The sequence below is a fragment of the Sprattus sprattus genome (assembly GCF_963457725.1).
Source record: "Sprattus sprattus genome assembly, chromosome: 6".
NCBI classification, from domain to species: Eukaryota; Metazoa; Chordata; class Actinopteri; order Clupeiformes; family Clupeidae; genus Sprattus; species Sprattus sprattus.
Genome location: NC_137925.1, coordinates 12194870 through 12339048, shown reverse-complemented (window position 1 = coordinate 12339048; position 144179 = coordinate 12194870). Strand labels below are relative to the sequence as shown.

The 144179-nt window shown below is 44.8% G+C and overlaps 7 protein-coding genes across 13 annotated transcripts; 5 read left to right on the top strand and 2 right to left on the bottom strand.

Annotated features, from left to right (window-relative positions):
* Positions 1 to 731: 731 nt before the first annotated feature.
* LOC308367169 (MAPK regulated corepressor interacting protein 2-like) lies at positions 732 to 4989 on the top strand. The gene is made up of 5 exons (XM_080840986.1): positions 732 to 1257; positions 1547 to 1616; positions 2991 to 3124; positions 3487 to 3603; positions 4527 to 4989. The coding sequence occupies exons 1-5, from the start codon at positions 1203 to 1205 to the stop codon at positions 4595 to 4597; spliced, it is 447 nt and encodes a 148-aa protein (XP_080697112.1). The 5' UTR covers positions 732 to 1202; the 3' UTR covers positions 4598 to 4989.
* A 47169-nt stretch (positions 4990 to 52158) lies between these two features.
* Positions 52159 to 62963, top strand: trap1 (TNF receptor-associated protein 1). The gene is made up of 18 exons (XM_080840694.1): positions 52159 to 52318; positions 52688 to 52852; positions 53068 to 53150; positions 53542 to 53682; positions 54140 to 54211; positions 54653 to 54813; positions 55288 to 55397; positions 55785 to 55858; positions 56749 to 56904; positions 57276 to 57396; positions 57911 to 57980; positions 58768 to 58915; positions 59142 to 59327; positions 59706 to 59844; positions 60384 to 60469; positions 60647 to 60792; positions 61399 to 61471; positions 61616 to 62963. Exons 1-18 carry the CDS (start codon positions 52198 to 52200, stop codon positions 61715 to 61717), a joined length of 2154 nt encoding a protein of 717 aa, XP_080696820.1. The 5' UTR covers positions 52159 to 52197; the 3' UTR covers positions 61718 to 62963.
* A 4774-nt stretch (positions 62964 to 67737) lies between these two features.
* Positions 67738 to 73673, bottom strand: ubald1b (UBA-like domain containing 1b). Its single transcript, XM_080841042.1, has 3 exons — positions 73429 to 73673; positions 72892 to 72948; positions 67738 to 68384 (listed from the first exon to the last, which is right to left on the bottom strand). Exons 1-3 carry the CDS (start codon positions 73534 to 73536, stop codon positions 68088 to 68090), a joined length of 462 nt encoding a protein of 153 aa, XP_080697168.1. The 5' UTR covers positions 73537 to 73673; the 3' UTR covers positions 67738 to 68087.
* Positions 73674 to 74431: 758 nt separating this feature from the next.
* Positions 74432 to 83365, top strand: mgrn1b (mahogunin, ring finger 1b). 4 transcript variants are annotated; one of them, XM_080840318.1, is made up of 18 exons: positions 74432 to 74519; positions 75000 to 75157; positions 75444 to 75562; positions 75656 to 75744; positions 75851 to 75997; positions 76331 to 76448; positions 76732 to 76798; positions 76914 to 76957; positions 77697 to 77744; positions 77848 to 77916; positions 78008 to 78167; positions 78338 to 78447; positions 78981 to 79195; positions 79772 to 79883; positions 80441 to 80489; positions 80800 to 80904; positions 81361 to 81400; positions 81610 to 83365. In XM_080840318.1, the coding sequence occupies exons 2-17, from the start codon at positions 75070 to 75072 to the stop codon at positions 81393 to 81395; spliced, it is 1575 nt and encodes a 524-aa protein (XP_080696444.1). In that variant the 5' UTR covers positions 74432 to 74519; positions 75000 to 75069; the 3' UTR covers positions 81396 to 81400; positions 81610 to 83365. The 4 variants fall into 4 exon arrangements, with proteins under 4 accessions (XP_080696444.1, XP_080696443.1, XP_080696442.1 ...); XM_080840317.1 differs by having other exon boundaries at positions 81355 to 81400; XM_080840316.1 differs by lacking the exon at positions 81361 to 81400 and having other exon boundaries at positions 80444 to 80489.
* Positions 83366 to 85252: 1887 nt separating this feature from the next.
* On the top strand, positions 85253 to 86987 carry LOC308366695 (forkhead box protein J1-B-like; the record flags this gene model as incomplete). The annotated part of the gene is made up of 2 exons (XM_080840425.1): positions 85253 to 85804; positions 86220 to 86987. 2 exons carry the CDS (start codon positions 85253 to 85255, stop codon positions 86985 to 86987), a joined length of 1320 nt encoding a protein of 439 aa, XP_080696551.1.
* A 9042-nt stretch (positions 86988 to 96029) lies between these two features.
* aanat2 (arylalkylamine N-acetyltransferase 2) lies at positions 96030 to 97838 on the top strand (the record flags this gene model as incomplete). The annotated part of the gene is made up of 3 exons (XM_080840407.1): positions 96030 to 96195; positions 96809 to 96963; positions 97533 to 97838. 3 exons carry the CDS (start codon positions 96030 to 96032, stop codon positions 97836 to 97838), a joined length of 627 nt encoding a protein of 208 aa, XP_080696533.1.
* Positions 97839 to 100366: 2528 nt separating this feature from the next.
* Positions 100367 to 138268, bottom strand: rhbdf1a (rhomboid 5 homolog 1a). Of its 4 annotated transcripts, none has more exons than XM_080841227.1 (19): positions 138035 to 138268; positions 115629 to 115773; positions 115122 to 115261; positions 113798 to 113914; positions 110941 to 111154; positions 110215 to 110421; positions 109512 to 109643; positions 108678 to 108874; positions 107862 to 108116; positions 107228 to 107339; positions 107001 to 107075; positions 106652 to 106813; positions 106328 to 106428; positions 105839 to 105902; positions 105202 to 105296; positions 104890 to 104965; positions 103549 to 103649; positions 101758 to 101911; positions 100367 to 100798 (listed from the first exon to the last, which is right to left on the bottom strand). In XM_080841227.1, exons 2-19 carry the CDS (start codon positions 115743 to 115745, stop codon positions 100379 to 100381), a joined length of 2739 nt encoding a protein of 912 aa, XP_080697353.1. In that variant the 5' UTR covers positions 115746 to 115773; positions 138035 to 138268; the 3' UTR covers positions 100367 to 100378. The 4 variants fall into 4 exon arrangements, with proteins under 4 accessions (XP_080697353.1, XP_080697355.1, XP_080697354.1 ...); XM_080841229.1 differs by having other exon boundaries at positions 108678 to 108841; XM_080841228.1 differs by having other exon boundaries at positions 113798 to 113911.
* Between the last annotated feature and the right edge of the window lie 5911 nt (positions 138269 to 144179).

The window sequence follows — 144179 nt, the reverse complement described above, 5'->3', positions numbered from 1 at the left end:
GCCTTTGATAATACACTTGGGATATTCATTGTATGCAGCTAATAATTGATGAAATGACTAATCCCAATTACCCTTGAGCTCCTGTCAAAACGCACCAATTGCGCAATCAAATTCTTACGCAAATCTTAAAAAGTTACACATTTGCCCCATAAAACGACTTGTGACCATAACTTTTCACTACAATTGAGACATAAACTGAATGCAAACATGCTGATGCAATCACGTATGTGAGTTTCATGGCATTACAGGCACAATCATAGAAAGTAAGCAAGTTACGGCCCTCGAGGTATGGGTATGGGCTGCCTACAGGGGGCAGCTTCTCGTTCTTTTTCTATTTAATTGCAGAAAACAAATACTTGTATGTATATAGCCTTTGAAGAATATATATATTAGGCCATTAGTTAAGACCATTAGTTAACCAACACAACTGCAAGGTTTCTGTTCATATTTATGTCTGTCCCCTTAACACTGACGACAGTAATGACTATATATGTAGCCTACATGTTTTGTGATCGCATTAATTAAATTTGTTCCATATTTTCGAAGGGCATCTTGTCGCAAATTGCAGAATTTGGGCATTACCCAGTCATCATACACAGGAGGTGGCATCATGCTTTGACAAGCACGCTTTCCCTTTAAAACGTCAAGGGAGGCGTGTAGCAACGTCACTGGACCTGACCAGTTCTGGACAGCGTGTGAGAAGCATTCGATAGCCTACTGAATAGCGTACCTGTTTCTTGTCAGAACTCGGTTTAGCACCCCTCAAGAGGTCCCAAGGGTCCAAGTGAATCACCTACCTCCACTAGGCTCTGCAGGTACAAGCCAGTAGGAAAACAGCTTTATAAATCTGTGATGTAGTAATGTTATCGGGAGTCATCCATGCTTTTAACCTAGACTGACCTACACCGGTATTGCAAAGACGCTTCATTCGTTTGCTTGTGTTTGAGAGTTGAGGAACAGTTGCTGGCCTACTCAGAATTCGCTGAAACGATATCAAGTCATATTCCAAATACAAATTTCACCGTGGCTGCCACCAGAGAAAGACCGTGCCAAGGACTATCACGAGGATATACATTTATTTCAAGAAATATTTGTGCGCCTTTACCCGGTCGTCGTTGCTGCGCAACCTACTTGGACATCAAGCAAGTATTTGGACACTTTTCAAAGTGCCACACTGAATTTTGCACAGAGTTTTCCAGCACATGATGTACACAATTACAAGGGGTCCCAGCAAACTTGTTACGCAGAGGAGAACAGGTGAGTGTAACGTTACTCCTTGACCTCAGGGTGATTATTCTGTTGCATGCATATGGTGTCATTCATTCATTCATACTTCATTTACTATTGCCTTAGCAACAGTAGCATATGAACATCAGGGAATATTATCAAAATGTGCTTGTGTAGTTATATTCTAGCTTTTTAATGTTGGGCCAAGTTAAAACAGTTTTTGTCCGAATAATTTGAATACCAACACTGTGCTTTATACACATTCTAACGTCTGTCTATTGTATGCTTGTTGTGACTGTACTTTTTTATTTGAATTAAGGTCCAACACAACAGATTGACAACCAAATAAACGACTTCAAGCACAAACAAACATCTTGGTCAGCGACAAGGTGAGTAACATAATGGCTATCCATGCTAACTCATTAGCTGTGATGCAAGTCTACAGTTACTGTTGTCATGTTGCCTACTGCCCACGACATGGTGAAGCAAAGCGAGGCATTTGTGTAGACGTTATTAACACAAATGATCATCGTTATGTGGCTTTCTTCCACGCGTTTCAGGATGGTGTAGCCGTATGACACTTGCGTCAGCTAAATAGGTAATATTGTTAGTCAGCTGATCAAAATGCTAGTCGGCTAACTTCATCTGTATAGGCAGAATGTCATTTGCTTGTCGCCTATATCCGAAAAGTTGTTGTGGTCATGAAACCAAAAACGCAAAATCGTGTTAACTTTATGCACATATGCTGAAGTTATTTACAGTATCCTTTTTAATGTAAAGTGATTCTGAGCTGAGGAAGGCGTGACCTTGTACATGACAAGGTTACAGTGCCGAGGTGTTATGGTTAGCCAAAATAGTCTGTGATTGCAACACAACCTAGCCAAGGTTCTCCGCAATTTTAGCACACGATGAAAAAGGTTAAGACCCTGAAATACAAATGCTGTCGGGAAACCGTATTCTTATATGACACAACACTATGTTGCCTCATCTAAGTTTAAATAAAAGAGATTGGATAACCTTCCTGATGCAATGTTACCAAGCTAGCTAGCTGTGCCAGCCAGCGGCTAGACAGCAAGCACTAGGAGATTGGCTGTTACTTTGACACAAACGTTAATTGAACGACTCAACGAAATGTATGCACATAAGCGGATATGGTTTACACGATGAATACATATATTCGAACCTTTCTTCGCCAGTTAGCTTACATTAATTAACTCCCCAGGTAACTAGATAGCAAAATAGCTTGCTAGCTAAAGTAGCGATAGCTCTAGGTAGGACATTCTTGCTCGACAAGAGAAAACTACTGAAGTACGACCTGCAAGAGATCGCAGGTAGAGCAATGTTCTTGAAACAATTACGTACGAAAACATTAACGTTGATCATTAACGACAGCTCGTATCGTTGCCGCGCTATCTGCCCTAGCCACGGTCGCATGTCTTTCAAGCCTTTCGTAATTTCGTCATCATACAAAGTTTTGTAAGAGGAAGTACGGCAAGCCCGATGGCTCAAGTCTCATACGGCACAAATGCAACCCTTTGTAATGTAGGGTCCTTCGGTTCGTTATTAGACATATGCATTCATAGACATAAAAGCATGTCTATGCATGCATTGCTCGCTGACAGATTAAGACCCTATCAAAAAGATGGAACTCCTCACATAGTATAAAATACTTATCTGTCCTCCCAGCTTTATCCATATTAGGGTACATTTTATGTGTTCATGTTTGAGTGGAGTAAGATTGATTTAATTTTACCATTCATCAGCTCCCCTGCACCCAAGATTGTGTTTAATGGATTAAACAAGAAGAAACTCCACACACAAACTACACCACAGGCAGATGCCCAGGCTGAAGGATTGACCCCCTCTCACGAAGAGAATGTCAAGTTTGTATATGAAGGTAAGTAGTCATAGCCAGAGAGCTATCTTTGGGCTATGTTCCCTTTTCATAGGTTACCTATGAATCATCTTCCACAGAGGAAGAAGGTGATCTGTAGCAACTGAAGTAGAGATCCAGCTTACCAGCTTTTTACCAGATGTGTATTGAGGATTTTAAATGTGTGTGTGTGTGTGTGTGTGTGTGTGTGTGTGTGTGTGTGTGTATCAATGATAGCAAATGAGACCCTATGAAGATGAGTGAGACACTTTGCTTAGTATTTATCCTGTGAAAGGTAACAAGGAATGACGTGTGTGTTTTGCATATGTGTGTGTGTGTGTGTGTGTGTGTGTGTGCGTCTTGTGTTTGTGTGTATATTTTTGTAGCCTGGCAGGATGTGGAGCAGCAACTGGGAGATGCTTCTGCAGCAGCAGCAGGGGACTCTGAAGCAGGTCTGGGACCTGTGCAGTACTCGGAGAAGACTCCCAATCCCCAGCTGAAGAGTGAGTCCTCTTCTTCTCCCCCCTGTGCTTCTCAGCAGCTCATGTGGTCAGATGGTGTCAGATGGTCAGCTGCCGCGTGGTGCTCCAGTTCCTTAATTGCGTAACTGGATAAAAGTGCATTAATCCAGATGAGAGAGTGCGGTGAGAGACTCCGTGGTGATTAGTGAAAGACAAGTGCATCCATGAACAGGCTGCTGAAGTGTATCTTAGCTAGGAAGTTCACACCATGCAGAGAAATAGCTAATGTGATGGTCACTTTTATTTCAGCCCGTCTCAGCAGTACATTTGAATGATTAGAATTTGCATGAGCTTCCCTGGATTATGATCCCATGATTTTTGCAAGGAAAATATTGTCCTCTATGGAACCAAAAGATTTGGAAGCCTTCCCTGATTTAATCCCTTTCATTACGTGCGCTGTAGTTGGTTAATGTTCAACTTGCAGGATCCCTTGCAATTGAGGAATTTGGTGACACACCTTTTTTCGAAGTTGCATCATTTGATATAACCTGTGGGTGCATCTCACCTCTTCTTGGATCCGGTTACTTTAGTATCTCTCCCTTCCCTCTGCTTTCACAGACACTAGGGGGCAACAGGTCAGGCCTGTTTGTCCTGGGCTCTTATCTTGTTAGAGATTTACAGGGTTTCAACAGATCTCCCTGGGCTTGGGCGGGAATATTTCCTCTCTCTCTGTCACTCTCTCTCTGTCTCTATATCTCTCTGTGTCTCTGTCTCTCTCTTTCCCTCTCTCTCTGTCTCTCCTTATGTCTCTCTTACTGTCTCTCTCTCTCTCCATCCCTAAGGTTGTCCTTTACGTTTCCTCTTTTTCGTTCCATGTCAATACAAATAAGTAACTGTAATTTTTGTTGAAGCTCAAATTGCAAAACAGGAGTTCATATGTAAAATGTCTCCGATCCATTTTGCAGATTTCGTGCCGATTGATCTGGAAGAGTGGTGGGCCCAGCGTTTCCTTGCCAACATTGCCAACCTCTCGTGATTGGCTCTGAGGGGACTGGCCCAGAGGATCTGGGGGGACTCCCTGAGTGAGGTGTGGGTTGGAGGCTCAGCACTTGGGGAAAAAAGGAGGAGAGTCTTGCGCGACACAGAGGTGTTTAGGCTTTAGGGACGAGCTCTTTAGGGCCATCACTGGGACAATCGCGCATTGCCACTACAACATCTGAACTCTGACCCCTTTTTTTAGCCTTTAAACTCTAGTTTGTCAACACTAACCACTGTCCTTTTGGCCAGTCAGCAGGAGGAGGATTGATGAATGTTTCTCTTGTTTTTTATTTTATTTTTCATTTTGGGTCTTTGTCAAACCCACACTGAAATGTCTGTATTACTTTGAAATGCAGTAAATGTGTATTGAAATGCAGTAAATGTGTATTTTCAAAATGGTTGTGTGCTTTTTTGCAAATAGAATGTTTTGTATCTTGTGGCAGACATGTTGAGTTTGTTACATAATTTGCTTTCCAACCTATGAAGAATGATGCTAGGGGCTGAAGATGGAAGGGAAATGACCACTGGATTTGGGGATGGTGGAAGAGGAAAGTGATTGGAGTAGATTTGAAGATATCAGGCCATATAACTAGATTTGCAGTACTAATATTCCCTCGCCTGACAGCACTTATTAGGAGATACTTATGCTGCACAACACACAATGGTGTACTCAATCAGAGGTTTGTGGAGCCAAATAATTGAGGTCAAAGGCTATTCCTTGATGTCATCATGCTTGATATACTCTGATGCGATCCTTCTTTCAAAACAAACAAGACCAAAGTTTAGTTTGCTCCAGTGAATTTTCAATCCCAGGCCTCTTCATCCACTGAGGAGTAAAAACAGTATTAAAAAAGGAAAGATGTGAAAAGTCAGTCAGTGTCTAAATATAACTGGGCAGCGGGCACAGAGCCTTGCACAGCAACACTTACACTAACAGATTTTAGCACCTGTGGGTTTTATTTGTCTCATTGCTATCTTGTCCAAATGTGCAGGTTTTAGTTCAGTGGGGGACTGTGTTTCTCTCAATGCAACAAGGAGCACCAAGAGGACAAATTAAGTTCAATGACACCCTTTGGTGCAAATCTCTGGAAGACCATACTGTCAGGGCAGAGATCATCCTGGCAAACAGGGAGCATTAAAGTGGCCTCACAAGATGGAGAGCACGACATTCGAGAGGAATCAAAGACAAAATAATGGATACAATTGGGAACATTTTATTTAGTTTAATAACAACACTTTTTCATATATAATGATATAGAAACTATAGGACTTACCTGTAGTCACATCAGAAGTGACAATACCCTTGGAAGAGGCATGGTAGTCTTGACACCATTCTTAACCCTGTGTGACCAAAGCTGTTTTTTTTTCCAACAAACTGTAAACACAAATCAGACTACATTCAGGAAACCTCTGGACCCAAGGACTAGCACTCTGCTAAAAAAAAGCAAAAAATTGCTTTCATGTAATTTATCAGCCGATGTAAACATACTTCTGATGATTCATTGTATTATCAAAGAAATGGAGAACACCTTGTTCAAAAAAATATATATTATGAAAAAGGTCATTCCCATCTCGGGTAGATATATAGTGTTTGAAAACAGTTTAAGAAAAGAGTAATCCTTTTTGCAGTGTCTATTTACAAATTACACTGTAATCTCTCAGGACATCGACTGTACATACAGTAGTTAGTATATGGCAGCATAGTGTAGTCCGTAGACATACAGACGTGGACAAAATTGTTGGTACCCTTCCGTTAAAGAAAGAAAAACCCACAATGGTCACTGAAATAACTTGAAACTGACAAAAGTAATAATAAATACAAATGTACTGAAAATTAACTAATGAAAATCAGACATTGCTTTTGAATTGTGGTTCAACAGAATAATAAATACAAACTAATGGCCTGGACAAAATGATGGTACCCTTAACTAAATATTTAGTTGCACAACCTTTTGAGGCAATCACTGCAATCAAGCGACTCTCAATGAGACTTCTGCACCTGTCAACAGGTATTATGGCCAAATCCTTGTGAGCAAACTGCCCCAGCTGTCTCAGGTTTGACTGAGTCCGTACATGTAAGGGCCATGCCAATATTACCTGTACAGTGCCTAAACTGGTCCGTAGATGTAAGGGCCATGCCAATGTTACCTGTACAGTGCCTAAACTGGTCGGTAGATGTAAGGGCCATGCCAATATTACCTGTACGGTGCCTTAACTGCTCCGTAGATGTAAGGTCCATGCCAATATTACCTGTACAGTGCCTAAACTGGTCGGTAGATGTAAGGGCCATGCCAATATTACCTGTACAGTGCCTAAACTGGTCGGTAGATGTAAGGGCCATGCAAATATTACCTGTACAGTGCCTAAACTGGTCCGTAGATGTAAGGGCCACAGGTTCCACCGTCAATGTGATTGGCTTTCGTGATCTCCAGTACCTAATGCAAGATGGCAACCCACCCTTGTCGCCGAGCAAAACCACACTGAAATTATACGATGGCACCCTGATAAAGCCAAAAGGGGAATGTGATCTCAAAGCAGAGCACAATGATAAGACACACTTCCTGAGATTTCAAGTCATGGACACTTCTCAGACTCCCTTGCTCTCAGCTGAAACCTGTCAGAGACTCCATTTACTTCAGGATACCAGCAGCCAGGTGATAAACAGCCTTGAAGCAAGTCAAGCCCTCACAGAAGCACTCCAAACACAACAGAGGGGCTCATATCATATTATGATGATGTGTTTGATGGTTTGGGATGCCTACCAGGGAAGCTACACCTGAAGGTTGACCCGTCTGTCCGTCCTGTACACCAACTGCCCAGGAGAATCCCTATTCCAATCAAAGACAGAGTGACAAAGGCAATACTGGACATGGAAACAAGAGGAATCATCAAGATAGTCACAGACCCAACACCTTGGATTAGCAACATTTTGGTTGTTGAAAAGACCGACAAGCTGCGCATCTGCATTGACCCCAGTGCGCTGAATAAAGCTCTTCTACGATCGCACTATCAATTGAAGAGATCTTACCTGAAATATCAAAAGCAAAAATATTCTCAGTCTTGGATGCAAAAGATGGCTACTGGCAAATACAGTTGGATGAGGCAAGTAGCTATCTCACAACCTTTTGGACACCACTAGGTCGATACAGATGGCTCAGAATGCCGTTTGGAATCAAGCCGGCAGCAGAAGAATATCAAAGGAGACAGCACAAAGTCCTCCAGGGGCTCAAAGGAGTTTCTGTGATTGCGGATGACATCCTTGTTTACAGATGTGGAGACACAGCAGAGGAGGCGATGGATGATCACAACAAAAACTTGGCTGCCCTCCTGCAAAGGGCCAAAACAGTAAACTTAAAACTGAACAAAAGAAAACTCAGGCTGAAGCTACCCAGTGTAGCATACACAGTATATGGGGCATTTGCTCACTACTGAAGGCTTACTCCCTGATCCAGACAAAGTAGCAGCAATACAAAATATGCAATCATCACATGATGTGAAGTCTCTCCAGCGGCTGCTTGGGTTCGTAAACTATCTCTCCAAATTCTTGCCGCATCTCTCTGACGTTTGTGAGCCACTCAGACGCCTAACAGACAAAGATGTGGAATGCGCTTGGCTCCCACAGCATGATGCAGCGATATGCAAAATCAAAGATCTCACTACTCGCCACCCTGTTCTGAGATACTATGACCTTAATGAAGAAGTGACTCTGCAGTGTGATGCAAGTGAGACTGGCGTTGGAGCAGCTCTCCTGCAGAATGGACAGCCTGTAGCTTTTGCCTCGAGAACGCTGACCCCAACCGAGCAAAGGTACGCGCAAATCGAGAAAGAATGCCTTGCGATTGGGTTTGCATGTGACAAATTTGATCAGTACCTCCATGGCAGAGACTTTATAACTGTTAACAGTGACCACAAACCACTCGAAACCAAGAAACCTTATGGCACCAAAGAGACTTCAAAGGATGTTGCTCAGACTACAGAGGTACTCGATACGCCTGATATACAGACCTGGCAAAGAACTTCATGTAGCTGATTTCTTGTCCAGGACCCCACAGCCAAATTCTACACACTTGCAAATGTAGGCAACGTCCTCAGTGTATGCCTTTGGCCTGACATCAGATGACCTAGAACAGGTCAACCACAGCAGCAACACCAACGTCACCACAAAGACACTGGAGGACATTAAGAAACATTCAGCTCAAGACCCAGTTGCCCAGGCCCTATGCACCCACATAAGCAAAGGTTGGCCAAATCACAGGCAAGCTGTCAACCCTCCTCTTCATCCATTTTGGACATTCAGGGAGGAACTTACTGTAGACAGCGGCCTGATCTTCAAAGGACAGCGAGTTTTCATCCCTGAGGCATTACGCCCCATCTTCCTACAGAAGATTCACACCGGGCACTCGGGTATTGAAGCCAGCCACAGGAAGGCGCCTGAAGCAGTTTATTGGCCAGGAATTGCCAATGATCTAAGAGTTTTCATTAACAGTGGCGCCACCTGCAATTCTTCCCAGGCAAAACAGCAGAAAGAAACTCTCATGCCACACCACATTCCTGCTGTTCCATGGTCCAAAGTAGGCATAGATCTGTTCAGCATCCAATCCTCCACATTACATACCTCATCATGGTTGATTACTATTCAGACTACTGGGAGATCGATCACTTATCAGACTACACTTCATCCACAGTCATTGATGCATGCAAAAGGCAATTCAGCAGACACGGCATTCCTCACACTGTGTTCTCTGACAATGGCCCCCCATTTAACAGCATGGAATTTCAACTGTTTGCTGAAGACTGGGACTTTAAGCATATGACTTCTTCCCCTTATCACAGCCAAAGCAATGGAAAAGCGGAATCTGCAGTGAAAATCGCCAAAACTTTACTCAAAAGATGTGCCGAAGATGGAGGGGACCCATGGAAGGCAGTGCTGGCATGGAGAAACACTCCAACTGAAGGTCTAGAAAGCTCGCCAGTCCAAAGACTCATGTCAAGGCGCATTGTTCGGTCCTGCCTGTGAAAAGTGCCCTTCTGAAACCGAGAATCATGAAAGAGGTCATTGCAAAGAAGCAAGCTAAAGAGACACGAGTGAAATTGCACTATGACCTCAGTGCCCGCGACCTGCCCAGCATCACCCAAGGACAAACAGTAAGAGTCCTTATCCACCACAACAGCCAAAACAAAAACTGGGTGCTCGGCATCTGTTTTGATCAGCTCAGTGATCGTTCTATATGGTCCTGGTCAATGGCAAGAAATACCGCAGGAACAGAAGAGACATTCGTCCAGTGCAGGAAAAACTCAGGACAACATCATCTGTCAATCAACCAACTATCGATGATACCAGCTGGGACTCAGATGGTGTCGCTGGTGCCCCTGCAAACACCATTCAACCTCAAGCTGATCACATCCCTCTACCCACCAACCCGACCCCACAACACAGCAGAACCAGACAGACAATACAACGCCCAGCACGTTATAAAGACTTTGTTCTTTGAAAAAGAAAAAAAAAAAAACAACAGTGTGGTGGATATATTGAACTGTGAAATTCCTAATCACAAGTAAATTCAAATGTTTCTGTTGGTCTCTAGGTCATGTTTAAGTTCATTCTAAACAAAGTGTATCACAGCAGTTTAAAGCCTTAAGAGCTTTCGTTCATTATGTAAAGGGAGATGTTACGATGTAGTGGTGCCACTAGGTGGCCCTCTAACAATATGTTGTGTGTAGCCCTAAACCGGTATAAGGGAAACGCTAGAGTAAGGATGGATTCATAAAAATACACCAAACTGTATTTGTTTTGTTTCCACCTTCGTTTCGTGCACATTTGGCGAACATATCGTTGTAAAGTCTCTGTTTTTTGATCGGGCGAATTTTCAGGGCAACTATTTGAGACCGTGCGTTTCAATGACAACAAGACGTAAGCAACCTCGGGTGTCGCTGTCTGGAGAAATAATTCTTGCTGAACCTTACCAAATACTCTTCTCTCCAGGGGAGATTGCAACTGGAGTGACATATTTTAGATAAGGCACATTATCTATAATATGTAATACATTATTACTGAATGTTAAAACAACATTTTCTCTACTTTAAGTCTTGGAGTAGGTGATGTTGCCTCATCTTTGCGTTTCCAATCATTTTCTATGGTTAAAAAGTAAAACCCCCTTACCTGTTCTAAAATCAGCGCAAAGCACGGACTCGCGGGGCTTATTGCTTTTCTAAAACTGTTACTACACATATTTGATATGGTTTCATAAGGCATAGCCTTAGTTCAGACCAGAGCCATGGCTCTGGTTCAGACCAGAGCCAACTTAATCTATTGATAAAAACACAAGCACACAAAATTCACTTTCACAAAAATTCACAAAATTGAATTTATTTATTAAATGGGAACTTAATTTGCATTATCATACATTAAGAAAGTAATTGACTTTTTAACCATAAGGCTATGCCTACTCTAACATGATGGGTGGTCCTATCCCTTAAACAATGTAACAACATGAATTCATAACATGTATTGCATACACGTGGGAATGCTAGCAAAATGGGACAAAATTAAGTGCTGTATACATTTAGTGCCTGGAGAAAAAACACCTGTAGTACAATTTTCAAATATAAGTTGGTCAAAGTTCCTGCAGTGTGCCCATTCATGGCTGAACCTGCAACCCTGCAAAGAGGGGGAAGTGGCCAGAAATGCCCTAGAGGCTTTAAATCTGGAAGAAGACCAGGAATTGCCAGCTAATATGGCAATAGGATACCACCGCAAATGTTACATGCTGTTCACCAAAGCACACATTGAAAGAGCATGAAAGAAGAAAGAAAATGCAGCCAAGGACAGTGAAGGTTTACTCAGAGTATGATTTCCTTTTCGCCTGTATTATATGAGGTCTGTGTACCCAACAGGGTTTGAGCAAGTAACTCATAAAAGACATTGACATGACAGAGAAATGGTGTAGATGAAACTCCTTCATTACTGAGACATTAAGGTCCATGGCTTCCACACTGACACTGCTTGATCACCTCAGGGGGGAGGTTTCTGGATTTCCCCACTCAGCTGCAATGTTTTTGTTCCTGAACGTAAAGGACTTCGTTAAAAATATACTATAATATAGCAGGGGATTACAACAGGGGTGAGGAACAATTCATTTTAAATGTCATTTCAATTTTTTTATAAAGCCCCAAGGGCCGTACTATGGATACAAAAGGATTTCCCCCCAGCACTTTAGGCCTATATTGAACGTGGTCACCTTTACAACAGACCCCACCTTCACTAAATCCCTTGAAAATAACTTCGTTGTATTGCAACTGCAACTTCAAACATTGCTTTACAAACCATGTCATATTACATGTGAAACTGCATCACAGTAAATGCATTATGTTGGCATGAGTTTGTTGTCTACATGTTGTCTGTGTTGCCATGTGGTTTACTCCCAGCTGGTTGCCTCATATGCATGAACATAAATAAACAATTAAAATATGAAATAGCCTACCGAGAGTAAGTGGCATTTATATTGCACCAGTCAGATGGGCGAGGGATCTGATGGATGTCATGTTTTTTTTCTTGTAGCCTAAGATGCTACCTGTAGAGATATTATTTGACATAAGTTAGTTCACAGAAGTGCTACGCAGTTATCAATGTTTAAATTGTATGACTGTTGTAATTAAGCTCGTCGTTTGGACTAACGGGAGGAGAGACTTTGTTCAGTAGACGCCTATGGCCATGTTCATATGAGGAGAGGGGATCTCGCTTCACGTCTATTGTAATCAATGTTTCACACCCTATACTGACGAAATTAACAACATGTAGCATTAAACAGGTTTCATTTATGACAAGAAAAATAGTCATGTGTTGAAATATCCACTCGAAGTTAAACAATTCTTACCTCAAAGCTGTATCTCAGCTATTTTCCAGTGGGATATGAAGTCGATGTGCAGTTCCTGGTGTGACGATGCGACACCGAGAAACGCAATTGGTTGAAATACCCCAATCCGCGGTTTTGATTGGACGTCACGCCGGAAAACTTTTGATGATATTTTTGAGAACTTAATCGTAAAATACTATTAAATGTGCAACTTCCCGCGTTGGAAACAAACGGCTATATGTTTTTTATTATCTGGTTCAGCTTCCTTCAAAAAATTAGCTTCACAGCTGCAGGGTAACTATCAACTCGAGAACTAAGCAAGATAGACGGTCTCAGCCCCCTGACTAATAGTCTCCTTGAAATGCTGAGACCTCAGTGTAGAGATAAGTTCCGGTATTCAATAAGAGGAGTAGCGCACGATGCGAGTCGCCTCACCTGGTGAATAAGACGCGCATTGCATGCGATCTGAGGTGTAGCGCACGAAGCGAGTCGCTCGAGGCGCATTGCCTATACTAAACGTGGTTGAGACGGCGCACATAGCCTACTATAAACGTGGTTGAGACTCTTATTAAAGCTCTTACTCATTATCGTGGTTGAAAGTCGGTAACAAGTCACGATAAACGTTGTTGAGACACTTAGGCCTATGCAAGATCTTACTCATTCTCGTGGTTGAAAGTCGGTAACAAAACAGACAGCTACACGGTCAAGCAATGTCATTTATTTCTTAAAAGTTATTGATAGAAAATACACACTCACAAAAACACACGAAGACGTGTAAATCACCCTGTCCATTGTCTTTGAGGTTAGTCTCTGGCGATTGTCTGACCATTGTCTTTACACCTTTGACTGATGTGCCCCAATGTGTTTACACCTCTCTCATCAATATGCATAGTGCTCTAGGTGAAGAATAGTGTCACTTTCTAAGTTACTTATTATTAGTAGAAACCACAAACAGTTTCTGAATGCTAAACTCACCTATGTGGACCAACACCTCTGTTTACAAGGTTCAGAGTAAAAAAGAAAACTTCCAAAATATGTACAATGTGTTTTTGTACAAAGTCTGAGCACCTCTAAAACAAGATTCAATTTTAGTGTCTTTAGATTTAACTTTAATAAAACACTTTTTTAAATACATTCCTTTTAATGCCATTGTATTATTGCTGAGGTGTTCTAGAGCAGTGGTCCCCAACCACCGGGCCGCGGCCCGGTACCGGTCCGTGAGGTATTTGTTACCGGGCCGCACAGAAAGAATACATTATTTATATAATTTCCGCTGTATTAATTATTGGAGTCTGAAAGGTGTTTTATTTTGAAAAACTACCGGATTTTCCCGGACGTAACATTCGCCTGTGCCTCTTGTCACGTCAAGACGCTTGTCACGTTCACGTGATATGTCACTCAAAAAAAAAAGCCCGCATACTAGCGAAAATTAGTAATAAAACAAACATCTTTGGAGAGCTTCTTTGCAAAGGTGAAACGGTCAATTAAGGAGCCAGAAGAGGAGCCTAGAACCTCAAAAAAAGAAAGCTTATTTTAAAAGACAATAGGCCTACCATTAATTAAAATACGGGTTTATTGCAACAGGTGATTCTCAAGCACCAAGTCCGCTCTGTTTAATATGTGGCGACAAGCTAACAAACGAGCCAATGAAGCCTTCAAAACTGCTTCGGCACATGGAGACCAAGGACTGATTCAGAGTTATGGTGAGTTGTATTTTTCATGCACTTAACGTTCGTAATACCTAACGTTAATGTTAGCTGTTGTGTATATAAGCAGACCGGGCTTCATTGTATCAAACTCGCGCTTGCCTCACATCAATATGAATGGATGACGTGCAGTGGCGGACCTAGTCATTTGGGGGCCTAAGGCGAAAACATAGCCAGGGGCCCTCTTCATCCGTCCTTTTAATGCAAAAAAAAAAGGGCCACCTCAAAGCAGGGGCGGACTGGGGGGAAAAAGTGGCCCGGGAGTTGTCTGTCAGAGCGGCCCACTTAATATACGGCGCGTTGCCCGCTCAATGTATGCAAAATACCCATACACTTAACATAATTTTGGATGATTACAAAGAAATAACATTATATATGTTTTTTAATAACATTTGGATCCACAAATTTGCCTGGATGGACACATGGAATAAAATGATACTGGCTATTGTAACACTCCAAGGAAGGTAGGGCCTATAGTTTGCTAGATGAATATGCTTAACTCTGGGCTAGTATCAGATGGTTAGGCCTATATGTATAACTACAGAGCCTTTAGGAATAAATGTCAGCAGAGAAAGAGTACACAATTTTTTTGATAATGATTAGGGCGACCTACATTAAGCAATATCATTTTTTTTGTAGGCTGATTAACTCATACAGCAATACCTTTTTGTATAGTAGATGGCAGCACACAATCAAAATATTTCCCCTCTACCTACATAGCTACAGTAGCTAGTTATATGGAAGAAAGTTGCATTCAGGAGCCTTCATAAGCAAACATGATTTGGCTCCGCATTAAATTATCCCACTTTTTCATTATCCACATGTCTCAAATGTTGTATGATGCAACATAGCTTTACAGGACACATAAATGTCCAGTAACAACGTAAAGAAGGGGGCAACATATAAGTCAAAACCAACTATATTTATTGACTGATCTCGAAAGTATTGGCTTACAAAAGCTAACTAAGTCTTCACAAAGAAAATAACTCAGTGTTAGGGCAAAAAGCGAACATTCACACTGTACAACCTATGAAAAGTGACAGCGGTAGCCTACAAATAAAGAAATACAGACCGCGTTAGCCACTTCACAGCGTGCTAGCCATGATTTTCTTTCGTTCCAATTCTTGGATGTAGGGTTCCACCCTTTATAGAAACCTGTTGAATCGATACATTTGGTGTAGGAAGTCCTAATTGTTTTGTTGTCAATTTATCTTAATTAGTACGCCGACAGAGAAAAAAATCTCCTTTTCCTGAAAGCAGTTCGTCGCCACAATCGCCCTTAAGGTCCGCCGCCACTGGTTTGAACTTTGTTGTAGAAATGAACAGAACAGAACATACGATGGGGTGTAAACATCAGTGGTAATGGTAGTGTTGCATGCTGGGTGTGTGATTATGTGTGTGTGTGTGTGTGTGTGTGTAGGGGTGTTAAAGGTGTCTACGAGCGAGACATGCAAGTATTAGGCTAGAGTGATTAACATTTAATAACAAATAAACATAGTAAGACTGACGGAGGAGATTAGAAAATAGTAAGACAATAGTAACCATGAGTGTGAATACAGGTCACTAGGAGTAGTATAAATAGCAGACAGTGAATCCCGTTGGTTATCATGACAGGTATATAATGTATTCGCTTAAGCAAGGAAAACTGTCGCAACCGACGATATCTGCGGGAGGGCCGGTTGGTTATGGACTTAGGCCGTCCCATCAGTGCCTGGGTGGGCAATTTATCGTGGGCTTTCTGCTGGGTGAGGGCCTAAGGCAGTTGCCTAGTTCGCCTTAATGGTAGGTCCGCCACTGAACATATGTTAAGTGGCCATGAGAAAGAATTGGGAAGACCTGGGAAACTGAGAAACATGAAAGCTTACATTTGCGTTTAGGAAGTTTTATCAGCCAATTCATCGCTCAAATGTAATAAATCCTCTGTCAGACTGAGTCAACGTTGTGCCAATCCGTCGCTCAGATTTAATGAATGCTCTGTCAGACTGAGGCTTTGTGGCCTCAGGTCATGATTGTGTAACTTAAAAGTTTTTTTTTTTTTTTGTGGTTCGCGCGGATCGTCTGGTTACCCCCTTCCACCTTCAATGTGTGAATGCATTCTTATTCCAATAATTATGTGTAATAATAATAATTTACTGCTCATTCATGTCAAACACTTGGTAAAATGGCTTTAGTGTTGAAAAGAAGACGGGACCAGACCAGATCGGAGAACTGCAAACATTGTAATCTAACCTCAATAGAGTTTAAAAAAAAGATATACAATAAAAATTGCCTTTAGGGTTCCTTATTGATTGACTTGTTTTGTGAATAACTGAAATCAATCTTTGAGAGCAGAATTCTGCGACAAAAGTAGACTATACAAGAAAATGACCGGTTAACAAGACTTGATACAGAACATCTCAAAAACATATAAGTGCTGTGTCAGTTTAGAGTGTCCCTTTGTAAATGGAAATGCTCACAGTCTGTCACATTTCCGTGTACCCAAGGAGAGAAGTCACTCGCCTTTGCACTGAAACACAGAACGTACGTGCAAGTACAGTGCTGTGTGGAACCTTTTGGCACAGATGACCTGAGGCACTTGAGGTGACCGTAGGCACAACCGCCAGCCTTCGTCGCCGCAAGTTCTTTGTTGTCGGTTTGGTGTGTCTTTCGCTATAACTGACCGATTTCACCAGTGTATGCAGCATATGCCAAAGACTAGTGCTGTCTGGGTGAAGTGTGTGTCTGTGTGTGTGTGTGTGTGTGTGTGTGTGTGTGTGTGTGTGTGTGTGTGTGTGTGTGTGTGTGTGTGTGCCTGTGTGCCTGTGCCTGTGCCTGTGCATGCATGTGGTGGTTTGATGGGACACAACATCCTTATTGACTAGCCTTTAAATAGACTACATCTATGTTCCTAATTCTTGGCTGATTGCAGTGTGCCATTATATCGATGGTCCCCTCCTCCTCTCCCTCCTCAACCCGGGAAGGATCTGCGAAGGTCACTACATACTCCAAACAGGACTGAGGATATGGCTTATGCCATAGAGTAAATACTATTTGTACCATCCCTTCGTGGAGTATATTATGAAGTTCATTCCTGTCTCCTGAGTCTTAAGGGAAGAAATATGATGTAAGTGAAAAAAGGCATGTAAGTGCCATTTAATGATTTAATTGTCTGGGCGTTGATTTAGAACCACGTACTTTGAATTTTAATCCCTTAAATGGGATTAAACTGTGCCCTGAGCCATAATTAAATGTGTTATTACTCAATGTGGTCATCAACGCAGACAAACAAACGCATACTCTGTTCTCACATCTCCTCCAATTTATTTGATCAGGAATCTGTTTGAAATCTCAGAACATCCCTGCAGCTATTTCTTCAACCTGTACAGGTATAAGATTGCTGTAAAAACGATGTTTCTTTCCTGGTTGATCCAGCAAGGAGTCTTCATTCCGGTAAAGTGCAGTAACGAAACACGTGGAACATACCCCAGATTCTGCGGTGCAGATCTGAACCACAAGCATCTCCAACTCCAGACATGGTTAATAATTGCTGTCACTCACACCTCAGTTTGATTCCTGACCTCAGGTATCTTAACAATACCAGTGTGGGGACCTTTCATTTGTTACAATGATAAGATTACTATTATGAAGATTATGCTGGCCAACTTTTGGTCGTCACAGCAGCTGCTTTATCATATTTATTTGGGCCAGTATTCTCACACTGTTTTGTTTACAACTGAGGTAATGCGTGCACTCCTCATTACTCTCTGACACTCCCACACCAACTGCCACCATCTCCCACACCAACAAGTGTAATCCCAACCTCTCAGTAAATCACACTGCAAAAATGTTAATGTTATTAAGATGAAATATCTTAAATTAAGGCAATATGTGCTTGTTTTTTGTCTGACAAGATATTTATTCTTACCAGGCATTTTAATGTATGAGCATTTCACTTGTTTCAAGCGTTTAAGTCCTGAATTATCTTAATAATGTATTTTAACTTGTTACTGAGATTGTATAACTGGTTCTGAGAAAGTCAATTCTTAAAACTAGTTTGATCACCACTGACAAAACTGCTTTTTCAAAGTCAGAATCAAGACATATGGACTTATTTTTAGTCTGGCCACACTAGTTTAAAGACATATTTCGGTTCTTTAAAAAAAAATCTTGGTCAGTCAAATTTTCCTGTTCTGTTGGCAGATAGTTTTGCTTGTTTTAAGTAATATATCCCCCATTTTATCACTTTTTTTCTTGTTTTTGTTGTTGAACAGAGTTTATGGGTGGGCGTGGTTTATCATTGTTTGATGTTTCCTAGGAATGCCATGGTGAGATGACAGCATTCCTGTGGCAATTACACACAACTGAATTATTTCCTTGGAAACGGTGCCAAACTTCCATACACGCATGTGTGAAACAAGAAAACAACTTGCCATCTCCTATGTCCTTCATGTCCTGTCCCTATGTCCCTAGGTGAGATGATCTTTGTCTCTACTGGGCGTTGGCCTCAAGAGAGCATCTGATCACAGTAACCTTACACGCCTGCATTCAGTCAGCTTTCCATGCAGTCTATTTCATTCTACTCCCCCTCACCTTTCTGTAACTAGTGTCCCTTTTTACACACCTTACCTATTGTACTGCTCGTAACTAGGTCTACCTCTTTAAATGGTTTAAAAAGGTACAGCCAAAATTCTATTTCAATACACTTTCAGTCAATTTCAGTTCATTGTTCCTAATGGTTGTCTAGCTGTCCGTTCAGTGTGTGTGCCCTCAAAATAAAACTTTGGTGTTTGTACACAGTCCTGGGCCGACACACACACACACACACACACGCACACACACACACACGCACACACACACATGTGTGTATTATGGTCCATTTGTATGCAGGGGTTCCTGGCTCGGCAGACTGGGAGAACACCTCCACCTGATCTGAGACCAGGAAGGACGAGTAGAAGCCCACCCCAAACTGACCAATGATGGAGCTGCTGGCCTCTGCCTGACTCTGCAACGCATCCAGGAAAGCCTGAGGGGGACAGAGCAAGAGAGAGAGAGAGAGACAGAAAGGGATTGGGGAGAGGGAGAGAGAGAGAGAGAGAGAGAGAGGGAGAGAGAGAGAGAGAGGGAGGGGGGACAGAGCCCAAGAAATGGAGTGGGGAGAGGGAGGGGGGAGAGCGAGAGAGAGAGCACAAGAAAGGGAGTGGGGAGAGGGAGGGAGGGGGGGAAGAGAGAGAAAGAGAGAAGGAGAGAGACAGAAAGAGAAAACGAGAAGAGAGATAGGAGAGAGAGAGCAAGACAGAGAGAGAAACATAAATGGAAAGAGAGAGGAGAGAGAGTGAGAGAGAGAAACAGAAAAGGAAAGAGATTTAGTGACATGAGTTTAACTGAGCAATTCAGAGGAATGACACAACAAGTTAAACTACAGGGCCATTAATTGTATGGATCTCAGTGAAAGTGGGTAGAATGCTCTTAATGTAATTTGACTATCCTTACAAAAAGAGAGGAGGTTGGAAAGAGCAGGTACCTTAGAGCCAGAACGAGCATGGACGGCGTCCTTGTACTCTATATTAGCCGAGTGGGCATGTGTGAGTGGGCATGTCCTAAACTGACACAGCACTTGTGTTTTTGAGATGTTCTGTATCAAGTCTTGTTAACCGGTCATTTTCTTGTATAGTCTACTTTTGTCGCAGAATTCTGCTCTCAAAGATTGATTTCAGTTATTCACAAAACAAGTCAATCAATAAGGAACTCTAAAGGCAATTTTTATTGTATATCTTTTTTTAAACTCTATTGAGGTTAGATTACAATGTTTGCAGTTCTCCGATCTGGTCTGGTCCGGTCTTCTTTTCAACACTAAAGCCATTTTACCAAGTGTTTGACATGAATGAGCAGTAAATTATTATTATTACACATAATTATTGGAATAAGAATGCATTCACACATTGAAGGTGGAAGGGGGTAACCAGACGATCTGCGCGAACCACAAAAAAAAAAAAAACCTTTTAAGTTACCCAATCATGACTTGAGGCCACAACGCCTCAGTCTGACATGAATTGGCACAACGTTGACTCAGTCTGACAGAGGATTTATTACATTTGACTTGGCTGGTAAAACTTCCTAAATGCAAATGTAAGCTTTCATGTTTCTCAGTTTCCCAGGTCCCGACTTCCGACTTCCCGACTTCCACCCCCCAAATACACCCTCTGTGTCCTATACCAAGCTTTGTAAGCTGGGTGTTTTTTTTACACATTTTTTTTAAATAATTACAGGTCATACGGAATGTGGCCAACCATGGTAAGGGGAGGAGCCAATGGAGTTTACAGAACCCAGAGAGAGTATAAAGAAGGAAATAAACAGACAACAAGACAGAAGGATAGAATTGGAAGGAAAGAAGTGCTCCGGAGATAAACTGAAAGAGGAAAGAGCAGCAGATTATATAAAGGGAGAGTAACAGAGAGAGAGAGAGTGAGAGAGAGAGAGAGAGAGAGAGAGAGAGATCACTGGGCTGATAACAGAAATCTCCCCCATCTGCCACTGGTCTAGCCTTAGTGCTGGGTACATTGGGATGGCCTTCAGGAGTCTGCTCTTTCTGACTGGACTGGCTCTTGTGGTGAGTAACCGTATACCCAATTATGGACTACCTGGTAGGTTCTGAGTTGTACTTGCTGAGCAGGGACTGATGGTTTTGAGGGTGTGACAGCCTGCATTATATGCCTGTTTTTTTGTCTGACTACCTACCAGGCAGTTTTTTAAGAGCATTGCACTTGCTTCAAGCGCTTCAGTCCTTAATTATCTCAATAAGGTATTATAACTTGTACCTGGGATTATATAACTGGTTCTGAGCAAGTTAAAGTAACACTATGCAACAATTTGACACTTTTTGAGGTATGGTTTGGTGCCATCCTCAAATTGATTTTGATAGCATATGCTCATGTGAAGGACAGATACACCTGTGTCTGTCCCACTAACCTTCCAGGATATGCACTATGTAGTTCTGTGTTTCCTGGCTAACAGGGGAAAAAAAGGAAGAAAACCGTTCCTTTTAGGTAGTTAGCTTGCTAGTTACGGAACAGAACTCCTTATTTTTTTTTTTAGTAATGCTTGAAACTATTTTTATCACCACTGACCACTGACAAGTACAAAACTGCTTTGTCAAAGTCAGAATCAAGACAAATGTACTGGTATTTAGTCTGTCCGCACTTATTTAAAGACATATTTATTTATTTTGAATTTTTTTAATCTTGGGAAATCACATTTTCCTGTAATTTTGCTTATTTTAAATAATATATCCCCCACTTTCTTATTTTCTTTTTCTTGTTTTTAAAAGCTGAATTTTTGCCTTGTTGTTATTCACACAAATTTACCTGAAACGCTTCTGGTGAAGAGCTGGATATGTTTTGCCTCCAGGGCAAGTTAAGAAGTGATGAGTGATATATGTCTTTTTCTAGATTTATGTATCTTTTATTAGCTCTCAGGGTCTCAACCTTTTTTCTACAAGTACTTATACTGTATATAGATGGTATAAACACATACAATCTACTACTTTCAAGTAACTTTTATCCCTTGTTTTCGTCATTCAAATTTCTATTTGGCATTCAATTTAATTCATTGTTCTGGCTGGGGAATTAAGAGGAGTGACAAAATATAAGAAAAAACGCAATCTTCGCGTGTAGCCCTGTGCCCGATATGTTAGATCCTTTATGTTTTTTTTTTTTCTTGATCATTTTCTTGTTCATTGTGTTCACAGAGCACACACACTCAGTACCCAATGCAGGTATTACTGTGAACTTCTTTTGAGTTTGAATTTGACCTGCTTATTCCTGGCAATTTTTATTTGTAACAATTAACAATTGCCAGGAATAAGCAGGTCAAATGGTGGTTCCGTATTCCTTACAGGACCATAAGGGCAAGCAGCAATGTGAGGTCTAAGGTTAATGGTTTAATATCACTCATCATTTGCATCTGAGGTCTGACTGCATGACACCTTGCTACCTAATGTATTTTTGGCTAAGGTTGCCAAGGTTTTGATTTTTAGCTTCTTTGCCTATTACTTTCCCTCTTTAGGAATGTGCGGACTCAAAAGCAACCTTTTTCATTCATGAAAAAACTGTTAGCTGGTTGTGAACTTGTGAACCCTTACCAAGGAACCTGATGTTTTTGTGTTCTTTGCATACTTGCATGACACTTGCATGTCTACACTAGTATGATTGTTCTCCAGAACTAAATCATATGCAATAAGTTCTTCCTCTGAACTGCGGCTCTTACATTGAGCAAAACTTGACGTGTGACGATAGATTTGAGAGCTCAACAAAACATTTTTTTTCTGTTTACAATGACCATTTCTTTTCATTGACAAAATGAACGAAAGCGAACACTCTGATAGTGAGTTTTACTATCCAGATGAACAAGGAATAGTTACAACTGGAGGTGGATATGACAAAATGAAAACAACAACAACAGCCATGAGGAAATAGAAACCTTCTAAACACTGCAAGAAAAAGAACATGTGACCTGAAAACACTGAAACAAGAAAATGCCATATAATAAACAACTTATTAACCTCGACCATTCCGTCATGCAGGGAAATATCAAACTTCGGCTTTGGCCTATTACCAATGCAAAGCTTTCCTTTGATGTTTCTTGGCATGACCGAACGTTCGAGGTTAGTAAGTAGTTTTAATACTGGTCCAACTGGAGCTTGTGAATACTTGTGAACTGGAGCATGACCCTTTCCAAGGAACCTGACTCTGTGCTTGGTTTTTTTGTTGTTTACAGAGTACCACTGTTTTACATTTCTAAGTAGATTACATTTGGCATTAGATTAATTGTTTTGCTCAGACAGTGAAGATGCTCAAGGTATGTTTATTTTGGAAAGGCAGAACCGGATTCAGACATACTGATCCATATCCAGTTTACCGGTTTATCCGAAACACTACACCTCTTTGGCCCCTTTGTTTACAGTCACTTATTTCCTCTCAGGGATTCATACAGGTGGTTGGATTTGCCTTGGCAACTTGTGGTCGAGTTGTTAGAAGTTACTTTTACGCAGACCTAATTCTCTTGTATGACACTCATGTATGGAAAATCTTTTTACTCCCTAGTCAGGAAAAGAAGTGCACCTGCATTTATAGAGGGACATTCCAATTATCATTACACAAAACCTGATATTCTTGTTACATAGACTTAGCTCTGAAGACAAAGTCAAGGTTTGCATTAGTATATAAATGGCACTAAAAGACTGCTCCACTACTACTACTACTACTACTACTACTACAACTACTGCCACTATAGTATAAACCAGTGGTTCTCAACCCTTGGGTCGCGACCAAAATTGGGGTCTCCGGAGTTTCTGAAAAGGTCGCGAGACGAATTCTAAATGTAAAACCTTTTTTTCAAGCCATGCTCCCTCTGTCCATTAGGGAATCCCTGCCCCCAGTTCTGACATTAAACTACATACTTATCCGATCGTGCTCTCCGATCTCACGTGGCACGCCCTTTAACGCCCTCCTTGAAGTGGGACCACACCTTTGAGCACCTTGGAGAGCCATCCTAGGGTGTCGGATGGCCTCTGGAGCACCGCTTGAATTTTCTCACTATCCGATCCGACTATCCGATCCGAGCTGTCCGACACCCCTGGCTAAAATGACGTTTCCTGTTTCATTCCCTATATGACAGCACCTCCGTTTTTTTTTTTAAAAAAACGCTGAGAGATCGCTGGGAACCTGGGGCTGGAGGTCCAGGAGTGCATTAGGAGTTGGAGGAAGATCAGGGACAAGTTTGTAAAAATGAAAAAAACTATGAAGGGCACCAGCGGCGATGCAGGAGGAAAACCGACATCTCCCTTCTTCCTTGCCCTATCGTGGCTCTCACCGCATATAAAGCATAGGGAGACGTCGTCTAATTACAGCAATAATAAAAACATTTCTTGGTTTTCGAACAGCCTCTTTGTGTTTGAGTTAGCAGAGCATGCAGTGTAAATGATTAAATTGTAAAATAACCTGAATTGTAGACGTAAAAAAGCAGAACTGTTTGTGTGGTATAATAATAGAAAATATTCGGCAATAACCGTGAGCTTGGTCATTGTCGTTAGTAATTCATTTCACAACAACAGCCTCTGATAATTAACTGAAAATACACGGGATAAAAACAAATGATTTCTTATTTTATAGTTTGTTGTTGATGATGTAATGGCCTTGTAACATCATAATAAACCGTTGGTAATCTCCACAGCCCCTCGTAGAACCATGCAGGTAGAGGTGAGTCGGTAGGCCTACAATCATCAGATTAGAAAGGGCGTCTCTCGTGAAGTCGTACGAGGTGAATTGGATAACCATGCCAATGCCTTAAGACGGTAATGGTTTTGCATGTAGGCCTATCTAACGATATCATGTTCGAACATTCAACCAATCAAATTTGCATATAAGATATTTCAAATGTATTTAACATATTGCGCGATAATATGCTCTGACATGACCGGAGAATGTCTAGAGGCGACTAGTGTAGGCAAAAAGTCAACAGAGTATCTTCGTGTAAAACGAGTACCAGCTCAGATACGACTTCTTCTGAAGAACCAAAGAGGGAGTTTTACAGGCGTGTGACTCAGTATTTCTGAAATATGGATTTACGTAGCCTATTGCGTGAAGAATGGTGAGCACCCGCCGTTGTGTGTGCTATGCAACGAAATACTGGCTAATGAAAGCCTGAAGCCTTCGAAATTGCAGATACATTTTGAAACAAAGCAGGCAAACTATAAAGATAAAGACTTTTTTTAAACGTATGAGCCAAAACCTCGAGGCATCATACCGGCTAGCTCAGAGCAAAATGTCCCATACGGTTGCAGAAGTTGCCAACGATTTGTGCACTGCACTCATAGTTGAAAAAGAAGCAGCGAACTTAAAGACAATTCCCGTGACAAACGACCCTGTTCATGTGAGGATATGTGATATGTCAAATGATGTTGATCAGCAGCTCACTGGACGTCTATGCGCTTTTGACTATATCGCCTTACAACTCGTTGAATCCACAGACGTAGCTAGCCATGCCATTCTCTTGGTTTACGTGCGGTATGTGCGAAATGATGACTTTGAAGAGCAGTTCTTATTTAATTCAGATTTGCCAACATTCACCACTGCAGGCAGCAGAGCAATAGACACATACTTGAACTCAGTCAGCTCTCCTGGTCAAAGTGTGTTGGTGTGACCAGGGACGGACTGGGGCTCAAAAAAGGCCCTGGACTTTTTCCAAAATTTAGGCCCACAGCCCATACGCGATTTTGTGTTTAAATATCCACTTGTCAGCGTTCCAAGATACTATACCACAAGCCTACTAAACTGAAGATATTCACAAATAAATACATTTCACAATCAATAATAATTTCTGAGGTGTTTATTTATAACAAAGGTACAATAAAAAAAAAAGTATTTGAGAACACTTCAAAGAAGGTAGGCCTAACCGGTATTTTAACTTGAACTTAAAAAATGTACTTAATGCTGTGGCAGTAAAAGCTTCCTCAACAGGGTACTGGTCTCTCCAACTCTATCAATGATGAGCTCATTGTCCAGGGACATTAGGATGTCCTTCTCAGTGGCCATAAGCATAAATGCTTCAAGGTGCTCCTGAGAATTAGTGCTCCTTAATCTGGACTTGATGAATTTGAGGACAGAGAAACTTCTCTCACAGGCTACTTGGGTAACAGGAAGAGTGAGGAGAAATTTGTAACCTAGGCCCAGGATATGGTATGCATCCGTTAGGAGGTTGTATCTTGACAGAATCTGATAGCAACATACAGGGCAATCTTTGCATGATTTGCACGTGCTCAGTTTGAGCTCCTCCTCTTCCTCCTCCTCTTCTGCTTCCCCTTCCACCACGGTCCTAACTTTGAATTCATCCAGGACAGACTGTTTAAGGCGTGGCCATTGGGCTGCCAAACACTTGAGCTCAGTTTGCAAATTAGCAGCAGTTGCATTGCTGTCAAACTTCAGTAAACAGTTGCTCAACCCTTCAAAAGCAGTATCAGGCAGACCTGATGAACAAACTTGGCTAAAGTTTCTTGGGTCAAGGAGAGACATGTCTGCATAGAGGGAACCATGGGATAGAAAACGCCTTTGGAGGCTCCCTGTAACTGTGTCCATCACCTGGTTATGGACCTCTGCTTCATAGGCACTGTGAGCATTTCCAAAGCTCTCATCTCTTGCCATTTCACCATCCATCACCTTTGTTCTCCTTATCCTTTTCTCTGGAAGTGCTTCTTCCACTTCCATGTCACATTCCTCCTCAGACAATTTTGTATTTGCCCACTGAACAAAAACATCAGCAGCTTTCTTCACTGACTCAAAATCTCGTGACATGGTCTTTAGTGCATTTTCAGTGGTCAGAACCATTCGGTGAGCAGTTAAAATGTCTAAACCTTGTGTCTGCAAGTATTTAGAGAGTGGTGTTGTGACTTCAAATATCCTAAGGAAAAGCTGAGCAGTAAGCACTGTCTCAAACTTCAATAAGTTCTCCAAATACCCTTTTGCTTTGACACGCGCTGATGTTTTCAGGTTTACCTGGCCTTCAAGGATTCCCAGTGCCCTGAGGACATCAGTGTAGACACAGTGGTCTGGCTTCCCAAAGGACCCAAAAATCTTCCTCAAGGCAACATCCTTGGACCACCACCTTGTTTCTCCAATCATGGATAGACGCTTATGTCGACTATCCTGACTTTCCTGCTCCCACACATTCATCCTTTGGTATGACTCACGAAAGAAGACAGCAATATCATTCATAAGTGAGAACAAGGATCCACTGGCAATAGCCACTTGTGTTGTGTCAGCAAGAACCAGGTTTAACACATGTGCATAACACCACACATGCACTTGGTTTGGCGCTTTCGAGGACAACAGAGCGGAAAAACCTCTGTACTGGCCTTGCATATTAGATGCACCATCAGTGGCATTACTGATGCAGTTGCTGATCTCCAATTCACATTGCTCAATGACATCTGCAAGGACCTTGACAAAATATTGGCCAGTTGATGCTTCACACTTCACCACTGCAAGAAGCCTTTCCTGTACTGTATCTTTGACATACCTTAAGACTATAGAGCACTGCTCTTGGGATGTTATGTCTTGGGTTGTGTCGATCTGTACTGAGAACATCTGCGCCTCTCTAACCTCCTTTGCAATGGTCTCCTGTATAAGTTGCTGCACTGTAGAAATCACTTTATTCACAGTGGTTTTGGACAAAAATGTCACAAGAGAGCCTCGACCCTGACCTCCTTGTTGCATCTTACTTTTCTCAATGCACTCAGTGAGATGTTCCTTCAGGCATACATCATATTTCCCAAGAAGAATTACAAGCTCCAAAAAGTTTCCGTGATTAACATTCGGGTCATCCAATGTGTACGCTGCTTCAGATTTTGTCCCTCTATAGCTAAGTCCTCTCTTGCCAATGACTTTAACTATTTCAACAACTCGTTCCAACACTTGACGTCTTTTTCTTATTTGATCTCTGTGGGACACAATTTGGGGACCATGTAGCAGACTGGCTATATCAGCTTTTGATGCACGTAAAAAATATGCTTCGGCACACACCCTATGCATGTTCCCCCTTTCATGCTCCTCCACTCTTTGATTTACATGCTTCCAGTCCTGCATTCCACTTATGAAGGGATTGGTTTCATATGGCTTGGAAAATGCCAAACACACTGTACAATATAATGTGTGACCCCCCTCACAGTATGTGAGCCATTTGCGATTTGTGCCATCTTTACAAATGAACACTCTCTGCAGAGACAGATTTTTGGGCTTTTGCTGGGGATGATGAGAAAAGAATTGTTCCAGGCTGTAACTGTCTGACTTTGGACGTTTGAAATGATGTGGTGCTGAGCATCCTGGTGCATCCTGACACTTCCCTGCACTCTCCCTGTCATCTTTTGAGCTGCAACTATCTTCAACCTGAATTAAAAAATGATATAAAAATATGTATGTTTATGTTGTAATGTTAGGCAAATGCAATGTACCTAGCCAAGTTGATTGTAAAACATCAGATACTTAAGAATCACTTAACTCATCTATTCAATATTTATTTAATATCATAACTTTTAATAAATTAAACTGTCCAAGTATGAATGCCTGTGCCTAGACTACTTGTAATTAGACTCATTAGACCATTTGGAAAAAGAGGACAGAACAATGTTTGTGTTTGAATGTGTGAGAGGGAGAGAGGGCGAGAGAGATACTACTAAAAGGCTACGCTTCCTCTCCAAAACGTAAAACTAGTCTATTTTCTTCCCCTTTTTCTTACATATCAAAAATGACACTGGAAATTCATGAAATAATCGCGAACTACGAAATTACGGTGTTATTTTATCATTTCCCATATTGCGTTATTATTTTATCACGTCAGCTCCAAACACGTCAAGTTGGCCTTCCCCGAATCGTGCTGAAAACTCGACGTTCATAGCAAAATAATCCAAATAAATAGGTGAGCCTATAGCCTACTTATGTAACTAGGCTACTGCTTCTGCAACTTACCGGTACCTCTCGCTCTTCTGCACTGGTCTGTCCCTGCACTACCGGGGGATGCACAGCCTCAACCTCCTCTTGGCCGTCCTGCGGAGGCTCATTAGGCCTACTAAATAAATCTGTTATCTTTTTGCATGTTGATGCCTCAACCGCCAATAATTTGGCCTTCTTTTCTTTTGACTTTTCCCAGCCACCTTTCTCCTTGCGCTTCATACCTGACATTCCTTCTTCTTTATGTTTTTTGTTTGTTTTAATATTGGTGTCTTTTCCCCGCGTAGCCTAATCATTTATCGTAATAGCGCCCTCTGTTGTTTTGACGTTAATATCGCTAGTATTCTTTTTTCCTACGATGAACACGTCGGCCTAGGCCACATAAAGGGACGGCCGTTCTGGACTTTGACAGAACGTCCTACCGGTCAGTCCGCCCCTGGGTGTGACAACGGATGGGGCAGCCTCGATGACAGGAAAACATTCAGGGATCTCATTTACTATTTGAACATGTCCATTTCTCATGTGTGTGTGTGTGTGTGTGTGTGTGTATTTGTGTGTGTGTGTGTGTGTGTGTGTGTGTGTGTGTGTATTTGTGTGTGTGTGTGTGTGTGTGTGTGTGCAGGCCTTGTCTGAGGGGGCAAGAGAGAGACAAAGCTCTCAACGGAAAAGACAGAAGAGAGAATGGGTCATCAGTCCTAAGCTCCTGACTGAGAATGAAGATCACAGACACCTGGATTCCGTGGCCAAAGTAAGAATAGTTGTGACCTCTGCAGAAATAATCCTAAAGCATCATCATAATGTGGTAAATGTGTCTATTCATAAAAGATATCTAGTCCAAACATACAACTGATGTTTTTTTTGTTGTAATGTGTATAATTAAAGGATCATGAATGCTCTGCAATCATGTACTAGCACTATACATAAGACAGTATAGTGTTGGTGAAATGATGTTGCCATGGTTTTCCAAACAGATCCGATCAGACCGGGATGATGGACTCCCAGTGTTCTACTACCTGGAAGGGCCTGGGGCAAACAAGAACCCAGTAAACCTATTCATAGTCAACAAAGACGGCCTAGTCCAGATTACCGGCATTCTGGACCGAGAGCAGCAGTCAGAATTCAATGTGAGTGAGATTTACATCAGGACACATTTAAGAACATGTTAATAGTTACAATGTATAATATACACATACCAATCAACACACATTTACCTTATGGTCAGATTTACACTAATCTGTGGAAATGTACTCTCCCTATCTTAACTATTCTCTCACCAATGTTAAAATGGCTTTGAGGATGTGTTTATTACTTTCCGTGTGTGTGTGTACTACAGATGACAGGTTATGCAGCTTTCAAAAAAAATAATTCCCTGGCCGAGGACCCCATTGCAGTAAATATAAAGGTACAGGACATGAATGACAATGCTCCAGTTTTACCACAACTGCCAACTGTCAGCGTCTATGAGGATAGCCCAGAAGGTATGTCTCCTCTTCATCCACAACTACAAACACTTGTTTCCACAAAAACATTTTATGAATGTATTCGAATTGTTCCGTGACCTTGAAGCTTAAAAACAGTATCCAGTTTCTTTGAAAACTGAGATACAGTATATAGGTAATATTTCCTTATCCAGGTGGCAGGATCTTGGAGCCCCATTTTGTGTTTCTTTTTAGTGGGAGTTAAACTCTGGAGTTGAACGACATTTTCCCATGTTTCTGGAGATCCAACCTGTCACAACTTAGTCCCGCACTCAGACAATAAATATGATATCAAACACCAATGTGCTGACAACAGATATTTCACCAAATACATTTCACCTGTAAATTGTGGCTAGGTGTGACCTCAGAATGGCCTGTACCCCAGAGAAGGGAGGGGGTACAGGAGAGTGAGTGGGGCAGGAGCCAAACAGTAGAAAACCCAATAGAGAGGAGAAATGTGAAAACAATGTGCAATCACTTCAGACAAACCTCAGAAGAGACAGTATAGATTATAAAATTCATAGACTATGAAAGTGACTATCCACAGGCAACACCAGATGGGTTTCATGCTTTATTCCTCTCTGTAGGAACATTTGTGACGCAAGTGCATGCAACGGATGCGGATGAGCCAGGAACCGCTCACGTGGCTATCGCCTACAGCGTGGTGAAACAGGAGCCAGAGGATGGCAAGATACATTTCCGTGCTGATAAAGCCACTGGCAAGATTCATGTCGAGTCTGAACTCGACAGAGAGGTACTCTCTCTCTCCAAATTCAACATTCTGCCAGAAACTTTATAGAAGATATATTTACTTTGGAACTCCAAAATAATTAAATCTAGCGCAATTAGGAGAAATACAAGGAATGGTATAGTTCCTTTTTATTTCTTTAACTAGTCTTTGAAAGCATGATCGTGTTGAAATTAATAATGTTGGGTTTGTTAGCATTTCTTAAGGGTCCAGAAGTAATTTTTCTAAAACACTTGTAACATGACATATAACACAATAAGACGTATAAAACAAAAAATCCAAAACATAAAATCTGAGCCAAATTTAACAAAAAACCCAACTTGCCTGTATATATTTATCTGTGGATTACTGTGATATCTTCCTGGGATCATCACTGTGATGCTCGTCTCCCTTTCCACAGAGAGCCAGCTCCTACATCCTCACTGTCCAGGCAGCAGACATGGGAGGTGAGCCAGGGGGACTGACAGGAACATCCACCATGATGGTGCACATCTTGGACGTCAATGACATAGTCCCCAAACTGGAAAAGGATGAGGTGAGAGTGCCATGGTCATACAACTTAAATGAACACCCTTTAACAACCAATGTTTCATTTTGCTAGTGCGTAATATTAATGCAACCTTGCACAAGGTATCAAGCCATTTCTGATTTTGGAATGTAAAATACACTGAATAGGTGCTCAAATAGGAGGGAATTCAAATAACCTATTTTCTGAGCTGGTAAATAATGTGCAAATTGGTAAGGTAAACATACAGAAAATGTTTATTATTTTTCTTTGATGCAACTCCTGTTTTTTAGTTTTCAGTAAGTATTGATGAGAATGTGGAAGATGTCGAGGTAATGCGCTTCCAAACCTTGGATGGTGACCTTAAAGGATCAAACAATTGGCTAGCTGTGTTTCACATTGTGTCGGGAAATGAGGATGACTACTTCAGCGTTTACACCGACCCCAGGACTAACGAGGGTGTGCTGATGCTCAAGAAGGTATGACAGTCTCGCCAGCCAGATGCGGTGCGGTCTCAGTTTCTGTAACAGCGGAGTACTATCTTGTGTCAAAGACCTACAACTTTGGTTGCAATATTTTAAGGTTTGATTAGATGTGGGTGCACTGTAGAAGTAGATAAATAAAATAAGACCTTACCCACAATACTATTATTGATTGATAGCCTTCCATGTTCTTCAAGATTGATGACACTCATGTGAGGCTCCCTCATCTGCTTCCTTTCTTAAATTTGCAGCCTGTTGATTTTGAGGCAGTTCCTAACCTGAACCTGGGGGTTGTGGTGATGAATCAAGCACCTGAAGGAGGCAGGGTACCAGGAGATGCTGGGGGTTCTGGTGGTGCCGGTGGTAATATTGGAGGAGGAGGAGGAGGAGGAGGAGGAGGAGGGGGAGGAGGAGGAGGAGGAGGAGGAGGAGGAGGGGGTGGTGGAGGAGGAGGAGGAGGAGGGGGAGGAGGGGGTGGAGGAGGAGGAGGGGGAGGAGGAGGAGGGGGAGGAGGTGGTGGAGGAGGAGGGGCAGGTGGGCCTGGTGGAGGAGGAGGGACAGGAGGGCCTGGTGGAGGAGGAGGGACAGGAGGGCCTGGTGGAGGAAGAGGGACAGGAGGGCCTGGTGGAGGAGGAGGGACAGGAGGGCCAGGTGGAGGAGGAGGGACAGGAGGGCCTGGTGGAGGAAGAGGGACAGGAGGGCCTGGTGGAGGAGGAGGGACAGGAGGGCCTGGTGGAGGAGGAGGGACAGGAGGGCCTGGTGGAGGAGGAGGGGCAGGAAGGCCTGGTGGAGGAGGAGGGGCAGGAGGGCCTGGACAACCAGGGACTGGAGGGAGCATTATTTCAAAGTATAAAAGCTACCCAGTGAAGATCAGTGTGAACAACAAACCAGATGGGCCAGTCTACCGCCCAAGCACCAAGCCCCTCTCCCTCCCAGAGGGCAAAGGACAACTCTCCATCCCCAAGGTCATTGGCACCTTTCCTGCCACGGATGGAGATACAGGAGAACAGGCCAAGGATGTCAGGTCAGGACTTGCCCCACTTTATTTTCACTACAATGCGCCGTTTAAGATTAACCTCAGCAAGTTGAACTCAGCCAACCAATTGTTTCCACCAAAACCCCTCCAATGTTATTATGAAAAAGTAAATCAGGTGTCTTCATTCATTAGCTCAGTTATCATTTGCCTTATGAACAAAGCCCCTCCGTTTATTTCATATTTCATATTTCCTGCTTGAAAGCTCCAGGCTGATGTCAGATTAATTTCACTTAAAATGTGACAGGTATGCAAAAGGTTATGACCCTGGAAACTGGTTCACCATTGATGAGGAGACAGCTGAAATCACAATCAATAAGATGCCAGATCGGGAGTCTCCGTATGTGGTGAATGGGACCTACCTGGCCAAGATTCTCTGTATGACAAATGGTAGGTATTATTTTAAGAGTTTGGCTGTGCCTTTGTTCGTCATTGAATTGAAGTTTCAACGTCAGAGCAGCACCAACCAAATATTCAGAGTAAGAGACCTTCCTCTTGTGGTTGACTTTAGTTTAAATTAAAGTCTCAAGCACAGAGACATAGCAGGTAAAAGGCACAGGCTGTGAAAATAGGTTTGTATTATAAAACTGTCCAGGCAGTGCATGCTGGAAGCTATTGTCAGCTGAAGGTTATAGCCTTGTTATTTTAGCGTTGGTTTGTATATTTGAATGTATGTGTCGGGAAGCATAATTGTTTTTGTCCCACTACCTTACAGGAATGCCCACCCAGACAGCCACGGGGACCATTGCAGTGCATGTGGAGGACACTAATGACAACTGCCCCACGCTCACCAGCCACGTTCAGTACCTGTGCAGTGACACTAAGGTGAGGGTACAGTGACACTCCAGTTCACCATAATAATAAACTTTATTACAGGCTCAAGGCCCACATGGAAGATGTACAATACATAAAATCAATAAATTACATATAAATATACATACATACAATCATAAATACATATAAATACACAAGGAAAGAAGGGCTAAAAAAGGCACTTATGCCAGTGTTCCCAGATCTTAGATGTGTACTTGACAGAGCTGCGGCCAGGGTCTGTCATCAGATCAATTAAAACATTTGAAGAGCGGTCCAGCCGACACATAAACTTAAAAATAAGGTTCCTCAGCAAGGCCATGAAGGTGGTTAGACCCACATTACAGAACAGCTGACTGGCTCTAGTACTCCTGGGTTTCTTCAGGAGTATCCTAAGACAGTCATTATAGGCTACTTTCAATTTATGCAAGCTCTCCTTCTTGTAATTCACCCAGAGTGGAGCTGTATAGAGAGGGGTGCAGTAGGCTCTAAACAAATTAATTTTTACATCATATGTACAGTGGTGGAATTTTCTAACCATCATGTTAGCTTGGACATAGAGCAATCTCCTCTGTCTAAACATGTCAGCATCATCCTCCAATGTGTCTGTGATAATGTGCCCTAAGTATTTGGTACTATTGGACACCCCCAGAGCTTGCCCAGAAAGATGAAAGGCAGGAAACTTAATATCCATGTCCTCCTTAGTTCTACAGACCATTACCACACTCTTCTTGGCATTATATTTAACATCAAAATCGACCCCATAATTAGTACAGATGTTAAGCAGCTGTTGAAACCCACCTGTACTCGGGGATAGTATAGCTAGGTCGTCTGCATACATAAAGTGGTTGATCAGTCACCTATCATACAACCTGTACTGCATTCCCCCAGCTGCCTGGAAAGGTCGTCCATATAGATATTGAAAAGGGCTGGGGATAATATACCCCCCTGCCGGACCCCGTTCCCAACTTTAAAAGGGGTAGATAAGATGTTCCCCCATCTTACACTCATGCTCTGGTTCGCATACCAGTAAGCTAGGATGCGTACTAAGCTACTGGGCACACCCCGAAGCTTGAGCTTGCTAAACAGTTTAAAGTGGTTGACGCGGTCAAATGCTTTGGATGCATCAATAAACCCTATAAGCATAGTAGATCCCTGCCTTCTATATGTGTCTATTGCTTCTTTCAGAGCATAAATACATAGGTCGGTACTATGCTTGGGCTTAAAGCCAAACTGATTGTCAGTGGTGGTTATGAATTCACTTATCCTGTCAAGGATTAATCTTTCTAGCACTTTGGAGAGAATGCTGGCAAGTGCTATGGGTCTATAGTTATCAATACTTCCAATTTTACCAGCCTTATCTTTGATAACTGGGACAAGAACTACTGACATCATGGATTCTGGCAATATACCATGGGTCACCATTCCAGTAAAGCACATAGACAATAGCGCTGCCAACCTGGGCCCAGCTAACTTAAGGTGCTCTGCAGTGATGTTGATCCAGGCCACTAGCTTTCTTGTCTGCAAGTTGCCCTATGGCACTAAGAACATCATTGGGGGTAAAACAAATATTTTCTTGCTCTATTTTGCCAATATGATAAGGCTCATATTGAATACAATTAAACAGTTCTGCATAATGCTGCCTCCATAGGTAAGCAATTGCCACTACATCGGTTACCCCCTCTATACCTCTATACCATAGCAGGACAGAGCTGTAATACCTCAGTGGAAACCCCCTCCCAACTTCAATGTGTCTTTTTGATCCTTAAAACCTTCCGTTCTGCTCAGCACTCCCAGTGTCCTCCTCCTCCTCCTCCTCCTCCTCCTTCTCCTCCTCCTCCTCACTAAACAGTCATGTGTTTTTACCCTCAATGTCCCTCTTCTCTTCTCTCTGGCATCTATTCATCCTCTTTACAAACTAAATCACTTCCCTCTAACCTCTGTCTGTACCCCTCCCCCAAAAACGCACACACACACACACACACACACACACACACACTCATACCCAGGACAGAAGTGGCACATCCACTGATGATCTATTCTACAGTAACTGAGATCTTATTGTGAAGGTGGTGAATGTGACAGCAGAGGATTTGGATGGAGACCCTAACGGTCCACCGTTTGAGTTCACGCTGCTGGATGAGGGAGTGGGGGTGAAGTGGAGGATTCAGCAGACCGGAGGTGAGTAAAGCAACGCTTAGCTGATGACAGTGTGCGAACACAATGTGTAACTGCTCAACACTGCACAAATGTCATCAGCAATCTCTCAACATAAAATTCCAGCTTTGATTTTTTTCTATTTTGGGGGGTTCCCATTTAGAATCCCAGAGCTCCAACATAGATTTCAAGCAGAATCTCTCTTTCATTGTTTGTATCATTATTGTTATTATTATTATTATATTTAAAATGATGGGGGGCTTATGTTAAACAATACCAAGACCAATGTCTGTGAAGTTCAATCACTTGGCTATTCACATTACTTGTTCTAACTTTTGGATGAGAAAGGGGAGAAGTGTGCAGAGACCAGGCAGATATGTGTTAAATAGTGATATAGTAATATCATATATAGGGGGATGCACTTATCTCTGGTCTCTCTCTCTCTCTCTCTCTCTCTCTCTCTCTCTCTCTCTCTCTCTCTCTCTCTCTCTCTCTCTCTCTCTCTCTCTCTCTCTCTCTCTCTCTCTCTCTCTCTCTCTGTGAAGATGCTTCAGCAGCGCTGTGGGCTGAAGATGGTCTTTGGCCTGGCATCTATGAGGTCATGTTTGAGGTACGAGACCAGCAGGGGTTAGCCTGTCCGGACAGACAGGTCCTCCAATTGGAGGTGTGCACCTGCCAAGGGGGCTTGACTTCCTGTGCTCCGGAACAGGTGCAGTCAGGGGTGACATCCAGCAAGAAGTCATCCCAACTGGGAGGATCCGCAGTGGGAGGGATGCTGTTAGGCCTCCTCGCACTCCTGTGTGAGTACACTCACCAACTCATGCTGAGTGTGTGTGTGTGTGTGTGTGTGTGTGTGTGTGTGTGTGTGTGTGTGCGTGTGCGTGTGCGTGTGCGTGTGCGTGTGCGTGTGCATGCGCGCGTGTGTGTGTGTGTGTGTGTGCGTGTCTTATTCCCAAAAATCTTTTAGGACAACTATCCCCGCAAAACGTACTAACAAGTGTTAATTACTTTCTTCAATGTAGTGAAACAATGATTCTCTTACATGCCACTATATAAAACCAGTCCAAGTGGACTCAACAGCCGTTAATGAAATTCCCCATAAGAAACATGCCTATAAATTCAGTTTGGCTGTTGTGTACTGTTTGACTATATGTTCTACAACCACTATAAAATAAAATGTGTGTTTGTGTTTGTGTGTCTGTGTGTCTGTGTGTCTGTGCGTCTGTGTGTGTGTGTGTGTGTGTGTGTGTGTGTGTGTGTGTGTGTGTGTTTGTGTGTGTGTGAACAACAAGTTGTCCCACTGATGGCTTTGTTCTGCTCCTGTGGAGGAGACAGAGGGCTTGCAGGAGGCTTCATTGACCTTCCCTTTGAGGCCAAGACTCATCTCATCTCCTATCACACCGAGGGAAAGGGAGACGACCGGGTAATTACACACCAATCACACACACAAAAACACACTAACTGGAATTCATGATCGGCATTTCCACATTACTAAGTCTGCCGAAGCAGAATGCTGGCTAGCAGTTTAGTGTCAGGTCAAAAGTGCATCACAACAATCAAATAACCCAACTTGGTTTGTGGGTGTGTGTGTGTGTTTCCTGAGCAGGAGGTTCCTCTGATGAGTGTTCCGGTACTGATCTCCAAAGAAATTCCAGTTACTGCTTCCGCAAACATGGCTACCACCACCGTGGTGAGCAGGCAGATGCAGGAGAATGCATTCGGAGGCTTTTATGACTATGATGAGCCAGAGATGGGGTACATGGAGAGTGCCCAGTGGGATTATACTTCAGATCTGCAGGAGATAAGAGAGGAGGATCAGCTCTCATTCATGGCACTACCAGACACATTTCTGGACCATTACTTCTCACAGGTGTGTGTGTGTGTGTGTGTCAATGACGTGCAGTGAGGTTCGTGGCTGGTGAGGCACTGCCTTTTTCAGAGACATATTTACAAATACATAAACCCAATAGAGTATCTAATATCACCATTCGATTGGCAGCTTGCACATTGACTACTGGTTGTTTTTCATATCAGCATTCTTTTACTCTGCCACCCCCCGCACGTCCCTGGCGTGCGTGCGTGTGTGTGTGTGTGTGAGCGCGTGTGTGTGAATGTGCGCATGTGTCTCTGTGCATTTGTCTGTAATGAGGTCTTCCTTTTTGTTTTACAGAAAGCAGAGCATACAGCAGCGACTTCTTGTCCGAGGGACCATCTGTTGGTGTATGAATACGAGGGACGGGTATCCCCCGCTAACTCTGTGGGCTGCTGCAGCCTCCTCGAATCTGAGGATGACCTCCAGTTTCTCGACGACTTGGGGCCAAAGTTCACCACCCTCGCCCAGATTGGTGGATACTCCAAAGTCACAAGCCCAAAAATGGACCATCAGATCACACCTCCCATGTCAGAAATGGACACCAGTGTCATCACGACAACCGATGTTAGAAAACTGACAAGGGAGTCCAGATCCTCAATCATCAGCAACCACGAGGCACCACCTGTGCTGAGGGAGAGGAGCGTCAGCTTTGTGGAGGAACACAGCACACCCCCACTTCCCAGGATGCAACTGTGCGAGACCATGGCCATGCCCACCCAGACTGTGTTAGTGCAGCAGCAGCCCCTGTACTACATGGTTGAGCCGCAGGTTCAGAGCACAGTGCTGCTAGCCGAGAGGCCCCCTGTGGGTCTGGGTCAGGGAGTGATTCTGGTGAACAGGAGCCAGGCAGCCACAGAGAGGGTGCTGCTGCAGGAAGGAGGTCTCGTGCAGATGGGTGGTCTAGTGCAGGGAGGAGGTCTAGTTCAGGGAGGAGGTCTAGTTCAGGGAGGAGGTCTGGTGCAGGGAGGCGGTCTAGTGCAGGGAGGAGGTCTGGTTCAGGGAGGAGGTCTAATGCAGAGAGGAGGTCTAGTGCAGGGGGGAGGTCTAGTGCAGGGAGGAGGTCTAGTGCAGGGAGGAGGTCTAGTTCAGGGAGGAGGTCTAGTGCAGGGAGGCGGTCTAGTGCAGGGAGGAGGTCTGGTTCAGGGAGGAGGTCTAATGCAGAGAGGAGGTCTAGTGCAGGGGGGAGGTCTAGTGCAGGGAGGAGGTCTGGTTCAGGGAGGAGGTCTAATGCAGGGAGGAGGTCTAATGCAGGGAGGAGGTCTAATGCAGCGGGGAGGTCTAGTGCAGGGGGGAGGTCTAGTTCAGGGGGGAGTTCTAGTTCAGGGGGGAGGTCTAGTTCAGGGAGGAGGTCTAGTGCAGAGGGGTGGTCTGGTTCAGGGAGGAGGTCTAGTGCAGGGAGGAGGTCTAGTTCAGGGAGGAGGTCTAGTGCAGGGAGGAGGTCTAGTGCAGGGAGGCGGTCTAGTGCAGGGAGGCGGTCTAGTGCAGGGAGGAGGTCTAGTGCAGGGAGGAGGTCTAGTGCAGGGAGGCGGTCTAGTGCAGGGAGGCGGTCTAGTGCAGGGAGGAGGTCTAGTGCAGGGAGGAGGTCTAGTGCAGGGAGGAGGTCTAGTGCTGCAGCAGGGCGGGCATGTTCAAGGGGCTCAGGGGATGCTAATCCAAAATGGTCAACATGTTCCTAGATCTCTGGAGTCTCCAGGCCGGTTCCTGGTGAGCAGTGGCCAGGCAGCCACAGGGGGGTTGGTCCATCAAGGAGACCGGCTGGTACAAGGAGCGCAGATGTTAATGGTGCAGGTGGATCAGCAGCACAGTCCTGGATCTCAGACCATGTTTCTGATGAACGGAGGACAGACACTTGGGCCCGGATCCCCTCTCACCAGCCAGCCTCTGCTTGCAGCCAACACGTGCAGCTCTCCAGTGCTGCTTGTGGACGGAGGCATGAGGCAGAAAGGGGAAATCCGGCTAGACACCATGCAGCAAGGTTCTACTGAGGCTCAAAAGAGGCAGGTGGCCAATGGGCAGGTTGTACATGGGTCTCAATATTTTGTGGAAGCACAGACCTTACCCAGAGGTCCGATTCTTCAGGGGGGTGGGCACATCCAAAGAGAGGTTTTCCCCAGGGGGGAGTACAGGGAGTAGGAGCAGAGTAAATAGTGTGCTGCTACGAGCTCATACCTGGGTTGAACACTCAGCAAAGACTAAAGAGAACCACAAAACACTGACCAACGTAACATTCTGTCAGTGACAGCTGGGAAAGTGTGAATAAGAACCTAACGGAATCTTCCACCGCAGCACCTAATGGAATAAGCTATTGCTAGTGATCAACATCAATCACCTCTTCAAGAGAAGTGTAAACAGAGTTGTGCATTATATTTTCTGAGATTAGTGTAAAATATAATTTTCGATCCTACAGTATGTGATATGTATATATGCTGTATATCCTGGGCTCTTGTAACACGCTAAACACTTCACACGGCTAAACATGTACATTTTTCTCAGGTCTTCTTATGTGTTAGTTTTGCTTGTTAGTACGTTATACAGTTGCTTGCCTCATTTTACAATTATCCAATGGTTGCTTAATTGTGTATTCAAGAGCGTTTCTCTGGCTTTAGGCATCTTAGAAATCACATGTCCACAGAGGCTGCTAAAATGTACATGTTCTTGCCGATTTTATCTCACATTAACTACTGCTTACCCACCTGGTCTACTGCCAACTTCACTACCCTTAAACCAGTCATGTCTCTTTACAAATCAGGCTCTCAAAATACTTGACAAAAAAAACCTAAATCACACTATCCACTGTTCAGTCCTCCATAAGTACTGACTTTTAAGTTGGGACAACCTGATTACATTTAAGAACTGCTGTTTAATGTTCAAAATCCAGTTTAACCTGGCCCCCCCACCATTATGCAGCCTAGTCAAGTTAGAACAGCAGCAACCAGTGCTACTCGAGGGGCAGCTAGAGAAGACTATGAAATTCCTTAAAAAAAAAAGTGTATTTGGACAGTCGGTCTTCTCAGTTTGGTCAGCCAGGGAATGGAACCATCTCCCACAGAACATTAAAGAATCAACCTCATTCAACTGCTTTTCAAATAATTCTCAAAACATGGTTGATAAATAACCACGTTGGTGGAACAAACTGCCTAGCACTACCAGAGCAGGGACGTCCCTCTCTACCTTCAAGAAGCTCTTGAAGACCCAACTCTTCAAAGAGCACCTCCCTTCCTAACTGGCACCTCTGCTTAACTTGCACTTAAGCAGTGTCAGTCCTGCACTTCTTTTTCTTTCTATGTCGTTTTCTATTTCTTAAAAAAAATAGTATGTATTGTTATACCAGGTTTTATTGCTCTTAGCTTGACTGTTCTCTCCCTTGTACGTCGCCTTGGACAAAGGCGTTTGCTAAATGACTAAATGTAAATGTAAATAAACAAAAATGTGATGATTAAGCAGTAAAAAAAAAAATGTGTTTTTCACTTTGTTCTTTCCCTTCTACCCATAGTTAAGGACTAAGTTGAGCTTGTATATTGGGATTTTATTAAATGTTTTGATATATTGTCAATGTTATGTTTGATATATACGTTAATGCATTTTTTTTTATAACGTTTTTTCACTCTGGCAGGGCAACTGCCAATGGAAACTAACCTTTTGGCTATAATTTACATTTTAATGTTCATGAAGGTAGTACACTGTCCGTCTTGATCAAATAAATAAATTGATTGATTGATTTAAGTTCTTGCATTTTCACACAAGTATATTTCAATCAAAGAATTTTCTAAATGTACACTTGATATACGTCAAGCTGTTCCAAAATAACACACTTAATAGGCTCTTTGAAATGTAATAAGTGCATCGAAGAAAAACACATCCGAAGTATATTTATTTTTCAAATTCTTTTTCAAAATGACTGTATAACCAAAACAGAATGGGTGAATTTGGTTTCTTCTGAATTCTCTAATGATATAGTACCTAATTCACCTCCTTAAATGACGACTTCATTGCTTTGTAAGCAAATCTTAGTGATGTCCATTTTTCTATCATTGGTCTCAAGAACTGGCATCATCAGAGCAGCTACCACTGGAACAGCAGTGCAGTCTTCTCCCCACTGGAACGTCTGCCTATCTGAAATCTTGAACAAACATCAAGGGTATCATCGATGTGGGGTAAGGGGCAGGAATGACCTCATAGAGACACAGAAATGCCAGGAGCCGCCTTTCCGCTAACCCTGGTCTACTGCAGGGCTCAGGGACACCTGTCTCTGCCAGTCCCTTTGTCTTCCACTTCGGGCTGCCCGCTTGGCACGACAGCTTTGTGGTCGTCCACTTTGACGTCTCCGTGGTTATGGCGCTGGGGGCTCGCTGGTCAGGGAGAGGGCCAGTGCCGGTGTCTCCAGCCCCCGGTGCAGTTCCAGTGCAGGCAGTCTGACCTTCCCCACGATGCTGGTTGCAGGATGCTGGCTCCTGGCCGTCTATCCTGGGCTGGGGTCATGTACAGGCTCTCCAGCAAGAGCCTTAGAATGATGCTTTAAAGCAGTGGCCCCAACTCCAATTCTTCCAGCTGTTCTCCCATCTTTTCAAGCGTGGCCATCTTCGGGTCCTACTGACCAACAGCAGTGTAACATTCTCACAGAGAAATTAATTTGGGGATTTTATTGGGAACAGAATGGAGCGGGCTGTTATACGCAGACACATTTCACAGACTCAGCCTGTCATCCCTGATTTCTTCATATTATTTGTCTATGTGCCTGTTATACTCTGTTCTCACCATGTCCCTTGAGGCCAGTTTGGCCCGCTTCTACTCTGATTACAAGATCAATCACTCATCAAGTTAGCTGTGATTCATTCAAGACAACACCTTATTAAACCTCCTTGTCACAACCCATGTGTTCAGTCCCGTCCTGCCTCCAAGCTATGTTATTCAGCCACTCCCTGCCCTTGTAAGCCCTTTGGGGATATTCTGCCCCGCCTTGATAGTTTGCAAATGTTCATCATCAAGTGTATTTAGTTTGTGTGTTCCTGTGTCTCGTTGCCAGTTTGTCTTAAGGCTGATTTAGGCACGTTTTCAGACGCTTGCTGGAGAGCCTGTACATGACCCCAGCCCAGGATAGACGGCCAGGAGCCAGCATCCTGCAACCAGCATCGTGGGGAAGGTCAGACTGCCTGCACTGGAGCTGCACCGGGGGCTGGAGACACCGGCACTGGCCCTCTCCCTGACCAGCGAGCCCCCAGCGCCATAACCACGGAGACGTCAAAGTGGACGACCACAAAGCTGTCGTGCCAAGCGGGCAGCCCGAAGTGGACTTGGAAGGGACTTGTTTTAGACAAGTTTTGGTCTCAAGAACTGGGGCTTAGATGGCGGTAACCACGTAATTTACACAAGGGACTTGTTTTAGACAAGTTTTGGTCTCAAGAACTGGGGCTTGGATGGCGGCCCATCCCCACTCTGGACTGGACCTGGGACGAGGACAGGATCTTGAGCTTGGCTTCGTCGCAGTTGCACGGAGTCAATGAGCTCCCGTTTACTGGTCACGCTGGTGGCAGCTGAAGACTGGGGTTCTCTGCTCCCTGCTGCTGTTGGCATCATCAGAGCAGCTACCACTGGAACAGCAGTGCAGTCTTCTCCCCACTGGAACGGCTGCCTATCTGAAATCTTGAACAAACAGCAAGGGTATCATCGATGTGGGGTAAGGGGCAGGAATGACCTCATAGAGACACAGAAATGCCAGGAGCCGCCTTTCCGCTAACCCTGGTCTACTGCAGGGCTCAGGGACACCTGTCTCTGCCAGTCCCTTTGTCTTCCACTTCGGGCTGCCCGCTTGGCACGACAGCTTTGTGGTCGTCCACTTTGACGTCTCCGTGGTTATGGCGCTGGGGGCTCGCTGGTCAGGGAGAGGGCCAGTGCCGGTGTCTCCAGCCCCCGGTGCAGCTCCAGTGCAGGCAGTCTGACCTTCCCCACGATGCTGGTTGCAGGATGCTGGCTCCTGGCCGTCTATCCTGGGCTGGGGTCATGTACAGGCTCTCCAGCAAGAGCCTTAGAATGATGTTTTAAAGCAGTGGCCCCAACTCCAATTCTTCCAGCTGTTCTCCCATCTTTTCAAGCGTGGCCATCTTCGGGTCCTACTGACCAACAGCAGTGTAACATTCTCACAGAGAAATTAATTTGGGGATTTTATTGGGAACAGAATGGAGCGGGCTGTTATACGCAGACACATTTCACAGACTCAGCCTGTCATCCCTGATTTCTTCATATTATTTGTCTATGTGCCTGTTATACTCTGTTCTCACCATGTCCCTTGAGGCCAGTTTGGCCCGCTTCTACTCTGATTATAAGATCAATCACTCATCAAGTTAGCTGTGATTCATTCAAGACAACACCTTATTAAACCTCCTTGTCACAACCCATGTGTTCAGTCCCGTCCTGCCTCCAAGCTATGTTATGTAGCAACTCCCTGCCCTTGTAAACCCTTTGGGGATATTCTGCCTCGCCTTGATTGTTTGCAAATGTTCATCATCAAGTGTATTTAGTTTGTGTGTTCCTGTTTCTCGTTGCCAGTTTGTCTTAAGGCTGATTTAGGCGCGTTTTCAGACGCAGGGCGGTAACCACGTAATTTACACAAGGGACTTGTTTTAGACAAGTTTTGGTCTCAAGAACTGGGGCTTAAATGGCGGCCCATCCCCACCCTGGACTGGACCTGGGACGAGGACAGGATCTTGAGCTTGGCTTCGTCGCAGTTGCTCGGAGTCAATGAGCTCCCGTTTACTGGTCACGCTGGTGGCAGCTGAAGACTGGGGTTCTCTGCTCCCTGCTGCTGTTGGCATCATCAGAGCAGCTACCACTGGAACAGCAGTGCAGTCTTCTCCCCACTGGAACGGCTGCCTATCTGAAATCTTGAACAAACAGCAAGGGTATCATCGATGTGGGGTAAGGGGCAGGAATGACCTCATAGAGACACAGAAATGCCAGGAGCCGCCTTTCCGCTAACCCTGGTCTACTGCAGGGCTCAGGGGCACCTGTCTCTGCCAGTCCCTTTGTCTTCCACTTCGGGCTGCCCGCTTGGCACGACAGCTTTGTGGTCGTCCACTTTGACGTCTCCGTGGTTATGGCGCTGGGGGCTCGCTGGTCAGGGAGAGGGCCAGTGCCGGTGTCTCCAGCCCCCGGTGCAGCTCCAGTGCAGGCAGTCTGACCTTCCCCACGATGCTGGTTGCAGGATGCTGGCTCCTGGCCGTCTATCCTGGGCTGGGGTCATGTACAGGCTCTCCAGCAAGAGCCTTAGAATGATGTTTTAAAGCAGTGGCCCCAACTCCAATTCTTCCAGCTGTTCTCCCATCTTTTCAAGCGTGGCCATCTTCGGGTCCTACTGACCAACAGCAGTGTAACATTCTCACAGAGAAATTAATTTGGGGATTTTATTGGGAACAGAATGGAGCGGGCTGTTATACGCAGACACATTTCACAGACTCAGCCTGTCATCCCTGATTTCTTCATATTATTTGTCTATGTGCCTGTTATACTCTGTTCTCACCATGTCCCTTGAGGCCAGTTTGGCCCGCTTCTACTCTGATTACAAGATCAATCGCTCATCAAGTTAGCTGTCATTCATTCAAGACAACACCTTATTAAACCTCCTTGTCACAACCCATGTGTTCAGTCCCGTCCTGCCTCCAAGCTATGTTATGTAGCAACTCCCTGCCCTTGTAAGCCCTTTGGGGATATTCTGCCCCGCCTTGATTGTTTGCAAATGTTCATCATCAAGTGTATTTAGTTTGTGTGTTCCTGTGTCTCGTTGCCAGTTTGTCTTAACCTGTTACTGCAGTGGGATATTTCGCCTTAATTTGGAACGATTTGTACTTACACATAATAACACTCAATATCTGAAGTTGTACACAAGATACAAAGATCATTCATATCTTAAATTGAAGAAGACAAATGGGCCAAGACATGCATTCACCTCCTGACTTTTATTTTCATCATTAAGTATCAATTTCAAAGCATCATATACAGAACAAAATGTAAAAAATGTAAAAAACGCCTTTCATTTTTATGTTTGACAGTGTGTGGATGGTTTCAAGGGAAAAAAAAAACTGTCATGTCCTATATTTCCTGATTCAACATGTTCCTGAGAAACAAAGTACAAAGTTTGGAGCAGATATCTAAAAATGTCCAGGTGTTGCACAGCAATATCTAAATGGTGCATTCAGGCGTCTCCAAGTGTCCAAAACCTCTCTAAGCTCTCCAAATGCATAAAAAATGTTCTCATTGTATATCATTGTTTTTTTTCGTTGTACAGACATATATAACTCCATTTTAGACTAATATTATAATTTCTTTTGAGATTGGATTGTGTCACTGTTGGAGACTGTGCAGCTGGTAGTAGTGGTGGCGACAGGGGTGGTGGTGGTGGTGGCGACAGGGGTGGTGGTGGGGGTGAGGGTGATACTGAAGCTGGAGCTGGGTCACTGCAAGATAAAAACGTTGGACAATATCAATATTTTGACTGGGTCATGCCTTACAATTGAATGTTGCTTCATGTTATTTACTAAGCTAATGCACAAATATGTAAAATGTAAACATATGTAAAAAACACCATAGTCAAGTTGAAGTGTGATAATAACATAGGCCTTATGCATTCAGCATGCATTTAGCAGATGTAAATAAAACATTTCTATGCGATTTGAGGCAAGAAGCAGGTTGTGCTATGTTAGTATGTTGTAACCTACATTGCAGCTACGTGAATACAGCAGCAGCATGCTAACCAATATCCATTACTAACAAACTACATCCCACAATGATAAAAAAAAATAAAGCACTAAAGAGAATAAGGCATATGCATAGCTTACTGGTATGCACTAAAAAGTAGTTGATTTAAATTACTTACGCATCGAGGATGGCATCGATTCCATTCACTCTTCCGAGTCCATGCTGAGTCCATGCTAGCATGCTAGTCCATGCTGAGTCCACTGGCTTCCGTCGACGTCTTCATCAAAAATCATCCCATATATTTCACTCATCTGCAATCCTCGTCTTGCCATGATGGATGAGTACAAGGGAGACAAATTGCAGCCAAAAATATGCACAAACAAGCCCTCAGGATCGTGTGGACCAAACCACTTGCTGTGCGCATTTGAAGGTAAACAAAATGGCCCATTTACGCACCGGGAGCGCAGCTGAGACTCTTGAGTTGCGCTTTCAAAAATCTAAACTCCAGGACTGAGCAATCAGGGCAAATGACCTACCTACTTTTTTGTTAGAATCTCTATTATTCGGTAAAACAGGTGTCAATCACTACTGAGAAGTCTTACAAGAAGTGTAAAGTGATATGATAGGACATGCCTGAGCAGCTGCATGATTGAGAGCTGATGCCATTGGTGGTAATGCCTGTCACTCATGACAAACATGTGTTTAACAGCCAATAAAATCCAAAGATTCTGAAAGAGGGGGTCTTAAGCTTTGTAACTATATATAACATCACGTGATAACTTCGTGTAGTGTTGTCAGGAAGAGAGCGAGGAGATCGCCATCAGAAACATACAAGAAAGTGAACGTTTTTTCTCAATGTTGTGAGCAAGTGAATAAACAACTTTATGGACATAACCATGCAGTTCAAGTCTGTTTTTTTAGATGTTTTGAAGGTAAATGAATGTTCTATAACGTTATTTAAGGTACGGATAATGCAGAAACACATTTAAATGGCTTAGTTATGGGAGGAGGCTGCTCCATATGTAAAAAATGAGGATGTGTCATGGTGTGTTTAAAATTGTATTTATTTGTAACGGATGCATGTAGACAACTGAAAATCGGTTTACATATAGTTGGATTACCACAAAAAAATATTAAATGGGAGTTTGAATCATATTTTCAGAAATAGAATTTTCAGGATTTGTTTTGGCGATTTATCCAGTACGGGCCCGCCCGCGGGTCCATTAGGGGGCGTTAAAGCAGTAACAAGTGTCTTAAGGCTGATTTAGGCGCGTTTTCAGACGCAGGGCGGTAACCACGTAATTTACACAAGGGACTTGTTTTAGACAAGTTTTGGTCTCAAGAACTGGGGCTTAGATGGCGGCCCATCCCCACCCTGGACTGGACCTGGGACGAGGACAGGATCTTGAGCTTGGCTTCGTCGCAGTTGCACGGAGTCAATGAGCTCCCGTTTACTGGTCACGCTGGTGGCAGTTGAAGACTGGGGTTCTCTGCTCCCTGCTGCTGTTGGCATCATCAGAGCAGCTACCACTGGAACAGCAGTGCAGTCTTCTCCCCACTGGAACGTCTGCCTATCTGAAATCTTTAACAAACAGCAAGGGTATCATCGATGTGGGGTAAGGGGCAGGAATGACCTCATAGAGACACAGAAATGCCAGGAGCCGCCTCTCCGCTGCCCCTGGTCTAGTGCAGGGCTCAGGGACACCTGTCTCTGCCAGTCCCTTTGTCTTCCACTTCGGGCTGCCCGCTTGGCACGACAGCTTTGTGGTCGTCCACTTTGACGTCTCCGTGGTTATGGCGCTGGGGGCTCGCTGGTCAGGGAGAGGGCCAGTGCCGGTGTCTCCAGCCCCCGGTGCAGCTCCAGTGCAGGCAGTCTGACCTTCCCCACGATGCTGGTTGCAGGATGCTGGCTCCTGGCCGTCTATCCTGGGCTGGGGTCATGTACAGGCTCTCCAGCAAGAGCCTTAGAATGATGCTTTAAAGCAGTGGCCCCAACTCCAATTCTTCCAGCTGTTCTCCCATCTTTTCAAGCGTGGCCATCTTCGGGTCCTACTGACCAACAGCAGTGTAACATTCTCACAGAGAAATGAATTTGGGGATTTTATTGGGAACAGAATGGAGCGGGCTGTTATACGCAGACACATTTCACAGACTCAGCCTGTCATCCCTGATTTCTTCATATTATTTGTCTATGTGCCTGTTATACTCTGTTCTCACCATGTCCCTTGAGGCCAGTTTGGCCCGCTTCTACTCTGATTACAAGATCAATCACTCATCAAGTTAGCTGTCATTCATTCAAGACAACACCTTATTAAACCTCCTTGTCACAACCCATGTGTTCAGTCCCGTCCTGCCTCCAAGCTATGTTATGTAGCAACTCCCTGCCCTTGTAAGCCCTTTGGGGATATTCTGCCCCGCCTTGATTGTTTGCAAATGTTCATCATCAAGTGTATTTAGTTTGTGTGTTCCTGTGTCTCGTTGCCAGTTTGTCTTAAGGCTGATTTAGGCGCGTTTTCAGACGCAGGGCGGTAACCACTAACCCTTTGTCTTCCACTTCGGGCTGCCCGCTTGGCACGACAGCTTTGTGGTCGTCCACTTTGACGTCTCCGTGGTTATGGCGCTGGGGGCTCGCTGGTCAGGGAGAGGGCCAGTGCCGGTGTCTCCAGCCCCTGGTGCAGCTCCAGTGCAGGCAGTCTGATCTTCCCCACGATGCTGGTTGCAGGATGCTGGCTCCTGGCCGTCTATCCTGGGCTGGGGTCATGTACAGGCTCTCCAGCAAGAGCCTTAGAATGATGTTTTAAAGCAGTGGCCCCAACTCCAATTCTTCCAGCTGTTTCAGCATCAAGAGAAGTGAAAACAGTGGATCCTGCTAGATTAGCTAATGTCTTCTCTGTTGTGGGTAGCTGATATCTTTCTCTTTTAATGTTCTCATTCAGCTTTTGGAGCCCTGGGCCTACGCAGATTCTGACTGCGCCGGAACTGCACCCTCTCTTAGGTGTATCCTCACAGGGTCAGTTTTCAGCGTGCACTGCAGGTCTGCTGCTTCCTTAATCTGCTGTACTCTTTTCACCAGTCCCATCTCTACTGCTGTCTCTCTGCCTAGGAGGTTGCTGACTGTTGGCCCTCTTGCCACATATAAGCCTACATTGAAAATATGTTTTCTATTTTTATGAAATGAGCTAGCAGTGATTTGTCCCATTATTTCCAGAGCTCCACCTGGACTCTATTTCCCGTTTACTGGTCACGCTGGTGGCAGCTGAAGACTGGGGTTCTCTGCTCCCTGCTGCTGTTGGCATCATCAGAGCAGCTACCACTGGAACAGCAGTGCAGTCTTCTCCCCACTGGAACGGCTGCCTATCTGAAATCTTGAACAAACAGCAAGGGTATCATCGATGTGGGGTAAGGGGCAGGAATGACCTCATAGAGACACAGAAATGCCAGGAGCCGCCTTTCCGCTAACCCTGGTCTACTGCAGGGCTCAGGGACACCTGTCTCTGCCAGTCCCTTTGTCTTCCACTTCGGGCTGCCCGCTTGGCACGACAGCTTTGTGGTCGTCCACTTTGACGTCTCCGTGGTTATGGCGCTGGGGGCTCGCTGGTCAGGGAGAGGGCCAGTGCCGGTGTCTCCAGCCCCCGGTGCAGCTCCAGTGCAGGCAGTCTGACCTTCCCCACGATGCTGGTTGCAGGATGCTGGCTCCTGGCCGTCTATCCTGGGCTGGGGTCATGTACAGGCTCTCCAGCAAGAGCCTTAGAATGATGTTTTAAAGCAGTGGCCCCAACTCCAATTCTTCCAGCTGTTCTCCCATCTTTTCAAGCGTGGCCATCTTCGGGTCCTACTGACCAACAGCAGTGTAACATTCTCACAGAGAAATTAATTTGGGGATTTTATTGAGAACAGAATGGAGCGGGCTGTTATACGCAGACACATTTCACAGACTCAGCCTGTCATCCCTGATTTCTTCATATTATTTGTCTATGTGCCTGTTATACTCTGTTCTCACCATGTCCCTTGAGGCCAGTTTGGCCCGCTTCTACTCTGATTACAAGATCAATCACTCATCAAGTTAGCTGTCATTCATTCAAGACAACACCTTATTAAACCTCCTTGTCACAACCCATGTGTTCAGTCCCGTCCTGCCTCCAAGCTATGTTATGTAGCAACTCCCTGCCCTTGTAAGCCCTTTGGGGATATTCTGCCCCGCCTTGATTGTTTGCAAATGTTCATCATCAAGTGTATTTAGTTTGTGTGTTCCTGTGTCTCGTTGCCAGTTTGTCTTAAGGCTGATTTAGGCGCGTTTTCAGACGCAGGGCGGTAACCACTAACCCTTTCTCTTCCACTTCGGGCTGCCCGCTTGGCACGACAGCTTTGTGGTCGTCCACTTTGACGTCTCCGTGGTTATGGCGCTGGGGGCTCGCTGGTCAGGGAGAGGGCCAGTGCCGGTGTCTTCAGCCCCCGGTGCAGCTCCAGTGCAGGCAGTCTAATCTTCCCCACGATGCTGGTTGCAGGATGCTGGCTCCTGGCCGTCTATCCTGGGCTGGGGTCATGTACAGGCTCTCCAGCAAGAGCCTTAGAATGATGCTTTAAAGCAGTGGCCCCAACTCCAATTCTTCCAGCTGTTTCAGCATCAAGAGAAGTGAAAACAGTGGATCCTGCTAGATTAGCTAATGTCTTCTCTGTTGTGGGTAGCTGATATCTTTCTCTTTTAATGTTCTCTTTTAATGTTCTCATATATGTGGTACTCTGGTTGCTCTGCAGCAGACAAAAAAACCTAACACAGCACAAAAGATCACTGGCTGCTCCTTGCCCTCCCTGGAATCCATTGCACGCTCCCGCTACCTTAGCAGGGCCAATTACATCTTAAAAGACTCCTCTCACCCAGGCCACCACCTGTTTACTCTCTGTTGTATTATTAGACATTTTGCCACCTTGTATATTCTGCCACCTTCTGTTGGATTTATGTATTACCATAGTTCTACCCAGAATGCTGCTCTACTGTTACCCGCTCTCTCTCTCTTAATAAAATAGCTGTCTTAGCCAGCATCAAACTTGAACACTCTCCTACCTTCAGGCAGACGGTACAGATCCTTTAGAGCAAGGACCACACGTCTTAGGAACAGTTTTTTTCCCTACAGCCATCAGAACACTAAATACAGTCATGCACTTAACTTCACTTTATTGATTGACTGCAAGTCACACATACCATCTCTGTATTTCTGTATTTCTTATTCTGTGTATTGGGGTTTTATATATTGTATATAAGTATATATATATATATATATATATATATATTCTGTTATGCTGTGTGCTGTTGCTGTATATATTGTATGATAATATATACATAGGTAATTTAATATATTCCACGGCGCTTTGTTATTAATATATATTTTATGCTATTCCTACCGTTTTTTAGATATGCAATATTGTTGTGTTATATGTTGTTGTTGTGTTAAATGTTGTCCCTCGTCGCACCAACAGGGAGAAGCACTCCAAATTTCGTTCTATGTAAATACAATGACAATAAAGGCTTTTCTATTTCTATTCTATATGAATAGGCTGTAGTATAGATTGTATGTGACAATTCATGGGCTCAAGTCAAACACTGGCTTTTGTAAAACGCTAAACACTTCACAGTTGTCTCAGGAGCACTCGAAAGCAGCACTATTCTGTCAGGCATATCCCTGGATATCTTACTTACGTCATCAATGAGCGTTTGGTGTGGGCCTTATGCTTATGGTGTTGTGTCGCATATACTTGGTTAACACGCCGGATAGGTCAAATAATCCAAGTGAAGATGTCTCGGTGTTTAACATTAATCAAGTATACTGCTGGAATTTCTCAGCGAGCAAGCTCAAGACTTGCGTTTTCTGGTCGTGGAGCTGGAAGTAAAGTTCTAACAGCTACGTTTAAAACAGGTATAACTGGAAAACGTTAGGTACTAAATGTTTAATTTAAGTCATAATGATGCTGGTCCGTAGGTTTGCTGCCCATATAAATGGAGAGTTATGGCTTAATTTGAATCCAAGGTCAGGCAGGTAGATATTAACTTATGCATGGGTCAAGACATTAATAATTGTATTAGGTCCTAGTAGTCTTGCCAGTATGAAACAGATGTAGCTAGCAAACGTTAGCCTGTTTATGTCAGCCTGGCTGACACTACTACTAAAGTAATTTACATGCTGTCTACGAGGCGTTGCATATCGTATAACGTTAATCAATCACTTATACGTATCAAATTGAACGATGAACTTATGTAACATGTTATAATTCTCTGTATTTGGCAGATGATGTTCGAGTTGGGAAACAGCAGTATCACACAAAACCCCACTTCTGGGGTTCCATTCACTCCGGTGTTTCACAGAACCAGAGATATTACAGCACACAGCAGGCCGAGAACACGGAAGAGGAACCTTTACACTCCATCATAAGTGATACGGAGAACGTAGAAGGTGTGGAAGCTCCTGTATATGTCTATGGAAGCGTATGCAGCCTTGTAATGTTGTCTTGGCAACCGAAATGTGTGGTGTTTTTCTGTGCGTGTTGATAGATGTTTCACCTGTGCCCTATGGCAACATCAGTTAAGTTGCTGTCATCTCTGTCATGTCTCTGTGGAATAATCCCCTAAATTATATTAATGATCGCTTCCATATTGTGGTTCTTCAAGGCTCATTTTCCAAGCATGAGTTCCAGGCAGAGACGAAGAAACTGCTGGACATTGTTGCCAGGTCCCTGTACTCTGAGAAAGAGGTTTGTGTGTGTTTGCATATCTAGAATCTATTTAAACCTGTGCACATTTCACTGCAGTATGTGGAGAAGTTGGCATTATTACTGTCCCCTTCACTGTTTTTGTTGTTTTGTTTTACTCAGGCACATCACAAGTTACGTGTAATTGTTATTTCACTTCAAAGTCTCTCTGTATCAAGTGGTGTTGTTTCTTAGCTTGACATCACACTATTCCCTTGGCCCTATATAGTCTCCTTGAAATGCTGAGACCTCAGTGTAAGAAGTATCTAAATTCAGTTTTATTTATATAGTGCCAAAACAATAAAATTGTCTCAAGGAGCAAGAAGTAGGGAGTCATCACATGATGTTAAGATGACGCTGTAACAGCTGATGGTCTTTCTTGTCCCTCGCTCAGGTGTTTATCCGTGAGCTCATCTCCAACGGCAGTGATGCTCTGGAGAAGCTGCGGCACCGTCTTATCACAGGGGGGGGGGAGACCGCCCCCATGGAGATCCACCTGCAGACAGACGCTGCCAAAGGCACCTTAACCATCCAGGTGTTTGCTCAGAGCACGCGGCCTCAAGCACATTCACTCACACACATGCGCACACACGCTCAAGCACACACACACACACGCGCGCTCACGCACACTAAGACATGCCCACTCGGCTAATATAGAGTACAAGGACGCCGTCCACGTATACCAAGTATGGTCACACTGTCCAGCTAGACACAGACACACAGACACGCACACACACAGACACACACAAACACACACACACACAAACACACAAATAAACAAACAAACACGCGCATATATACCATCACTCACTTCTAAAAGGTAAAGGCCAGGTATTTATCAAAAGTGACTTTACCACTTCTACAACTTTTTTTGCATAATATTACTGAGTGAGTACATGCACATGTTTTGGTTTAACAGCACACACTGCCATATGATGCTATATGTGGTATGTCCAGTTGTCATGACTTCTGGTGTCTCGCTTCAATGTTAGGACACAGGGATCGGGATGAACCAGGAGGATCTGGTGGCCAATCTGGGCACCATTGCTCGTTCTGGCTCTAAGGTACCTGCTCTTTCCAACCTCCTCTCTTTTTGTAAGGATAGTCAAATTGCATTAAGTCTACCCACTTTCACTGAGATCCATACAATTAATGGCCCTGTAGTTTAACTTGTTGTGTCATTACTCTGAATTGCTCAGTTAAACTCATGTCACCAAATCTCTTTCCTCTTCTGTTTCTCTCTCTCGCTCTCTCTCCTTCTCTCTCTTTCCATTTATGTTACTCTCTCTGTCTTGCTCTCTCTCTCCTATCTCCTCGTTTTTGTTTCTGTCTCTCTCCTTCTCTCTTTCTCTCTCTTCCCCCCCTCCCTCCCTCCCTCTCCCCACTCCCTTTCTTGTGCTCTCTCTCGCTCTCCCCCCTCCCTCTCCCCACTCCATGTCTTGTGCTCTGTCCCCCCCTCCCTTTCTCTCTCTCTCTCTCTCTCTCTCTTGCTCTGTCCCCCTCAGGCTTTCCTGGATGCGTTGCAGAGTCAGGCAGAGGCCAGCAGCTCCATCATTGGTCAGTTTGGGGTGGGCTTCTACTCCTCCTTCATGGTCTCAGATCAGGTGGAGGTGTTCTCCCAGTCTGCCGAGCCAGGAACCCCTGCATACAAATGGACCTCAGATGGGTACGATCACACTTAGAGTGGGTGTGTGTGTGTCTGGGGATGTTTGTGTCAGAGAGAAAGTGTGTGTATGTGTCAGTGTGTCATTTCTATATATATATATGATCTATAATACACACATGTGTGTGTGTGTGTGTGTGTATATAAATTAATCTATGAATGTTAATATGACCTTCTGTGACCATGACAGGTGTGCAGCTTAGGCAGTCTCTGCATATATATATATATATAATGTGTCCATGTTAGAGGTCTATACATTTCCTTTGTCTGTGATTGTGTTGAGCATGGAAAGAAAGTATGTGTTTGATAATGCTCATGCTGAAATGTGAAAAGGTAGTGTGTGTGTGTGTGTGTGTGTGTGTGTGTGTGTGTGTGTGTGTGTGTGTGTGTGTGAGAGAGAGTGTGAGAGAGAGTGTGAGAGAGAGAGTGTGATGCGTAGTGTAACGTGTGTCTGTCTGTGTGTGATTGCCTCCTCAGCTCAGGACTGTTTGAGGTTGCAGAGGCCACTGGAGTTCGCCAGGGCACCAAGATCGTCCTGCACCTGAAAGATGACTGCAAAGAATTTGCATCCGAAGATCGGGTCAAAGGTCAGTTCAGTGCCTCTGATGTGGGTTGATCACTAAAACAACTGGATAGACACTACATGTCATTAGCCTATGATGCGGTTTGATCACTAAAACAACTGGATAGACACTACATGTCATTAGCCTATGATGTGGTTTGATCACTAAAACAACTGGATAGATACTACATGTCATTAGCCTATGATGTGGTTTGATCACTAAAACAACTGGATAGACACTACATGTTATTAGCCTATGATGCGGTTTGATCACTAAAACAACTGGATAGACACTACATGTCATTGGCCTATGATGTGGCTTGATCACTAAAACAACTGGATAGACACTACATGTTGTAACCATCTAGTCTTGCTGTGATTGAGGCAGAACTCTTTGTGATTTTGGTTGCAGAGGTTGTCACCAAGTACAGCAACTTTGTTAGTTTTCCCGTTTATCTTAATGGGCGAAGACTTAATACCCTGCAGGTGAGTGTTTTTCCTCCTTGTACTCTTTCCTTTCCTTCCTGGCCCCTTGCTTTCTTTGATTCTTTTCTTTATCCACCTTTCATAATTCCCAGTTCAATTTGATTCCTCCCGTTTCCTGTACGTGTATAATAGATGTGGTAGTGTAATTGCTGTGTCAATAAATGTAGCAGTTTTATTGCTGTGTTAATGCATGCTCCTCTAGCCATTGAACATTTGCACTATACTTAACTTCACTCCCCCCCCCCCCACCCTGGCTTGACTGCCACACACCCTCCTCCAGCCACTGAACATTTGCACTACACCTCATTCCTCCCCCCCTATACCTGGCTTGACTGCCACACACCCTCCTCCAGCCATTGAACATTTGCACCTTAATGTCTTTTTAAAACTGTATCCACTTCACTGTATTACCTGTATAGATTGTACTTTACTACCTCATTCTCTTGATTTCACTTGTTACCATCAGTTTACTTTCACCTGCACTTTATATACTTATCATACCTCACTCTTAGCTCAATTGCTGCTATTTAATTTCTGTTTATATTACAATATTACAATTCTGTGTCTTATTCTAACTCTTACTGTACATATCATATTTATTCACTTAGTCCACCCTACATTTACACATACTCTGCACTTTTATTGCTATTTGCACTTACTGGTTAGATGCTAAACTGCATTTCGTTATCTCAGTACTTGTACTCTGTATAATGACAATAAAGTTGAATCTAATCTAATCTAATGTAACGGTGTTATTGTTGGGTTAATGCATTTAACAGTGTAATTGTTGGGTTAATGCATGTAGCGGTGTTATTGCTGTGTTAATGCATGTAGCGGTGTTATTGCTCTGTTAATGCCTGATAGTTATGGTCCCCTCTCTCACCCCTCAGGCCCTGTGGATGATGGAGCCGAAGGAGATCAGTGAGTGGCAGCATGAGGAGTTCTACCGCTACGTGGCTCAGGCGTATGATAAGCCTCGTTACACCCTGCACTACCGCGCAGACGCCCCTGTCAACATCCGCAGCATCTTTTATGTGCCCGACGTGGTGAGCGAGAGAGACATGCCTTTCTAAAATGAGCTGCATTTAGCTGGCCTTGTGTGGTAGCAGTATTTTTAAGTTTCTAAGGCTACTTTGAGCTCTGTCTTCATAAGGCATTGAATTACTGTTTAAAATGAAATGCACGTATCACTTGGTGTTTCCATTGATATTTATAGTAAAATTCCCCCCTCAAATGGGTGTTCTGATAAACACCTGGCTTTATGATGCATAGACCTTGAAGTCAGCTGTGCATGTGTATCAGTGTAAATGCTGAATACTGTTCCACTGACTCATTGAAACTGACGGCTGGTGTGTGTGTGTGTGTGTGTGTGTGTGTGTGTGTGTGTGTGTGTGTGTGTGTGTGTGTGTGTGAGCAGAAGCCCACCATGTTTGATGTCAGCCGTGAGATGGGTTCCAGCGTGGCGCTGTACAGCCGCAAGGTTCTGATCCAGACCAAAGCCGCCGACATCCTGCCCAAGTGGCTCCGCTTCCTCAGAGGTGAGCCTCCCCTCCCCTAACCTCACCTCCCCTTTTTATTTAATTTTAATTGTATTGGCTGTTGAGGCAAGGCAAGGCATATAGCGCATTTCATGCACATGTGCAACTTAATGTGCTTTACATCAACAATAGCAGAAACAATAAAGAATTCATTAATTCATTAAGAGTAAATGAAACATGACAGACGTGGGCTCAAATAGCAACAACCTTTCGCCTGAATGGCGGACTGCGTCTTAAACAGTGGGGTTGAGGTGGAAAGGAGCTTGTTGCTTTTGTGTCCCAATTAATGTGATTGATGGGACCCTCCCAGACAGGAAACGAGGTCCAGAATTTGGTGACACACACACACACACACACACACACTCACACACACACTCACTCATGCTCGCTCTCCCTCTCTACTTTATTTCATTTCTTTGAAATGTCCTTGATGTCCAGTATGCTCCGTGTGACCTGGTAGATGGGGAGATGAACCTCATGTAGGACTTGTCATTTAGTGAATTTGTTTCTGTAGGTGTGGTGGACAGTGAGGATATCCCCCTGAATCTCAGCAGGGAGCTGCTTCAGGAGAGCACCCTCATCAGGTGAGTTTGTGCACTCCACACATGCACAGGTGACTGTCTCACTTCTGGAGGCTATTGATCCAAGTTCTTTCAGATGTAGGGCAGGCGCATCAATAATTTAGTAGTTAGCACCCCATACCACCAAAATAAAATCATATTTTAAAAATGCCACACCCGACATCTATCTTTTTAGTATGCCTTTAAGGTGGAGCAGGTGGGGGGGCACTGTGGCGCAAGCAGTAGCCTCGACCACATTTGGGCTTGACACCCATGGAGGACACAGGTTTCGAATCTGGCCTGATGTCATCTCTCCTGTCCACTCCCCACCTCTTCTCCCTCTCATTTCCTGTCCCACTCTTAACTGCACTATCAATTAAAGGCATAAAAGCCCGAAAAATAAATCTTTAAGGTGGAGCAGGTTTGGTGGTTCTGGCCGTTGTTTCCTCCGCCATGACGGTGTGCTATTCTCAGTTGTAGTTCCACGTTGGAAGAACGACCTGCCTAGCACTACCAGAGCAGGGGCGTCCCTCCCTACCTTCAAAAAGCTCTTGAAGACCCAACTCTTCAGAGAGCACCTACCTTCCTAACTGGCACCTTGGCTTAACTTGCACTTAAGCAGTGGCAGGCCCGCACTTCTTTTTTCTTTCTGTCGTTTTCTATTTTTTTGAAAAAAAATATGCAGTATTTATTGTTACACCAGGTTTTATTGCTCTTTAGCTTAGCTTGTTCTCTCCCTTGTACGTCGCTTTGGACAAAAGTGTCTGCTAAATGACTAAATGTAAATGTAATGTAAATGTGCTCTCCTCAGGAAACTGCGGGACGTCCTCCAGCAGCGCGTGATCCGCTTCTTCCTGGACCAGAGCAGGAAGGAGCCGGAGAAGTACGCTCGCTTCTTCGAGGACTACGGCCTCTTCATGCGGGAGGGGATCGTCACCACAGCAGAGCAGGACGTCAAGGTAACGATGATGGAAACTTTCACTAACTATCTGTACCTGTGTTTCATGGCGCCCCACCAACCACTGAACATCACTGAGATGATTCAGTGTAGTTAGAATTTTAAATCCTATTTTTTGTATTCATTTTTTGCTTGTCCTGTGTTTCTCAGTGGACATTTTTGCTGCTGATTTCTAACTGTCCCTCTCTCCTGTCCTTTCTCCTGTACCGTGTACCCCATCTCTGCAGGAGGACATTGCTAAACTGTTGCGCTTCGAGTCGTCCGCGTTGCCCGCCGGGCAGCAGACCAGCCTGATGGAGTACAGCAGTCGCATGCAGGCGGGCACCCGCAACATCTACTACCTGTGTGCCCCCAACCGCCACCTGGCCGAGCACTCGCCCTACTTTGAGGCCATGAAGCAGAAGGACATGGAGGTAAGCAAAGGGGTGGGGTGGGGTGGGGTGGTGTGGGCTGGGGGGGGGGATGGGATTGGGTGGGGAGGGCTGGGGGTCACAGATTGGGCTGAGGTTTACCATCAGGCTGAGGGTGAGGAGTGAAAGGGCCTTGATGTGTTTACGTAGAATGGAAGCACAGGAAATGTGTGTTTCGTTTAGTTACAGAAGTGTTGCATCATTCGATTCTCTGAAGAAAAGAATGCGAGTAGAGATTAAATAGGATTTACATTGATGATGACTGAAAGAATGAGGGCCTGAGATGAAGTTATTAAGTATAATGAATGTTTATTTTTTGTATTATTATTATAATTACTCCTGATAATGTAGGATGTATTTTTCCCTCTTGATCTCTTTCAGGTCCTCTTCTGCTACGAGCAGTTTGATGAACTCACACTCCTCCACCTGCGAGAGTTTGACAAGAAGAAGATGATCTCCGCGGAGACGGACATCGTGGTGGACCACTATAAAGAGGAGAAGTTTCAGGATGTCAAACCAGGTAAGCGGCTCTTGCACAATATTTACAAAGAGGAGACATTTAAGGACGTCAAACCAGTTGAGTGGCTCTTGCACAATATTTAAAAGACTGTGGTTCAGGAGGTAGACTAGTCCAGCCATCGGAAGGTTGCTAGTTCGATCTCAACTCCTCCCGACCATGTGTCAAAGTGACCTTGAGCACGACCCCTAACTTCCCTCAGCCTTGGTGGTTGCCTCGTTGGTGTGTGATTGGGTAGAGGTGTAAAACATTAACCAGTAAACCTGTGGAGTGTTTTGAGTACTTATGAGTAGAAAAGCACTGTAGAAATGCATTCCATTTATAATTTTAGTAGTTGGAAATTTCTCAACTGTCATTCACATTTCAAACAAATGGGGGCACTCTAGCCCTTTTTAAGACTTCATGTTTTTGTGTGTGTTCACCGTTATACTGAAATAGATACCGCAACGCACATTCAGAACACTTGAACATTTTCTCAACTGTGTGTGTGTGTGTGTGTGTGTGTGTGTGTGTGTGTGTGTGTGTGTTTGTGTGTACCTCAGATTCTGAGAAGTTGACAGAACCGGAAAGCGAGGATCTGATGGCCTGGATGAGGAACAGTCTGGGGTCCAAAGTCGTCAACGTAAAGGTAGCAGCACAAGGCCCCATATGTGCACATCTAATACACACACACGCACACACACATGTGCGTGCATGCAAACATTCAGCTACACAAGTTGTAGCTCTGAGCGTTTGTCCCAGAGTGCCAAAGCTGTGTGTTGTCCTTTATACATAGTGTGTCTGTGTGTGTGTTTGTGACCCCCAGATAACGCCACGTCTGGACACACACCCAGCCATGATCACAGTGCTGGAGATGGGCGCTGCCCGCCACTTCCTGCGCACCCAGCAGCTGGCGCGGAGTGCAGAGGAGCGGGCCAAGATGCTGCAGCCCACCCTGGAGATCAACACTGGGTAAGGAGCAGGATGCTGCTGCTGCTCACTCATTTAGTTTAGGAAGAGTACACTGGGAAGGAGCAGGATGCTGCTGCTGCTCACTCATTTAGTTTAGGAAGAGTACACTGGGGAAGGAGCAGGATGCTGCAGCTCACTCATTTAGTTTAGGAAGAGTACACTGGGTAAGGAGCAGGATGCTGCTGCAGCTCACTCATTTAGTTTAGGAAGAGTACTCAAGTACAATCGGTACCAGTGAATCTTAATGGTAAACTGAAGTGTCTTAGGTGTTCGTGACATATTTCTTATCTTTTGTACGATTCTCTTTCTTTTTTTTTTGTATATGAGGATCATATCTGTCGACTACATCCCAATATGAACATAAAAAGCTTTTGATAGGTTCATAGTCAGGAGTCTGCTCTGACATTAGTCAGTCTAAACCAGTTATAGGGTTTGTGATAAAAACTGCGGTTGGTTAGTCCATTAACCTTATGGGTGCATATACACTAAAATGAATAGCCCTGGTAGAGAAGAATGACTAAGATTGGGGTTTACCACATATTGCTCATTGCATTTTTTGTAATGGTAGTCATCACCTGTGTTATCTTTTTTGTTTGTCTTCTTTAGTCATGATCTGATTAAGAAGCTGCACTCCCTGAAAGACTCCAACTCTGAGCTGGCACAGTTGCTTCTGGAGCAGGTACGGTGGCCTCTAGGGGTCATATTTACTGTGTTACTGATGTGGCTTCAAAGAGTGAAGACGTCCAATCAATGACAGGTTGAGCATGGCTTCATTAGACACTCACTGGTGTTTACACATTCGTGTCCTTTTGCTGTGCCTTAGATCTACGACAACGCCATGATCGCGGCAGGCCTGAACGACGACCCCAGACCCATGATCGCACGGCTCAACGACCTGCTGACCAAAGCCCTGGAGAAGCACTGACCTCTGACCCCGCCATCCATCACCCCACGTGCCCACCCTGCCCTCACATCGTTTACCGTTTAAGACTCTCGCTCGCTTATCCCCTCATCCCAAACAAACTATGCCTTTGTCACATATGATTGGAACCTGTGGAGTCACCGCCACCGCCGCCGCCTCAGAGAGAGAGAGAGAGAGCACACAGGAAGGCCTCGAGCTGGAGACATCTCCTAGAGATGTCTGCATATGGAGGGTTGTGTTTGTGTGTGGAGCTTCTGGAGGAGAGTGTGTGTGTGGAGCCTGGAGGAGAGTGTGTGGAGCCTCTGGAAGAGTGTGTGTGGAGGCTCTAGAGGAGAGTGTGTGTGTGTGGAGCCTCTGGAAGAGTGTGTGTGGAGGCTCTGGAAGAGAGTGTGTGTGTGGAGCCTGATGCCTGGCCTCGCTGGGGTGGTGGTGCTGCTGGAACAGTCAGGGTACTCTGTGTGGGTTAAGATGAGAGTAGGCTGAGAGCTGCTTTTGTTACGTGTTCATTCAGTATATGAGTGTGATTTGGTTGGGGAGGGCTGCATCATAGCCATGATAATGTATGAAGATGTTGGGAGAAAGCCATCAAGAAAAAGCCACCTGCGTGGAGAATGTCAGAGCAAGCGTCAGTGAAGAGTACTGGGTGTAGCTTTTATTTTTTAGTTTGTATTTATGCAGCCTTTTTGAGCAAGAGCATTTGTCCATTATAAAAGATTTGTGACCGACGATAAGACAGCCCTAGTGAGGTCATTGAGTTGCAGGCTGACCATCAGCAGACGGGAGTATCCAGCACATTATGTCAGAGGCAAAATTCAGCCACCCTTAGAATGGAATTCATTTTTCTAGAGGCTTCCCTGCTCTTTCAGTCAAACGCTCACAAACAAACTTCTCCAAGTAGATGGCTCTTCTGTGACTATTTTGTTGTGTGCATTTCATGTCAATTGAGATGTTTTAGTATAATTTATTGTGTCATGATAAAATCATTTCAGAGACAATTATCTTAATTCAAAGGAGATGCATTTATTAAACGTTCAGTGATGAAGATGTGAACACAATACAATTATTAAAATATGGGGACATACACTCTCAATAACATTAGCTGTCACATAAACAATGGTGTGTCTTGTAATTATAAGAAATTGTTTAATTAAATTAAACTTTATAAAAGTACTAATGAAAAATAGTTGTTAAAATGTAAATTTTACGAACAAGCTGTTAAAAGACTGTGAAATAAAGTACTCTGCAAGTACCTTTTAGTTTGGCATAGAAATATATCAATTCTATATTGTTTTTATGAAGTAAAATGTAACCCGCTGTGGTCACAATATTACTATAGCACCATTTCCATCACTGGGAGTACACATAACATGGTGAGTCAGGCATTCTGCAGAGACAGTCAGCGAGGAAAGGGCTGTGGTAGTTTGAAATCCACCTACAGCCATATGGCTGCAAAGAGGTTGGCAGACGTGCGCCACATTGATCCTTTGAATAATACACTAGCCGGATAAAACTTTTTTACATTTCCAAAGTTCCATTTGGACTATTTTCAGGATAATTTGGACCACAGTATATGGAAGGAACTCTTAATGGTCCAGAAAGTTAAAGATCCAAGACCTTCTATAATAGTTCCCTATTGTTTATCAGCGGGGAGGTAGCAGCAGAGGTAAGCCTGCACTCGGCTAAATCAGCCAGTTGTTTCTTTTTACTCTTTCTTTGTTGATGGTTTACTTCAATGGGAATATTTCATGTTACACTCAAAAATTCGTTATTACAGTTCCAGCCAGGAACTTAGTTAATAGTATTAGTATAGTATTTAGATGCTGCTGAAATGACCCAATGGAACAGGTAAAGGCTTCAACATGCTGCCACACAAATTTAAATTAAGTATGAATAGAAGACAACATGTGGCGAAGGGTTCCAAATGTCCTCCTCTCCCTCAATGGTTGAAAAGCAACCGAAATACAATGTATTATTAGTTCAATGACGTAAGATCACGATGTGAGGATAAATACGCAATTTGTCTCCCCCTACTGGTAGAATTTTAGCAGCGCACTCCAGTTGACCTTAGAAGCTATTGCTTTGGAATGTTTATTTTCTCTGTGATTGTGCAAGAATAGCATGAGTTTTCTTAAGCCTTGTACGTGTGCAAAACACATTTCTGCCATTTCTTTTTGAGAATATTTGCATTCCTTTGGAGATAACACAAATCTAACCTCACATACTTGAACACATTTCTTTTGAAGCCTGCACTCAGGCCTGTATAAGAAGATTCAGTGAAGAGATTTTGTTAGAACTGTAATTCCTCTAACAGCTTTCACATGCTGACTAAGACGTATCCTTCCTGTTCAGTTGCAGACGCTTCCAATGCCAACAAACGGCTGTTTTTCCCCTGCTGTCTCATTCTTTAAGAAACGAACAGAAGTCCTGATGCCGGCCAAATCAAACCAGACCTGTGTTTCTGTGAAAAGGACAGAGGACGATAACATGCACACAGCTATGTCAACAACAGGTCATACATGGCCTCATTTAAAATAATACATTTGAGCTCGTATTTAGGCACGGCCTTTGAAAGAGCACTGGATTGTGTGCAGCAGAAGTACACGTATTTTCTTCCTAAAACAACTCAAATGAAACCTTTCTGAGGCAAGTAGCAATTTAAAAAATGCTGTTGTTTTTCTGGGTGTTTTTCTAGCTCTGCAAGGTTATCCTACCTATTGTTTACCCAATTGTGCTGCACAGCACAGATCATGAAGGGACTTGCATGTTTTCTTGGGTTGGCACAGTACCATGTTAAGCAGATACAGTCATTAATCCTTTCTTTCAAATGCAAAACCTTCTAAGGGCTTTTTGTATTCATCTTGGTGGCAGTGCTGTGAAGGCACAGTTGTATATTCCCAGATAGTATCCATACACACGACAAAACAGAGAAAATCCCAGATTCCCTCTTTCACTGTGTAGTGTAAGTGGCACGAGACCAGTTCCCCTCTCACAGACATACTGTATTGGTTGGCACTGCCAGTGTTTGGTGTTGTAACACAGAAGAGGAGCATAGAGCTGCAGGTCTAATGCATTATTGAGGCTGCTGCTGTTGCTGTTGCTGCTGCACAGGAGCCTCTTGTGGAGGACTCGCTCCGTGTCTTGTTTTCTTAGCTCGGGACACAATGTTCTCTGAGCCACAGTGCAAGCGAAGCGTGCAGGCGGTGTGGAGACAGCCGTGATGGACTGAGGCAGACTGCAGCGATGCAGCACAGGAGCGGGTTACGTAACGGGCAGGGTTGCAGGAACGTGCTGCCAATGAGCGGAGTCTCTCCCTCCCATCCTGTCGGGAGAGATCCTGTTCTCTTCACCCCCCGCCACCAGATAAGATCACGTCTTCAAACAGCAACTAGGCTCGTTATTCTTTACCAGCCAATTGCACACAGTTTTGTTCCAGAGTAAACTGTGATTTTGCAGAATAGCTGGGTGTTTCACCAAACCGATACACAAGTGTTACTATCCAGTTTGTAAGGGCTCTTGCACAAGCACAGCCTCTCTTAACTGTTCACCGCCCTTTTACCCAGTTTTTCTTTGCTCTTTTAATCCACCACACGAAGTCGCATTACAAAACACACAATGAAGGCCTCCAGACTGATTGGTGATAACAGTTTTAATTACAGCCATATGGGCATCTATCATAAAATTCCAAGACTAACAAACAGCAGCCTTTGTCCTGACAGAAAAAAAAGCAAGGCTGGGTAAGACATGGGGAGGGCAACCTCTCCCAAGTATACCGATGAGAATAAGAAAAATTTATGTTTAATTTTCTTCTCAAATAGAAACCGGCTGCCAAGAAGAAGGTTGTAACTGGATGCTTGTTCAGAAGTGCCCAGCCCGTTGTCTTTCTCCTGCTGTTTGTCCTTGCCTAACCTGGCAACAGCCTGGCATTCATGTCCTGCTTTACAAACACTGAAACACACTCATACACACACACAAACACAACATTGAGGTGACAGAGGCAGGCGTGGGCATGCTGTGGTGAGTTGCTGAATACTCAAAGGGCTCTTATGGGCTTGTGTTGCCGAGGAGGTTGAGGGGAATTAAGGACATACACCCACTGGATGACCCACTTCAGGCTCCTTGTTTATGACTTTGTGTTTGCACTGACATAACAGGCTGGCATGCATATCTGTTTCCATACTGTTATATCTGTAGTACTTATGTTATGTGTAGTACTTTAGTGTATTTCTATGTTTTATGTTTTATGTTATGTGTAGTCTACTTACTGTGTGTGTATGTATGTTTTTTATGTTTTTATGTTTACTATATGCACCCATACACCAGAGCAAATTTCAGGTAGGCATACACCCAGTTGACAATAAATCGGTTTCTGATTCTGTTTGTTTGCTTCACTGATCTCTAATTGCCTTGTTTCCGTGCCATGATTTGTGTTTCACTTTTTCACACCCTGTTGATGAAACCTAATTCGATGTAAGCCTGTGGCTTTCTTTGAACATGCTAGTCGCCGAAATATATTGTCGCACAGGAATTCCAATGGCTGTCTGGGGCAGCAAAATAGCAATTGTCTCTAGATGGGAGGGCTAGGATAGAAGTGGAGTAAAAAAAACAAGTCGTAACGGGTAATGTTTGAACCTTGGTGAAACTTAGTTAAATCATTAGCTATAGTTGGGCATTGCTTCTGTGGATGACAGTCAGTCATAAAGTATTTTGAAATGCTCTGGGCCACTGACACTGTATAACTTATAACAGCATCATAATACATGAAGTGGCAGAGAGTCTCTGCAAATTAAGCTTTTCATAGTGGGATGAAAACTGCAGTCATTACAATATTTATTTGAACACTTGTTAACGGAATAAGGCCTTGGCATTGTTCTCTCTTGGTCAGTATTGGTCTACACATACTTCTCTGGGGTGTGGAGTAAACAATGTCTGATTTCAGACGAAGCTTTAAAAACACTGACTTGGCAGACACAACATTTTTTCCAGGTCATGATATATACAAGCACTCTTTTCTTCTCTATGCATGTGTTGTGTTTTTAAGACAACAGCTTGTATTAATCATCGAAGCTGACTCGTATCCACAAATGTTATGCTTCCAGATAAGAAAGAACATTCGAAAAGAGAGAGTTTGGAGTCGGTCGTGGTTAATGTATGCCACGTTTATTGTCACAAACAGAACATTGATAAATTAATGAAGGCCATCCACAAATATTGTGGAAAGTGGTTTGAATGGTCATACAAAGTTGACGACCGCTTATCTGCCTTTACAAATGTGAAAAATGAAGAAATGCAAACTGTAAATTACATCAGAACCATCAGTGCTCAACAACTGCATCAAGACAGTGCTACAAATAATAATCATCTTAACCTTTTGCTTTCTTGTTTCTATAAAAAGATCATTAATACAAACCATCTTAACTCATAAACTAAACCAGGCCCAGTATTATTTGAGTCCTTACAGTAGCTCTGGGGTTTCTGATAAATTATAGTCATAAGAAAAGCCAATCTTGCTGATAGCATAGGAATCTTTTGGGTGACGGGGCTTCAGATAAAAACTAGGCCCGATAAATCATTGCAACTGAAGATATGTTCATGTGGATGATGATGAATGACACACACACACTGACACACACACACACATACACACAGACACACACATACCACACACACAGCGCATGATTTCACAAAACGTCCAAACTTAAAAAGCTGAGGACACACCCTGTTCTAATGCAGTGCACAGTAGTGGAAGAGAACTGAGAAGACAACAGTGCAAGAGCACACATTCATATGGCAGAGGAGTCCACCATGAGAATGCCACTCACGCCATCAAGTCCATTATGTTTCTTTGTGTTGTTCTCCATTTTCATACTATGGGAAAAAAATAATCTTTAAATTTAAAAATAAAAAAACAACAACAAAATGTTCTTCTATGCATTGAGGCACCCTGTGTTTGTCCCATCAACCCTGCAGATCTTTTACCCCACCCCACCCCACCCCACCCCACCCCACCCAACCCCTTTCGTCGTATACTTTTCCTATTCTTCTTCAGTGCTTATCCACATGGCAAAGATCTCCATCCCAGCACTGGCTCTCGCCCACCCCACGAAGAAGAGGACCATCCTCCCAGTAGTGTGTGGCCTCCTGCTGCAGGCCCTTATCTCTCGGCCTCCATGGCCACACACACACACACACACACACACACACACACACACACACACACCACGAAGAGGACCATCCTCCCAGTAGTGTGTGGCCCTCACACACACACACACACACACACACATATACACACACACACACACACACACACACACACACACATACACACACACACACACACCACGAAGAGGACCATCCTCCCAGCAGTGTGTGGCCCTCATCTCTCGGCCTCCATGGCCATGGTGGCCATCTGCTCTGGAGAGGATTGCTGGGCGACGGCTGCGGGCCAGCCCAGCGGCGCCGTCTGGGAGGGTCGGGGTCCTGCGGTCCACAGGCCCTGCGGGCTGGAGGCTGGGGGGCTCATGGCCCAGTTGACCTGAGGAGGCGGGGAGGTCGCCATAGACCCCCGGGGGCTGCCCGCGGAGTAGCTCTCGGAGGCCTTGAGGCGTGAGAACATGGCGAGCGCGTCCGGGAAGTTGGGTGGCGTCGCAGGCGTGTTTGTTGGAGTGCACATCTACAGGAGAGAGGAGAAGGAGACAGCCTTAAGGAGAATGCTCTGTTCCAGAAAAATCTTGCGTGAACAATATGGTGAATGCCTGTGATCTGCCTGTGATCTGCCCCAACTGTGCTTTTCAACTGTCATTACAGGCAACGTTTATGCTATGTGTAACCATCACATTGGCCACCAAACAGACTGACAATATAGCAAGAACCAAAAGATAATTCTATAGAGGGTTTCAAAAGCACCTTGTTTCAAATGCAAACAGACCCTCTACCAACGGCTGGCCCCTGGGTGCTACTTGGAGACTCTGTCCACCTACTTCCTGTTTCCTATCTCTTTAGTAGTGGCTGCTATAAATGTTCCCAAGGGCCTATGCCCTCACAGCAAAACAGTAGACCACCATGCCAAAGCCAACATGACCTAAGGAAAACTTTATCCATTACAAACTAGCAGTTTTACATACTTCACATACTCCTGAGTCCACATAGATATTCCCTGTTTTTAGAATACAGGATATCCTTACATCTTGCGTACAGAATTTGTTGGTGCAGTGAACTATGACATGTTTTTTTCCAAAGAATTACAAGCAGGAAACAGGTGTCCCTTTTTCTAACAAAAGACGAATGACCATCAAAATCATTCCTGTTCAGTAAAAATGTCAAAACACAGTTACAAGAGTAAGAAAACACCAGGGACGGGTAGCGTTTTAAGAAAGGGGTGGAAATAATTCAAAAGTTTAGACCGCAGACGTAAGTACACCTCATTCCTCTATCTGCTTGAGGAGATGAGTCCCCCCTGCTGTGATGTAACTTTTTTTTCTGGGAAAAAAGACATTTTTTTCCCACTGTGTCACTCTCACACAGCGTGCAATTATGCCTGCTGAGATCCTTTCAGAAGCGGTTTCTGTACAAAGACACTAACCACACGTTTCACAGCACCAAGGTACAGCCTTCAAAGCACTGTAGCGTGAAAACTGTGGTGGGAAAAAAAGAAAGAAATTCTGCCAGGGAAACACAGCTGAGACTATTCACTATAAAGTTTCTGCATCTGTTTGGACAGTGGTATTCTGGCAACATTACAAAAGCCCTCCATTTTGTTTGCCCAAAACAGTGTCCATTCAAAACAAATGAAGCATTGTTTTGTTTACTGCCCTACAACACTGTACAAAAGGGCTTGTCTACGGCGGTGTTTTCATTTCACAATCTCTCTGTAAGGTAAATAAATGAAATTCTTCACTAATGAACATTGAATGAGCACCAATATTTTAGACACATCAATATAGAGGGTATAGAATGCTGCGTATGTTTCAAGAATCCTTGTTTTTATAAAATATATATATATATAATATACAATGAGCAAGTAAATATATATGTTATACAATAACAATGTCGTATGAACATAATTCCTTGATTTTTCCATACCAGCACTGATGGGCTCTAGTTTCTCTCATTACAGTGCCGGTTGATCTCCCTGTCCAATAACATCTAAAGATATTGTTGATACATATAAAGCTATGGCTTTCCCTTAGGATTCATTTATCATAGTTGTACTACACCAGTACACATGACAGAACAGAGAAGGTGAGAGGAGGCTGGGTTGATCAAGCAACAGTTGAAGGTTTGTGGTTATGTATAGAAGAGAAACCACACATGATGAGAAGGATGTGTACTAAATGGAAATAACTGAAAAGACCGAGCCCACAGGAAGAGGAATACGCACTTACTCGCATTCTGTGTCACATGATAACAAGCAGTTCCCCTTTATGGGAGCATGATTTCCCCACTTCTGTCATAAAGACCAGGTCAATGATCACACACAGGCGCTAAATTATTAACCCATTATCTTGAGGCGACATGAATGATTCAGTTATTTTTGCAAAACGAATTCTCAGCATTCAAGAATGGTCATGCAAACTATGAGCCTGTTACTTAGGTCATTCAGGTGTCCACTAATGTCATGACTGAAGAAGATAAACTTCCGATTAAAAAGACGTAACGTTTCTCTCCCTTAAACAATAAAGAACTTGTTTGCCGTTTTATCTATGTTGTTTCTTACCAACAAGCAAAATTGCACAAGGCCATAAAACAGTTCTTGACATTTCATTTGTCCCCAAAATAATCAAGGTCCAAATAACTACAGTCACTGTGAAGGAACAGACACCAAAGTGTTTATAAACAATGGGTAGATTGTCTTTAGGAAAACCAATGCTACTCCAAGCACAATGAAGAACAAAGAGACAGGAAACTGTAACCCAATGAGAGTATGCTAGCAGAAAATGCAACAAACTTGTTTCTGATCAAGAGATTTCAGATGTCAACACTCAACCACAGGGCCCAGTTGAAAAGTGCCAACAGTGTCACTCCACATCCTACTCATTTGTTGTGACAGGAGTTTCTCAGCTCAAATGCGTTTCCTACAAGCTGCACATTACATGTTTGCGAACCTCTGATTTGGCACTTTCTTCTGCCTGACCTAAAAGAAGACTACAGTATATGAAAGTGAATAGATGCCTGCGGTATACCACTTGAGTGTTCAAATTTGTGTCAACTTACAGTAATTGCACTACGTATAAGTTGAACAGTAGGGCATTTGATTAGATTTACTACATTACAATACTACATTCCTATATTAAAAATACATAACCAACTATATTTACTATACTATATATAATGAATACATATATACTATATATAATACATACAAAAATAAATACCAATACATATATGTGTGTGTGTATATATATACAGTATATATATATATATATATATATACTGTATATGCACTTATGTTGTTTACTATGTTTAACCACAAGGCATCGCAAAACATGCCTGCTATCTCAAATCTCACATTATAATGACAGCCGGTTTTAATAGACCCATCATAAATTCTCACTGTATTTTACTGGCACTTTTGATAGTATTTTTATGATACCAGGCAAGTAGCAGTAGTAGCAGTAATGGCGGAAGTAATAACAGTAGTAGCAGTCATGGCTGTAGTATAGCAGTTGTAGCAGTATTGGCGGTAGTAATAGCAGAAGTAGTGGTAACAGCAGCAGTAACCAAAGCGAACATTCAAGTATTTCTTAATAATTGTCTGAATGTTGATTTTGCTGATTGATTAGAAACAAAATACAGAGATAAATCAGAAATATATAAAAAATAACCATTGGCTGAATCCTTTAAATATACTCGTCTTGCTAGACAGTTTCAAACACTCACATTTTCAAAAGTCTTAAGTCTTCAAAAGCATTTATGGCTTACTAGCCTTAATATAGGCCCTTATTAGCCAACAGTTTATGTTGTTAACTGTACTGAAATGAAAACAACGTTTTGGGGTTTTGTATAGGGCTCTGTGCAAGATCTTTCCATCATAGTCATTCCATGAACAATGTGTTCACACTGTTTCAGTTTGGTTAAGGTTGTTGGTAGTTTGTGTCAAATCTATGCGGAAAGTTCCCACATCAGCTAGGTTCTCTGTGGGAAAGGAAGACTGTGAGATACAAACCTGCTGTGTGAGGCTAAGTAGACCATTTTTAAATGTAGACAAAATAAACCAAATGTAATTGTTAACCCCCTCTCTCTTGAGAATGGTCTGTGCAACATTCTCCTCAGTCTTCCACAACTACGCCCAAATGACTTGATCAGCCACTTTATTATAGATGAATATGGAGTCACAGTGTGGCAGCTTCAGACTTCACTTCCACTCCATAACATTCAAAGCATATTGGGGGTGGGGGTGAAACTCAAGCCTTTAAACACACTAGCCTATATCTACAGCAATGCTTCATTGGCGTTATGAATTCAGTTTTACTTCAATTATATCTAGCTGTGCATGTCTGTGTGTTCCCTTAGCTACTACTTGTAAATCAAGACGCTGACAACGTAAAGGTCAGGCGTTCAGGCAGCACAGACTTCTAAAAACAGGCAACAGCTTTTATTGATAGAAAAGTAACATCTGTTTTTTCAATCGTTTAAATCGCGGCTTCTTAGGATATGGAGATTTTCCTAATGTGTTGTGTGCTTCAAATTTGAGAGTTTCATTCATTGCACTGAATTCAACCTACCACTAGGACAACACTACGGATGTAAACACTGCAGTTTCAAAATGTTCTTTCTCTTTCCTGGAATCACCCTCCCCCACAACTTAGAACACGTATGAAAGCTTGAATTAGCATTTAGAGGTCAAGCAATCATACAAGGCGTTAAATCAGAATCGAGGTTTCTGAGTTTCAAGAGGCATCTACTAGAGACTTTTCCTTGATTTGTTTTATTTAATCCGTTTCACCAAAGAGTTACAGAAAGCGTGGGCAGAGCCTGTGTTTATTTTTGTCTGACGCATGCTCCACAACATGGCGGACAGGGACGGGGGTTTTCTTTTTTTTTTTTTTTTTTAAAGAATAGGCTTTTACTACTTCCACAAGATATATCGCCACCACCAACAACAATAATAATAAAAATATCACTAACAACATAAAAAATTAATTTTCAATACAATTGGAATAAGTCATCTGTATACTTACCATTTGATGGTGGCCGTACGGTATATTCGTTTCTTGAAAGAATGTGCTGAGAGCAGTCTGCAAAACCGAAAAATGCCACAGCTCAGAAAGAATAAAAGAGTGATCACACAAACCAGCATTTACCACAATGCATAGCACTGATGCAAAAATCTAGCCTGAAACCCTCTTGCTGGGCTGCTACAAAAAGCTATTTTGCATTACAGTAATCTACATGGTTTAAATACACCGTTCCTACAGTATTTCTTGGATGGATGACATGGATTGTTATTTACATTACATAACAACATGCGCAAATGACAACGGTGTGACTGGCACGTTATCTCCGTTTCTTTAACTAGAAAAAATGCTCTCTGGCTTTAACATAATCCATTTTATATATTTTAGAACTGGAATGGTTCCAATGTCCTAAACCGGACAAACTGTTCAGACATTGTTCAAAGAAACCAAGCATTGATAGCTAGCTTTCTTGGTTCTTGAAACACACAAATCAGTCAGCTCCATGTTTACAGAAATAGAGCAAACACTGCATGTCCTTACCTCGAACTGCCAGTGTGCCGCTTGTAAAAGCTGCTTTGCCTGGTCTGCCGCACAACCAGCAGTCAGAACAAACTGATTAATCATGACCTGGTGCTTTAATTCGTCCATAATTCTTTTGATGTTTAAATATCAGTGTTGGAGTCTTGAATCGAAGAGGTTGAAAGTGTCGTCTTTTTCACCCAGCCACCATTGCCGGTTGAACCAACGATAATGTTTTAAGTAGGCTACTAGTGTCCTCGGCGCCCCCTGACTGAAAACTGACTGCAGCGAACCGAAAGAATCATTGTGGTAGGCTAGCGTGCTCTTTGCAAGCCCTCCTCAACCAATAGATTATCATGGTTAGGTGTTTCTGTAAACTTATATAGAAGTAGTATCCGTGTCTGTAAAAGATTCTTAAAAAAAAACATTAATAACCCAGTCATTTATTATTGTTTGGTGGCTAGTCGGTCATTTCTATTTCTATTTATTTTCAGTTTTTTGAACGGAAACAGGCGCCTTATTCGATCAGCCTTAAAGTAATATGTAAGATGAACAGTCTTACTATGCTCAAAATAACAACAACAAATATATAAATCAATTAAACTAAATCTCCTTGCGATATTTTACCAAACACGTATTTGGTGATTTTACAGTACTTAATTGCTTGCACTGCAATTTTAATTTGTAAAAAAAAAAAAAAACATCCGTTAATGTCATCTGAGAACACGTGTTCCCTCTCAGAACACAACATGACAAATCATCACATGATCTATTGTCAGGTCTTCTGCCTTAAAGGATGAACTACATGCATGAAAGAACACTCTATCTACACGAAAAGTGTAGGTCATGAGGCCAGAATATTTTAACATAAATACATAAATGCATTAAGCTAATGTTTACACAGATATCACAGACTTGCATTGGTAGTGACATTAAATGGGCGGGGCTTTGATGTTCTTGTCTCGGGCTGGACTTTTCAACGTCATCTAAATTTCAGCAAATCACATCGTCTCATGTTGAGATACGGCGATGTACTATTTATCGGATAGCAGGCTAGACATCATTTAGGACGGAACAACGACTTTTCTATATCTGACGTCTACATTTTTATGGTATGTTTCTATCACATTTGGTTGTCAGTCGTTAACAGCAGAATACTGCGACAGCACGCCAACTTAAAATCTCGAGTAACAAGAACCAAGTCACATGTAATATTTATAGACTTCAGATTCACATTAGTCTGTTCACTAGTTAGCCAAATCATTAGCTGGCTAGCTAGCAAGCTAATTAGCTTCTCACGTAGCTAGAAGAACCATTGCTCAAATAACGTTAGCTACTCCGTAAGTTGTCGTTTTACCATCAACATCTCTCTCAGTTATACACCGTTGAATTTGCAAGACACATCTTGTGGAGAGTGTATGATTAAATGTGACCAGAAATTCGATTATTTGGTCTAAACGGTCGAGTGTTTATGTTCACGAATCGATAGCTGGTGGTTATTCCATTAGCTAAACAAGCTAGTTAGCAGATAGTCAGTTGAGCTGGCTTTGAGCTAACGTTTACAGATAACCATAATAGGATTTTGCTCCTAGCTTATTTGCCTGGCAAGAGGGGGTTTCTTCATTGCATCTGCCATCCAGCCCGACTATAAACAAGAATAAAATGGGCTCAATACTTAGTCGGAGGATCGCGGGTGTTGAGGATATTGACATCCAGGCTAACTCGGCATACAGATTCCCACCTAAATCAGGTAAGTCCTATGGGTACCGTTATTTTAGTGTTTGTTTTTGTCACAAAGCTATCCACACTCCCATGTCATCCCAGCGTGCCTATTTACTTTGTTTCCAGGATCCTTGTGGTTAGATTAATTTTAGTAAGTTTGTTTTAAACATCAATATATGAATGCCCAGTTCAGTTAAAGTGTCAGAAGTATGATTTGTTAACTACCTTAAAATGTGATGACAAACACTCCTCTTTTGAAAACAGCAAACAATACTTTGTCATAGCTGTCGTGACGTTTGCAATCTCTTTCCAAGGGAACTATTTTGCCAGCCACTTTTTCATGGGAGGGGAGAAGTTTGACACGCCTCATCCAGAAGGCTACCTGTTTGGAGAAAATATGGATTTAAATTTCCTTGGAAATCGTCCTGTACAGGTAAGAAAAGAAGCACAGCTATTTGAAGTATGCCCTGTAAGAATTATTTTGTAGGTGATGTAACGTAACCTGTATTTTCGTCATGTTCTCTAGTTCCCTTATGTTACACCGGCGCCTCATGAGCCAGTTAAAACCCTTAGGAGTCTTGTCAACATCAGGAAAGACTCCCTGCGTCTTGTAAGGTGAGATGAGGTTTCGGTTGAGCTCTTACTGTTAATATTCTTGTAATCAGATGTTGCTCCAAATGTTGTGATTTAGAGATGAGATCTAGGTTGTCTTTAATGTCAGGTACAAAGATGATGCTGACAGTCCCACAGAAGAAGAGGCAAAGCCCAAGGTTCTGTATGGGGTTGAGTTCACCTTCGATTCAGATGCACGGGTGGCCATCACCATCTACTGCCAGGCATTTGAAGAATTCAGCAATGGAATGGCTGTGTAAGAATAAGACAACTTCTTTGAGAATTGACTGTGGGTTTTCAGAGTTCTTGTCTTGACTTAAAAAAAAAAAAACACCTGGTGGTTGTTCTTCTTTTGCACCTTGATGATTTTTGTGTGTGTGTGTGAGAGAGAATAGCTAGTACTTTGGGTAAGCATTCTCTTTCATCAGTGTAGGATAAGGAGAAGCTGAGTACCGTGTTTGTCAAAAGTGAAGAATGAATAAATAACCTTAAGGAATTAATATCCACTTGTTAAGACCTTGACATTTTGTATAGAAAGACTAAATTGCTATATATATAATTAAATGGCGTATGATTTGCTGTTCACCAGGTACACCCCAAAGGTTCCCACATTGGTTTCTGAGACGGTGCACCACAAAAGAGGAGTGAGCCAGCAGTTTTCTTTGCCGTCCTTCAAAATTGATTTCACTGAATGGAAGGAGGAGGATGTAAGTACAGTTATGCAAGTGTTGTTGATCAAGCATGGTGTGCTCATCTTGACAGTCGATAGAAAAAAAACAGCAAATGCTCTTAAAGATTCATTGCACATATGTGCATATCTGTCTGAATTCTTCCTTGTTTGTGAAGCTTCCTGTCAGTGCTTACACAGATACTATGGCATAAAGCTCAGCTGCAGCAATGGCTATACATTATTAGCAGAGCATACATTTAGTGCAGTTAAATTGTGGTTTTATGGTGTTCATTTTTTGTGTGTTTTTTTGTGCTTGGCAGCTTAATTTTGATCTGGACAGAGGTGTGTTCCCCATAGTAATCCAAGCAGTGGTAGATGAGGGGGATGGTAAGTGTTAATAAATAGCCCTTTCCAAAGAGGCTGAGAGGTCTAATTTGACAGATTGCTACTTGTGTTTGTGTGGAGATGCTTTTTAACAGAAGACATTTGTTTTAATTTCCAGATTGCATAGGACATGCACATGTATTGCTGGCAGGCTTTGAGAGGGTGAGTTCACAGTGCAGTTTCTCACAGGATATTTAGGTCATTTTGTTCCCTTTAGCAGGCTTTTCACTCTAGCTGTGTTAAGTTGTGGTTTATGGTTCATGTGGTTTATGGATACAGATCTTGATTGTGACGGAAGGAATGAGTGTAAACAACGTGTTTGTTAGTGCTGACACTGAAGCCGTCACACTTCGGAATAGTATAGTTTTATCCTTATAGAAAACAAAGAGTTTCTTAACACCTGATCCCAAACAGACACTTTCTTTAAACTTGAATATAGATTGTGCAAACATTTCATCTATTTCAGTTAAACATGAGTCCGACCGCTAAGCATGCTATGTGCTTTCCAAATGAAACTGCAGAAAAATGTGTTGCGTACTGAAATGCTGAAAAGACTTATGATATTTCTTTATCGTGTTTTGTTTGCGTAGTTGGTATAGTGTTTGTGTTGTAGTTGGATTCTTCTCGGTCTGACTGTGGCTGTGTTGCATCCAGCCAGAGATATCACATGGCAGGGTAGATGTGGACCATCGAGCTATTCTCTAAAACATTGCAGTCCATCTCTGGATTCTGTACTTCTCTTATACCCCCGTCATCTATTTATAATCTGGCGACCCTGTTTTTAATCTACGATGAACCATCTGCGCGCATAACTTTAGAAAAACACTGCTTTTTAGATCTCAAAAATGTTCATAGTTAAAAAATAGGAGCTTAACCAACGTGTCCCCTTTTTGATTGACAGCACATGGACGGGAGCTTCTCTGTGAAACCTTTAAAGCAGAAACAAATTGTGAGTATCTTCTTCCTCTGTAAACAAATTCATATTTGGATGATCTGTGTGTAAAAGACTGGCATAAAATTGCGCTGCCTCAACCAACTCTATTTCTTCACAGGTTGACCGAGTGAGCTATTTGCTGCAGGAGATTTACGGGATTGAGAACAAAAATAACCAGGAGACCAAGGTAAGCATTCCCTTCCAGGAGGGCCGATGTTCATTTGGCATCATCCACATGTACACAACGACCTCACTGAATGTGTCATTTCTCTCGCCAGCCTTCAGATGACGAGAACAGTGACAACAGCAACGAGTGTGTGGTGTGTCTGTCGGATCTGCGCGACACCCTCATCCTGCCCTGCAGGCACCTGTGCCTCTGCAACTCCTGTGCAGACACGCTGCGCTACCAGGCCAACAACTGTCCCATCTGCCGCCTGCGTAAGAAAAAAAAAAAAAAAAAAACACCCGACTCAGGCCAGGCTCCATGTTGCCCTGATTTAGAATGGAGAGTGTGTGTGTGTCTGTGTCTGTGTCTGTGTCTGTGTGTGATGACTGACGTAGATCATCTGATGACATATGATATATGACATTTCTTTTGTGTTTCCCAGCATTCAGGGCCCTGCTGCAGATCCGCGCTGTGAGGAAGAAGTCTGGAACTCTCTCCCCAGTCTCCTTTAGCCCTGTGCTAGCTCAGAACATGGACCACGATGAACACTCAGTAAGGACACTAGCGTTCACACTGTCCTGCTTTAAATTTGCGATGCATAGGGGCCCCCTTCACTTCTAGTTTATATTGGCCACAAAGCCCCTAAGTGAATCAGGCAGTTCTTCATAGCCACAGAGAAGACTTGAGGTGTGTCCTATCAGTGAGAAAGTACACATTCTAGACTTGATACAGAAGTACACATTCTAGACTTGATACAGAAGTACACATTCTAGACTTGATACAGAAAGAAAGAACATTGTATGTCTTTTAAACTTAATCATAGGTCTGTATGCACAAAACAATAAGTTATATATGGTGTTCACTACTTCTGTGGTAGGTCTTGGAATGTATCCCCTGTGGATATGGGGCCCTACTGTACTTAAATTTGATTTGTGTATCAGAAGCCAAAAATGAAATGAGTCCTTTATCTGCTGTGTTATTTGATGCTTATAAAAATGCTAACATGAATGGGAAACAGACCATAGTGTAGTTAGCTGACTTAGCCTTTGCTACGTGTCTCTCTGTGTGTTCCCTGCCTCTCCCAGAGCACAGACTCCGTTCCTCCTGGATTTGAGCCCATCTCGCTGCTGGAGGCGATGAATGGTCTGCGGCCTGTATCTCCAGGGATCCCCTCCGCCCCCCTCTATGACGAGATCAACTTCAACGGCAGCGTAGGCGGGGATAGCAGGCCACATAGCCCTTCGGAGCTGTCGGGGGATAGCGCTCTGCAGAAGGGCAAAGTCAGCAAGTCACCTGACAGGTAAGCCCCTCCCACTGTGCCCTCTCTCATCTGACTCACGGCTGGGTCTCCTAGAAGAACTAGTGTGACCGTCGTAACATAAACAGTCACTAATGCAAGCAGAAAGGTAATGTCAATCACTGGTTGTTAAACAAAGAAAGTGTACAGGAAGTTGTAATATCCAGATTCTAACAATGCAACAATGGTACTCTATCCTCAGTGAGTCCCCATTTTAGTCGTGATTTTAGTTGAGTTGATATTGCTGTCGAAGCTCTCACCTTCCTGTCATCTCCTCCGGGTAGCCATTGGCCTGAGGCCAGGCGAGAAACAGGCTCTGCCAAGACGGGTCTGAGTGCTCCTGCCAGAGGACACTCTGTCACACACACACACACACACACACACACACACACATATCCTGTATCCAGACTGATGCAGACTGATGACTCTGCATGCTACCTGTGATTCATCCAGTTGACATTGCAGGGCTTCTCGTGTGGCAGGAAAAACACCAGACTCCACAGGGAAGTCTCATACCATAATTTGTGTGTGTGTGTGTGTGTGTGTGTGTGTGTGTGTGTGTGTGTGTCCGTCCTGCAGCACTCTCCGGTCTCCATCCTCACCCATCCAGGAGGAGGATGAAGAGAAGCTGTCAGAGCTGTCCGAGTCCCAGCCTCACCCAACCCTGTCCAGCAGCCCAGTGCCCACAGAGGTCAGTCCCTCAGCTCCCTTACCTTTAACCTTTAAAGGTGCAGTCCACAATTCTGGCAAAAGGCTGTTGAATTGCACACTGCACTAAAGGTAGACAATCTTGGTGTTTTTTAGCCTTGAGTGGTGCAGCGTTCTATGATGAATTAGCCTGTCGTCTCTTTGTTGGAACCGGCTACTATTATTGTAAGTGTGATAAATGCCTGCCTCTACTGAGGTGTCTGGTAGCCACTGACGATGGCGTAAGGCCGAAACGCGTCTACTAAAATAAACTGGTCTTATTGTTAAAAGAGAAAAGCTTGAGAGTGCGGTTTTCATTCTACCAATAGTTTACATTCTTTTACTCGCACCCGAAAACGCATTTATATATTTGTTTTGAAGTAGAGCGCGCCTATCCCTACGAATACGTGTCTGGTAGCCGTCTCAGCTATATTTTTATTTTAAAAAAGCACTTTTTTGAAGATGAGCTTAGGAAAGGCAGTTTAAATGTATGTCATGTGAGCTGAGTGTGTTCTGTTAATGTATAGTGTTGATCCCTCCCATCTGTCCCCTGTATGCCAGCAGGCCACTGCAACAGAGGATATGCCAGAGTCCATCACTCCTGACGATGGTGAGTATGTGGGGCTAATCTGGGGTCAACTTCCCTGCCCAGTGTTCAGACCCACTTATCACGGTACTGAAAGGGTTCATCCTCAGAATACCCCTCATTAAATTGCTTAGCGGAAGGTGTCATACTGTTACTGCATTATGCACTGTTAGAATCTTCTGTAGGATGTGACATCGGCTGTAGCCTGTGCCTGAAGCCAACTGGCTGATCCCCACCGCATGAGACATGTTTTGAGGTTCCAGTGCTAATGCTAATGCTAAGTGCTTATGTGGTGTTGTAGTAGTAATGGCCGCTGCTGTTCTGCTTCTTGCAGAGGACGGTCTGATGTCTGAACAGGAGATCTTAGAAGACTGCAGCAGTGAGCACAGCAGCCTGACCAAGACGGATAGTGACCTTCCCGGCGACCTTTCCCTCCCAGGTGTGCATGTCCACATCACTGATGATGAACACTGTGAAGAGCAGTACCCCAGATAGGCACAAACTATGCACTCATAATAACACCTTGGTTGAATTTTAATACCAGTCACAAAAGGTAGCCACACTGAGTGAGTGTAAATGTGTGTGTGTTGAACAGTGTGAGCTAGACTGTGCATCTAGACTGTGAAGTTTTGATACCCTCTCTATGCTTTTGTGATTCTGTGTAAACTCACCGTTATCAGCGTTTCACACACTGTTCAGCTGCCTCTCTGGCAGTGTCTTGTCTTGTCTTCTCTTCTCTCCTAATTGGCCTTCTTTACTCCAGCTTGGCATCCTAACAAGTGTGCTTTTGTTCCTCACTGAACCCTGTTGCTGTTCCTCTGTGTTTCCTAACTGAACTCCTTGCCATCCTATCCCCTTTCCCCTTTTCCTTGGCCTTGCTTTGGGGCAGCTCTAGGTCCTGAGGCCTGCTCTATTGGTATGGAAGAGTAACTCTGGTATGTAGTCGGCTCTCTGTAGTCTTTCCCTCTTGCTTCCCTTTACTTTCTTGAGAATCATGCTTCAAAAATAAGGATTGTGCCTGCAGAGTAGTGAAATCATTTATGTAATTTGTTTAAGAAAGAAAAAAAATAATGAAATGAGGTTCACAGATGAAGTGTGTAAGGCTGAGAGTGCTTGTTCACACTTGATTCCTCCATCCTCTCAGGTTCGTCAGAGTCCACGGAGAGCCTGAAGAGCGAGAGCACCAACGGCTCCAGCCAGCCTCTCCTGGGCCCACAAAGCAGTTTGCACATGGAGGACGAATAGCTTGACCCGCCCTTTGACCCCAAGCATCAACCCTCCATCGGAATTCCCCCAGTGTTCTTCTTTCCCAGTTCTTTACAGTACATTTCCAGCGCATTCCTGCTTCTCTCCCTCGGACCTTCCTGAAATCAAGCTTGAGTGCTCTGCTATGCTCTGGATCTCACGTCAGCAAACACGTTTCTCCCCCCAAAGACTAAAGATGCTAAACCTCATCCCTCATTGGGGTAACCTTTCAAGAGGTAGACCGTCTTAAAACACCCTTCGTGATGAGTTTTGAAGTACCGATGACTCTTAACCATAGCCGTATTCACCACTAATCGAAAGACATTATGCAAGTGTAGTAATCTGTGATGTAAAATCTTAATCTGTTTGGTCATGTTCTCATTTCCATTCTATGAAGTAACTTTTTGCAAACATGCTTTCATTTCTCACCTCTGAGGTAAAAGAAGGATGAGATTTCTATTTCAGGATATGACTTGCACCTCTACCCATGTGTAGGATATGATAGACCTTTGTCTGGACCAGAAGTAACTCTGCCAGTATTATGATCTAGTGAAGTTTGTGTAACACTCCTCTTGCTTTCCTTAGGTACAATTTGTAAGAAGATACGGTTTAATCCATTTTCCAAGCTTCTGTGTGGAAAGTCATGCCTGTAAAGTTTAACTAGTGGAATTCTTTGCGGTGTTACCTGTAAATGTGTACATTTTAACTGTTTATAATTGAGAAGTATGGTAAGGCAGTGCAGCTGATATCTTATTATTATTTATATTAGGTATACTTGTATATTCTTGACATAATGTTGACGTCTGTGCACAAGTTGCGTCATTGCTGATTGAGGCAAACTGTGATTTTTGTTTGTTTGTTTGTTTGTTTGGCTGAAACATCGTGTTGACAGTTTGCAGCATAATGCTCAGATCACGGTGTAAACAACAACAAGTATTGTTAAAGGCTCGAAATACATCAATTCACAAGCGCACCCCAATGAGCGGTGTAACAGGATGAGATGGTGTAGTTGCTACAGTGCCCTTGAGTATATTTTAGTGTTTTTGGCTGTCCTGAGTCCTGTAAATGTAGCATTAATCATATAGGTATATGTGCCTTTCTATAGAGCAAACATGGCTACTTGTTGCTTGAAACTTTTGTGTTCTTGTGAAAGGACCACTTGTTAAGCCCATAAGAAAGACTTTTTTTTATTGATAATGTACAGACATGTGAGTGAACTCTAAACTGGATAATATTGATTTATTTCAACAGCAGTGTTTAATTGCATATATATATATATTATAATGAATTTGTAATAACACGGTGTAATATGCTTTAATGTTAAGCTTTGTGTACTATGAGGTATGGAAATATATGCTTTTCTGAATAGAAGAGCATCTCACAAAGTTTCCATGGTAATAGCCTGTGTATCAGCTTTTCTGTCTGCTGACATTCCCTTTCCCCTGATATTAACCAGAGACCTCTCCGTTTCACAACAGTAACAGGAAACATAAGCACCAGCTTATTTCAATTGTGGGCTTATTAATAGAGTTTATTTCACCCTTTAAACTCACAATTACTAGACTATTCTCATGTGCCATCTCAGTATACTGATACACCGTGCCTTCTCGTTCCTGTTCTAAGTATTATTGACCTGGTATCCAGGGTAACACTGCACTGGGTCATTCATTGTTTTAAGCGCAAGCTCAAGATACTTTTGTCCTAGTTGGTGTAGAGGCATGTGGAAACCTAATAAAGCTTAACGTTTCAGTAATAAGATTGTACTTGGTAATTGCATCATTATTTACTTTATTCAACCCCTTGAACCCTCAAGACACTGATGATCCTGCAATACCAGGCCCAAAAGGATTTTTTTAGCAGTTCTAATCAAATATCTGATTCCAGTGTTTGACTTGTAGAGTTACCTGATTCAACACAAGCTTTGTTTGAGCTATTTTATATGCCATTTTTTTTTTATACACATACAGATTTATTATATATGTATTACAACTTAACAGCATATACAACTGGCAGGTAAAGTTTTGCATACAGTGGCCAAAGACTAAATGTTTTAACACAATGTATTGGACTTAATGACTACTAAGGCTTATGAAGGCAATATTGGAAATATGTTAAATCATTTTGCACATGGACGTTTTGGAGAATTAGAATCTTCATCGAAAACCCTAGTTTACAAGGGCCTTAATTCATATACGGTTGAATGGTGGTTAGGGTGGTTGAGGAATTTCGGGTTAAGCTTAGCTGTATAGAGTTATGTTTAGTCTGACTGACTGGTTTCACCCAAGGTTACCCATTTTACAAACGCAAACCACTAGATGTCGCCGGAGGCTCTTTAACGTCGCGTGCGTGTATAAGTCCAGTTGAAGTGCGCGACATTAACAAAAACTCACCTGTTGTTAGTTTTGGATAGTTAGATAGCTAGCTAGTGGGCTACTTCAACTTACAGCACGGAGACAAGTTTGATATGGTAAGCGTCCCTTTAAAACTACATTGAAACGTTAGTCATTGGTTGTCAGTGATACTCTACTGCTGGCTATTTGAGGACAGAGGTCTTTACTAATGTAGGGATAATGTAGGCTATAGTCCTTGGTGGCTTGGGGTCTTGATTTTTTGGGGGGATAATGACGCCGGACTATTACTATATCCCGCTTATTATACGGTTTCTTGCCAAAACGATAGAAGACATTCCTTCAAAATATTTTTTGTGCCGTTTCGTGTTTTCCGCTAAGAAGAAAATATTATTCACGCAAATAGAACTTTGGAGTTTCAGGTGTAGCAACCCATTATCGATACTGACTTCAAATTACCATGACTTTCCGTTACGATATATTACCTGACTTCATGCGGAATGATATGAAAGATGTGAATTTGTTTTGAACATTCTGAAGAGCCGTATATTAATGCGGCTTTACTGTCAGGATAAATGTTCTACATCGGTTCATTAAGCTTTCATTGATAGCATAGGGATTTAAGGTTAAACCATAATTCATTAACGAACGTCAGTCGATGTTAAACGTTGGAAATGTCTTGTCATAATTCGTTTATTTACGAACCCTTGAAACTCGCAAGAAGTTGGGGTAGGCGAAACCTGGTTACCAAGGAACCAATCGGGATCTAGCGTTCTGTTTCAAGAGCTCTTTAAACCCCCTTTAGCTGTCATTGTTTTTCTCCGTGCCTCTGTAGCGACCGTAAGCAATTTTGTTTAGTTTTCGCCTTGTTCCACAATAGAAATGGCATAAGAATTAACAAATTTCACCAACAGTTCAAGGATACCAACCAACCTTCATTTAAATGTAACATTGAACTGTCACCAAGAGCCAGATCTAACATTAGGCTAACATCTTACATTCAATGTTAAAGTATTCAGGTAATTTAGCTAACGTTAGCTACGAAAACAAAGAGGTAAGTTGAGACATTTTTGTTGCTGATGTGTTTGAATAAGATATCCAAAACATGTCACTGCTCATTCGAAATTTGTGAGAACATAATAACAGACGGTAAATTTGGTCAACTGATTTTTCCCTCAGTGAGGTGTTTTCATAATGCCAGTGCAAGGCTGTCAGGACATGGCGAAGTTCAAGAGGAAATGGATGATGCTTCACCAGGAGGAAGAGAATGCCAGCACAGCGCATTTGGACGATAGTCTCACTAGCCTGCAGTGGCTTCAGGGTTTTTCTATTCCAGGTGCTAACGCGGAGAGTCTCCCTGGCTCCAGATGCCATCCACAGCACCTGCTGGAGATACAGCGTGAAGGCATGGACTCCCCAGCCAGCCCCACAGCTGCCATGATGGCACCACAAGGGTCTGGGTGTCTCACATCACCCACCGTCTCAATCAGCCCAAGTAGTTACAGCTGTTCACCTCAGCAGGAAGAGGCAAGTCAGGGTGATCATCACCACTTCACGGTGGTTGCCAGCTCAAATAAGAAGATTGACTACAAGACAAATTCACAAGTGAAACCTCCTCACTCGTATGCCACACTCATCTGCATGGCCATGCAAGCCAGCAAGAAAAACAAAATCACCCTCTCAGCCATTTACAACTGGATCATTGAGAATTTCTGCTATTACAGGCACACAGAGCCAAGCTGGCAGGTGAGTGACTGATTACAGCCTACATAGCTAGTCTGTTATGAATTCTATATTGTAGATTGATATTAAACAATCATTTTGAAATAACCCTTGAAGTAACCCACAAAGGCAGATCATTAATAAGGTATTTTAGATAGTTTAACACATACTGTGTAAATGGTTCAGGCTATACTAGGTGTGCAGTAGGCCTATGTACGATCAGTTATTGCGGTGGGAACAAGGTGGGAACTTTTAATTGATATGGCTCAGATTAGTATAGACATTTCAAAGCATTTCTCAGTGCTTGGTGTCAATGATACTGTGGTGTCTAGGCCTTCTGCCCCGCAACATATTAAAGCATATAGCCCACAATGAGCCAGTGGTGTAGTGGTCCCTCTAATTTTGACCCTCACTGCATCCTTATCTGTTGTTTTTGCAGAATTCCATTCGCCACAATCTCTCCCTCAACAAGTGTTTCAAGAAGGTGCCAAGACAGAAAGATGAACCTGGAAAAGGAGGCTTCTGGCAAATTGATCCTCAGTATGCGGACATGTTTGTTGGTGGCATCTTTAGGCGCAAACGAACACCTGGTCATCTGAGTATCCCAAAACAGAATCCTCAGGAACACCTACAGACCCTACACGGGGATCAGCATCACAGAGGGATGGAGTATGTAAGAAAGCGCAAACATGGTCATTCCGATGACGGCCAAAACTGGGTTCAGAAATCGCCACTTCTAGCGCAAGAGGTAAGAGCGTCTTCGGACTCTTGGGCTTCAGGCGTGTGTGATGATGACAGGCGGGGACAGACTTTTGATGACCTGGAGCTGAATGCCGCTCTGCAGTCCCTGAGCAAAGAGATGGAGGATTACCCGCCGGGTTGGCACCCCGTGACGGGCCATGGGAACTGGTGTGTGGCTGGTCCAGAGATGACCCCCAGGTTCATGGAGGTCAATCCGGTCAGCCTGGCCGACTGTCCTGGGGTCAACCAGCAGCATGGTCAGCACAGCATGCAGCTGTCCGTCACCCCACCACAGTACTATGAGGAGCTCACACTGTTCTCAGATCAGCAGCCACACCCATGGGACTGCATGAGGGAGGAGATCCAGGCTGTCCCCGTGTCAGTGGAGAATGGGGTCAGCGTCTATGATGGCTTCTTCTATGACGTGCAGTCCTGGGGCAGGATGGAGCCCTACCTACATGTATAACCCCTTTCACACAGAGCCAACAGCACTTCAGCAAGACTTGTGTGGCACATGTTTTTGTTTCCTTAATAAGTTAGTGGATTAATTCATTAACGGAGGAATAAGAAAGGGAACTCATGGAGAGTGAGAAATTGGTGTTCTGTAGACCCATGTATCTTCTTGAAGAAAACCTGAAAGAGTAAAACAGAATTATGAGCCAGGGAATATTTGCAAACCCCATTGTGAACCCCGCTCCTATCATTTCTAAACGTTAGCCTAGCTATTGAACGATTTGGTTAAAGGTTTGTTGTTTGACCATTTTCCGAATGAGACACTGCATCCCCCAGACTTCTAATTTTTTCATTTTTAAGTGATGACAAAATAATTTAAGATGTTTATTTTCAATATTTGTACAATAATACAAAATAGCTCCTGTATCATCTCCAGCACTTCTCACGTTTACAGTGATTTTATTTATGAATACATTTTAGTTTTTTAGGCATGTTGAGGCATAAAGTATGCATTAAATGTCAAGGGAATATGATAGGGAATATACAAAGGATAATAGGTCAAATTGTTATCGTTTTAGGTGGCATCTGTTTTAGATGCAATATGGCACTGTTTGCAGGTTGAAATTCACAATTAAAACAATACTTTATATACTTTTCAGACAGCCTGAATATAACTGCTGTCTTTTGTGTGAATAAACAAATAATTGTACAAGGCATCTGTCATTTTTGTAAAGGTATTTTTTTGAAAGTTGGGCAGTTTAAAACATGATAGATGTTTAGCATTAGCAAACATATGTTCTCTTTTCAATGTTTTGGTACTGTAGGTAGCCTAAAAAAACAGTTGACATTAAGATATGACATCTGACTAACTGAGCATTTAATATTGTGGGTGTACAGAGCTGAATACAGAGAATGTATTGGTTACTCACCTGGATTCTCACATCTTTGCTGGAAGAGCACAAAAACATGACAAGCGTTACTGTACTTGCAACTTTACTGCATATGTACCAAGAGATATTTTGGATTGTCTTTCATATTTTCTTTCTTTCTTTTTGAAGAGTAAAAGAAATGCATCACAAAGTGGTTGATCCTCTAATGTGTCAAAAACTAGGTGTATCCCATAAAGTGAGAGAACAAGCAGGGATGAACTGAAACTAGTAATAAAAATGATGTCCTGATGGACAGCTAAATGTCAAAAGTGGCAACTGAAAAAAAGAGAAGGAAAATATAAGATACCGATATAAGATACCGCCTCTAGTCCCAAGATTTGAAAAGTACTCTGAATTTAAGATTAAGTCACATTTCATCATTCTGTGAAGACATAGTGAATAGTAGCTTTAAAGAAATATGCAGTTACTTACCATTCCCTCATTTTGACTCCATATATTTCAGACCCTACCAATATTTTGAATCAATAAACAGAAAACAAAAAAACATTTTTTTTTAATTCAAAACAGAACTAAATAGGAAAGATCCCTAGGTTTCCAAAAAATCGAATGAACCTTACTTCGTAATTGTGTCGGCTGTACACATTCGCAAAGTGTGGTGTGAAGCAGTTATAGAATATGATCGCCTGTACACACAGGAAATAAATATTGTCAAAAAAAAAAAAAAAGGCTCTAAGCATAATGTGCCAACTGAGCCAAAGCAAGAAAAAGATTGAATGGTTTTGTAAATGTAAGGATTTTAATTAAAAATGAATTTTGACGACAGACCAAACCATATCAGAGGAACAGAGGAAAACATGGTGTAATTGTTGTAGCGTCATCTTATGGCTGATTGGTTGGGTAAATAGCTTCTATATGCCATTAATAATAAGTCTACAAAATTCCATTAAGATGGACAATTCACACAAACATGTATTAGCTGCTGAATTTTGATTGGCCATATGGTAACCATTTTGTTGGGCCAGCCCACCCCAGATTATTGCTTATGTAACAACTCTTTCCTATTCATTTCCATCTTGGGAAGGGATAATTATTGAAGTTTTCTAAGATAGACAAAGAGAGGCAAGTTTTAATTCACAAAAGCCTCTTCAAATTCACCTGGTCTCTTCCTGTTGTTGTTGTCACAGGATACAAATGACCGCAGAACCCATATCCTGACCTAAGGATAGGACCACTTTAACTAATTAATTAAAGGCTGCTTTCTAAAACCTGACATCTGTCATCCCGGCGGACAGCTTAACTGTACACTCCTATCACTGGGAAAGGATTACATCACTGTCATTCCCACCGCAGTCAGCGTTTGCTCAGGTTTCCTGCCCAAGAACAGATGTCTCGTTGGTACCCGTCAGGTATACTCCTCAGTTCTTTGTGAAGTATGTGTATCATGATGACTGTGGTAAAAATGTGCTATCATTATTATATACTCACAACTGACAAACTATCTGCATTGCGAAGTTCTTATCGTCTAGGTCCTGGTCTTCACAAGTGTCTGGATTCAAGCTGTTTGTAGAAGCTAATGACCAGTTGGTTGTGGTCAGTTGACTTCGGGCTTTTGGACATGAGTATTTATGAATGATGACTGGGCCCATTCAACACATTATATGAATTACAATGCTATTGCCATGCTTATCTATCAGATAAGCAAAATACAGGTGGCCAGGGTAAATTGATGGAGCTTTCAACTGCAGTCATGTAAACTGATACGGAGCATTTGTCCCCTGTCAGACCTTTTATTATTTATTATGGATGACCGCAAACAGGTTCCCACCACTCCTCTAAGAACGACCAGGTAATCATCATTGAGTCACAGAACAGTACCTGGATAGTTTAATTGATGTCTAATTGGACAGCTATTATCCAGAAATAAAACGTAGCTGTATGAAATAGCTGTATATTCGAGCATGTGTATAATATTGTCAGTCTTGCCGCTAGCAGTTTTAGCTATTCCTTTTCAACAACAGCTTTTCAAGGGTACTGGGTCAGAGGAGTCGAGAAAATCCTATAAGCAGTACAAGAGCTGTGTCTCTCACACACAGAGAACACGTAGCACACCACCGACAGCATGCGAGTGCAAACAGTGTGCCTCCTTGCAGGAGAGACTCAGGGGGTTCATTAAAAAAGATTGAGTCTGCTGGGGCTTCACCTGTCCCAGCTGGCTGCTTATCTAGCCGACATCTGTACGGGTGTTGAGTGTGTGTGGTGGAGGAGTGTACGGCACAGATCCCAGGGGCTCTCACTCTACAGATGACTGCCACACACACACACACACACACACACACACACACACACACACACACACACACACACACACACACACACACACACACAACATACACTCACATATGCACACACACACACACACACACACACACACACACACACACACACACACACACACACACACCTACACTCACACACATACACACACTCACACACAAAAGCAGCAGCTCTTTAAATATTCATGCCATGTCAGTGTGGTAAGAGACATCCTTTTGAGTCTCTCAAAGCCTAAGCTCAGAAAGACATGGAGAGAACCATAACACACTCACACAACTACACGCACACCCGCACTCACACACTCACACACACTCACTCACACACACATACATACACACACACACACACAACCACTCACACACACATACACACACACACACACACACACACACACGCAAACCCACACTCACACACACTTACTCGCACACACATACACACACACTCTCACACCCACACACTCAACCACACACACACACACACACACACACACAAAGACTCACTCACACATATCTTATCTTTCCCCACCAGTGCTATCACAGATAGATAGTAAAAATGTAGATGGTAACAGATAGATGGCACAGTTTCCCACAAACTGGCCTGTTTGTCAGCGGTGGTGTTTCACTGCAGACAGGTGGATACTGAGAGAGCTGCGAAAGAGAGGGGCCACAGGATTTTACTCTCATTAGAACGTCCACGCCACAGAGAGGACCACCTCTCTATCATGCAGAGGCCGCCAGTCATTCTGTCATTTCTACAACAAGAAGTGCAGTTTTCTTTAAAAACCTACAAAAATACAGAAGAACACCTCCCAGCCCCCCCCCCCCCCCCCCCAATCTAGCACCTTTATTATGCAATAAAATAAATTACATAAATGAAGATCTGTGTGGGTCTCTGTTGTGTATGTCAGGTCCTTTAGGTCGTGTTTTATCCATAGCAGTCCTGTTGAAATTCTAAGGCCAGGGTCACCTTGAGCATCCTCTGTGACCTGTGGGACCCTGAGCCATACAGGGATCTGGTCTGAATGTTTAGAATCTGTGCAGGATGCCACTCTCAACCAGAGGCTAGCAGAAAGGGGTTTCTAGAAGTTTCCAATTGAAAGGGGGGACCTTGTAGGATGTGTCGAGGAGTCCTAGTAGCATGTGGTACCGACAACCTCTAGAGGACAGTAACGGATCATTTTTTCAGGAGTCGTATTTGACACGATCATGCAGAAATGAACAGCATTACCAGATAAATAATAAACACACAAACATTCTTAGGAAACAGGATCCAGTTAGGAATTCACCATCAGAACTAATTCTTGACTTCATCTGCTGTAGAAAAATGAACACACAATAGCTTAAGGCTAGATCATCTCTAAGAGGCGACCATGAGTGTAAGCTGCATCCAATGTCCTGTGGGCCATGTCTGAGTTTGGCAATGGTAAAGGCTTAAAACCCTGCTGGAGCCATTTTTAAAATACTCAGACATAACAGGACTAAATCTCTGAATTGTTTATTGTGCTTGTACTCATGTTCAGACGTCTAGGTAAAAAGCATCTGCACCTGCTCACATTTTTATGTGGCTTATGAGGGTGTACACTGCTCTCTAGTGGTGACATTGCAGGAGAGCACTAATATTGGAACCGAAAAAGACTTTTACTCAAAACATGTTGCATATAATTTGCCCTCTGGTGTTGTTATTGTGTGTTTCTATGCAGCACTTTTAAAACTGACTGTGCTCATAGTTTAGCATTCCAGTGTTCCCCTTAACAATGTCAATATTAAATAGTATTAATTAATTAATTAATTAATTAATTCAAACATATTCATAAAGTATATTCAATCTCTGAAGAAAGCATGATATTATGTCATTTCAGTTTCCCTCATATTTAGTCTCTGTCCATATCTACAGAGGTTGTGATGTTCTCGTTGTGTGTGACTTAATAAACAGACCGAGTGTTATAGAAAGATGGTTTACTGATATGAAGGAGGCAAGCTTACTGTTCCCATACTCGCGGGCTCTGCTCTGCATGAACACCCAACCTGCGCATGCCTGTAGGGGGTCATGCCATACGTCACTGTTGTGATAATGTTATAACTCATAAACATTATAGAGGTCACCTCACTACACACTATAGCAGAGGTCAAAGGTCATCCAAGGTGTTCTCCAGTGTAGCTCACAAGACTCGTGATAAAGGTAAATCTTCTGTATAACTTCAGTATAACATGCTAAGGAGAGGTATGGGAGTATTTGTATTTGTTGGCAAATGGCAACATAAACAATCTTTTGCTAGCTGGTGGTAATCTTTTTCTACACACGGCAGATGTAATGGTTGCTTCCCACTTACCATCTGTTAAGTTCTTGTTTAATTACACCGTATTGTCTTGGGCACAGGGAGAATGTGATGAACCATGACCTCTGCTTAGCACCAACAAATGATGTACCTGTAAATATGAAACTGCCATATTTGCTACACTTCACCTGAATATCACAATTAAGATACATCAAACTCAAAGAACACTTGAGGCTGCTGAGGTCTCACAGGAGTTCTGTCAGGGTTTGGTAGTACATGCAAGGCCATTGTATGCGCTGGTATTTAAAAGGCTGTGAGTGAGTAGTGCTTGTATGGGCTGGTATTTAAAAGGCTGTGAGTGAGTAGTGTTTGTATGGGCTGGTATTGAAAAGGCTTTAAGTGTGTAGGGCTCGTATGCGCTGGTATTTAAAAGGCTGTGAGTGAGTAGTGCTTGTATGGGCTGGTATCTAAATGGCTGTGAGTGAGTGGTGTTTGTATGGGCTGGTATTTAAAAGGCTGTAAGTGTGTAGTGCGTGTATGCGCTGGTATTTTAAAGGCTGTTAGTAGTGTTTGTACCGGCGGCGTCTGGTATTTAAAAGACTGTGAGTGAGTAGGCTAGTGCTTGTAGAGCAACCTCAGGAAAGCTGGGCTTTGAGATTCGTGTCACTCTTTCCCTCAGGGAAGGTCAGCCGAGAGGCCCATTACGGGTCTCAGGTGTTAAGACCCCAGACAAAGACATGTGTGCGCCCAGCTGACACCCTCTAAAGCCAGTTGGATCCTGAGCTGGCAGCGCACGTGTCTCTGCCAGCTGGGTCAGTGGGTGAGCCGGGCACTCAGATCCCAGGGCTCAGATTCACTAATGCCTGCCTCACATGGTTGCGTTGCTATGGGTTGATCCGTCAACGTTAACAGATCCCCATTCACTTTGACGGTAAAGTCATCTGTTGCCGAACTGAATTGTGGCTCCGTTGCATTCAGTTGCGTTGCTTGCGCCAAAGGTTTACATCAGCCAATCAAATCGCGACGCTGAAAAAAAAAGATGGCGGACCAAACTCCGTAAATGATTGTATTTGTACATAAAAGTTGTTTGTTTGACTTATTTTGCTTTGATGTTTTAAAAGTTATCTAGAAGTAGATCTAATGTTAGCATGCTACTACTCACTGGGTGCTGATGATGGAGTTATTGAAGGTAATGATGCTTTGATAAAGCATTGATACGCCTTAACTCTCAGTACCTCCAAGAACATGTGGAGGACTATGCTTAACAACCTGCAAGATAAATTAAATGAATTATCACACTAGAACCACAAAGTGGTTTGTTGGTACTACAGTGATTAGCTTAGCTGCCTACTAAGTGATGAGGGCAATGCAGAATGCCTATGTAAGTCGCTTTGGATGAAAGCCACTGCTAAATACCTTGACCATTAGCCTACCTATAGCCCTGATATATCTTGATGTGATTTTGTAGGAGAAGTTGAATAAGTAAGGCTACATGACCATGAATACATTGAAGCACTTCTAAATAAGTAAGTATTCATTTTTTTTCTCATTTAGCACTCAAAATGCAACAAAAGGAAACAACAGAGCACACAGCATACCAAGAGGATTCTCAGACAAAGTCTAGAGGAACTCTATCCAGGGGTTTCTGCTTCACGATGCCCGTGCAACAATAGACCTCCCCATCAAAACATGTTTTTGAGCTCCATGTGTGCTCAGACCACCTGTAGTCAGCAGCCCTGAAAGGATTGGGTGCACCTGGGAGACTTAGCAGCCCCCCGGGGCGGGGCCAAGCCAGCTGGGGGGATTAGGAGAGCAGGTGTTTGCTGCGGAAGAAAGGTCAAGTCATCCCCCCTTCAAAAAAGAAGGAGAGCGATGCTCCTGCGCCGAGGCAGGCTGACTGCTGGCCCACCAACTCACTCGTCTGTGACTTATTGCCTGACGCCTCTGATGACCCTGCCACAAGACCCCAAAGCCCTCTGCTTTGCCTGCGGTCAGAGGAGTGGGAGGCCGAGCGGATGTCTTTGGGAGAATTGAGAGTGTGTGTGTGAAGGATGTTACGGACTTGTACATGAGCCCTGAGAGTGTGTGTGTGAAGGATGTTACGCACTGGAACATGAATGCTGTGTCCAATGGCCATGCCTCCGTTGCTTGTTCATGACCAAGTATATGGAATGCAAAGTCTCTGGCCAGATACATTTCAACAGAAGCTTTCATCTCCACCTAGCATCTCCACATGGCACCTGGCTTTTTGGCTTCATACTTGAAAAAAATAAAACATTTCCAATTGTTCTGAAATATACAGTCGAGGGACAACAAATAATACAGAAGCAAGTAGGATAATGATGCTGTCAGTGAATCTGAATAGGTATAAGTCATTGAAGTTGGCTGGTGCTACAATCATCAAAAGTTGTAGTTTTCCATTGCATTTTGTAAATCCATTTGCCAGGGCAAATGGATTTACAAAATGTGATCCCCTGCAGCCCCTAGACTAATCAGGGCAAGGACAGTGGAAGCTAGCCAGCTTCCTCATTTAATTAGCACCTGGACTAAACTTGTTTGTGCTATAAATATCACAGAGAGAGAAATCCACTCAAATGTCTCTCACTCTCTCTCTCTCATACACCCAGATGTGCGCGCGCGCACACACACACACACACACACACACACACACACACACACACACACACACACACACACACACACACACACACACACACTGCTAGTGCATAGATTTCTGTAAAGGGCACTCAGGAGAAATCCATAAAGCATGTGAGAGAAGAGTTTGAAAATGTTTTTCAGAAAATGTACATTTTAATTTCACCCAAGAGTTGAAATGGGAAATGGAGCTATTAAAAGACTTGGGGGCATTGTATAACTTACATGAATCAATTCTCCTCCAAATGGTTCTGAAGTAATCAAATGAAATTAAATAAAAGTAATTTAAATAATAATAAAATAAAATAATATAAGTGAATTATTGGAGGTGTCCTTAAACATGTGGCTGGTTATGTGCCCCTAGGCTTAGAAGCCATGTGTGGGTAAGCAGTCTGAATTTGTAATGTAATGTGGGTATTATTAGCATGCCGTGAAAGAGAAGGGGTCACCTACCACGTTGGAGATTTCAGAGGCCCACGTGCACATGCTGTTATCCCTTTTGGGGCTGGACCACCTTAAGAGATCAGCATGCTGGCCAATAAAGGACACTGGGAGAGACAGGAGGTAAACACACAAGAAGGAGAGTTCCAGAGAGTGAAGGAAGACAGAGAGAGAGAGAGACAAAGAGAGTGAAAGGTGGGAGAGTGAAATAGAAACAAAAGAGACTCAGTGGATTCTTCAGCTGACAGAGTTTGCCAACAGAGCAAAGCGTTGTCTTGTGCATGTTCTTCTAGCGCATACCAGTCAGGGTTAGGAGACGTCCATCTAGTCCTCAGAGGCAGCCACCACAGAGAAAGCAGACAGGTCCAGTCTATAGAAGAAGAGGAACACAACAGAGGCGACAGGAACACGTCATTAGGTACCGCAGCCTTCCATCCAGCTCTCTCCCACTGTCGTAGCCATGGCTCAGCAAGTGAGAAGCATGTCCGCCCTCAAGCCTTTCTTCATGAAGACTTCCATCGGCGTGAGCAGTCCCCGGCGACAGAGGCGGCACACCCTGCCCGCCAGCGAGTTCCGCAACCTCACATCTCAAGATGCCATCAGTGTGTTTGAGATCGAGAGAGAAGGTAGGCAAAAGTTGGACTTCACATATGCAACCATCTAAATTTGAATATTTCTGTCTGTGATTGGAAGACTGTTTGAGTAGTACTATGCTTGAGGATTGCAGATTCTATAGATTGTCTTACATTTTCATGACATTATTACAAGTGGATATGAAAGGATCAATTCACTATCATCTGTAACTATTCACAGCTTAATGTTTTATGATATGACAGCTGGCATAGACTGTTAGACTGACATAGACTGACATAGCCTCATACATTATGAGCCTGGTAATTACTGCTAAGGATAATATAGCAGAATATATATATATACTGTATATATAGCATAAAGAATATTAATTGTAAATTACACCTATTGACATTATGTGGCACCCACCATGGCATCTTTGTAACATAGTTATGCCAGCCTTGTGATGCATTCAAGTAAAGTGCTATTTATAGCCTAATACATGCAAGTGAATGTGGGATAGTGTCTGTGTACCACCAGACACCAGATTAATCAGGATTATTGACAAGACAAAAACAGTAAACAAGTCTGTAATGCGGTGTTTATGTGCTGAAATCTGAAGGATGACTCACTGTGCACTTCCTGTCCGCCCCACCTCTCTGTCCCCAGCGTTTGTGTCCGTGTCGGGGGAGTGTCCGCTCACGCTGGACGAGGTGCTCACATTCCTGAGCCAGTGTCCGGAGCTCTCACTGGGCTGGTTCGAGGAGGGACAGCTGGTGGCCTTCATCATCGGATCAGGCTGGGACAAGGAGAAGCTTGCAAAGGTGAGAGCACAATCACGACATCATCCAGCCACACTATCACACACTCATCCAGACACACACTCATCCAGCCACACTATCACACACTCATCCAGCCACACAATCATCCAGCCACACTATCACACACTCATCCAGCCACACAATCACACACTCATCCAGCCACACTCATCCAGCCACACTATCACACACTCATCCAGCCACACTATCACACACTCATCCAGCCACACTATCACACACTCATCCAGCCACACTATCACACACTCATCCAGCCACACTATCACACACTCATCCAGCCACACTATCACACACTCATCCAGCCACACTATCACACACTCATCCAGCCACACACTCATCCAGCTACACTATCACACACTCATCCAGCCACACTATCACACACTCATCCAGCCACACTGTCACACACTCATCCAGCCACACACTCATCCAGCCACACTATCACACACTCATCCAGCCACACTATCACACACTCATCCAGCCACACTATCACACACTCAGACATCTGTGAGCTTTGTATGCCCCTCTCTTCATCAACCCCCACTTTTGCTTCGATCCAGGAGGCCATGACCACCCACGTCCCTGGCAGCCCGAGTGTCCACATCCACGTGCTGTCTGTCCACCGCCACTGCAGGCAGCAGGGCAAGGGCTCCGTGCTGCTGTGGCGCTACCTGCAGTACCTGCGCTGCGTGCCAGGCCTGCGCCGGGCCGTGCTCATCTGCGAGAAGTTCCTGGTGCCCTTCTACCAAAAGGCCGGCTTCAAGGACAAGTGCCAGTCGGCCATCTCCGTGGGGTCCCTCAGCTTCCGTGAGATGGAGTACCAGCTGGGTGGGCTGGCCTACGCACGGCGGAACAGTGGCTGCTAGAGCCACGACGACGGCGCCCCCTCTTGGCTGGCTCAGGGTACTGCGCTCGGGCAGACCGTAATGATTCAGGAACTCACTCAGTCTGAACGACAGTCTCCCCCTTCTCCTATTTGAACACTGCCGGCAGCCCTCTCCGCTCCACGCGGCAAGGGGGCCGCAGACACACCGCATCTGACGCACAGCAAGGGACTGGTTGCACACGAGGCCCTGATATATCTCATGGCTGATCAGTGATGTGAAATGTGGGTGATCAACAGCGTATGTCAAACAGAATGTGAAGGCGACGGGAGAGTTGTTCAGTGATGTGTGTATAAAGTTGTACATAAGGGAAATCTCTCCACTGTGATTGGGAAGCCACTCCAGAGGACTTTAAACTTTAACAATGTCCTGAGAAACATGTTGCTTCCCATTTCCTGTGTTTAAAATACAAAATGTATGACTGTGAGAAGGTGAATTCCCTCCCTTTTCACCATAGCACGAAAAAGGGATTTTGGCCTTTAAGAAGCTTTGACTCCCCCACCGCAATGGTTGTTTCCGTGCTCCCCCATGTTTTGGGTCCAAATTGACCCAATTTAGCTCAAGTGGCTATTTAAAGGGTGCCTCATGCTAACATGGGGGAGAACTTTAGAGAGGCCTGAAGGGGTAGTGCTGACCTGCTGTGAGGTTAAGTGTGTACTGTGTCTAGCTGTGTGGACACGGTTTGCCTTGTTTTGTGCCGTTAGTTTATGTACTTGGTTTCGTGCTTAGTTTCTGGGTCTAGTTTGGGGCCTAGCTTGTGCCCTGAGTGTGCCGGTATTGGGCCTAAATGGGCCAAGCAGGTGCCTAGGGTGCCTAGTTAATTGAGTTACTGTGAGTACTGTTTGTATTTGGTTTTATGTTTGTTCATTTCTTGTGTATATATATGTTCACGGGTTACTAAAGAGAGTCCCCTTGTATGTAAATAAATATATATATATAAATAGATAAATAATATTTTTATAAGAGCCACCATCTCCTGCACCGTGTTTTTCCCAACATCACCACCAAGTCCAGTCGACCAAATCCCAAAAACGTGGGGTGACCGCCACGGTCCCTCACAACGACCAAATCGTTTACTTTTGTAAAGACTTACTTTTTCTTTTGTCACTCAAGTCCATGTTCATACAAAAACCAGTACAAAGTAACATTGTGATGTCTGCTGACCGCATCTAATCTTGTCAAAGTTTGTCTTTCTATTTGCTTTGTTATGGTGTTTAATAAAGATGTAACACTACATTTACTCATTCTACCTTCATTCACATTCACATACTGTATATAACAGACAATGCTACTTGTAGAAGCCATTTAGTTTCATGTTTTAATCTTGTTTGGGACACTAAATGGCGCTCTACCTTAATTGGGCTCACACTATATAGGTGGGAAAGTTCATGCAGGTGTCAGGTGTTGCTTGACGGAGGGAGAGCACAGATAGCTTATTGACCGCTTAATTGTGTCACCAAAGGTCTGTAAATCGTATGAATTCGGATGCATGTTTGGATGTATGGACATCTTTATTGATTGGATTTTATTGTGAGAAATAAAAAACCATAACCAAGAAGTGGAGCGCAAAGTTGGAACGCTATTTACATCTAAAGAGTAAGCTTGTCAATCAAGTGCTCAGCCAGCAATTTATATGCTTTAAGTGTGGACTTATACAGGCCGATACACTACTGCTAAATAGCCTATACTGCAATATTACAGACCAGGTAAAAACAGACAGAGTCAAAGTTGTTTTTCATTCAGCTGTATTTTGTTACAAGTGAGTAAGTGGGTAGCTAAAACACGACCCCAATGCAATCCATCATTACTTCTTCAGAAGCAATAAACAAATAAAAGGATACCATTTGAGTGCTCAAAATATAACAGAAAATATGGCAGTAGTAGGTACATCTATCAACAAGGCACCAAAGGTTTTGTAACTGTAAGTTGTGTTTCATCCCTGGATTTTGAGGTTGCCTGAACAAGTGAGCAAGTTAGATTTGATAAGTGATTCTGAAAACCATTCAGCCATAACACAATATAAGGGAGATAGTTCCGACATACAAGTTGTTTCATTCCTTCAACAGGCATTACATTGATTGTGAACATAAGAACAGGGTTTCATGATTTTCTTTTTCTGTTTCACAGATGATTAACAGACAGAGACCCCCCTCAGTTACTGAGAAAAAGAGTGGCATATTATTTGGGTATTTAAAAAAAATAAAACAAAAATAAAAGTCCTCATGACAGTGAGACTGGCATTCAAAACCTGACTGATAAAAAAAGACACACAAGCATATAGTCAGAGTTTATAGAGGTGAGGCGGGAGAGGACTGAGCCCTTTGGTGGTGGTGGTGGTCGGAGGAGGAGGAGGAGGAGGAGGAGGAGGAGGAGGAGGAGGAGGAGGAGGGGGACTCTCTTTCTCTCTCTCTCACTTCAGCTGGCCAGTCCCGTCCCCACTGGGCACGTTGTCTCTGTGAGACCCCCCCCCCCCCTCCCCACCGGGAGTCTCCCCCCTCCCCCCCGGGCGCACACGTGCCTCTTCAGTGGATGTGCGCGTTGAGGTCATACTTCTCACAGAACTTGTCCGTGAAGGGAATGCAGGTGAGCAGCTCGCACCACTCGCACTTGATGGGCCGGACGTAGAAGAGCACCACCAGGCCGGCGAAGAGGCCCACGAACACCACCAGGAACACGATGATCTGGCAGCGCTTGCGGTACATGTCCATGCGGCCGAAGCTGATGTAGGGGAGGAAGGCGAACGAGAGGAAGAAGCCCGACACGAAGCCGCCGAGGTGCGCGAAGTTGTCGATCCACGGCAGCAGGCCGAAGGCGAAGAGGAAAAGCACCACGCACAGCAGCTTGGTGAAGGCGCGCCACGGGCTGGCCAAGATCTGCCAGCTCTGGAACAGCTCCACGAACAGGCAGGCCAGGATGCCGAACTGAGAGCCCGCCGGTCCCACCTAACACACACACATACACACACACACACACACACACACACACACACACACACACACACACACACACACACACACACACACACACACACAAGGGTAAAAAGACAGGTCAGACAAAAAAGACTGACTGTGTCCTGAAGCTCAACAGGTATCAGAGCGGCCACACTTGTCTGTCCAGCTCCATTCATGCTTTAGAGAAGGCTTCAGCACTTTGTGCACCATTATGTGCGGATCTGTTTAAGGTTTCTACCTTACTAATAAGGAGGTTTTATCTTGCCCCTGTCGCCATTATGCTTGCTCTGAGGGGGTTCAGGCCCTGGGCCCTGTAAAGCGCCTGAGACAATTTGATTACAAATGAATTTAATTGAATTGAATTAAATTTAATTAACATACAGGCCACACATTCAACCCATCACACACTGTGTGTGACCATCATAGGTGCAACTGTAGTTACTTTTGGAGGACATGCTTCACAGCTTTATAGCTAAGACTAAGTATTCATGATTTTATGAATATTACAGAACCGATCCATCCTTAAACCCACATTTACCATCTGACATTACGAAATGATTATGATTACAAAATATATATGGAGAGTGTATAAATATATATGCATAAATGTTTAGGCCTATATGTAATTGTACATTCACATTATCTATGAAAAAGGTGTACATGTTAGTGCACTTCAACATGTGTGAGTCAACTCCATGGGACAATTGCAAAAAAAAAAAACTTCAGACATTTTGCGAGAAGTCTGGCTGAACTGTGTAGGGGGACCCTTCGATCCATCATCCATCTGATCATCTACTTGACAGTTTAACAGTAACAGGCCCAGCACATGTGAAGTCAGCCATGTCAAGCCCAGCACATGTGAAGTCAGCCATGTCAAGCCACAGCACATGTGAAGTCAGCCATGTCAAGCCACAGCACATGTGAAGTCAGCAATGTCAAGCCCAGCACACCTCAGCTCTGTAGGGGAGGAAGATGGCGCTGGCCAGGTTGCCCGTGATGCCGCTGACGATGTAGATGATGGATATGCGCAGCCACCCCGCCAGCTTCTCCAGGTCCCTCAGGATGGTCATCTGGAAGCACACGGACACCATGCAGTGCAGGATCCTGTGGGCGAAATCGCAGACAAACAAACAAGTCACACATCACAAATCTCCTGGCAATGCAGGTATATGCAGATATATGTGTGTGTATGTTCGTGATGTGTGTGTGCGTGTGTGTTCGTCATGTGTGTGTGTGTACATGTGTGTGTGTGTGTGTGAGATTTTTTGTGATTGTCTGTTTGTGTGTGCAAAGGTACATGTGTGTGTGTGCACGTGAGATGTCTCGTGAATGTGTGTCTGTGTGTGCACAAGTACGCGTGTGTGTGGTGCACGTGAGATGTCTCGTGTCGTGAGTGTGTGTCTGTGTGTGCACAACAACATGTGTGTGTGTGTGCTTGAGATGTCTTGTGAGTGAGTGTGGCTCTGGCACGTGCACAAGTACATGTGTGTGTGTGTGTGAGATGTCTCGTGAGTGTGTGCACGTGAGATGTCTCGCGAATGTGTGTCTGTGTGTGCACAAGTACGTGTGTGTGTGTGTGCTTGAGATGTCTCGTGAGTGAGTGTTGCTCTGGCACGTGCACAAGTACGTGTGTGTGTGTGAGATGTCTCGTGAGTGAGTGTCGCTCTGGCACGTGCACAAGTACGTGTGTGTGTGTGTGTGTGTGTGTGAGATGTCTCGTGAGTGAGTGTCGCTCTGGCACGTGCACAAGTACGTGTGTGTGTGTGTGTGTGTGTGTGTGAGATGTCTTGTGAGTAAGTGTGGCTCTGGCACGTGCACAAGTACGTGTGTGTGTGTGTGTGTGTGTGTGAGATGTCTCGTGAGTGAGTGTGGCTCTGGCACGTGCCGGCTTAAGCGGACCAAACTGCTGAGATCAGGTGTGGCCTCCCGAGAGAGGGGGCACTTTCCTGTGATTAGTCCTCTTGTGTGTGTGTGTGTGTGTGTGTGTGTGTGTGTGTGTGTGTGTGTGTGTGTGTTAGTCCTCTTGAGACAGATCTCAGAGAGAGCTGAATAAGCTCATCTCTGCACAGCATTAATGTCAGATGGACCCTAATACACGGCACCTCAGCAAAGAGCATTACGCACAGCTTAAGGAACCTGTCAAAAGCAACATCAGTACTGTGTGAACGCTACTTTGGCCAGAGATTGTCTAATTAGCATATCGTATTATCTAGAAGAACAACATGTGCAGCTTTCATTCACAATCGCTCCTTCACTACATAAATAAATAAAATAATGTTTTTACCTTCCCTGGCACAGGCTGGCAGAAATAAGAATAACAATATCTCTCTCTCTCTCTCTCGCTCTCTCTCTCTCTCTCTCTTTCTCTCTCTAGCTCTGCAATCTCTACCATGTAGCTGCACACTGTCATTCCTACTGTCAATACACTCACTGGGCATCAACCAAGGTCACTGAGTCTCTAGTTAAATATCAAAAGTGTGTCAACCACATGTCTGATTTCTTCTCTTCAACCAAAAGACCAAAGTGTTTTTCTTGAATTGCATGTGAAACAAGGGCAACACTATCAGGTCCCTTAATAACACACTTCCAACACTAACCGACGCCCTGTCTCCACACCAAAGTGTGTGTGTGTGTGTGTGTGTGTGTGTGTGTGTGTGTGACTAGGACTACGCTGATGCCATTTATTCCCTAGCGCCCTCTGCTCTGACGGATGCAAGTTTCCATGGAGACCCGCCACTCACCCGGCGTGCAGGAAGAGGGAGAGCCACAGCCTATAGAACTGGTCGGGGATCTCAGGGTTGAGGAACGGCAGCAGTCCGCAGACGTCATCCATGCAGTGCACCTGACGACAGAGACGCAACTTCAAAACAACGTCATTACAAGCAGCGCAATATCAACGCCATGCAAATCCCAGAAGCCATGTGACTCCGGGTGTAAACACCTGCATTGACTGACAAGGATGCCAAGAGGTGAGCGGTCTTAAGGGCGGTTAAGACTCATGACTTATGAGTCAGTCCACAATCCTCCGAAAACATCAAGTCCATACTTTGCCCCGTCAGATTAACTGCCGCGCGGTAGGGATTATGTGCCCTCTCAGACGAATTGGGATTGTGTGCCCTCTCAGACGAATAGGGATTTTGCCAACTCCGATGGAATTAGAATGGCACCTTCATGGCGATTACAAACAACTTAATCTCCCGCTCAGAAAGTATCAGATTTCTCTGCCACTCTCAAACAGGATTGGAAAGGTTAATTTTGAAATGTAATAAATTACAGATTACTAGTTACACTGTTAAAAATGTAATAAGTCAACTTATTACATCTGATTAGTTTGGATTTCTTTTGTTGACTGGCAGATGAGAGGCGGTGCAAATTCAAACAAGAGAACCAATCAAAAACACTCAAAATGTGAGCACATACTGCCAAATAAATGGAGCCTGTCTAAATGATGCAAAGATGCAAAGCAACAAAATGTATGTTTCTACATATAAGCTTTAAAGCTTTTTACGACAATAATGTATTCGGATGTTACCTGTTTGTAATCACAATTTTGATTAGTAACTGTAATTTAATGACATTTGTTTTCTCAGTGTAAATTAATTACAACTACATTTATTTATTTGTTATTTTTTAAAGATTCAGACAGGATAGTGAAGGGAAACAGGAAATGAGCTGGAGAGAGAGATGGGGAGTGGGAACGGGAAATGACCAACGGGGCCGGATTCGAACCCGGGTCTCCGTGGGTGCTCAGACCCATACCTGGTCGGGGATGCTGCTTGCGCCACAGCTCACCCCGAATTACATTTATTTTGTAATTTAATGATGTAACGCCGCTACATGTAACTAGTTACTCCCCAGTCCTGCTCTCAAATCAACAGTTGGAGGTGAGATGTTTGAAGTTGAAACCTAAGACCTCGAGACGTCTGTCCGCTGAATGAGGAATCAGTAATGAAGGAAGAGTCTCTGAGATCTCTAAATTGTGTAACTTCACATGCCACTCGATGTCGACGTGCCCTGAATGTTTTACTGGATGTGCTCCCTTAGGGACTGATTAAGGCTTGTGAGGGGGGTCTGGAGCTTACTTGGGAGCAGAGGGTGGCCTCCTCGTGGAAGAAGCCATCCATGAAGTCACAGTACTCCCGGGAAGTGATTTCACACCTGCAGCATCGGGAGACACACAGTCATCAGCAGCTATCCGCCATGGGCTTACACATCCAAACCCAACCATTTCTCACACAAGGAAATAAAACAGGGAGGTTTTGTAGACAGGAATAACAAGTGTTATGTGCTGTATGTGTTCACTGTGCATACGTGTCTGTGTGTGTGTGTGTGTGTGTGTGTGTGTGTGTGTGGTGTGTGTGTGTGTGTGTGTGCATGACGACAGCTCCCCTCACCTCCCTTTAGTACCGATGCAGCAGGGCCGTCCGGTGAGGGTGCAGTCGATGTGAGGCAGATTGGTGTGGTTACCCGTGTTGTACCTGGTGCAGATCTGGTAACAGGAACAGGAAACAGTGAGCGCCCCCCTGGCAGCCATTTTACATTCCAGCCATTACACATGAAACCTCCCTGTTGGCGGTGATAAGCAAGGAACCACCGAGAGGGTAAGCTAGGGAGTTTCACTTGGATGACGTGCTACAAACAATTCCAATGTCCGCTTTAAGTGGCTTGATTTCTTCTTCTGTTTATTTGTCACCAGCAGGTTAACACTTTGAATTCCAGACTAAATGACGGCATTAACTAGGCTAAAGTGCAGGTGCTTCTGTGCACTGTAGAAATACACGGCTAAGGCAATAAGTTCCATAAGTTTGGTAACAAGCGGTCAACAAAAATGTGCTCTCCCTACTCACCCCCTCTCCATTCTACCGTACTGGTGCTCAGGTGCCTATATCCAATCATTCATTACCTACACCATTACCCACGTGACTTGCCTACGGTCACACAAGTGCCAAAATAAAAGCTCCAGTGCAGAGACACAAAAAAATAACACGGGACGTGGCATATGGCCGCTACACTCCCATTGGTCATACTCACTGGCCACTTGGTGATGTCATCAGGCCAGTCGTGAGGCGCTACAGAAGCTGGCTCCATACAGATCCTGTGAGATGAAGATGAAGATGAAGATGAAGATACAACCACAGCGTTAAGCACACACTCACAGCATAAAGCACACATGCACTTACAGAGACACACTCAACAGCTAGCATGCAGGATAAAAATAAATGTCACTTCAGTTCGGTTTATAGTGTCCTAATGCTATAGGATATAGGGCCACTACTGGTGAACATATAGAGCCTGGGTGAGACCTTATTCAATGTGACAGGCTCTCTATTGTAAAAGGTCAGACACACACACACACACACACACACACACACACACACACACACACACACACACACACACACACACACACACACACACTCACACACACACACACACACACACACCCACGCACGCGCACACACACACACACACACACACACACACACACACACACACACACACCCACACACACACACACACCTGGGGTCCTGGTGGCAGACTGAGCCATACTGCCGATCCTGCCCGTCCAGCTGAGGGGTGCTGGGGTGCTTGGGCCACTTCACCCACACAGCCAACGTACTCTGAGAGAGAGAGATAAGATAGATATATAGAGAGATAGAGAGTGAAATAGATAGAGAGTGATGGAGATGGAGGGAGAAAGAGAGAGAGAGATAAGATAGATAGATAGATAGATAGATAGAGAGAGAGAGAGAGAGAAACAGATAGAGAGTGATGGAGTGTGTGTGAGTGTGAATGTGTGTGTGTGTGTGTGTGAGAGGACTGTGTCAGGACAGATTGACTCACTGAACACTCTTCCTCGGAGGTCTGGACGCAGCCTGACCGGTCGTTCCGCACGCAGCAGGCAGAGTTCCGCTCAATGGCGCGCTTCGCCTCGATCAGGTCATGCACTTCCTGGTCCCGTCTCATGCAGGGCGAGAACTTGGCTCCTAGGTGTATCAGTGCCTCCTTGTGGTGAAAGAGGATAACACACAATGAGGAGAGAGACACAATTCATCAGTGATGCCCATTAGTGATTATGCATGCAGTTACTGCTACACTTCGTAAGGAAGGATGACTCAGCTAGATTAACCGGTGATAAGGAATGTGCTAGAACTCTCAGTCTGAGAAATCTGGTCTAAAATTGAGCACTTACTGAACTTGGTCCAATCCAAAAGTTTTCCTGTTGCACAAACTTGACATTTTCATAAACTCCTTTGTTTCGAAGAACCTGGAGTAAAAAACACATACAGGTAACAAACACAGCGTTAACCCAGAAAACCGTAACAATCTAAATTACACTTGCATCGAGCATACACTACGTGTGAACCTACAGTACATAGACAAAGGGTGGGGCTTTATGTGTAAGGACTGAGGACTCACAGAATCCACAGTCTCATGTTGGGAGAAGCCCACTGGTGCGATGCCGTATATGCACACAGCCAGGATAGTGATGAGCAGGTGGACAACCGTGATCCAGTACGTGAAGAAAGGCCTGGGGGGAGAAGCAATCAGAGCAGAAAATACATTCCATTCAATTCAATTCAATTCAATTCAATTCAATTCAATTCAATTCAATTCAATTCAATTCAATTAAATTCAATTCAATTCAATTCAATTCAATTCAATTCATTTCATTCCAATTCAATTCAATTCAATTCAATTCAATTCAATTCAATTCAATTCAATTCAATTCAATTCAATTCAATTCAATTCAATTCATTTAATTTCAATTCAATTCAATTCAATTCAAATTTATTTATATATTGTATACATATATATATATAAATATATTTATTTATATATATATATTATATATTTTATTCATAAAATTGTCTCAAGGCAGAGACTTTTGAGAGCTTTGCTTCATAATATTAAAAAAAACATAAAATATGATTAAAATGTAAATAATACAGCAGTATAAATAATGTGATTTATAACAAATATATACGTAGCTATATGAAGAAATTTCATGTGGTCAGTGAATGTTTGAATGCTGCAGAGGTCTGTGTGGTACCTATGGTCGTCCATGTCCTCGATCTGCCTCTTGACGTAGCTGTCGATGCGCTTGCGGTAGGTGCGGTTGGTGAGCTTGCCCACCATGCCCAGGCCGTACGGCCGCTTCTCGCGGGCGAACAGCTTCTTGACGGGCAGGGCGATGCGCTGGCCCCGCCGCTGGCCGCTCACACTCACCACCTCCTGCCGTAAGCGCACCTTAGGAGGAGGAGGAGGGATTCCCTCTTTGGCCTTCCGCCAGCCACGCTCCAGAGGCCTGCAGGGACAAACAGAGGGAACACATAGATGGGAAAAAGGATGGATAGATAGACAGATAAAGAGAGAGAGAGATAGATAGATAGATAGATAGACAAAGAGAGAGAGAGAGAGAGAGAGAGAGAGATAGATAGATAGATAGATAGATTGACAAACAGAGAGAGATAAATAGATAGATAGATACAGAGAGATAGGTAGATAGATAGATAGATAGAGAGAGAGAGAGATAGACAGATAGATAGATAGATAGAGAGATAGACATATAGATAGATAGATAGAGAGATAGATAGATTAGTAAAACTTACACAAAGACAGAGAGAAAGAGGGAGATAGAAAGCAGGTGTTCATTCTCAGACGTATTAATATCTATCATGCGGTAACGTCACGCAGCTGCAGTGAAGCATGTGACAGAAGCACAGTGCTTGGTTGTGAAGCCTCTCTCCTGAGGCCACAGGATGCTGTGAGCATGAGGCCTGCGGTTGCCATGGTTCCAGTGCCACTCACACGCCAACCCATGCGCCTGACGGACCGGGCGGGTCGGACCGGGGACGGGGACACTCACAACATGAGGTGGCTCCTCTCCAGATCGCTCTTGTTCAGCGCGCTGCCCGTCATGTCTGACTCGTCCAGCTGCTTGCTCAGGTCCGAGTCCTGGAGCGTGGCGTCCGACGGCGACTCGAACACCTCGTCTGCGAACGTGGACTGATCCTCGTGCATGAACGCGTCCTGAGCCGAGACATACAGAGAGGACAGGTACTTCTGATGACAACAGACAGACGGGACGACGCCACAACATCCAAACATCCAAAGGGAAAAAAAAAATAACACAAATACAGAGGAAAGAGACCGAAGAAAGGCATCACCTCCTGTTTCATGACTCGCGTATTTCCAACACACAAACTGAAGAGTTAAATAGTTAAAGGTACAATCTGTGATTCTAATCCCGCTTCCCATGGTTTTCTTATTGAACCATGTTGCTATGTGTATGCGCTCAGAAAAAAACTCTGGTGTTTGTACACAGTGCTGGCTCTGTGATTGTGAAAGAAAAAAATATTCCAGCCAATCAACACATTGCTTTAGGAGAACAGAGGAGCGGGGTGTTATTTGATTGGCTGTTAATATCAAACATCAACTATCTCGCCAGAATCAAGGAATGTACCTTTAAATACCAAAAGATTAATGTTAGTCTTACTCTGGCGAACAGAGAGTGTTATTTTAATGTAGACATTCATGTTAGTCTTACTCTGGCGAACAGAGAGTGTTATTTTAATGTAGACATTCATGTTAGTCTTACTCTGGCAAACAGAGAGTGTTATTTTAATGTAGACATTCATGTTAGTCTTACTCTGGCGAACAGAGAGTGTTATTTTAATGTAGACATTAATGTTAGTCTTACTCTTGCGAAGAAGGAGGTGTCCAGCTCGTCGGGGAAGGGGAAGTCCTCCTCGATGAAGCTGGCCGGAGTGAAGCTCCTTCTCTGGGCCCGACGTAGAGTAGTCGTCGTCGTAGAGTCCCGTAACGACCGGCCCTGAGAGACACACACACATGAAGCTGCCACTGATCTATATTCACCACAACAGTTAATACATCATACAGTTAATGTCATGACAACCAAAACAACAGTTTGTGTTATCTATGGCTTAACATTATTTATTACAAAACACTGATGCCAAGCCAATGAAAATATATGGTTCATTGCTATGCAATTCATAACTAGTTCCTTTTTCATATGCAGTTCATTACTATGCAGTTCATTACTATTCTCCTTCTCATATACAGCCCACAGTGTTGGCCTCTCACACTCCTGCTACGGTCCCCTACAGAGGGCAGAGCAGTTAAGCATCGCTCTCACTGGGCCACTACAGTCTGAGCACCTTCTGACTTACTGACAGAAACACACTGGTCCACTTCAGAAAGCATGGCAATCCCTAGTTTGCTGACGTGGATCCAGGGTGTCAATCTACGTCTGAGCTAGGATCACTTTGATGCCATTGGCTTGTGTAAGGTTAAGGTCAGGGTTAAGGTTAGGGTCAGAGTCAGGGTTGGGTTTAAGGTTAGGGTCAGTGCCATGGCAACGGTGCGGCGGCTCCCGGGCCTACCTTGACCAGCGCGGCGGCGGCCCTGAAGCTCATCTTGGCCACGGACTCCCTCTTGCGGCGGCGCGGCGGACGCCCGAAGCCCGAGCGGCTGCTGGTGAAGGAGCAGAGCGAGGCGGCGCCCGGGGTGATGGGAGTCTGCGGCACGCTGTAGCCGTCCACCTCCTCCACCATACGGAAGGCCCGGCCACGTGCCAGCGGGTCGACGATCTTCACAGATGGAGGAGGGGGGCATCCATTTATTCATTTGCATTCAGTAATTATTGTGGTTTAATACATAAATCTGTTTCTCTTTTTGGTTATTTGATAACATACTGCATTGATATCATTGACTTATTAATTGATACATTTTGCAATTTAATTAACATTTAATTTAACTAACTTAACTTAACTTAACTTAACTTAACTTAACTTAACTTAACTTAAAAGTAAAATAACCCAGACTGGTCTCTGCCATTACACACTGATCTGTCAGATGTCGGCATTTGATTTGCATGTGATTCAGTTTGAGTGGTGAGTTTTTTAAATAATCCTTTGAACAAAGTTTACTATACAGATGAAACAGGAGCAATACAGATACACCCAATAATATTCCAATGTCAACTGTATATACATAAGAAAAGTGATATGTGTATTGCTGCCTGTGTGTGTGTGCGTGTGTGTGTGTGTGTGTGTGTGTGTGTGTGTGTGTGTGTGTGTGTGTGTGTGTGTGTGATGGCCGATACCCACCTTCTGCATGCCATGCTGCGAGCTGGGCACGTAGAGTGGCGGTGGCGTCTCGGTGCTGGTGAGGGAGATGTTGTCCTGGCTAGGCAGGTCCATTTCGCGGATCACCTGCGGCTTCAGCTTCCCGTAGCGCATGCTGCAGTGCCGCAGGCTCTTCCGCTGCCATTTCTGCGTGGCATCGCCGTCCTTGCTCACGCCGAACCAGTCCGCTGTGCCCCTGCCATACCAGCCGCACCAACACCCACACTCTGGTCAGTCATGCGCACGCACGCACGCGCTCACACACAACACACACACAGCCTGTCTGTCTACACACAGTCCTGTCCACCAGCCTTCTCCTAGCAACTCTGCCACAGCTAACTCTGCCTACCTGCTATGCTTCAACTCAGAGAGAGAGAAAGAGAGAGAGAGAGAGAGAGAGAGAGAGAGACAGACAGAGAGACAGAGAGAGATCTGTGGCTATTTGAAGTATATTCTTCACTGAAATCTTACTGAATGAACCAGAAGGGAAAAGGGGAAAATCATCAAGGAAACTCAAACAATCTGTATCATGTGACGGGGACTTGTCCAGACATGTTTCCATTGAAGGTTACAGTAGTGTTGGTCAAAGTCCTTTTCTTAGCGCACAAAAAAGTCCCAGAGTTTCAGCAGCCTGATGCCGCTCCTCTTTCCCACGTTCGATTTGGCATGGCGCCTGCTTCACTACACACGGCATAATATCCCTCCACTCGCAATATACAGCACAGATCTCATTATCTTTTATTCTTTTTACGTTTCAGCCCTGCGGCCCTGATCTACCGCAAAGGAATATTCAAATAGTTCCCATGGATACTGAGGAGAAATAATGACTCACACACACAGACAAACACACACACACACACATACAGTGGCAGAGTCACTGGGGGTTGTTTACGATCTTGGCATATCTCAGAGATACCTCCAGCAGCCTCTGCGGTGTGAAGACACTAGTCATTTTGTTCCCCAACATCATAATTTAGAGAGCAATTAGCCCCCCCTTGTCAGAGATGAGGTATGAGAGATGAAACCTATTCATTTCTACACAACTGAGTGTGTGTGTGTGTGTGTGTGTGTGTGTGTGTGTGTGTGTGTGTGTGTGTGTGTGTGTGTGTTTGTGTGTGTGAGAGTGAGAGTTTGCATTACTGATATTCCTTCAGCTCACCCAAGTCCTGGCACTTCACCAGAGGTACAACCACTCAGTGACAAACCTAACCTATAAATAGGCCACACACACACAGGCTCACACACACACACACACACACAAACACACACACACGCACACACACACACGGACACACACACAGCACACACACCTAGAGGTGTGCTGGATCAAAAGGGGATCTAATCTCTCTTGTCTTCCTCTCAGATTGTCAGGAGCTGTCACCCTCACACAGCACAAAGGCACCAGCACACACACACACACAGACACACACACACACACACACACACACACACACACACACACACACACACACACACACACACACACACACACACACACACACACACACACACACACAAACACACACAGCACAAAGGCAGCCAGCACAAAGCCTCCCTTTATTCCTTTCTATTCCTACACACCTCACTAAGACCAAACCAAACAACGCTTCCAGAAACATCCGCAGACGAGACCACCACCCCACTGAATCGCTCCATTCATATCAGGAATGTACGTGTCTTGGCTAAGCGGCTGGCTTGTAGCCCTGATTACAGGTCAAATTCCAAGGGGATAGAGTCAGTAATTGTCAGGTGTCAGATAATTCCGCTGGAGTATCACAAGTATTCATCCTGACTGTTCCGCACACCTCGTCCGCACAAAAGAGGGAGTCCGCCATTCAAATACTGACTGTAAAAAGTGAATACAGTGTAAAGTAATCTGGTCTGTACTTCTTTTAACCATCTTTATCCCATTGCTTAATTTGATGTTTCACATAAATATGTTGTATACATGTTATGTGTAGTATCATGTTTATATCTATCTACAGGTGAATCGGGGGGGGACTTGGTGGTTATAAAACCTTTATTCTACTAACTGTGGTCCAGTTACCACAGCACACAAAACGACCTGCCCCTGTTGTGATGAGAGGCTCCTCAGACTCATGCTGTTGGGGGCTGAGCTGGGAACAGCTGTTTCTATCACCCACGTGAGCAGAACACTGTTTCTATCCCCCACGTGAGCAGAACACTGTTTCTATCCCCCACGTGAGCAGAACACTGTTTCTATCACCCACGTGAGCAGAACACTGTTTCTATCCCCCACGTGAGCAGAACACTGTTTCTATCACCCACGAGAGCAGAACACTGTTTCTATCCCCCACGTGTGCAGAACAGCACTATCACCCACGTGTGCAGAACAGCACTATCACCCACGAGAGCAGAACAGCACTATCACCCACGAGAGCAGAAAGGCACGCATGATGGGGCCTCTACTGGGGACTAACCCCCTTCTTAAGTCTGCCGATCATTTCTCAAGGTTAACTAAGGTGACAGGACATGACGGGAGCACTCAGTGACACTCCCAGTGGCCTCTGACCTCTGACTGACTCACACAGCAGGAAGTGATGAACCAGCTCCAGTAAAGTGCAGAGGGGGGATTACTGTATTCCCCCAGAGAGTATAAAGGTTCTCCCAGATGTTTGTTTTTTCCCCTCAGCCTTCCTGAATTCCTGAACGCTCCTTGAACTGAACCTTTCCAGTAATAAGGAGTGAAACTATGTTGGTTTAGAGCACGACAGACATTTTATTTCCTGAGCCTAAGCGTCTCCGCTGTTAGACCAGACCACACACGAGGCCTCTGAGGAGCCTGGGCCCCTGAGGAGATTGGGCCCCTGGGCTGTACCTGAGGAGGGTTCGGGAGAGGGAGTGGTGCCTCCTGGAGCTTCGGGAGCTCCTCCTGGCAGCGCGGGGCCCCTTGATGGGCACGGTGTGTATCCGCTCAAAGTGCACCCTTTTGCTGCTGGAGACGGGCAGTGCATGGCAGGCAGACGGGCGGAGAAGAGGAGAGGAGAGAGAGCCAGGCCCGGAGGGGGAAGAAAGGAGAAATGGAAAAAGAAACAGACACAGAAAGAGGGGAGAGAGGGCAGAGAGAGAGAGAAAAAATGGAGGGAGTGAGACCAGCTGGAAGATAAAGTACAGAGGCATGCAGAATGCCAGAGAGGCGGATTAGTGGAGATGAGCACCAGGGCTCCCTTATGAGGCCTGTTGATTAGCACGGCTAATGATGACTGGCTGCTGCATAAATAGCATGTTAGTGGAGACGGCAGAGGAGCTCAAGATTGACAGCTACTATACAGACACAACCTCAAGTGTCTCCATCACGGAGGTCTTTAATCACAGCCAGAGAGGATAGCTGAGGCCCAACAGAGAGTCTAGGGCAGAAATCACAACTGCCTGTGCATCAGGACCATTAGGATTAGCATTTGACCTCTTCAACCGCATGTGCATCAGGACCATTAGCATTAGCATTTGACCTCCTCAACCGCATGTGCATCAGGACAATTAGCATTTGACCTCTTCTCAGCGTAGAGTAATTAGCATAACATGCTGTCGGACGCACGTGTGACGTTTGTTACGGTCGCTCTCGTGTTGTGCTGGTGCGATTCTCCGTCAACAACGGTGGAAGGACTAAGACACGAGACTCCTCCGGCACACAGCACGCAGTGTAATAACAATTAGTAAAAAATCTGGAGTTACACCCATTCCCTAGCTGCATGCCCACGGCACACAGAAAAGGGCTTTGTTCGCGGTCCTGAGTCTGCACAGACGCTCATAACGGACCCTCTGTCCAGCCGCTCCGGGCCTGCTGACCTCCGACCCCTGAGGCCGACGTCTCGTGAGCGACTGGCCCATGTGAGGGTCACCGAGTGCAGGCTGGAACAGAGTGCTGATGGGCATGCATGCACGTGCTGTGGAGGTATGTGGTGTGTGTGTGTGTGTGTGTGTGTGTGTGTGTGTGTGCGTGCGTGCGTGTGTGTGGTGTGTGTGTGTGTGTGTGTGTGTGTGTGGTGTGTGTGTGTGTGTGTTTGTTTGTGTGTGTGTGTGTGTGTGTGTGTGTGTGTGTTGTGTGTGTGTGTGTGTGTGTGGTGTGTGTGTGTGTGTTTGTGTGTGTGTGTGTGTGGGGGGGGGGGGGGGTAGAGTGAACCCGTGATGGAGGCTCCTCTTACCTCTTAATGGTCTGGGTGATGGAGGACTGTCGCTGCAGGGGGGCGCGGCGGGGGTCGAAGAGGTCACGCGCAGGGGAGGGCATATGGGAGGTCTCCACGGGCATGCTGATACTGCGCAGGAAACCCTGTCGCTTCACGGGCTGCCACACACACAGAGAGGGAGAGAGAGAGAGAAGGGAGAGAGGGAGGGATGAGAGAGAGAGTTATTATAACAATCAAAAGAGCGGGAATCAAGAGCATTTGGAAAAGGATGGTGACAGAGTGGGAGGATGGATAGATAGATAGATAGAGCGAGAGAGGGAGAAAGAGAGAGAGAGAGAGACAGGGAAAGAATGAGAGAGAGAGAGGGAGAGAGAGATAAAGCTAGAGAGAGAGGGAGAGTAAGAAAGAGAGAGAGAGAGAGAGAGAGAGAGAGCGAGAGCAAGAGAGATAAATAGATAGAGAGACAGAGAGAGAGAGAGAAATATATAGATAGAGCGAGAGAGGGAGAGAGAGAGCGGGTCCTACCTGGACGAAGGTGGGCGGCTCGTCCAGGGACACCTGAGCGGTGGGGATGTCCAGTTTGAGCCATGGAGGTTTCTTCCTCTGCAGGCTGCTGGTGCTGTCGCGGCGTGGCTCAGCCATGCTCCCTAGCCCTCCCCACGCCTCCCAGCTGCAGCAGAGAGAGAGAGAGAGAGAGAGAGAGAGAGAGAGAAGGAGAGAAAGAGGGTGGGGGGAGAGAGAGAGAGAGAGAGAGAGAGGGAGAGAGAGAGGGGGAGAGAGGGAGGGAGAGAGAGAGGGAGAGAGAGGGGGAGGGAGAGAGGGAGAGAGAGAGAGAGAGAGGGAGGGAGAGAGGGAGGGAGAGAAAATTACATTTAATCACACATTACTTAAAATCTATCGCAGTTGCCAATTACAAAACAATCCACCTCTTTCCGAGTCCACAAGATGGCAGTCTCAAATTACAACTAGGAAAGGGTAACGATGTTTCTCTTAAGTGAGGCTGAGCACCATGATGTGTAAATAAACACCAGAGCCCAGATGTTTGCCTTCCTTCACACAACACACTGATCCACTTAACAAAGTAATAAATATTTGTGCCCAGCGAGTGGGAACGTTTATGGCAAGCAGATTATTCCTTAAAGCGAGTGGGAACGTATATGGAAAGCAGATTATTCCTTAAATGCCACGGACTACACCCTTAGATGCCATGGACTAGAGCCTTAAATGCCACGGAGTAGAGCCTTAAATGCCACGGACTAGAGCCTTAAATGGCACGGACTAGAGCCTTAAATGCCACGGAGTAGAGCCTTAAATGGCACGGACTACACCCTTAGATGCCACGGACTAGAGCCTTAAATGCCACGGACTAGAGCCTTAAATGGCACGGACTAGAGCCTTAAATGCCACGGAGTAGAGCCTTAAATGGCACGGACTACACCCTTAAATGCCACGGACTAGAGCCTTAAATGGCACGGACTAGAGCCTTAAATGCCACGGACTAGAGCCTTAAATGGCACGGACTAGAGCCTTAAATGCCACGGACTAGAGCCTTAAATGGCACGGACTAGAGCCTTAAATGCCACGGACTAGAGCCTTAAATGGCACGGACTAGAGCCTTAAATGGCACGGACTAGAGCCTTAAATGGCACGGACTAGAGCCTTAAATGGCACGGACTAGACCTTTCTGAGCGAGACCACCACAGCCATGGTCCATCCAGTCCCCTCCCACCGCCGTGATGCAGTGGCCTCCTGTCTCTCACAGGCTCAGAGGGCCCAAGCGCTGAGGCCCCGGCATCCTAACCCCGCCACCATGACAACGCCACTCGCTGCTGCTGCTGGGTCTGCGTCCAACCTATCATTTTGGTGAGCCTCCATAATGAATCTGGGCAAGCTGTTCCCCTGGAGCGGAGGGAGGATGTGGGGAGGGGGTGGGGGGGAGCGGGGGGCCCTGTGATCAGGCATCTGTTTGAGGAACATGCCCGCCCGTGGGAAAAGTCAATGGGGGCCTTGCTTTCATTAAGGAACCCCAATCAGTGGCCATCAGAATGTACCGCAGTGGCAGCAGAGTGTGTGCTCAGCACTCTGTGTGTGTGTGTGTGTGTGTGTGTGTGTGTGTGTGTGTGTCGACCTCTGTCACTGTTCAGATGGGCCGCAGGAGGGGAGAGAGAGATAAAGAGAGAGAGAGAAAGAGAGAAAGAGAGAGAGAGAGGCGTGTGCTGCTGAATCTCAGCTGAATCAGTCATATTGGGTCACATCATGTTCTCTCTGGCTGAGGTTTTAAATCTTCCCCAGCCTCTACCCAGCGATATCAACATCTGTTGTAAGTCTGCATGGAGACATTGAGGAATGAGTCTTGGCACAAAGTTATCACAGGAGTCAACGTTTAGGAGAAATATAAATCAGTAAAAAATAGGTGTTTCCCCCGACACGGAAAAAACTAAGTGAAATAAATAGAGAAAAATGTCCGTCCATAACGATATTTCAGCATAGGGCTTAAGCATTAACGCCATCACCATTAACATGCACTTCATATGTCTGAGGCCATGAGGATGAGTAAAGCCACACTAATGCGAGTCACAAGCAGGGGGAGACGCACACTGTTACTGACAGCTAATTTCACATCCCACCACCTCCTCCCAACGGGGGCCAGGACACTGGCAGGGTGAAGACCAGCGGCCCACGCAGAACAGGAGGGAACTCACCACACCGAGCCCACCACCCTGGAATGACATGAGGGCAGGGGAAGCCACCCGTGTGGAAGGGCGGGGCACTTGGCTGTTTGGAGGGCAGGAGAGCGTTCTCTGCCCCGCTTGCCCCTTCTTGTGTGTCTGGCCGGCTTGTGAAGACTGCCATTGAGTACCGCTTCGAACTGGAACGAAGCGAGCCGGCCAGGGGTTCTGGGGGCACAGCCAACGGATCCGGAGCCTGAGTGTAGTTTCTCACCCGTGCCACGAGCGAGGAAGCGAGCGTGGAGAGAGAGAGAGCCCTGCGTGTCTAATGCTAAATATATTCTACTCCGAGTCCTCTCTTCGAGCACCTCGGAGAGGTTCCTGTACGGGAAGTTAGAAAAATGAGTAGGTGCATGACAGCCTCTCCAAGGTGCTAGGAGAGGGTTCAGAGATAGCGGTTAAAAATCGGAGAGGCTTTCCAAGGTGCTTGGAGTGGGGGCTCGGAGTAGCATAAATTCAGCTTTACACTTCCCCGCCTGACTAAAGCCTGAAGCGTGTAGCGTCGGCACGGCACTTTGAGCTGTCACTGCGGGAGAAAGAGGTGTGGAGATTGACAGCCAGGGGAAGAGACACGGTTACAGTTAATGCAGGCCCTGAAGGAAGAGGCAGTACAATGTCTCCTCTCTGGCTTTTTAAGCAAGACCAGACCAGACCACCTACAGCCGGTTTAATCCCCACATCATCTCATTACGCTGTCCGGTTAAATCAAAAGACAGAGCTCTCAATGCTCTGTGTGATCACATGTACAAAAGCCATCAGCCTCCAGGTCTGCAGACTGCATTGTGGGACGGGAGTTTAATTGTGCTCTGTGCTTTAGTGCCATTTGACTCCGAGCCCCGGAGCTGAAAAGGAGTTCATCCGGCGGTCTCCGGTGTCTCCACCTCCGCCTTTTTTTTCAACGCTCCTCTCACCCCTTCTGGCGCTTTCTCTGACGCGGGTGAAGTTCCAGGGCCTTCCCGTCGGACTCAAACATTCCCCCCAGAAGTTGAGCTTCAGAGCCGTTTGGCAGCACCAGCAGCAGGCTGTGGCTGTGGCTGGCCGCATCCTTGTACTCCTTCTCCTCCTTCTCCTCCTGGGCCTCACCCGCAGCTTTCCCTTGCATGCTTGTAAGCTCGCCCAGATACAGATAGACCTCCCTGTCGCCACCCGCGCAAAACGTGCACAGGGGTGGGTAGGAGGACCAGGGGTAGGAGGACGAGGGGGAGGAGGGTGTTGCTCCTGGCTCACATTCCAGGCCCGACCAAAACAGCGCCTGTGAAACCTTGGAAGCAGCAGCTGTACAGCTTGGAAACCTCCCTCACATATCCTCACCCTGCATCAACACACCAGGGCTGCCTTTGGAGGACCAGGGAGCACAGAGGCTGGATGGGGCAGGAGCTGGGGCTGGGGCAGGATGGGGCAGGATCTAGGGTTGGGTCAGTGACCGCCTCCAGAGATGGCCAGCACCTAAGCCAGCGACCTGAAGTGCCAATCACAGGAATAATTCCTCCTCACCTGAGACTCATGGCTCACTATGGAGTGAAATATTCATCCTCACCTGAGACTCATGGCTCACTATGGAGTGAGATATTCATCCTCACCTGAGACTCACAGTGGAGTGAGATATTCATACTCACCTGAGACTCACTATGGAGTGAGATATTCATCCTCACCTGAGACTCACAGTGGAGTGAGATATTCATCCTCACCTGAGACTCATGGCTCACTATGGAGTGAGATATTCATCCTCACCTGAGACTCAAGGCTCACTGTGGAGTGAGATATTCAGACATTCACCGCTGTGGATGCGCCTGTGCGCAGTTGAAGGGGAGTGGGGGTGGGGGGGTGGGAGGGCTTCTTTGAAAAAGGGTGATATCCTTAAGAAGGCTTGACTGGAGCGAAGCCTACATGTGGCTCATGTCCAAAACAATATTCACATGAGGGTTTTTCATGAATCACCTCTCTCCGGCTGACAGAAGGGAAATTGCCCTCTTCAAAGGCCTGGCCTAGACACCCATATAATCACTTAGCCAAGAGAAAAGAAAAGAAAAAAACATAACAACTCACTTGTTCGTGTCTAAAGGGGAAATAGTGTTTTTCCCACAATGAATCTACCCTATCTGTCTGGGCCCTGGTGTTACGTACACACTCTTGACTCAAGCGTTATCTGGAGGACTCAGAAAGACTTGTTTTGACTAAGAGATCCCAATCATCAGAGAAAGGGGGAAAAACACACCGCCCTGCCGGCATCCCACTGGTCCCTGATCAGTTTCCTGCCTCATGGCTTCACCAGCCTGATGCTGGCCACGGGCAGACACTTCCAGGAGCGAGACGCAACACTTTGTGTTTTTTTTTTCAACTGCACAGACACAGCTGCTTGTCGCCGTGGTAATTAGTGTTGCCCCACACAGCTACCTCAGGATGTGTGGACAGACAATCAGGACTCCTCCTCCCCAGGCAATGACTGTGTTTTCAACACAGCATTTGAAAACATCGACCTGACACACGAGTACAACTTGTACTTCCCACTTTGTCTGCGTTGGGTTTCACATTCACCCTAGGGCTTTTCCTCATCCACACAACAAAAGGGCTACACAATCTACTACACTGTTCTATTCACACAACCAGAACTTCCGTCATGTGTTTCACTCCCAGGGCTTTTCGTCAGAGCCGTGAGGTCATACAACCGTACACATACACCCAACATTTCTGACCATGTAAACAAATAATACTGATTCACATCTGACCACACATGACCACACATGACTTGCTTGGTAACCTCTGGTCAAACGTGCTTGGTCATGTTTCTGAGGGTTGGTTGCGTATGAGCGCGCGCAGACTAAACAGGTGGCAGGTGAGGGGGGGCAGTTAAACAGTCGCCTGTTAGTCAGCTGGAAGGCGCCGCCGCCGCCGCGAGCAGGAGGAGGCTAGCCAGGCTAGTCAGGCCAGACCGAGAGCCACTCTGAAGGGGCCGGGACTGTTTCACTCCTCCATTGTGTTCTTTTCAACAGGCTCTCCTCCCCCCCCCTCTTGTGCTATCTCACACAACAGTCTTAATGGAAACTTCCTGCCTTCCATTTTCCACCATTTAAATATAGCATCTTTCAGATAACCACCCAATAAAAACAATTCTGAGCCCAGGGCCGGGATCTGATATGAAAACTTGGGATTAAGTTGCCTAAGCTTTTCGACAGGCTCAAAATGACAAATTCTAAACACTATGAAAACAACTGCAGTGCTATCTAGTAAAAGAAATCCTGGTATCCTGTCTTAATACTATGTTTCCAAGGATCCCGCATTTATTGGTGCAATCCGCCTTGTTTAGGTAATGGCATATTTATTTTTATGTGATATAAATGTACATATTTAATTCATTTCTTGTCTGGCCTTTTCCGAGACCCCCTCCCCCCAAAAAACTCCCCAGTAGTAGCTCACATCCGTCACCATGTCGACATTCTCGCGGAACATTCCAGAGAACTCAAGTCAGGTCAACGGACACAGCAGCACAGAGCATAACACTGTACTTAACCTGTGTGGACAGAGCCCTGATGCGACTCTACATGTCATCAGGGAACAGGAGAGGTTTAGACACTAGAGCTCGGGCCCTGGTGCCCTAGGGACGACTCTGCACCTTACTGGGGGTGACAGAGTTCCTGGGCTTACTGTGCAGCTCCTGCTGGAGGCAGTGCCGAGGAGCGTTAGCACACAGGGCCGAGGAGCAGTGCCGTGGAGCGTTAGCACACAGGGCCGAGGAGCGTTAGCACACAGGGCCGAGGAGCGTTAGCACACAGGGCCGAGGAGCGTTAGCACACAGGGCCGAGGAGCAGTGCCGTGGAGCGTTAGCACACAGGGCCGAGGAGCGTTAGCACACAGGGCCGAGGAGCGTTAGTGATGGATGACCTCATTAATTTTTGTTTAGGGAAGGCTGGACACTTCCTTCCTGAGAGAGGCACATCCTGCTCCCCGCAGTCTTTAGCAGTCTCTCTCTCTCTCTCTCTCTCTCTCTCTCTCTCTCTCTCTCCCTCTTTCTCCCCCTCTCTAGATTTTCCCTCTCTATCCTTCCTGCTTGTGTGCACAAAAACCGGTTGAAGAAGAGCAACAATGTAAAGGATATAGCACATCAAATAGGGCAGGCAGTGGATGTGACTGTGTCTGAACTCGTGATAGCATCTGCAAACACACGGCGAAATCAACACAAGGCATCACAAGAGACCAACGTTCCCATTTTTGTGTGTGTTCCTTTGGTTCTGCTAACTAGTATGAGAAGCCTGCAGAAGAAATGTAAAGGCAGCTCCTCACAGCATGGGGATTCCCCAGCCTTCCAACCAAGGGTTGCACGCCTGCGCATTACACTTCCCATGACCGCAGAGCACGTGCAAAACACCCCACCCCTACCCCCCGAGGCCTGCGTTTAAGCCAGACGCTCTCCGGTTCCACAGGGCCTCACCATCTCATCGACCCCACCAGGCCGGCGTTACGGCACAACTAGCAATAGTGCATTTGATCTGGCTATTGACCTGCATTACGCGCTGCAGAGCCACAGCAGAGGCGCAACACTGCTCCCTTCTCCCCCTGTCCCATTTCAGTCCGTCTGAATCCCATCGGTCTATATCTGTGCATTAAGCGAAGAATCTGGGCGTTTGATCTATTTATAACATTCCAGACCCAAGCGAGTCCAATTAAGAAGCTGACAGAAGTGGCATAGCTGCTCCTGCTTAGCGGAGACGCAGTGAGTGACTGCTGAGAGAGATTAGGCGTCTAAAAATAAACGCATCTTGAATGGGCTGATGGTGGCAGAGCCAGGTGACTAGACCCATTTTGGATGCTGGGATGCTGTGACATAATCGTCAGTGCAGCAACACCCTGAATAGCTTATTTTCTCTCTCTTTCTCTCTCTCTCCCTCTCCTTCTCTCTCTCCCTTCGTCACTCTCTCTCCTGCTCTCACTTCCTCTCCTTCTCTCTCCCGCTCTCTATCCCTCTCCTTCTCTCTCTCCCTCCCTGTCACTCTCTCTCCCTCGCTCTCTTCCTCTTTCTCTCTCCCTCTCCTTCTCTCTCTCTTTCCTTTACCTCGCCTTCTCTCTCTGCCTCCCTGTCACTCTCTCTCTCTCCCTCTCCTTCTCTCTCTCCCTCCACACAAACACTTTTGTCATGTTACTCCCCAGCTCCATGTCTTTTCTCCTTCACATGCCTCTCCTTCTGTCTCTCTCTCTGTTTCTTTCTTTGAAACACTGTCCATAAGATGAATAACAAAGCATCTTTATCTCTCTCTCACAAACAGAAACACACAAACACACACACACACACACACACACACACACACACACACACACACACACACACACACACACACACACATAGAAACACACACACACAGTTCAAAGAGCTTGAAAGTGGTTTTGAAGCAGCAAAGCCCTGCTCTTTGAATCGTCTGTGATGAGACTGGGTATCAGGCCTACAGGCAGTGCTCCTCCATCATGCATCATGTGAGCCAACCGACAACACTTGGCTTCCCGCGCTGCCTCTCCCCCAGGCACAGGGGACACGTCACGTCACAGCCCTGCAGTGCGCCCAGACACTGACACGTGACAGGCTGTCACCCCTACACCATGCAGCGTATGACATTCAAAAGCAAACACATAAACACGCACACACACACACATACACATACACACACATACACACTCACACACATACAGTAGACGCGCACACACACACACACACACACACACACACACACACACACACACACACACACACACAACAGGAATACCCACCACAGCTGACCCTGGTATCAAGTGTCACAGCTGTGCAGACTGGGACTGCAAGGGCTGGTGGTAGTGGTGTGGTGGGGAATTGAGGGGTGGGGGTGGGGGGGGGGAGAGAGGATCTCATACCGTGTTTGCTCACGCTCACAGCTCGCCTTACTGGCACAACCAGGTTTCCACAGCGCAAAGTAAACACTTCAAAGTGAGTGATTTCAGGCTACGGCCTGTGTGAAAAGAACTATTCAAGGTTGCCTGGTTAACTTCAGTCACGGCCTGCCAGGGCCACCAGTGCTATGGTCTGCTATATAGGATTTCCTTAAAGGAACATGGCGTGTGTATTTAGGTAGCTGCTGAACATCTGACATCTGTTGTGGCCGGTACTACAGTAATAAGCCTGCCTGATCCTGCAAAGCCTTGTCAGGCAAAATACATGCCACAATCTCTCCCATAGATTTTAGGGCTGGGCGATATGGAAAAAAACATATATCACGATATGGATTATTTTATATCACGATAGCGATATATATCACGATATGCCCTCTTGCTTTACTGGATAGGGGTGTACTTAAAAGTGTGATCCATCACGACCTGTACCACAATTACGCAGATTGTACTGAACGTTGCCATTGAATCTTTAAATAGTAAGATTAAAACAAAGTGCATGACATTTAGTCCAGTGCTTGTGACTTTTAGTGGTTCTTTAATGTAGGCCTACCTTCAGAAGATAAATCAACTTTAATTTAATTAAAAAACTTTCTTTTCAATGTTTGTTCATATGCTATAGCAATAATGATGAGAAAAACATTTTCTTATATGGCCACGTATAAAAATAAGAAAATTAAGAAGTTGGCCATTACACATACACCCCATTGACCGCTTCAACCCGTTGGTGCAACAGTGAAGATGGTCCTGTAAACAAACGCAAGTAAACGATGGAGCTGCGTTTTATCTGGATAAAAAGCATATTAGCGTTTACATTTCCCAACCAATTTCAATTTTATCTTCAAGGGTTTATGATCTACGTGGAGTACCAAAAAAAACCTCCATGCTACTTAGAATCTAGATAGTTAAGCTATAAACGCCAAAGACATACACATATGCTATGTCTATGATAATCGCTGCTAGATGCTCACTGTTCTTGTGCTCCCACAGCTCCTTCACTTTTGAAATACTGAAAAGAAATCTAAACTAACGAAATAGTGCATCTTAAACTACAACTATTTGACCATCATTGAGAAAAATGGAACAGAATCTGCTAATAAATGGCTACACTTGTATTATACTCGTATTATACGGCTCTCCAAAATGTTCAAAAAAGTTCCGTTGATTTGAATGGGCCACCCCAGCATTTGCACGTCTGTAATGTCTTGATTTTCACTGCTGCAATAAAGTAATGACGCTGTCATTAGCAATGGGTGTCGATGCCCAATTGTATAACAGCGGCTTTGGTAACAGTTACACCTTCCTGCAGCGCGTCCATTATTCATTTTTTTTTTAAACCAGAATTAAATTTCGCTGGCTCTCACCGTCAATCATGTCGCAAGCGTATGATGCAAAGCAGCGTAATGTAAAGCGGTGTCGTGTCGCAAAACCACGTTCTCTAAAATGTATCTTAATATTCTTTTTTTACAGTTGTATAAACTTAGAGTTTGCATAATAAGAAAAGCAAAATGTTATATTAGGATGTGAAATTATATTAAAATGTATATTAGCTGTAATAGTGAAAAAATAAGTTTATCACGATAGAAACGATAGAGGAGAAAGGTCACGATAGACACGTTTCTATCGTCCTCACGATATATATCGTCATATCGCCCAGCCCTAATAGATTTCATGAAATGTTTAACAGTCGAAGAACCCTGCCATCCCTACAAAGACCCCCCCCCATCACCACCCCCATCCCCACAACCACCACCTCCACCCCCACCACCACCTCCACCAGACCCTGCATCCAGGTGATCGTGGCGTTTTAACCGCGTGCCTAATGAGCTCGGGCTGTGTTTGATTTAATTACCCGAGGCCTGATTACTTTCAACACTCACCGTTCCAGCGTAACGAGCGAGCTGGGCGAGTAGCGAGGAGCCGACGCCAAAACAAGTGTCAATTGGAGGGTGGGGGGTTGGAGAGGGTGGGGGGGGGGTGGTGGTGGTGTTGGGGGGGGGGGGGGGGACGGTCGACCTGTCCGCTTCTCTCCCCCCTTTAGCGGCTGTCAGCAGGGGATTGTTCTGTGACCGGTGGTTGTTTATAACATGATGCAGCCATACAGCGCTCAACACTCAGCCCCAGAAATAGTCTCATATATATTTAACAGCCACACTGGGGCCTGCTGCTGCACGCATAATTGCCACTAAAGGAGGACCCAAACTCTGCAAACACACACACACACACACACACACACACACACACACACACACTAAAGGAGGACCCAAACTCTGTATAGTGCTGTTGGCACTTCCTCAAAACCCAAAGATGAACACTATAAAAACCAGTCTGAGGGCTGAGGTATATTTCATGGAGGGGGACTCTTAAATTATGGCCTCCGGATTCAGAGCTCCTTTCTAAAAACGAGTCGATGAACACGCCTCGAAGACACGCAAGTTTGTTTCATCTGTTTTACTTGTATTCCCGGCATGACGCCGAAGAAGAAGAAGAAGAAGAAGAAGAAGAAGAAGAAGAAGAAGAAGAAGAAGAAAAAGAACAGATTATTCATTTGTTAAATTATTCAGCAGTTTCACAAACATGAATAATTCAGCGTGTGTTTCCTTATGGAGGGGGACAGACACATACACAGAGAGACCAGCAGCCCTCTCAACCCCATGTACCCTACACCAGTCAGCCACAGTCACCCCCCCACCCCATACACAAACACACACACACTCACACACACACATAGACACACACACAGACACACACACAGACACTCTCAGTACTGGCACAGCGAACAAGCCTCTAGAGACCCTTTTTCCCCTTTCTGGACGGCGGGCATATTTCATGGTCCAGGCATGACTATCTAGTCTGAGCCAGTGCCAGTGTTTGTAGAACTAATTTAGAGTGTACACTTGAGAGGATTAAGATCACCTTACTGGGACGGGTATAATATAAATCAGCTAAAACAAATGAAATACTTAGACGAGCTGTAACTTAACTCCAGTTTTAAAACAGCCCTCGGTCATTAATCTCAACACTACTGGGGCACTGCATGAGACCATCACATCGCCATCCCTTGTCTGTTCAAAGCGATGTTTGGGTGGGTGAGAGATGAGAGAGGCAGCGCCTAGATACCTCTCACTTCTCTGCGCATGTCCAACACACATCTGCTATCTGTGGCGAGCGTTGGCTGTGCTGTGGTTCTCTTTTCCTACGGATAGCGGCTCCTATCTTCCACAGTAGCGCGCCCACACAGGAAGGCCCCGGCCCCTGAGTAGGAGTGGGGTGAGTGGGGTGGGGGGGGTCACTGAACCACCCAGGCCGCTTTCATCCCAGCTGTGGCCCAGATAACGAGACCGAAAGCCTGGCAAGAGACACAGGGCGCAGCGCCTGGGAAGCTCAGGACACCACATGGACACACACACACACACACTCACACACACACCACGTGCCTTTATCTCAGGAGGAGCAAACACACTAGGTGCGTGTCACCAAGCAGACACACTCATCCTGCAAGAATGAGGGAAGGAGATGAGGACAGATTGATGATGATTAACCAATGTGTCCGAGGGTGGCTATCAAAGTTAATGGCAGTAGGATTGGTTCTCTATGTATAACAGCTAGGCTCATTGTCTTATTTTTTTTCAGACAAATTCTCTCTAAGAGATTATACACAGAACTGTGGGTCAAGTCTACTGGCCAAAAGTTACATTCAGTACATGTTCCGTTAGCAAAATCAATAACATCAGCACTAATGTTGTGACAGGAAGCTGAGAAAGCATTTGACCTTCTGACCTTTCACAGCTTGTCATACAGTCTGCGTGACATGGCATGTCCCATGGGATGGGCTACTCCACACACAACATACACACACACACTCACACACACACACACACACACACACACACACAGACACACACAAACATACACGCTCACACATACACACACAGGCACACACACACACACATACATCAGCACACTTAAATATGCACACACACACAAACACACACACAGACACACACAAACATACACACTCACACATACATCAGCACACTTACATATGCACACACACACGCATACATAAGCACACTTACATGTACATATGCACACACACACACATACATAAGCACACTTACATGTACATAATGCACACTCACACATACATAAGAATACTTACATATTCACACACACACACTCACACATACACACTCACAAATACACACTCACAAAAACACACTCAAACATACACACACACACATAGTACATTAGCACACTTGCACACAGACTCACACACACAGATACACACACACACACACTACATATGCACACACACACACAAACATACACACTCACAGGCACACATACACACACACTTACATATGCACACAACTTGCACTAGGAAGAGCACACCATTTGTGTGCAGAAAAAGAGAAACATTGTGTGTAACAGAGCTCCCCGATGCAGACAAGCGCCTGTTTGTCTGTGGGAAGGCCTGTTTAAGTGAGTAAAGGGGAAAACACTCAACAGCCACGGGAGCCTAGCGTAGCGTAGCATGCCCAAACAACATGTGATTCCCATCCAAGTGCTCTCCAGCATAATGTCTGCCTGGAGGAGCTCCACAAAAAGCCTCATTGTCCCTTCGGCCTGGGTGTGATGAGCATGGGTCTACTCAGGAGGTCAGCAAGCCCTGGTATAGGGGGGTGGGGTTGGGGTGCGGGTGGGGGGGCCGGGGGTTTGGCGTCAAGTGGTTCACTCCAGTACTTGGAAGTCAGTAATTTATTGGTTGGAAGGTGACATATGTGGAAGCGCTAACAATGGTAAACGTGAGGTCACCACCATAGAGTTTGCGCCCACCCAGTGATAACGGGCTATGAACACACTGACCCGATAACAGTAACAGTGTCCTGGTGGGAGCCCATCAAAACAAGCAAAAAATAGACTACCCCACCACGAAGACACCACATTTTCCATGACATCACTTCCTCTGGGGGAGGCAAGCGGGGCAGGGGGTCACTCTTTTGGGACTATTTTGGCACGGGCGGAAGGATAGGGACAGCGGAGACAGGAAGCACACTCGTGTCTGTGAGGCTTCTCCGTTTCCGGAGCGTCTGAGGAAACAACAAATGTGACTCCTCACTCCACTCCACTCCCCTCCCCCTGACCGGTGGCATCCCTTTAACTTTCCTGCTGCAAATGCCACAAAGCCACAAAGCTACAATGCTATTTAAATGAGCCAGGTTTGCGTGTATTTAAGAGTGTATTTAAGTGTGTATTTTAGTGTGTATTAAGTGTGTATAAGTGTGTATTACAAATGTGTGTATTAAGTGTGTTTAAGTGTGTATAAGTGTGTATTAAGTTAGTATTAAATGTGTGTATTTAAGTTTAAGTTATGTTCAATCCCAACTGGATATGCTTTTTAAACAACTCTTAAAAGTAGAGTTGACACTAAGGGTAGTCCCCTGAGTTTGAATGCTGACAGAGAGAAGAGGCCGCACACTACTTTGTGTTTAACAGAGAACTTTCACACCTCTGTATTCTGCACATCTTCCACGGATGTTTGCATGGCGAGCGGGTCCGAAGAGAGAACAGAGAACAGACCGCATATCACATCTACACTATCCTGTCAAAACGAAACTGGCGAGATCCATTCAGGTGAGGGGCGGAGGATTTCACTGTCAGAAGGATCCATTCAGATACACAGGAGAGGGGCGGAGGATTTCACTGTCAGAAGGGAAGCGCCAGGATTACTGTACAGGCTGACGCATGGCAACGGACGGTTGGGGGTTGGGACAGAGACTACAGCTTCAAAGGGAAACACACTACAACTCACACCCTTCTGAAGACCAAAACAAGGAACACCCTCCTGCCAGCTACAGAGAAACCATGAACCATTTGGCTGCATTTCGACTAAATTAAATCCCACACCATTTCCTGTTTTGGGCAAAACACATAATTACCACAAGGTCTAGCATGCGATCTTCTGAGTCATGTTGACTTTCCTACACCGTTATTACAAAAGTGTCTGTCAAGCCCGTAATTAACAACAGCCTTAACTGAAATGATCTAGCCAGGCAGTCTTGCCCTTGTTTTTACTCTTTAAGCCGTCATCATTCATTAAGAATTCGAGAATTAACTGTGAGTACACAAGGTATGAGGGAAGCAGGTGTGTCTAATTACACGCTTACGGGATAATTGCAAATAAGCAGATGAAAAAAAAATCAATCTACAGAAAGAAAAGCATGTTAAGCCAGCAGCACCTGCTCTCTCTTTTTCTCTCTCTCTCTCCCCCTCTTTCTCTCCCTCTCTCTCTTTCTCTCTCTCTCTCTCTCTCTCTCTGTCTACATTCTCAAGGGTTCTGTCCCTCAATGTGATGGCTCTCTCCCTAGGATACTCACAGAGGGAGAGGAGGAAAGGAGGAAGAGAAACCACGGCTGCCACGGCCACTGCTGACTCTGCTGTTGGAGGCGGTCGGGGCTGCTTGGCTCCATGTCACTGCAGCATGATAGCAGCAAGAGCCACGGACACACACACACTTACACTTATACACACACACACATACTTTTTCTCTCTCACACACACACACACAATCACAATCACAATCAGAATCACACTCACTCTCACACACACACACACACACACACACTCACACTCAGACACACACTCACACTCAGACACACACACACACACAAAGCGCAACAACCTCCAGCAGCGAGAGGCAGCTTCCTTTAACTTCATCCTGTTCCTGCACACCCCCACCGCCCAACACCAACACCACCACCACCACAACCACAGCCTACAAGCCTGGGCCTTATGGTGGGGTGAGCACGATGTGGTCGGGCGCCTCTCTTTCATGTGCACTAGCTTTGAAAAATGTGCAGGATCAGATAAGTGCAACAAGACAACAGGTGGGAGGACTGGTCATTAAAGTGTAACTTAAAGCGCCACTCTAATGCTATCCCATGGGCAGGACGCTATGAGGGCTGCTTTTAGCACCAGCGCTAAGACCGCTGGCACAGTAGCACAGGTGCTCACCTTGTGGTTTGAATGCAGTCTGAGTCTCACAACCCCTTTATCTTTGGTTGACATTCTCTCTTTCCCGCTCATTCTCTCTCTCTCACACACACACACACACACACACACACACACACACACACACACACACACACACACATGCACACACTCACTCACACAATTCCGGCAGATTATATCTCAGTTATCTTTTCTGAAATATAACATATCTGACTGCCACTGATAGAATCTTTAAGTTTCCAACCCATATAGGGTCAAAAAAGATATATTTGCCTGCACCCTAGCAGGCTTTTTGTCAGCAAAAGCAGATTGATGCAAATAACATCAAGGAAGCACGGAGCAGGTCTGCTGTAAAATGGCACTTTTAAACATCACTTGAATTCTCATATCTGGGCTGCTAAGGCACTGCAAGCCGCCTCTCCACATTTCCATTAAAGGATTTACAGTCTATTGATCTTCCCAGAGCCCCAGTGTGTAATGTGCTCCAGCCTCTGTGTTACAGGCTTGGCGCTGAGTGCTTCACAGGAGCATTTCATTATCCTCGTTAGAGATTTCACGAGAGACACACAAACCTAGTAAAGTTCACCTCTGCTTAAACTACGAGAGTCCATGGAGGTGTATGGCTGCCTGGACAGGCTTTGAAACCTTGAAACCACCAAAAATCCGGTCATCAGAGGAAGAGTAGCGTTTTAAGGCAAACTTTATGTCACCTGCAGTCAAATCTGAAGTCAACGTGAAGCCTTGTTTTTCTTTCTATTAAAGGTCACGAAGAGGAAGTAAAAGCTACCACCCACTGGAGAGATGGAAAGAGAGAGAGAGAGAGAGGGGGGGAGAGGAAGAGAGAGAGAGAGAGAGAGAGAGAGAGAGAGTGGGAGAGGAAGAGGAAGAGAGAGAGAGAGAGAGAGAGAGTGGGAGAGGGAGAGGAAGAGAGAGAGAGAGAGAGAGAGAGAGAGAGATAGGGAGAGATAGGGAGAGGAAGAGAGAGAGAGAGAGTGGGAGTAACGATGAGGAAACTCACAAACACAGTCACAGGAAGAGTGGGGCAGGCTGAGGCAGACCCCAGGGGAAGAGGAGCAGGCTGGAGGTGGGGGGGCGGGGGGGGGGGTCTCACTGCAGCACTCCACACGTCCCACGTCCCTCTACAGAAGAAATACACAGACTCGACTGCGGAAATGAGCTCAGCCTGTTCCCCTCGAGTCGTGCACACCACCCACAGCAGGGCGATACGAGGCTAAGGAGGGACAGAGATAGAGAGGGACCTTACCGCCACCATCACCACCGCCCGCCACCACCACCACCACTTCCCCTATCATCAACCACTCCATTGCACAAGCCCAGAAATGAAAGCGCTCGCATCAGCTTTCTCTGCGAGAGCGAACGCACACAGGATCAGGGCGCAGTGAGCAGCTGGGAGGCACGAGTCTGCATCTGTAAACCTCTGGTGCATAAAAGCCCATGCAAATCCAGGCTACGTCCACTACACAGACAACCAATCGGACAGCTTCCATTAATTGACATTTTTCTTTCGCATCTCTCTCTCTCTGTGCTCTGTCCGTCCAGACACAGCTATGTTTTGGGGCATGACTGTTTGACGGCAGGCAACCCCAGCAGCCAGCACCCCCCTCCTCCCACCACCTGCCCCACCCCTCGTGCCTCCCAGCTGCTCAAGGCAAGAGCCTGGCCTGCCATCCACCTGATACAGTACGTACCCAACTTTACATCATTCCCCCTGGCGCAGCATAAAGCCAAGCCATGAGTAATGACACATGGAAAGGGAAAGTTGGCAACGATGCCCCCAGTGAGGCAACTATGGGCATGGGCTGCAGGGCACCCTTGCCAAGCACTGGGCAGAGTACCATACACACACACACACACACACACACACACACATACCCAAATGCTACACTGGACACAAGTTGAAGATTGAGCCACAAGTTTGTTTGGAGTGTTTCACTTTTTTTTCTTTATCGAAAAATATAGTTTGTGCTCCGATAATTCATTAATATTCATTAATTCATTCATATCACACATTCATCAAATACTTGTAGCTTAACCTTTACAATTAATAATAATAACCAGGACTTTGATGATGGCGCTACATAAAAGATGGATGTAGAGAGAACCAGGATCGTTGCCTGATGAGAACAAACAGATACAGTATATATTAACTACTTACTAACCGAGAGTGAGGTCATGCAGGGAAATATCAGACGGCAAAGCCGAATAATATTATATGAATATTTGCATCTGAATTGTTAAAATATCTGCCATCTACCTTCGTGTAAATGTCTTATTTGAACAATGGAATGGTATGTTTCTCTGTACAAACCCAGGGTGAACCTTCTGTGTAAATTGAGTAACATTCTCATCACACTGACCTGGCAAGAATCTTGTTGACAGTTATTATTAGTCATCCACGGACCCACCTACTCTCATGAGGTCAGGGAGGGCCAAGTCGCAGACAGGCCCAAATCACGCCCTCACATTGGGCAACGTTCCTCCGAAAGACTGCAAGGGTGGAGAAGACCGAGATACACTCAAACTAAGGATGCACCGATACCATTTTTTCCAGACTGAGTGCGATTGCTGATATTTGTGTACTTGCCGATACCGAGTACTATACCAAGTAACTAAATAATTTGCCCATGCCTGTGTTCAATTTCAATTTCTCCTAGCTAACTGTTTATGGTAGGCAGGTCTGATAGGGCAGGAAAACATGACAGAACACCTGACGGCAGCCTTAAGTTTAACGTAATGTTACTATGAAGTGGTACCGGTGCGTGGTATCGAAGAACTTTTAAGAGTAAGAGTATATGAGCACAAGATCGGCACGATGCCTGATACTGGTACAGGTAGCGATGCTTCCATGACTCAAACGGCCTACAACTGCCGTGGAGTAAATGCAGAGAAAAAAAAACACTGCCCACTGCACCTCCTTGTTTGTTCTGCCCACTGCCCACTGCACCCCAGTGTTGGTTCTGCCCACTGCCCACCTCCGTGTTTGTTCTGCCAAAGACAGGGGTGATGACGGCCAGATGCCATATTTAGAATCGCGCATACATCCCTACAGCAGTGGACAGAGGACACTTCGCAGGCGGAGATTTTGTGTGGCCGTGTGGTAATGATTAAACCTAAGCTCTGGGAGCGCAGCACAGACTAATTCAGCTGAAGCTTTTAATGCACGGCGAGGCCTGAGGTGGACTGTACTTTTGAGGCATGGCAGAGTAATGACTTCAGCTGCTGCATTTGCAACTTTCATTATCTCTGCGAATATAAGCCTTGGTCTTTTCACTGACCTAGTTTGAGGCTATTGGGGATACAGCCAGTGCTAATCAAATGAATGCGTAATTGTGGGAGAGTACTGCCGTGAGAACAGATCGAATAAGAACATACTATATGTTTGAAAGTCAAACTTCCATCATATATCTAACACACTGGATATATGGCAGTGGACACAAATTATCTAACACCAGAGTCATCTTTGAATGACAGGAGTCAGCTAGTTTCTGAGGTATTGTATGAACGGCTGTGTGAGCGCTAGAATAAAACATCTGTGGTCACAGACGCAGCTATGTTTAGACAGAGAGAAAAAGAACAGACCCCCACTGCTACAAGACTGTAATTGAAAGGCAGAACCTAATAGCACGTCAGCAGCGCTCACAGTCACTGAGCTGAGGTCAAAGTACAACCAGCCTACCTCAGTGACACCCGCAACATTCCTACGCCCTTGATGGTTACCCCCCCCCCCCCCCCCCCCCCCACACACACACACACACTCCAAATGATCCCATAATCCCATCAACAACACTGATTTACTGGCCTCCATCAATTCATTCATTTCGTTTTTCACACCCAAACTAATCAGCCACGCTCTCTCATTCCTGCCTGTCTGAGGGCTGTCTGAGCTGCCGTGTGTCTGAGGCAAACCTCCCTGACTGAGGGGGAGGGAGGGAGGGGGGGGGGGGGGGAGTCCACTGCCTCCCCGCGTGCTCGGAGGACCTGAAATAGACCTGCAGCGTGTTACATCACATCTGCGCTCCTCGCGCCGGCCGTCCCATCAGGCTCTGCGGCATGCCACCTCCAGGAGGCGCAGGAGGAGGTGGGGCTGGACTGAGCTGAGCTGGGCTGGGCTGAGCTGAGCTGAGCTGAGCTGGGCTGAGCTGGGCTGGGCTGGTCTGGGTTGAGCTGCTAGATCTGACCCCACATATCCCTGCATCTGTGCTATGACAGGAATTTTATGTGAAACAACCAGTTTCATTTTTCAATTTTTTTTAGCACAACAATGTCAGACAGCGCTCATGAATGTGACCCTGGTCTGGAAAGCATTTACAGTGGCTGTTAAAGCAGAGTGTCACTGTGTTAAAATTCTGCTGACTTGAATACGAGGTGGGGTGTGGGGTGTGTGTGTGTGTGTGTGTGTGTGTGTGTGTGTGTGTGTGTGTGTGTGTGTGTGTGTGTGTGTGTGTGTGTGTGTGTGTGTGTGTGTGTGTGTGTGTGTGTGTGTTTGTGTATGTGTGTGTGTGTGTGTGTTTGTGTATGTGTGTGTGTGTGAATTGAGCGCGGGGGTGTATTCCGCACATATTAACACTGACAGAGTTTGGCATAAAAAAATCATTTTTTGGCATAAAAAATCTTTCAGGTACCACTATGAGGTCTGGGGAGAGACGAAAACAACAGACGAAAGGTGAACATGGCCGTCACCCCCCCCCCCCCCCCCCCCCACACACACACACACACACACACAGTTCGGCCAGGGAGGATCTGCTTTAGTCATCAGCCTTCTCATTGCCCTGGGGGAGGCAACATTAGAAGCACTGTCTATTTGTCAGCAATTGAGGGAATGGTCGACTCTCAACACACAACGCAGTGTCTCTGCTCTGGAAGAACTATGTCCCTGTTTCCAAAAGCGGTCATACAGGTTGGTTAGCATACTGAAAGGAAGGAGGAAAAAGCTTGAGCCCCACTCTCCATTCATGCTAGCCGGTTGGCCTTTTGTAATCAATGAGATCAGGGAGAGAGATATGCACTGTATTATGGATGTTGTTGAAAGCTTGCTGGCTGCTTCCTCTGCATGTACCATTAGTATCATAGCACAGAACCTATTACTATTCACAAGAGCCAATGACCAAGCAGCCAATGATCTTCTTAAAACAATACAGCGCATAAGCATATGGAGCTTTCTCGTCTTTCCTCACACTGTTGTCTCGCGAGTCTACGCCTTTCCTAGGCAAACTTGAGTGGCTCATTTTGAGGTGTATGTGCTCGGCACACATGGAAGTTTTTAAAGACCTCACCCATTTAGCACACTATCAGGGAGGCCGGGGGAAGCTCTGCCCAGAATGTCTTTTATAGAAACCACAAGCTAAGGCGAGCGCACTGAGATTTCATCACCGCTGATTCCAGGAACCGTTGCTTGTTTCTTTTTTTTTTTTTTTCTTTTCTCCACTTCCTCACAGAGGATGCATCATCGTGGCACTGAAAGAGAATGGGAGGCTCAATAAAAAGTTGAGCATTCCAGGCTTCAGTGCCGAGATGTCGTATGAGTCAGAACCCAGTGGCCTTTGTCCCCCGCTCTCAGTAACGCTCTCAGAACGGCTCATGTGTGTCTCCTTCCTTCCTCATGCTCTTCCTTCTTCTCTCCCCAGGATGGGCTAACCGTGCTCGTTTCAAAAGGAGCAATAGGTGCTATGGTGCGCCTAGTAGAACACTTACATGGATAGGCTGGCCAGACTGACCGACAGACAGACAGACAGACAGACAGACAGACAGTGTGACAGTCGGACAGACAGACAGACATATACAGCAGCATGACTCATGCAGGCATGGCTAGAGAGAGCTCACCCTCAATCAGCTCCTGCAGCACACACATACCAGCCAACAGTGGCCTGGAAAAGTCCACCTGCTGCCTTCAACACCCGCTCTGGATCTCACTACATTTTGCCAAACATTTTGTCTTCCCCTACCTTTCTCTGTCTCACTCTCTTTCTCTCTCGTTCTCGCCCTCCCTTGTGGACCACAGGAGTCTGCGTCCAGCTGGCAGAGGTGTGGTGTGTGTGTGAGTGTGTGTGTTACGACTATGGTGTCTGTGTGACACCACTCGTCATACCTCCAGTTTTATCTGTGCCCTTACATCAGCGTCCCAACCGACCTGCCTCCATGAGATAATATTTCGGAAGCACGAGGGGGCTGGCAATAAAGCTGTGCGCCAAAGCAGGGCCTGAAACCTAAACAGCCTCATAAATTAACACGCAGAACTGTTAAGTAAATTAATTTGCATTTGTGCTTCATGATCTCAGGTATCTAAAGTGGCAACTCAAGCTAGAAGCTAGCAGCCTGACATGGGGGGCTACATCATGAAAGATATTTTCAAGTTCAGACAAGTCAAGTGCACTGGGCATTCTCAAGTACATGCCAAAACTCCAACTTACTTGCGTTCAACAAACAACAACTAGCCTTCTGCACAAATAATACAACGTATTAAAGAATATCGGTGGGGCATGGACGATAAAATAACACCAGTCTGCTGGTACAGACTAAAAGGGGTACAGTAGAAAAGGGGTCACTAGACCAGTAATGTTACGGATGATGAAGGGATGATGCGCATAGCTGAGATGGAGGCGAGGTATGCCAATTATTCATCGCTGACATGTACACTACACTAGGTAGGTAGGCAGTGCACTGTGTGTATGATGACGAATCACGCCACCTCAAACTTGCAACGACTTCTGTGCGTAAAAATCGCAGACAGATTCAAATTCGCACTGAAATGGACACCTCGCTCGTTCCGCAGGCTAGAAGGCAATATCGCACATTGGGTTGGCTCCAGCACATACTCGCGTATTCTTCCGATCATGTGATTTCTGCGTCTCAAGCGGTTCATAGAATTTAAAGATAACAAGTAAGATTGGCCTACACTATACATGTCTTGGTGAATGGTTTAATACACATGTTAACAGACAGACTTGTATAATTCGTTTTAAAACCAACGGGTTTACCTCTGAAGGACAGTGGTGTTTTTCTGCTCAATTTAAAACAAATTTACCCACAAGCTACAAAATAACTCTTGTCTAGGCTGGGCTAGTTATACAAAAATTTCGTGTAACTAATCCCTGTTTACTATTACGTGTCAGGTATATTGAATTAAATAGCTAAGTCAAATCGATAGCCTTCTTCATTCCGAATGTAACGCTTACATTCGCACGCGCCAGTCATGTTTATAGTAGCGTACTGCTTTTTGCACTTCGATTACCATCTGAAAAAGGCAATAGAATAGACACTTACCCTTAAGGTCTTCTGGAATCGACGATAGTGTCTGTATGTGCTCTGTGAAGCCTGATTTTAGAGATCCAAAGAATGAATTATGCAATGTCACTTCATTATGTGTAGGAAAAACAAATCAAATTTGTCCCGACCAGCAAACGTAACCTGACGGATCCTAAACTACGTTCTCTAAAGGGGGTCCAAATCTTTAGACATTCCCGAAATGTACTTGTGGGACCCTACTTTCCCACGCAGTGTCCGGTACATTCCCACACACGAAAGATCAGGCAGGGTAAGTTTGCGTCTGCCGGTAATTCAGTTTCGCTATAGCCGACTGTGCGCCCCGCCCATGGCCACGGAGAATGGCTATTTCGAAGGACAAGCCTGTCAAATGCAAACGCCAATCGGTGCAGACCATGGAGGTGGTCCATAGCTTAACACACCCATGAGTACGGGCGTGACTAAGCAAGAAAACCTTGTTCTTCTGTGCTCGGGACATGGAAGCCTGTGGGTTAACCAGTCTTTACGATTCACCAGCTGTATTACACTGAAACCTATGATGTTGGGAGTACGGTTAGTGAAGCCTGTCTCTGCGTAAACAAGCCGTAGCCTAGTTATCTGGCAAACCTAGCTAAGTTTAATTTCCCGCTGTAGTGTCGATTTCAAACGACGATTTAAAATGTCACCAAGGAACACAAAATAAAACAAATGTTTAGAAAAACGTACATCAAAAATATATCTTAACTTCCTAACAGGTATTTATAATGTAACATACAATACATACATACATACATACATAGGTTAATGTCAGATTACACATTTCTAGATGTTCATTTAATACAGTATACAGTATATATATATATATTATATCTGTATTATATGTTTAGTATATTGTATTGGATATTTATTTTGTATATTTAGTAAAGTCTGCATATTTAGAATGTTTAAGTTTTCTACAATAGTGTAGGTTTTGTATGTGTGAATCACGTCCAGAGTATTTATGATATGTTATGTATGGTTTTTGTGCGGTGTCGTCATAAGAGCTTCAGTGCCCATTTTTACTCTTTGTTGTTCTGTACATCTGACAATAAAAGACTTGACTTGACTTGACTCAATTGATCATTTGCATACTGTAGTGGCCTGAGGCTTTGGCTTTAGAAAGAGGTTGGCAAATATTTAATCAACATTTGGAACAAGACACACACAGACAGCCACCACATTTGTTCAGATCAAATTAAATCAAGAAAACATATTAACATAACATGAAACAGCATGAAATTGAGGCTGCAAAGAGAAACAGAACTAACTTTGGGGATATGTCTGCACTTACGTCAAGCCAAACCTGAGATTTCGAAGTTTTCACAGTTAAAGGAACTAGGAGAGTAAAATGAAGGGCACAACTAATTATCTTTGGGCAGCAGGTTAGCTCACCAGTGAATAGCTAATACCCAAGACAAAACAATCTAATTGACACAAGTGACATTTAGCTTTTTCTCTCCACAGATTTCATTGAAATTCTCTCCATATTTCCCCCCAGGGACTTTCCAGGGTTGCTCTCATGGCTGCGTGCTCATCAATCCTAATCACGACAGCTCACTCCAGACACGGCTCTCACTCCTCCAGCATACAATTGGAAAGGGCAGCTACCATCACTAAAACTCTCAGCACCTCATCCATCACTCAGCCCATGCCACTCATATTTCGTTACAGGGTTACTGTGGTCCTAGTCTAACTTAACAATTACAATGTTCAATTCTAGCCATGCCAGGATGGTGATTAACCCCCACTGAAACTTGGACCTCTGCAGGCTAAGGTTCACAGGCTGAGGCTTTAGCTGAAAATGTACAGTAAGTGGTTCTGACTCCCTTTTCCACAGTTCAAGCCTCCTGACGTATATTGCACTATATTATTGGTAACTTCAAAATATTAGTCTTCTGTGTTATTCTGTGATTGACGTCACCTCAACTCACACAACTCAATTTTACAAAACTGTGGGTGGGTGTGATGTTTCTGTTCCTTTTTCAGCTTACCAAGAGCAGTAGTGAAACTATGATGTAAAGGCAGATGATGTGAACCTTGGAGGGAGAACTCTGCCGGGTACTTGAAAGGGGCTCGGCCATGCCATCATGTTCTTGGTGAAAGTTCATATGCGCAGAGGGAGCTGAGGGAGGAGGAAGGGACCTGCCTGCTGAAAGGAAGGAGGTGCAGGAGGTAGGTTCAGGAGGTGATGACTACTGTCTGCAGACTTCTCTGAATAAGATTCTTGAAAAACAGAGGGCCCAGGGCCGGGGCGCTGCAGAAGTCATCCGTGGGGGGGAGGGGCACTCTCCAGTGACAGCTCCTCTTTCAGAGCAATGTGTCAACACTGCACCGCATCAGGAGCCAGGACGTCTCTCTGGGCCACTCAGAGAGAAAGAGAAAGGGAGAGAGAGAGGGAGAGGGAGAGATAGATGGAGAGAGACAGAGAACTCTGTTTTCACATTAATTCAAGTCGCACCATTCTGATAAAGCACAGGAGGGTTCCTCATGCCCTGATTCTTGCCTACGGCCAGCGTTTGACAAAAGAGAGACAGGTTGAACGTTGGACAAGATCAAGCTCTGGCCTTTAAGGATGTGATTGAAGTTCCATGGTGAGGGGGAGAGCGTGCAGCGTACCCCTCACAGAGGCCGTTTCTGAACAGGAGGGCGAGCAGGCGGGTGGGCAAACATCAGGTTGCCTAGCAGCCCCTCCTCTGCACTGACTCACTCTTCCCAGACATTCCCGGCGTCAGGAGTGTGCCCGCCCGAACAGAGACACTGTTTCACCCGTCAGCCCGGTGTCCAGAGTTTCCAGCTATAAACGCGTTAAAAACACACCATGCCACATGAAACATGAACCGCCACGCTTGCGGCTGCCAAAAATCTAAGGGAATCCAAACGACTCCCCTCTTTTTTCAGAGGACGCATTAGCGCACAGCACACATGGTCCAAAAGTGTGCAACGAGACGTGAGAGGTCTGCTGGGAGCCGCTGATTAATATACCATGGGCCGGCAGTAATTAACGTGCTCTGCCCTGGGTCCCCATGGGCCTTGGAGGGATGGGGGGGAGTCAGGGAGGTGGGGGGGTAGAGGGAGGTGGGTTAAGAGGGTTAAGACTGTTGGATCTGCAGCAGCCAAACCTGGGAGAGCACTCAAGCTCCCCTGAAACGCCATCAGTCAGTGCCAGATAGGAGCACTGCACACGAGAGCCGTGTGCTAACCCAGGCGCAGAAGCAACTGGCCCATAAAGTGTTTCCTCACCAGCCAGCCAACCGACCGACCAGAAAAAGCAGGGAGCAGCTCTCTCCTTTTCCCTAAGCCAGCGTTTAGGCTTGTCATCTGCCCAGAACAGTTCCCACTCAAGAAGGAGTGTTGAGCCTACGCAAGCCACTGCTTTGTTAGCGTGAGTGGCAGTTTGATGTTTTTTTTTCACCAAACAAGAATTGTGCCACGGCACGGGACTGACGCACCATCAGAGGCTGAACTAACTTACCAAATGTAATTTACATCTGAGCCCCCTGCTCTGAAACAGCAGCCCTCTTAAACAAATAAACAGAGGAAGGGAGATGGTGGTGGGGGGAGGGGGTAGGGGGGGCCCATTGTGCCGTGACACACACCGAGGCACTGCACCCCACATTGAATCTTAATCGTGCATTGAAATCAATAAATGGACACGGTGGCCTGCAAGAAGTGCTAAGCAGGGACAAAAACTCAACATCTTGCTTGCAGTTCCTTTTGCAACTCACTGAATCAGCCATGGGCCATAAATAATTCAGAGCCAAGAGTCAGCTTCATACTGTACAGCGGGGCTCAGAGGTCAGGAGTGGAATCTGCTGACATGTTCTGATATCACAGTGCATGCGGGAGCACACACACACACACACACACACACACACACACACACACACACACACACACACACACACACACACACACACACACACACACACAACACACACACACACACACACACACACACACACACACACACACACACACACACACACACACAGCCAATGGAGACCCAGAAGCCGCCAGTGAGTCCCACTGTGTCATCAGAGTATTGTGTATAAACTATTGTTCCTGTCACATTCATTAGAACTAAGTGATGTTGTTGGACTGTGGCCAGCAGTTGCAGGCATTGCTCAGTGGCTGTCTTGAGGTCAAGAGCCACCACTCCCATCGCCTCAGTAAGATGAAGCAATTCATGTTATTAAACTCATTATATTATATAGAGTCTGGAAGTAACTTGACCTTCCTAAATGTCCATCTGTCTAGTGCACGCACGAAAAGTGAAGAAAGTTATAACAATGGCTCAAGTTCATGAAACTTTAATTAACACTGATATCCAATATAATGTAATCAACTTAATTAAATGCAGCTGGACTGCATGTTCTGAGCGAAACACTGAGGGCATTAAAGATTTAAGGAGGAAACTGTGGCCTCAGAAGGCGGCAACATCAACCTAAGCAGCCTAGGGCTGCTATGGGAAGACAAACACAGGGTTAAAGATTAAGCACTATAGAGGGTGTGCTGAGTGTACCTCTCCCCTCACTCAGATAAGGCAGCAGGCAGCAGGCGACAGGCTCCCCCCCCCCCACAAGCCCAGCGCCTGCTGCTGTCTGCTATTAGGTTTGCAGGTGTGACATTAGGCCAGGGGGCCGTTATCGGAGAACAGCCAGGGACTGTGCGGCCGGAGGGGGGTTGAGGGTGGCGGTTCCTGCACACAATGCTCTGCCACAGACTATAAGTCGCAGTCTCTCTCTGCAGCCTATTTGACTAACAAATGCATCCTCTTTGGAGGCACTGCACAAAATGACATTTAAATGCGTCAGGGGGAATGCGCCAGCTCGGTGAGAACTAAAGCATATGTCTCCAATTTCCGCCACATTCAAGACATTGTTTTCTTTCAACCTTGGGTTTGATATCGACCAACAATCCAAACATACCAGGCTACATTCCTGTGTGTGCTATTTAACAGGTCTTGAGTGCATTTTTCAGTATGAGTGTGCATGTGTGTGTGTGTGTGTATGTGTGTGTGTGTGTGTGTGTGCGTGTGTGTGTGTGAGAGCATGTTTGTGTGTGTATGTGTGTGAGTGTGAGTGTGAGTGTGAGTGTGAGTGTGAGTGTGAGTGTGAGTGTGAGTGTGAGTGTGAGTGTGTGTGTGTGTGTGTGTGTGTGTGTGTGTGTTTTTGTGTGTGAGTGTGTGTGTGTGTGTGTTGGGTCCCGCCCTTGAAGATGAATGAATAAACACAGGCAGGTCAGCCAGCTGTTTCTACTCCCAGCTCGAGCCTGACAGACTGCCAGAGGTGCGGCTCTCAGAACTCCCACAGAGCAGACAGGGAGAAACCCAGCCTCTCCCCTCCTCTCCTCTCCTCTCCCCACTGCACCTTCGCAGCCCCAGTCCACCTGCGCAAAGCCCGATACCTGTGAGCAGAAAAGAAAAAAAGGCCATTAAACATTAATGATCGCACATTAAACATTCATCACATCCAACAGATGGATTTAATGAAGATGTTGCCATAGAAGTAAGACATGGCATCACCCTTTCCCTTCAATAATTACTTTCTTGTCAGACAATTTTAGACAAGAAGTCGTCACCTACATAAGTTGCATTGTAAATCAGGTGCCTAGATCAATCGACCTGTTTTCCCAGTAGTGAGTAAAACAAAATATCAGAGTAGGGATTTTTTGGTTCCAGCAGAGCAACCTGTATTTCAAAAGCCTTTAAACATTTTCACAGCCGCGTTGTCAATGCAGAAGCCGAGCATGCCTTCAGCTGAAAAGAAAAGTAAATGAACAAGTATTTCTGCAGAGGGATAATTGCATAACAAATCCCTCGACGCTGTGCGAAGAATGTCCCTGAACTTGGTGCTCAGCTGAAAGGACTACAATGACTGTCCTATTTTCCCCTAGAAAATAGAAGCCTAGCCAACCAAGAAAAAATAGGATGAGAGGAACAGTGAAAGAGCTGCTCCTGGCACAAAAATAAGCCTCGGAAGTAAATCCATGTCAATAGATTTTCACACCAATCCAACGAGTGCCAAAAAGTTGGCCACTTGTGGGGATAATAGGGTTGTGCAAACAGAGCGGTAGTGTGTGTGTGTGTGTGTGTGTGTGTGTGTGTGTGTGTGTGTGTGTGTGTGTG

Bases quoted from the DNA above. Each gene is read 5' to 3' on its own strand.
- LOC308367169 (XM_080840986.1), top strand. From the start codon at position 1,203: ATGATGTACACAATTACAAGGGGTCCCAGCAAACTTGTTACGCAGAGG. The intron at 1,258-1,546 runs GTGAGTGTAACG...ATTTGAATTAAG, and splicing joins TGTTACGCAGAGGAGAACAG to GTCCAACACAACAGATTGAC. The intron at 3,125-3,486 runs GTAAGTAGTCAT...ATATTTTTGTAG, and splicing joins TGTCAAGTTTGTATATGAAG to CCTGGCAGGATGTGGAGCAG.
- trap1 (XM_080840694.1), top strand. From the start codon at position 52,198: ATGTCTCGGTGTTTAACATTAATCAAGTATACTGCTGGAATTTCTCAG. The intron at 52,853-53,067 runs GTGTGGAAGCTC...TGGTTCTTCAAG, and splicing joins TGATACGGAGAACGTAGAAG to GCTCATTTTCCAAGCATGAG. The intron at 59,845-60,383 runs GTAAGCGGCTCT...TGTGTACCTCAG, and splicing joins GTTTCAGGATGTCAAACCAG to ATTCTGAGAAGTTGACAGAA.
- ubald1b (XM_080841042.1), bottom strand. From the start codon at position 73,536: ATGGACGAATTAAAGCACCAGGTCATGATTAATCAGTTTGTTCTGACT. The intron at 72,949-73,428 runs GTAAGGACATGC...TCGGTTTTGCAG, and splicing joins CGGCACACTGGCAGTTCGAG to ACTGCTCTCAGCACATTCTT. The intron at 68,385-72,891 runs GTAAGTATACAG...TCTCTCCTGTAG, and splicing joins CGTACGGCCACCATCAAATG to ATGTGCACTCCAACAAACAC.
- mgrn1b (XM_080840315.1), top strand. From the start codon at position 75,070: ATGGGCTCAATACTTAGTCGGAGGATCGCGGGTGTTGAGGATATTGAC. The intron at 78,448-78,980 runs GTAAGGACACTA...TGCCTCTCCCAG, and splicing joins TGGACCACGATGAACACTCA to AGCACAGACTCCGTTCCTCC. The intron at 79,884-80,440 runs GTCAGTCCCTCA...CCTGTATGCCAG, and splicing joins GCAGCCCAGTGCCCACAGAG to CAGGCCACTGCAACAGAGGA.
- rhbdf1a (XM_080841227.1), bottom strand. From the start codon at position 115,745: ATGGCTGAGCCACGCCGCGACAGCACCAGCAGCCTGCAGAGGAAGAAA. The intron at 110,422-110,940 runs GTGGGTATCGGC...CCATCTGTGAAG, and splicing joins CGCAGCATGGCATGCAGAAG to ATCGTCGACCCGCTGGCACG. The intron at 107,076-107,227 runs GTGAGTCCTCAG...TTTTTACTCCAG, and splicing joins AACATGAGACTGTGGATTCT to GTTCTTCGAAACAAAGGAGT.